This window comes from Struthio camelus, chromosome 1, assembly GCF_040807025.1.
Source record: "Struthio camelus isolate bStrCam1 chromosome 1, bStrCam1.hap1, whole genome shotgun sequence".
In the NCBI taxonomy this organism is placed as follows: domain Eukaryota; kingdom Metazoa; phylum Chordata; class Aves; order Struthioniformes; family Struthionidae; genus Struthio; species Struthio camelus.
This window is the reverse complement of record NC_090942.1, coordinates 214,646,750-214,789,171: the sequence shown is the minus strand read 5'-3', so window position 1 is coordinate 214,789,171 and position 142,422 is coordinate 214,646,750. Positions and strand designations below refer to the sequence as shown.

The 142,422-nt window shown below is 39.3% G+C and overlaps 1 protein-coding gene across 13 annotated transcripts; it reads right to left on the bottom strand.

Moving 5' to 3' along the window:
- Nucleotides 1-20,732: 20,732 nt before the first annotated feature.
- On the bottom strand, nucleotides 20,733-129,023 carry NOX4 (NADPH oxidase 4). Of its 13 annotated transcripts, none has more exons than XM_068930534.1 (18): nucleotides 128,987-129,023; nucleotides 127,247-127,342; nucleotides 116,501-116,611; nucleotides 115,688-115,772; nucleotides 114,921-115,018; nucleotides 112,948-112,975; nucleotides 109,701-109,773; nucleotides 104,754-104,834; nucleotides 100,108-100,336; nucleotides 97,870-98,034; nucleotides 97,678-97,740; nucleotides 79,476-79,536; nucleotides 56,400-56,481; nucleotides 32,903-33,022; nucleotides 29,301-29,409; nucleotides 28,645-28,713; nucleotides 26,457-26,557; nucleotides 20,733-21,551 (listed from the first exon to the last, which is right to left on the bottom strand). In XM_068930534.1, exons 2-18 carry the CDS (start codon nucleotides 127,253-127,255, stop codon nucleotides 21,431-21,433), a joined length of 1,605 nt encoding a protein of 534 aa, XP_068786635.1. In that variant the 5' UTR covers nucleotides 127,256-127,342; nucleotides 128,987-129,023; the 3' UTR covers nucleotides 20,733-21,430. The 13 variants fall into 13 exon arrangements, 10 of the variants coding, with proteins under 10 accessions (XP_068786635.1, XP_009687388.1, XP_009687392.1 ...); XM_009689093.2 differs by lacking the exon at nucleotides 128,987-129,023 and adding an exon at nucleotides 127,991-128,354 and having other exon boundaries at nucleotides 116,501-116,607; XM_009689097.2 differs by lacking the exon at nucleotides 128,987-129,023 and adding an exon at nucleotides 128,228-128,354.
- Nucleotides 129,024-142,422: the final 13,399 nt, after the last annotated feature.

The window sequence follows — 142,422 nt, the reverse complement described above, 5'->3', positions numbered from 1 at the left end:
TCATAAGATTTCCAGAAATAATATTCATTGTTTGCTGAGATACGCTTAGGTGGTTGCAGTGAAGAGGACAACAAAAGAGCCTAAAGGGAGACGTATACTCCTTGATATAACTGCTTAGAGAAACAAAAGAAAAATAACGATCAAATAACTTTCTATATCAGTGCTTGCTTACCCACCACATTTCAGCATAACGGTGTTATGCTCCACAACGGTCCTCGCCCGGCCATCCCACACTGCCACCGCAGAGCCATCTTCCAGACCACATGGGAGTTGCCATGGTGCCATGGTGCCCTTCCTTGAGTGCAGCTCAGCCACGCACCGTGAGCACCTTGAAGACCGAGCAGTTAGCGGGGGTGAAGGGGCTGAGGGAGGGAAGGTGAGCAGAAAAGAAGGGAAGACATTGCATCGTCTGAAAATGGGGGAGAAACATGTACTTTGACCATTGGTCTGAGTACTCTTTCCTAGTCAAAATGCCATGCAAGCTCTCAGATGAGCTTTTTTCTCTCACAGCTGCCTCCAATGAGAATCCTCATGGAGCAATAAAAGGCTTTATTTTTATATTTTTGAATGGGATATCTACATGTTTTAACTTCCTTTTCATGGTAATTGGTTTGGAATTGTCCTCTGAACTATAGAAAGAGCAATTCTTTACAGAGTAGAGGAGGCAAAAAACCTTAAGTGGCTCGGTTGTCAGCTGGGAAGGGTCTTCCCTAAGCAGATATTTGTATAGGGGATGTGCTGCTGTGTTTCCTCGCATCAGAGTGTTAATATCCACATAAATCCCTCTCCTCATGTGAAAATCCTGTTTTCCAAGAGTCGACAAAGAAACCTGCAGCCTCTCAGTCATCCACGACTGAACATCATAGTCACATAAACAGGCAGAGTGGGAGGTGAGAATAAAACTATTAGCATACCAGACCGTCAAAGGTCACAAGGTATACCCTCAAATCCAGCCATATTCCATCCCTAGCAGGTAGGTGACTGACTTGTGTCTGCTGAATCTGGTCTATTGCCCTGATTAAAAAAGGCATGGGCTGAAATTGTCTCCAACTCAGCAAAGCACAGGCTAAGGGCTTTTGCTGAATGAACCTGTTTTCTTGTGTGAAAGACTCCAGTCCCAAACTTGAAAGAGCTTGTCACTTTTCCTATGGCTTCTGACTGATGAGCTGAGATATTAGTAGTGTAATGCTCTCCAGTATCTTAGAAAATGTTAAAAATAAACTGATTGCATGGGACTTTGACTGCTTGCTCGGCACTGAGGCATCAGAAAAAGGAAAGGAATTCTATGAAGGTAATATTTCCAGTGGTCAGTTCAGATTTTTAATTTATACTCTGTATAACATAGAATATTTTGTTGGTAGAAATAAATACGAGTAGAAAAAAAAAAAAGATTTGAATTTTGACTTCTTAGAGGTTGATTTTCTTCAAAGTCAGATAAACACAAAGATTTTTATTCAGTTTCTTTGAGGGATCTACTCAAATGCTACAAATAGTAGCTATTTGTTTAATTACTCTGGACTATTTCAACTAACTAAAACGGGAGGAAACATGGGAGTCCTGATATTCATACAGCTGAAAAAAGCCCTTTTGTGCTCAGGGATTCTTCTTAAAACCTTATTTTTTGTCTTCAATGACTATGGAGCACAGATTTGATTAAAATATTTAATTATGCAATTCTTATTCTTAGAAATTCTTCTGAACAAATCCAAGAAAAGATATCAGAAGAGTTTCAAAAGAAAAGTCTCTGGGGGCAGGGAAGGGTAGGATCAAAATAATTAAAAAATGTTTTTCAAAATGCAGCTGTTCACAGCAGCCGAAGTGTGAAGATTCCCTAGGAATCGCCAGCTCCCAATCCCCCTCTGCTCTAGCAGCCAAATGGAGAGAGGGGAACACGAAAATGGAGGGAGCTGCAGTGGGCTTGAGAGCGAAAGGCTTTTTTTTTTTTTTAATTTATGGATGAGTAGGGCCTAAAGGTTAGGGCACATGCTTACTCCTGGGCTCAGACATGTAAGGTAAGTGCTGAGGGACCTCCCCTGTGGATGCTTTCCTAAGAGGGGCAATGGAGTGCCTTTGGGCAGAAACACAAATCGCAGCTGGGTTGCTGATCTCCTAGGCGAACGCTCAAGCAACCTACAAGGAGAAAACGAAAGAGGAGATAAGAAGGGAGGAGGGCAGAGCGGCCCCCTCTGTTTTGAAGGAAGAGAATGATGTTCCCCTTTGGTTTTAACAGAAGCAACGTAATTCCATGAGGCTGTGCGTGCAGTGCAGGCTCACTGCACTGTTTAAGCAGAGCTTAAACACAACCCTGTCTCCGCCCTTTTCTTTGGCTGGCCAAGGTGGCTTCCAGTATGGTGGTTCACTTTCTAAGACAAGAAGCTCTTTGCCAGCATTAGGCAGTTGCATGTGGAGTCTGTTTTGATGGGACCAATGTCTGAAAAATTGGCATTATGATATTTGGTGCCATAAAAATGGAGATCTTTTGTATATAGCCCATGCAACCATACATTGCTTTGATCTCAGTGGGGTTGGAGTTAAGTTTACCTGAAAGTATTTTTCAGACCAGGACCCCACCAGCTTCAGCATTCGGGGACATGCCTGCAGTATCATATAGTGAGGCAAAAATATTGTGTGGCTTTGGCAGTCAGACATCTTTAGGATCCCTGGCAGCTTCATTATGATGTAATCAGTATTGTAGGTCTCTGGCCTTTATTGTGGAGTGATACCTCTGTGAAGTCTTTCATTTTCTAGGCTGATCTCTTTCTTTCCAGGACTGTTAAGAATCATGTTTTGTCCAGGCAGGACAAAGAGCAGCTGTCAGTCTTTTTCTTTTTGTTCTCCCTTCTGCAATTTTACAAAATTCATATTTTTAGCATCTTTCCTCTCCACAGAGATAAATCTAGAAGTCACCATCTGTGTATATGAATGGGTGGGTGTAGGGATGCAAAGCGTTTTGAACCAGTCTCCATAGTGAACTGAAAATTGGCAGCAATGAGACCTTGTCATTAAAAATGGCCTTTTCCTGTGATTTTTGTAATAAACTGAACTAGAAATGAAGTTGCAATATAACTACAGAAAATAAACTTGTATTTGCTTACCATTTTTTCAGCCATCAGGCTTTCTTATTTATACTTGATAGTTCCCTATGTACCTGCATGTTAACTCCTTTTCCTAAGGGGGTCAGGCATGCAGAATTCACACAGTGTCTAAAAGTTCTGGAAAGCTACTGGATCAGGAGAATATATGGAGAAACTTACTCTTCCACTCCACAAGCACAGAATCCCCTTTGAAATAAAGGGAAGAATTCAGCAATAAATATTAATTATAGATCCTAACTGTGGCCTGTCATTTTGGATCGTCTCCCTTCACGCAACTTGATCCAGCCTTACACGACCTTCCCTTTCACATCACCACATAGTGCACTGATTTATCTGTCAGGTGAGGGATCCTTGAGGGTGCAGCAGTGGGACAGGACTGTACTACAGAGGCTGGCATATTAATGGCAATGCCAGCCAGCACGCAGGCATGGTACATACACCATCACCCTGTGAGTGTGCAAGACAGATTCTAAAGGAATTTGTGTGTATAAAAACATCTCCTTGATTTTTCTCATTATTTTCAACTAAAAGAAGCATGTGGTCAGGCAATAGTAAGCAAATAAAGTATTTTCAGGTGGATTACATGTTGAAGACAACTTTTCACACATTTTCTGGCAATTGTAACCCCATTAAAATGTTTCTTGTTTTCACTGCTTCTTGGAGGATTTAAGCGTGATCATTTTACTGTGCTACATTTTCAAGCTGCTGTACATCTTTCCAAGCACTTCTGACAACAGTGCCATAAATACAAATACAGGAAAGTAGTCTGCAGAGCCGCTTAGCTCTTAGGGCAGAGCCATGCACCGGGTATTGCATACCAATACAACACTCCTTGTAATCAGACTTTGTTTTTCTCCATCAACGACTGATGCTGAAAAGCTGTCTTACAACACTAATGACATTGCTCACCTTCATTCCTCTCTGCAAGCCATTTAAAATAAATAGCCCGTATGCACCACAAAATAATATAGCTTTCAGGAAGGGTGTTAAAAAGTTATGTTCTTTGTATGCGACCCCTTCATGCAAAAACCAGAACACTGGAAAATGCCCTGACTATTTTGTCACAGAGAAAAACATTTCAGGAAGATCTTCTATAATAAGGATGTTAAAGGACTGAATTGTCTTCTCATCAATTTACTGGGATATTGGCAGGGTGGAAAATGCTAGCCCATTAATGGTGCTCTGTTAAACTTACTTTAGACTGATTTCATTGTCAGATGATTGACTGTATAGAATGAAATATATACATGGCTAGATAGTTGGAAAAATATCAAATGACTGAGACTGTGACAATATCCTGTATATAGAACTTTTTTTTGGTTTAATTATTAAAAAATGTGATTTTTTTTTACTGAAGCACAATGCATGTCCCAGCATGATAGAGCGACAGTCACAGAGGAGTGAGGGGAGGAGTGATGCACTTCACTCGCAAGAGAGAAGCAGCAACATGTTTTATTGATATAAGACAGTGGTTTAACAAAGATCAAAGGTAAATAAGACAGTGCTTTAACGAGGGTCGATGGCAAGGTTCACCCAGTTATTTACTGCATGGAGGACAGTGTTAGACAAAAGTGTCGAGGACCCCTCCTGTTGAGTCACAAGGCTCAGAATGGACCCTCTTGCTTTCTAAACTCCTTCTCAGAGGAGTCGAGGTGCAGCTGGATTCAATCTGAGTTCCAGACTTGGTCAACGGTTTATGTCTAAGGATTAAGCGCACAATCAATCAAAGTCACTTAGCAAAGTTTGCAAAGTTTCAGCATGCTATTAGCCACTTACCGAGGATCTGGCGTGAGCAAAGAATCTCTTGACCACAAGGAGTAACCTTGAGAGGCGTCCCTACTCAAGGGGAGATTCATCGCCATGCCGCCAGCTGCTGTGCAGGAGAGCTCAACGGGCTCTGGGCTGCAGCGCTATTTATGGGGTAAGATGATTGACTCATAGTCACATATGCATACCGGCCATACCTTAGCAGGTGCATGTTCAACTAGTCCTTGGCTATCGTGCCAGATTCTGCTCTGATGCAGCCATCCCGATGGGAACGCAGCTGTCACGACTGCTATTGATGGCAAGATACACACACGAGAACAGAAGGGGTGCTTTATGACTGTATTCGTACAATAGCAGTGGAAGTCGTACAACATGCATGTATATGTGGGCACGTAGCTGTACGTATGTGTGTACAGACAAACTCTATAAGGTCTCTTTCCTGCTCCCCCATCACATGGATGACATTGCAGCCATTTATATCAGGAAAAAGTGAATACATGATTAGTCAAGTCAGAAAAGCAGTGATCAGTTTTCACTTTGATCTTGTTAATTAATGCCACAGTGACCATGGAAGATACTGACTAACAGAGAATCTGGGCTTCATGCCTCCTTTCACACCGCCATGGACTTGAGATGCTATTTTAAAATTCTTTGTAGTCTCTTAATTCCATAGCCTGTGGTCCCAGTTATTCAACCCAGAGGCGAGATTTGCAAAGCACCAACATCCCATTAGCATTCCAGGAAAATCAAGCTCTTCACAACTCTCACTTAGGTGCCTAGATGAAAACGAAACATTTCTGCCCTTCATTCTGTTGCTTGTAACTTTTGCACACCAAGCCACTTCTAGTTACTTTCATTGTGACAAATATACCTAAATCCACAAGATTTTGTACCACAACTTAAAAATTAGGCCTTTTATCTCATCCCGGGAGCCATGGCACTCCAGAGCACTGTACTGTGATGCCTGTAGGGCAGCAGTCACTTTAGAAATTGTTTAGCGGTTTGGATACAGATGACAGATCAGGAGGTCACTGCAGTCACCAAAATTAAGGTGCCATTCTCCCAGTAGGAGAGGTACTACTGTAAAAACTCAGAGGAAGATTCATTTGGAAAATCAATGTGTAGAAAGGTCAGAAACTTTGAGTTAACAAAATGAGTTTTCAGGAAAACCAGAAGGACCATTTTGGGGAAGGGAGACAGAACAAGTCAATGGTTACTCAGACCATCAGTCATTAGACCACAATGCACACTTTCAGATTAGAAAATGCACTGTTATTAAGTTCAAGCTAATGCTTACGCATATGCTAAACAAGTCATCAGAGAGACTAATGATAAATCATGGGGCTATTAAATTTATGAGAACTAAATTTGGGAGGAGTTGAGAGAGGGAAACGGATGAAAGGTGCAGATTATTTTAAGATATCTCACATACAGAAATGACGATAGGTTTTCAGGAGAAACAATCCAAGTCGCACTGATGAAACAAATTATTTCAATTATTTCTTTTGAGCCCTCCTGCAACATGCACATGAATGGAATGAGTTTTTGGGCACATGTAAAGTTCTCTGTAGTGAACAGGGCTCTGAACAGACTGTGCAGCTGCTCCCCAGCTTTCAAGAGGTTGGAGGCACTAGCAATCAGGTACTGACCCCTTTCACCTCAGATTTCAGATTCAGGAGCAGGTAAGGAAACATGTACCTGTGCTCCTCAACTTTGTAACACGCATAGCTTTTCAGTTGACTGTCTAGCTGAGATATTCTGGGGTGTGTGGGGAGTCCAGTTCACCTGTTTTATGCACTTAACCAGCACCTGCATTTTAGGTCCATAAAGGGCCGCCTTCCCCAAATAAGTGAGTGCATTCCCTACAACATCAATGAAGGGGAGGAAGGGCTTCTGAAAGATATTTGATATGCTGAAGTGTAGCTGTCCAAATCAGGTGAATCATATCTCCCTCGAGGTCTTCACAGGCTTTCACGTCTCCCCACTAGTGCCATAATAAAGGCATGCATTGATTTTAGGAGACTCAGCTCATTAAAAAACGGACCTTTATGAGAGGTTGGTGCCTGACCTGGGCACAGCTGCTGCCCAGTCCCTGGCTGTGGTTACCCTCTGTGGCTGTACAAGAGCTCATCCCTTAGGTGAGAGCAGTCTTTGCTTGCCAACGCCTGTCCTTCTGCGCATTACACAATCAAGTACATATCATGATCAATGATGCCTATACAGAGCTGAAGTGGGGAGGAGGAAGTATAATTTTTTCTCTGCTGCTAGAAGGCAGGCAAAAGACTGCAGTATTTTTCTGCTCTGCTGTCCAGAGCAAGCAGAGTTCCCCTTCTTGCTTTAGCATTTTTAGGTAAGTTTTGACAAAATAAATAGTCACCCATTTTTTTGCCAGTTCCACTTTTCTTATACAAACAAGATTTTCCTGTTAATTAAATGTATTTGTGACATATACCTGTTCCCATGAACTCTCTCCAAATATCACACAGAAAATCAAAGCTTGTGAGCCAAACACAATCTGCCAAACCTCATTACTTGGCCAACGGGAAGGGGAGTGAGAAGGGACATTCTTCGCAAAGAAAAACACCACCATCTTTTTTTAAAGTATCAATATTTCCTATTGCAACTCTGCCCAACCTGCCACTAATCCTGTCTTAAGTATAAATAAACATCTTTTTCATTTCCACAATAATGAAATTCTTCAATGAAGTGGAGGAGTTAACTTCTGCATGTTTGTAACCCAATAATTAAAAATAAATGAGAAAGAATTTACAGTATTTACTTCATCTTGCTACGGTTAAACTTCTCATCCTGGATGGCACTTTTTGCTATCGTTATATCAACAGCACTCTGGAAAATAAAGTGACAAAGTACAACATGGAGATTGATATATGCAGTTTCATTGCATATCCTCATTTCTCAAAAATAATTAATTAATCAGAACTTTTGACAGCCATTCTGAAATCTGAGAAGTCTGCACACTTTCATTTTCTTGAGACAATTTGTGTTTCATATGTAATTTTTCTGAAAAAAACACAATACTGCCAGATGTAGAAATGATTATGCGAACGGCTACCAGGACATTCAACATCTTGCAGAAAGACTGAGTGACTGCTTTAGCCTTCAGTGCACGAAAAAGACCCATTATGAAGTCACCAGGAAGTTTTATTTCATCCTTGTTTTAGGATCAGCAGTATCTTGAAGTTCACAACAAAGTATCAGTTCATCATTAAAATCTATTGACATCAATGCATTTGAGCAGGTACTTCAAATGAAATACATTGCGAAATACTTCACCAAACTGGGCAGACTAAAGCTAGCATCCAGATTATGTTTCACATTGTAAAGATTTCAAGTGCTATTCCCGCATCTTAAGTAGGAAGGATCTCTATACAGTTCTGACATGGGAGGGAACTTTGCTTCTCACCGCTTTTGGTAGGTTCAGGATCAGAGGCTTGCTGTTTTCTATTCTCACTGCGCTCTAAAAGGACAACAACATGCAGAACACAGAAGATGAATGGTGTTTTTCTAAGTTCCAGTCATGGGATGAATGTGTATGAGAATGAAATACACTTATCCTGCTTCTGATTTGGTCTCATAATCAAATATGCAATAAGAATATATTTGACATTGTCCTGCAGTTCAGTTGCTCTGAATTTGTTAGAAATTCAGACAGCATATGAAGTTAAGCATGTGCCTAATATTTAAGTCACAGAAAATGGCTCTGGGAATGATTCAGACGCCTAAACAAGGGTTCCTACAGTAGCTTTGGTACCTAGGGTTTCCTACCTGGATTCCTGCTGCCATTCTCGAAGCTCATGGATCTCCTGTGGTTTATCCATCAATCCTGTACGGATGTTTCAAATACCTTACAGTATCTCAAGCAGTATTAGAGCCTCGATTTAAGAAGTAAAATCCCACCCTCCCCTGCAGGTAGTAATATGTAATTACATATACACACACACAATGCTTCCGTGATTAAAGCAGCATGGCATTAATTAAAACCAGTTCACAAACAGCAACTCAACTATGTTTTGCTCAGTCTAGGAATGGTTGTTTATTCCAAAGTCACGAAGCTTCCTGTAAAGTAAATACCTTGAGAGTACAGTGCTATAATTATACGATGAATAAATGCATGGTGCTTTGTCAAATACAAGACAAGACATAAACTCAAGTTAGGGCTTCCTGCTAGCATAAAAGATTGTAACAATAGCATCCGAACAGCAACATAACTGAGCAGCGGGATAGTTTATTTGTTAGGATTGCCAATAAGATAAAATGGTTGATTTGTTCTAGTATTTTTAGAAAGCAGCACCCTTTTTCTACTGCAACCAGAATCTTGCAATTTAACTAAATAAATTAGAAGTGCAGGAATATTTAGGGATCCATGAGCCATGGAAAACAATACAGCATGATGCTAGGGAAATGCTTAAAACTCTTCTCATCATGTATGCAAACAGAAGGTGGGATTTTTAGAAAGAAACCTAATGCAGTTGGGTATAAAAACTTCAGTGAACTTCTTGAATATCCCACTTTGAAAATCCTAAGCAAAGTGGTTTGTTTGTGGGGAAACTGAGAAAAACCATGGGACAGAGCTCAGGATTCCTCCTTGTTCCCTTCTGTAGCCAGTTATTTGCACCTTCTCTTACAATACTGTATAATTAAGAAGGGGGCATCACAGACAAAAGGTTCCTACACATGACCCAGGAAAAAGAGAGAGAGGTAAAAAAAAAAAAAAAAAAATCCTTGTTAGGATCAGTTTTATGGATCTGTCCTATTATACAGCTAACTAGCACACGCTTTGCTTCATTTGATGGAAACAAGCAGAGCTGAAGAGTTTATTGATCACTTTTTGATGATTTACTTGGCACACAGTTATAGTAGTGACATTATTTGATTACTTCCAGACCGTGAAACATAGTTCTTCTGTCATGTTGGGGGGCAGCAAGCTGAAGCTACGAAATGGACTATTTCATATGACAAGAGAATGATTTGTTATGGGTAGGAACCCAGTAAGTACTATTCTTGTTCCTAAAGTCAAGGCTCGGTAAAAAAAATTAAAAATGAAAGTTCAGGACCAAATTTTGCTTTCTGTTCCACTGGGAAACTAAGCAGTCACTTCTTTTCAAAGAAATATACCACGTCCTGATCTATAAAAACATAAGAACAGATTGAAATTGCATTAATGTAAACAGACATCTATGAAAAGAACATTTAGTACTCAGAAGCATGGACATTTATGGTAGGACTTTCCAAAATGGTTATCTTACACACTGTATACAGATAAAAATGTAAATGCCACCTTCTTTTTTAATACTTCATTTTTATTTCTTCTCTAGTAGAAAAATTTTATAATTATAGAATTGGAAATTCAGGACAAATTTTATTGACTTTTTCTTCTGCGACTGGGAAAAGTGCATAAGAGTGACAGAAGAATATGGTCATTAGAAAACCAGTCGATCTGCATCTACAGAAAAGACAGAGCATTCACCTTTTCTATCACATTATACATGTTAACTGGAAATACATATTTCCAAGGTTTACTTCCTAAGAGAAAAAATGGAAAGTTGAATTGCATTTATTCCTTTTTTCCAAGATTTAGTGATGGTAACAATTTTATTTAGGGGCCATCTTCCTCCCTCCAACTGGATTTTTATTAGCTGTTGTTTCTTTATGTAGCACCCCGGTTCAGTGAAGCCCTTCCACTAGTGGGACCACAGAACAAGGTCTCTATAGGACATTTATGCTAATACAAATTTGCTGAGTTCTTGAAAATTTATCATGTCAAACTCTCATATGGCTTATGAATACAGAATAGCTCTACCCAAACAAGGTGAGATAGAAATGCATCTTTTGTTTTCATCTTTTTTAAGATAATTTCTAATTCTATCCTTATCACCCCATTATGGAATAACCTAACATAAAATCTGAACTTTGACAAGTGAATATCTTCTTTTTAGAGTGAAGAACCTTTGAGAGTATGTCTACACTACCATCCGAAAAGATGACACCTGTGGCACATCCAGGCCAAAGTCCACCTAGGGAGCGCTTGCAGATGCACGCACTGCTCTGTAACTTGAGTCTAGATGCTTAGCAGGTTATTAGGAGGCTTGTATTGCTTGAACAGTATTTGTCACTAATAAAAGCTGGAAAGAAAAAGTATCCAAAAGAACATTCTTCCATTAGAAAATAATAAGTTGTTGCAACTGAATCTGAAGAGTGCTGGTTTCCGCACATTTGCCCCTTCTAAGCATCTTTGAAGGATTTTTTTTTTTTTAATAAGCAGACATGTTTGGACATGCCGACATTTTCTAAATAAAAAGATGGGGAGGATTTGTTCAAATCGACCTTTTGCTCAGAAATGAAAATATTTTTAGATGAAAAATGTAAAAACATATAAACTGAAAAAAAAAAAAACCTCTATTCAGATTATGAAACCTATATAGTTGTTAGGTGGTCCAGTCTAAATAGCTTTCTGAATATCAATCGGTTTGAGGAAAAAATATCATTATTATGACTTTCCTCCTAAATTCTCACAGATCAACCAGGAAACCATTTCTTACTCAAATGTACTTCATCAGATTTGCTCTTGTAATTGATTAGAAGGAACACAGGGAAGGAAAAGCCCAGTAGGATTAAGGTTTCACAACCTGGCACAGACAAGCTGAAGTTTCTAATTTCAGAAAAAAAAATAATAATTAATAAGCTCAGAGCTTCCAACACATGAATCCTGGAAGAGCGTCTTGGTTGCATTTGTGAAAACTCTGGCCTTCTACAGTCACAGCAGCATCAATGCCTTCTTCGCAAAGATGCACAGCAGAACATATGTGTTGGGAGTTGTCTGCTTAACAGCACAATCCTTCTTCTTTCCTTTTATAAACAGTGAGCTCTCAAGCTCCCTGAAGCAAAGAAACCAGGCGAAGAAATATTTAATCAGTGAAGGAGGAATTTATATGCAGTTGATAAACGAGGGGCTGTATGGAAATAGAGAATGTAATTGAAACAAGCAACCCTTTCCATCATTGCAGGCTGTTCTGAAATGCCTACATGTGAGAGCAGAAACATGACTTAATTTTGGTGATGATCATAAAGGATCTGAGTTTCACAAAACTAGATCTCTCATTCTCATGTAGAAGATGACATAATCTTTGATATCATGAATTTTCTGCATTTTCTACACAGTTGTCCTTGTGGCAGGGCCCCTCTTCCCATTCTAAAAAGCACCACCAGGACCTGGACCCGACAACCCATGAGTTGCCCAAAGCTGATCCAAGAGACTAGAAAACCATCACTGAATCAAGTATATCGGAAGCAGCATAAAAGCTGGTGTATGCTATGACTAAAACTGAACATTTCTACATTTCCAGAAGTGGCATTTTCCTGAGTCAAGGAAAGCAGAGAGTGGGAGAAGCCTCTTGACATAACATGTGCTATTCAGGGTGGGGAGTGAGAGCAGAAGAAGAGGATAATGTGACACACAGATGAGACTGTTTCCCTCCCATGCCATCTCCAAATGCACAGGTTTTGTTAACAAGGCACATGTTTTCTAGTGATCGAGACTGGGGGTACACACAGAGGAACAGATGGAGCTAAAAGCTCGGCTCCCACTAGTCTTCCATGGACTGTAAGTAGATAAGACTGAGATTAATGAAAGCACCAACACATCCAGCACTAATGCATCCAGCTCCAATGGACAATGACTCTTCACTGTCAGGTGGGGACACTTCGCAAATCTCAGCCACATTTCTTTAGCCTTGTTTGGGGGGTGCTATGTTAATTAACTCATTTTTCAAAAATCATAGACTGAACAAAAGTTTAGGCAATCAAAAAGAATAATGCCTTGGATGACACTTCACATTCTTAGCAGGTATGTTTTTAACAGTTCATTCAAGTTATTCTGACATAATAAAGGAAAAACGCAGCACTTTTTTTAATTTTCTCAGCACAGGTTTTGCCATTTATTCCTTGAGATAACAGTGCAAATGTGGGCAGGGTATATGCATTTGCCAGTGGAACTTGGCACTTACCATTCTCATCAGTTCTGCATGTTGCATTTAATGGGATACTACATGCTTTCGACTATCTCACCCCTAATGAGGTACAATAACATACCCTGCTCCCCAGTCTCTGAATAACTTGTTTCTACAAAGCCACAGAAAAACAAAGGGTAAGCCCATACCCTCAGCTAACGACACAACTGAGACTGCACTGGAGAGCCAGACTAACTCACTGTCTACACCGCTCACCCTCAGATACAACCAGGTGATTCAGTCTGAGCTCCAAAGTGGAAATTGAGTGCAGGTGACACCAATTGTATTTAAATCTTTTTTCATTTCACATGTGAGAGCCCTCAACTTTCCCTGATGTCCAAGTGTCCTTTTAGGATGCTCTCTGACTCAGCACTGTCCAAAGACAAGGCGGGAAATGTTATGACATGGCTTGTTTCTGCCTGCAGATAATGTATTGCTGCTGTGTTTCTCCTTAAAACAGTTGTTTTTCTCTTTGCCCTAAACCTTGCCTCTCCCCAGCAGCTTGCAGAGCTTTCTGTGCAGCATTCCTAACCAGACTGCACTGAGTGCAACTCAGGACACCGTCCATTCTGTATGCTTTCTGATATTTTGCATTTCCCTCCAATTATTAAAGGGAGAAGAAAAGGCTCAGAGGTCTTATTTATTCTTCAGAAGCAACCTGTTACCACGGCGTAACGTTTCTAACATGCAAACGTTACTACTCTGCACCAGGAGAGAATATGTCATCACTGAAAAAGAAATGACATGCTCTTTTGAAATAGAAAGAAGTGCTGTGCTGTCAATGAATATATTCTTTGCTTACAGCACAACGAGGAAGTTCTCACTCTTCCTCCCCACCTCTCACCCAAATTTCTTCCCCAGGGTTGTAGAGTACGAGACAAGCAACACGACCTTGCAACGACAGAATTTTAATGTGTGACTGGTGCACCAAAAGCAATGCAGCAGCATCTCTCTTCTCAGTGTTGCTATGTACTCTAGACATTTATGTAACACTGCTTCTCATCTTCAAGGCTGTCCTTACCTAGGGTCAGCAGCAATGAATACAGGATTTATTTACTGAATTGTCAAACCGATTTAAGTTAGCATAGAGAACTATTGGAGAGAACTCCAATATTTTAGTGTAAAAGGAGCTAACATATAAAGTCATCCCCAAACAAATGAAATGGATGCTTTTTTAAAACAGAGAAACTAGGAGCACTCAGTGATGGATTTATTTCAAACAAATTACTTATTTCCAAGATGTTTACTAAAGGATGCTAGTTTTTTTTTTTTTTCTGTGCTTTAGCTCCAGCTTGTGCATTGAAAGGCATTTTCTTTGCATACATTGGTTCTCAACCCCCAAGGTGACTTTGTATTCACATCCTGATAGTGGGGCTTTCCTTTTCTGGAGTTAGGGGCCAGGAAGATCATCTTCCTCCTTCATCTTTGCTGCCAGGTTCTAAATATTTCATTTTATGCAACTGATTGAATTTATTATCCTCTCCCACCTTCCCTGGTTTTCTCCTCAGTTGACAGCACAGTTTACCTGACGCTTCAGGAGCTACTCATTGCTTTCACTCCTTGTGTAACAGTACAGATCATTAGGAAGAATATGCAGATTTTGGGTTATGGGATGGACAGATTTTGCCAGGAAGAAGCAGGGACAGTACTTAAAATATTTGCTGGTGTTTTCCTCAAGGCGTGGCACCCTCAGAAATCCAAGGGCTCTGCTAACAGGCAATCTACTATTGGGACAGGTTGCTTTCTCCAATTTCCCTGCTGAACCTCTATAATAACGAGATGGATCCATTGCTGCTAGTATATCTCTGACAGCTGTCTCTTACAAATATGATATCCTGGGAGAACATTAAATGCTTCAGGCATTGCAAACCTTGGACTAACCACTGCAAGTCTGGGGAGCTGAAAACATTCAGAACCTCCCAAGAAATGCACAGCACCTTGGGGCACTGTTCCTCGGCTTCTCTCTGTACTGTAACAAACCATATCCCTGTTACAAGGTGGGTGATATGATTAGTTGAACACTGACTCTTTGCAAATGTTCATCCAGCCCTTTAAGAAACCATTTGTTGCGCAAAAGCTTTGCATAAGAGCATTCACTATACAAGTCAGTATAGCAGAGGACTCAGGGTTCAGCCCTAAAAGACTTTGCCTAATTAATCTACTGTTGCCTATGAAGGCGATACCAGAGCTTCCGGGATTTACTATGCTTAGCACAGGAGGAAGCTCATAATGGGAATAAGGAGTCTCATTTCAGCTACATGTGTTTCATAAGTGCATCACCACAGTGGCCTTAATGAAATACATCAGCAGCAGAGACAACTCAAAACCCCTAAACAACATTTAAAGCTGAGTCCTCAGCTGTACTCTATATATCCCTGATATATGTACATTCATTACAGAAAAGCTCAGTTCAGCATGGGCGCCAGTGGCATTTGGATAAATGTTGTTGTTAAATCCTCTTTGCTAAAACAATAAAAACTGGTTTTATTTATGAGGGGTGGGAAATTTGCAGAGAAATCAGATGCATAATCCAAAGAAAAACACATCCAGCTTGTTTTAAATCACACTGACATGTTTATGAAATGATTGCCTAGCTGAAGTGAAAATTAATCTCCCTAGAAGCTCTTCTATTTTTTCAAGAAGTAAACCTTGCATTTTAATAACTATGTCTTTGCTACTACTGAAGGAGCTTGGGCTGCTACAGGCAATGACTAGTGAGCCTCCTGCCAGCTTTTTTAAGCAATCTCTTGTAGTTTGAAATGATAACCTAGTATGTTAGTGTTGAGTAGAGGCTTTTCTCTTAGGCTGCTGTTCTAAAAACAAATCTCTTATCAAATCATTACTTCTCTGATTTGTTGGGCTTTTATAGCTGGATTACTGCTCCCAAAACGGTCTGTTCGCCACTCGTATTTTCCACGCTGTCTCAGCCAGCTCAGAATTGCTTTCTCGTCTATGCGCTAGGAGCATTAGAAGCCAGAAGGACAATTCTGTACTTGTTTGCACTGACTGTAACACTTGTTCACAGGTTGCTCTGTGCCTGTATCAGACTGTGTGTATGCCTGTACTTACGTGTAGAACTTTTCTCCTTTGCAAGCACATTTGCTTAGATGATAAGTGAAGATTTGCAACTGAGAAAAATGATGGGAATTCAGTCCAGGACGTAGTGTGCATGCACCACCGTTCTAGTGGAAACTGAATGTGTGCGGTGCTTTCATACACATCTTCACATCAGGCTTGTGTGGGCAGGAGTCTTCAAACATAAAGAGGGTTTATCTCCTTCCTCTTCACAGCAACTGTTCTCTAGTCTGATGTGGCAAAACAATCAGCAATTTGCAGAAAGGCAGGTTTGGCTTAAACTTTCTATCAGTGCACTAAGCAGCACAATCAAGCAGCACTGAGCTGCTGGGGTACACACTGGTCTCCTCCTGTCTCCATCCCAGATTCGAGGTTATATTAGTGATCTCTCAACTCTATAACCAAGGGAGACCTTAGGTGCCGTTAGCAGCATATGCTGAATTTGGACATAACAGGAGAAGTGCTGCTCTAAGCTCAGGACTGGAATAATCGTAATGGAGGAATGGACAGGCCTGGAGACCTCCGAGCTGAAGGTCATTCCTTGTCAGGCCTTCCCACACTCAGTGAACATTTACTGACATAGGTGATCCCAGTGCTATAGGAATAGGATTGCTTGGGTAAATCTGATTAATCCAGTTAGCTGTATGAAGCCCTGACTCTCAGAGTGCTATATGAGAGGGTTGGACTCAGAGAAAGGGTCTGTTTTCAATCACGGCAGGAAATCGCTCCAGTTTTAAATAAAAGTCCTGGAACATTTATGATGCATAAGTCACAAATATCCTGCTGAGAAAATGCTGAAGGGTCTGTAGCTTTCTGAACAAGAAGTGGCATAATGCACGGTGAGATCCTCCCCCTGGCAGCAGGAAACTTATGACAGACCCACTTATAGGACTCAGTTTAAAGCATAAAGAGACATTCAGTTACGTAAATCTAGTTGATCTGTAAATGTGGAATTAAATGCTGTCAGCTTTTACTTACTTGCCTGGCACTGAGTTCTATTTTCATATACGCTTGGCCTACAGATAAAAATGCTAGAGTTGCACATAGGGGGCTCTGCTTAGTTTTGCCAGCTAGTTACACACTCAGAAGCACTAAGGGCAATCAGCCTCTAGAAAGACTATGTTTACCAATAGCATTTGCCACTCCTGAAGTCAAGCCTCAGTCACTAACCCTTAAATTTTTTGCTCTTATAAAAAGGATAGATCAAGGAAAAGGAAAAAAGCAATTCAAACGTTTAGCCTTTCCACCAGTTCACACTCACACGGTCTAGCAATTACTCATAAGAACAACAGAAAGCTTCAGTCAACCAAAACTTCACAAAAAATAAAACACAAATAAACTGGCACAGCAATTACATAGATCTTGAAGGTGCAAACTGATTCAGAAATATTAATTAATGTAGACAGTCCTACAGAAATGTACTCCAGAAATGTAGACAGTCCTAAGCCAGTATTTTACAAGAGGGTCAGCTGAGGCTCACATAGGACAGAGGCAGAAATAGGAGAGAACGGCTCTTTTTGCATCTTGCTCTGCCAGTATCAGCTTATGTAACAACAGGCATTTAGCATTCCTACACACAGTGTTAGTTCTTGCTAGAATTCAGAATAAAAACATATTATTATTATTATTATTGTTATTATTTTAATTATAAAGCACTACCTATATAGGAGCTGAGCCAGAAAATATAATCACAGAATCACAGAATGGTTGAGGTTGGAAGGGATCTCTGGAGATCATCTAGTACAGCCTCCCTGCTCCAGCAGGGACCTCTAGAGCATGTTGCCCAGGATCACGTCCAGACAGGTTTTGAATATCTCCAGCGAAGGAGACTCCACTACCTCTCGGGGCAACCTGTTCCAATGCTCCGTCACCCTCACAGGAAAGAAGTTTTTTCTCAGGTTCAGATGGAACTTCCTGTGGTTCAGTTTCTGCCCATTGTCTCTTGTCCTGTCACTGGGTACCACAGAGAAGAGAGTGGTCCCATCCTCTCGACATTCTCCCTTCAGATATTTATACAGGTTTATGAGATTGCCTCTCGGTCTTGTCTTCTCCAGGCTCAACAGGCCCAGCTCTCGCAGCCTTTCTTCAGAGGAGACATGCTCCAGTCCCCTCATCATCCTAGTAGCCCTCCGCTGCACTCTCTCCAGGAGCTCCATGTCTCTCTTGTACTGGGGAGCCCAGAATTGGACACAGCACTCCAGGGGAGGCCTCCCCAGGGCTGAGGAGAGGGCGAGGATCACCTCCCTCGACCTACTGGCAACACTGCCTAATGCACCCCAGCATACCATTGGCCTTCTTGGCCACAAGGGCACACTGCTGTCTCATGGCCAACGTATTGTCCACCAGCACTCCCAGGTCCTTCTCGGCAGAGCTGCTTTCCAGCAGGTCAACCCCCAGCCTGTGCTGCTGTGTGGGATTATTCCTCCCCAGGTGCAGGACCCTGCACTTGCCTTTGTGGAACTTCAGGAGGTTCCTCTCCGCCCACCTCTCCAGCCTGGCCAGGTCCCTCTGAAGGGCAGCACAGCCTTCTGGTGTATCAGCCACTCCCCCCAGGTTAGGATCATCAGCAAACTTGCTGAGGGTGCACTCTGTGCCTTCCTCCAGGTCACTGATGAATACATTGAACAAGACTGGACCCAGCACTGACCCCTGGGGGACACCGCTAGCCACAGGCCTCCAACTTGACTCTGCGCCATTCACCACAACCCTCTGAGCTCGGCCATCCAGCCAGTTCTCAAGCCACCTCACCGTCCACTCATCCAACCCACACTTCCTGAGCTTACCTAGGAGGATGTGATGGGAGACAGTGTCCAAAGCCTTGCTGAAGTCCAGGGAGACAACATCCACTGCTCTCCCCTCATCTACCCAGCCACTCATTCCATCGGAGAAAGCTATCAGATTGGTCAAGCATGATTTCCCTTTGGTGAATCCATGCTTACTTAATCTGTTTTAGCACAGAGCTAAGTACAAAACTAGCTGCTCATCATATGGTAATGGAACCTATAGGTGTCAGAGAGATGTGAAACTATAAGCAACATTGTGATTAGAGGACTCTAAACCATATTGAAAAAGCTGTAGATACTAGATTCTAAAATAACAGGAAAATGGTCACTGTGTGATTGTGGTTAATTGATGCAGTCTCGATTTCAATCATGTTTTAAGCTAACTGCAAAGAAACAAAAAAGCTTCTAGTATAGGCAATATCTCCTATCCATGCATTTTGCCATTAGTGTTATGCCTACTGTAAAACCCATGCAGGCAGTTTTAGAAATAAATGCTAACAATTAAAAAGGGACTAATCTTCTGCATATTCCTGTTTTGTAGTGGGAGATGAAGGAGATTCAGCATGAAAATATTGATCCTTTTGGCCGTCAAAAAAAAAAAAAAAAGCCAGTAGCTACCATGTAGGCTCCTATTTCCATGCGTTTCTATGACATTTTGGCTTCTAACTCCTTTAGGCTACTGTGCGAATTCCAGTCGGCAGGAACACGGCCATCTCTGGCTCCCTCCTTCTCCCATGAATTTCCAGCTGAGCAGAGCCACGGGCAAGGACTTTAGTGCAAAGTCCAAGCACTAAGGAACGCTTCCCCTTGCGGCCTTGCTGATGCACCTCCATCCTGCTATTGTACTTAGGGCCAGCTCCTGAGTAGAGGCTGCCAAGGCAAAGACCAAACGCATTTTCTCTAGTTACACATACAACATGCCAATAAACCACCTACTAGAAAAATGCTTTCCTCTGAACGCTGATATGTGTAGATCTCTTAACAGAGCCGATGTTGCAAGCTGAAAATTAAAGTCTTGCTGATGAGAAATAAAAATGATGTTAACTGGAAAGATGTAAGCTGAATCAAATGCATTTTGTTAAACTACAGGTGAATCATAGGCATGAGAGGAGCTAAGCCATCTGTGTATACTGCAGGCACTAAAGGATATTGCTCCTAAGCTTCTGCTGAAGATTAAGGGCCAGGTTTTCATCAAGTGTAAAGCAACATTGCTCTATTAAGATGCACTAGAATAATGCCTATTTATGCCACTTAAGGGTCTGACTCCAGCTTAAATGTCCTCTTCTCAGAGCAAAAGAAAGGAAGGAAATCAATGGGGTAAAGAGGAAATAAAGGAAACAGGCTATTGGATTGAGGAAAAAAACGTTGCTCCTCAGGGCTAAAAGGTTTTAAGTGTCTGATTCCACCTCTGGTCCTTTGTGGAAACTTTGACAGATTGGAAAACAGTTGTGGGGAGGAAGAAGGAATGAAATCTTAAATCTGGATGTCTGAGATCTTCTGACATATTGAAACCATACTGCAGATCCTGTAAAATTTCTAACTTCATATGTGATGCAAAGAGCCACAGTGACAAAGGCTTCATTCGTACTTTGTTGTAGATGGTCATGGAAATGACCTATCCGGTCGGATCTTGCTGCTTTTAAGTGCAAACAAGTGTGACTCCAGTGAAGGTAGTCCTGGAATCAGAGTCAGCAGGAGATACTCTGGAACCTCTAAAATTGGATTTCAACCTGCTGCATTGTAAATTAATCAGTAAGAGCATCTGGATAGTCCAGCCACAAAGTTTTGGACATTCAGGGCACGTGAGTGCAAAGCGAGTGCAATTCCCATGCTGCTGCATGGTATAACAAAAAAATCATATGGTGCCTCCTCCTGCTAATCACTTTTTGTGTTCCACCTTTCTGGCTGCATAAATCACACTTACTTTGCAAACTCACTGAATGATGAATCAATGCAAGATACAAAGTCTCCATGTACATCTGTTTGCTTGCCAAAAGGCTGTGATTTACTTCATGACTGAGTCTGGCCCAGACGTGCTACACAGTTGTGTTCACTTTTCCCTAGGGTAACATATCTTTCTAAAATTCTCCACCTCTCTTCCAGTCAGGATAGCAGCATTAACACCCATTATGGAAGCAGACTAGAGGAATAACATGGTGTATTTTACACACAGGATCCCAATTCTGCGATGCTTAAAATGTTTAATATGGAGTATCACCATCCCAAAGCCATATGATTCGTACACCAGTAAAAACACAAGGTCTTCGTATTACACCGTGTTTGTCATTTGGACTAATCTGGGATTTCGCTCACTGATCCAATTTCAGAGGACTGAAACGGAAGAAGTTTGAACGTTGCACAGATGATTCTTCCATCAGCTTTAAAGCAACTGTATCTCTCCCTAGCTTTCATATTTTTTTTTAATTAACAGAAACATTTCCAAAGAATCACCACTGCGATAAATATTGTGTGAATGCATTTGACTTTGAGCATAAGTCATCATTATTTGTCGGCATACTGCTGTATCCACCATTTTCCATAGTCTTAAATAATCATAAATAAGAAAAACTGTGCTATTCTTTGGTACATTGCTGTCTGCTTAAACCACAGCTGAACTTTTAAGTTGTACAAACAAAAAATTGCACTTTTATCTTTTACAGAGTCTTGCTAGTACAACAGGTTTTCAGCTGAAGGATTCTTTATTATATTCAAACCTTGTCCCATAAGAATTGCTGACGTTGCTCAGTTTATGGAGTATCTTAGAGATTTTGTTTGGTCCGCAGCAGAAAACTCCAATAGTTTTCCTGTTAACAAAGAGAAGAAGGTTATGACACTGCAAATAAACAGTAACTTCTTAGGATAAACAGAACTGAATTGTCTCACTATATTAACACATATGCCAGCTATGCATAGATTTTAAGGTCAGAACAGCTGACTAGACCATGTAGTTAAGATTACAGCAGCCACCAGATCTCTTCCAAGCGGCCCCACATCGAGTCCTATTACTTGTCTGGCTCTTACAGAAAGATACCCCACCTTGGTCTGAAGACCCCAAGGAATGAAGAATTACCACTTCCCACACTAATTTGCTCCATGATTAATCACCTTTTTTGTTAAAAACGTGTCTCAATGTAATGATTTCATTAGTGTAACTCATGATTTATACCAGCAGCAGATCAGAATCTAGTCGCTAATGGTGTTTTGGTACACTAATGAAACAGAGCACTATTAACCCGTCAAAGCAGTAGCTAGGATCAGAACAGGACACACACACAACAGCAGGGCTGAGCCACTCATGATGTTCATCATTTCCCTTTTTTTGAAAGATAAGGATAAGAGAAAGGAAGGAGCAGGGAAAGAGGATGTGGGGCTCTGTCTTCTATATTATGCCAAAGATCCTTCATCTTCCTGCTAAAATTGTGCCACTATACAGAAAAATCTTAAAGATTTACTAGGATAGAGAGAGACCACATAAGAAGGAAAATGGCTCTAACTATGATGATTTACAGCACTCACCAGGAGGTTGAAGGTTGGTCCCTGCCCCCAGGACTGTTTCAGTATTTTATCCAATGACTACTTAATATAAAATATCTTAGCACGGGATAATCAAATGCACAGTTTAAAGCTGCCTCACAGGCAATCAGTAGCATTATGAGTGTATGCGTTTGGTGAGAGAAAGGAACTAATACATTTTAAAACAAAATCTTCGGTGAATGTTGTCAAGTGTCTGTGCCTAATATTAGGCAGCAACCTGAACAGCATGGCAATCCATACCATGCAACTGAACAGAAACACTGATACAGCAAAACTGAGGACTGAAACATCAGAAGGCATCATAAAATTACACGGGTAACTGTAACTGAGCCCTTGTGCAGCCACCTTGCAATGCTAACTTTAATTACATGATCTCTCATACCAATCCATAACAAGTATTTGTAACTCACATTTTTCTCACTCTTAACATATCTATTAAACTTTGCTGTCCTGGTAGTACTCCTTTTAATGGCAAAGGGTGTTGTGCTGATGGCTGGATTTGCAGAAATAATGAGAAAGCTAATTGCTTGCAAATAAGATTCTCCAGCACTGACAGCCTTGGGACACCATATATTCGGTGCACAGTGCAAAAAAGGGTGCATGAGCTTTCAGCTAGAATCTTTGTTTTACTATATTTTTAATTCAGAGAATGAATTTTATTAAATATTTGTTTTCATTGGTCTAATTAGTACAGACAAGTGCTAAATAAAACCCTGGCTCGTCTGTCTCTCTCTCTCTATTTTATATATATATATATATATATGTATATATGCACATACATATACATATATATATACACATAAACCCAAGCATAGACATATCTAAACAGCATATACTGCTAATGTAGTCCCAGACCAACAACATCCTTCCAAGCACAAAGAATTTTCTGATCGTAAACAGAATCGCAGAAAGATTAAGTGGCTTGCCTAAGGTCACCAAAGAAGTCTATGCTGAGCCAAAAATTAAGCTGATGTCTCCTGAATCCTAGTTCAGCAGGCCAATGCAGCAGGCCAAAGGCTCCCAAACCTCCTTCCCTTGGGTACCCACCATGAGCAGCTACCCTGGACATCGCTCCACGAACCACGGACCTTCTGCAGCTCACCACCCACCTTCTCACTCACCTACTTCTGCCACTTCTCTGCTTGCTAATACTTACCTCTCTACCTCACTTGGCTCCTAGCTGGTTTCTTACAGAGATGCTGAGACCCAGCCAGGTGGAGAGCTGAAAGAAGCTGCTGTGTGGAACAGCACAAACCTATCCTGAGCTGATGGACTTTAATTGCATGTCACTTGCCTGGGTCAAGTGCTCACCTCGCTCAGACAAAAACAGACAGCTGGGTGATGCTGGGGCATAATGTCGGAAAATATTTAAAATACCACCATCACATATACTATCTGGCAAGCTCTGTTATAGGCCATTCTTTGCAATAATTATAAACTTAAAACAGGATCTTACTCATTCAAAGCATTAAGCAAATAACCAACCTCTCCAGAATCCTCAGTGTTCCTACGCGATTAGTAGGTCAGCATATATTCTTACATCCAGTTTATAAACAGTAGGAGCTGAGGGAGAGGTGAAATACTGTGCTATCGAGAGAGGACAGAGTCAGAATTTGAAACGTTCTGTTTTAAAACCCACATTTATTCCTAGAGAGAAATTTCTCCTTTATAGTGCACAATAAATGTATCATGGTGTTCCAAGCTCTCCCCTCCTACAGATATTAATGTCTTTTTTTCTAGGTCAGTTTCTGTCTGGAAAAAATCATGTATCTGTCTAAACTAAGCAAAATTCACGGCAGCACGATAGCAAAGGCATGATATAAGTTTTTCATCCAGAGGACAACTGAACACAAACAAGGATGCTGCTCTGTCCCCAAACAGAAAGCATGAAAAACAAGGCACATCATTTATTATATAAATTCTCTCAATGCACATTCGTGGGACTGTGGGTGTCATATATAATATCAACAGTAGATGGCATGCTTTTGCTCCTCTTAGTTCAGATGAAAGAAAAGGTACCCGATGTTGGGTTGTCCCATGTTAAGTTCTGAAGCTCAGACAAAGCTCAGACACTTATGAATGCATGTTGCTTATTTAGGACTCAAATAGCAACAACAGCAACAATTCACAAACCGCAAACCAATCAGATGGCTAAACCGATGAGAGGTTTGCCAGCTGCATATTAATTTACGTGCAGCTTTTACTAAAATGACAAGATAAAAACTGGAAAATAACTTGGCTGCCCATAAACAAGCCCAAGGTTATGATTGCAAATACATGTGAAAGTCTGAACACTGGCACCAGATGTTAGGAAAAAAATTGATTTTCTTTTTTTGGTCTACATATTGCAACAGGGTCATGGTCATTTAGGAGGCAAGTTACTGACAAATAAGAAGAATTGAAATAAAAGTATAAAAGTAGTAGGAGATGGAGAAATGGGGAGGCTTGGACTACAGAAGAAATGGAATTTCCCATCTTGTCCAGGGAAACAAGTGGAATATTTGCCTACAGTGTGTAAGCTTCTGTGGAGCAGCTATGTTACAGATCATGTTACATGTGACTATATCGACAGATACAGATCTGTATACAAAAACTTTGATAAAGGAGTGACAAAGCATGAGAAAGCCTGCATCTTAACAATCTGCAGGATAATCTAAAAGTATAAAAGTCAAAGAGGTAGAACATTACTTAGGTAATAAAAGACACCTAGCTTAGAAATAGTGGCACAATTTCAAGACCTGATGGGAAAATGCAGAGGAAATAGCACCTGAAGGTCTAATTAGAAGCAATGTGTTGGAAAGCATAAAAGAAAAAGGAAGTATGACTACCACTAATAGCTTTATCTATACTACATGCACTTACAATCTTGCAAGGAAAGTGGCAAAAATCTCATCATTTTCATCTTTTAAAATTGGATTCACATAGTTAAACAAAAAAGACATTAGAATGGGCCACAAAAGGTTAGCAGTTCTCTATGTACGGGCTTGAGCCAGAGTCAACTTGCCTCTCTGCCCTCTCTCTGTCCCTTTTTGCCCATGGCTCTTTACCACAAAATCCTTCTTTAAGTGATACTGGCCTGCATGGTATGAGAACCCTACTGAGGATGTCCTTTTGTGGCAGCCTTTGGGGAGCCCTGGGTAAGGGACCCTGTTCACAACATCCTCAAAAACTGAAGTTCAAGATTCATGTTGTCAGCACCTCACATGGAGACCAGTGATACATAATGGAGCTCAGTATTTCTCAAGATCCAGGCATCAGTGTCCCCTAGTTAGGTTCATTATTAGAAGAGAAAAGTCAGTAAGCCCTGGATAGATGTTCACTTTGCAACTGCAACAGAAGATAGTAACTTTGTGAGGGAAAGTTCAGCAGGTGAAAGGGATTGCGAGAGCACTTCTCAACCTAGAGCACGTAGGTTATCATAAACAGCTAAGAAAGGTGGCTTTCCTCTTCCTCATGGACTTTGCCAGAAATGGACTAAAGAAAATTCACACATTCTTTTCTACTGGATGTGCTTTTGAGGCAGAAAATTGCCAGCAGGCTATAACATACTCAACCAACAAAGCTGGATCTGGAAAAAGACATTCCGCAGTCTAACTGGACGCCTTCTCTGGTTTCCAGCTGTCTTGTTTTAGACTATAATGTTTGCCTAGTACAGTAAGAAGGCATTGCCAGGTCTTAACAAAGAATAAAAAAGTGCCAGGAACCTCCAAAGACAATGTATCCTCTGCATAAAAGCAATATAAGACAGTTAGATTCTTCCTTGTGTATTTCTTTGCAATTGAACACTGCAAATCACAAAAGTTATAGAAGTTAACAACTAAAAAAAAAAATCTTTATATATAAAAATGGCATATATTGCAAGCGAGATATTGTTTGCAGCAATGGATTCAAACATATGCAGTCTCTGTGCAGTGAGATGGAAATATATTATTTTTATTTTCTGGGCCACAGAACATCCTAGCTGCATGAAAAGCTGAACAGTTCCAGTATTAAAAGAAACGTTTCAATTTGTACAACCTATCTCTCACAGGAAAATCTTAGCTAATTTTAACATTAGTATCTTGAAAGTTACACTCTAAGACAAAACTGCAAAGTCATTTCCACACAAACATAGCTGCAAATGCATAAAACCTCCCTCCTTTAAACTGGCAAAATTCATTAAGACTGGTACTTACCGCCTGTTACATTTTGCAATTTCATCAAAAAGGAGTTTCCATCGTGGTCGTCCAATCAAAAGCCTTGAGTTCAGGGCTTGATATTTTTCTCCGATTATTTTCTGCAAGAAACAAAGAATTCTATGCTGCCTGATTTGCAAATAAATTTCCAAATCACACTCAGGGCTCCCATTTCTGATACTCACTGACTTACCATACCATTGAGGTGTAAAACCGTAGCATGAATATCAGATAGTTGTGAATAAAATTGCAGCCATTTCATGCATCAATACCTCTGCTCACTGCTTCTCAATGGCTCTCTCTGGTGTTCGCTGTACATTGTTCCTCATGTAGCTGCTCATTAATCTCCCCATTACTTTTAAATAAATTTATTCAAGCATAAAACAATAACCACATTCCCATTACTCATTCCCTCATTGGCATTTACTGTTAAGCTGGAAGATACCTCTCTGACGTAAAAATCATATTTCTGTCTGAAGTATTTTCTTTTAACTTTATATAAGTAACTATTAAAATAACTAGGTCTGAAAAAGTAACAAGAGAAATCTTTTATTTCTCCCAGAGAATAGTTTACCAGCTGTTTTGAGATGCCTTAGCAGCAGAAAGCAACCAAAACCAGTCCAAAGAGGAAACCTAACCCGTTTCCACCAACGCTGACTGACTAGTGTTCTTGCTTATCTTTTTTATAAAGTCAACTGTCCTTCCATTGCCTGGCCTTGCCTTTCCTTGTTTCTGTGCCCTCATGCAATAGGAAGATAGAGGAATTATATTTTATCTAGGCTCCCTCATTCACTCCTCTGTCGAACACTCCAAAACATTGTTCATAGTATTACAAACACATAGCCTCAGCTAACTTGTCCTCCACTGGCCTTTTATTTTCAAGAGGCATTTGCTGAAAAATGGGCTTGACTCTCTGTTGTCACACATACATACCACTTCTGTGGAAAGGGAGCATGAAAAGCAACACTGTTCTAACATTGGCAGCAGCCAGCCCTGTGCACGAACATCGTTGAACAGATAAGTTATAAGTCAGTGGAGAGTTGCATTTAACTCAACCTTGCTATATCAGCAGTAGTGCCACACTTGATGCCAGTTTTTTCTCAACAACCACAAAAGGAAAGTGACTTTAAAAAAAGTTTTAAGAGAAGACTTTAATAAATTCAGCAGCTGCTATAAACAGAATATTAGAAAACTTGCTTTGAATTGTACCTCATTACAACCTTGCTATGTCATTGCAATCCTGCTTTGTGTTTTAATTTTCATGCAACAATTACATACTAGGTTCATCAATTAGGTATTTTCAAGTATCCCAGGCCATCTGACATCATCCAGGCATTAAATCTTTGGAGCACTGTTCACAACTACAGTAGCTACTACATCACTTAGATGCATTGGATAGCATTCCTACTAGAGCTGTGAATGTTACGCTGTCTCCACCTGATACAAGGCAGATGAAAATCCTCTATGCAAGGTTCCCCACTGAATTTCACTTTTTGTAGTAATTTTCAAGCTTGGTCCTGAGCCCACTGCAGTCAAAGGAAAGTTTCCAGATGCAGCAAGGCAAAGAATCAGGCCCAGGCACACGTGCCTAATACTGTAAAACAAAGATTAAAAGTATAAAGGGCGTACAGGAGGTTTCAGGAGCTGGGGAATGAGCCTAGTCTTGGGGCTGGCAGTATATGATAAGCAACAACTCACTACAATTTTTGATCCTATACTTCAAGACATTTGTAACTTCTGTTGATATTTAAAGTAAAAATATCAAAGATTTTCAAAAATAGCCAGTTTCTCTTGAAATCTTTATTTTAAAAGAAGTTATGAGCTTGCAAGCTCCTACAACTATTCTGTTTTGATTCTTAGCCCAGAAATGATCCAGATATTTCCCATCAACTCCTGCCAGCTGTCTGGTCCGTCTGTGGCCTGGCCTGGAAGGACCTCTTTCCTAGAAAAGGAAGATATGGATTTCTGCCCACATACAATCAAATAAGGGCTACCGGACTAGGTTTTTTTTAGCGCTGTGGGGATGGACTTGTTCTCCTGCCCTACTAGTGAAGCAGCCACTTGAGTTTATGGCCTCATTTCCTGTTTTTACCATCTATAGTAATTCCCTTTTCCACTTCACTGACAATTTGCATTGTCTGCTACCCCAAGGTCTAGCTGGGTTTACAAACAGCATTTAGCCACATACCTGTATTCCATCTGTTTGACTGAGGTACAGCTGGATGTTTATATAGTCTGGCCGATTCTCCTGCCAAAGCTGGGAGAATGATAAAAACAGCTAGTGAAATAATATCCCATCTCTTAATGTAAGTAAGTGTAAAGTCACTTGTGGCTAGTATCCTGATACGCTTGGTTTTCAGCATCAGTGAAATAAGCTTTTTAAGGAAGAAGATATGCCTACACGGCACCCCTTTGTGCACTCCGGAATCTTGTTCACATCCTGTTCTGTACAAATATTATTTTACAAAGCTATGCTGCTCTTAAAATCCACCTGAAATTGTAAATCCCCCTCCCTTATCAGACTGTCTAATAGCCAAATAACTGAAGGCCTCTCAGACTCCTCAACTTCCACGTTCTTCTTCTATCTGATAAACTTAGTGAAGATGTGTCAAGACTACCGGTACACAGCAACACTGCGCAATGAAATACTGATGAGAGATACCCAAGCCATTTTGTGCAGCTCCACGCACAAGCAGAGTCTGGGTCAGTTAGCCCAGGCAAAGGTACCACTGGAGCTAACTTGTTTTGGACAAGCCAGCCTTTTGTATTGCATGCCAGTTGTGTGGTGTGGACATTCCCTGCGTTCATTAAGTTGTTAATATCCTTCCAAGTAACACCCATTACCTTGTTATGCAACATACAGAGCAAATCTGCAAACCAGCGGAAAGATTCGATGTCCCTGCACACCCAAATGAAGTAGAGTCTTCTGAGTTTGTAGCATTTCCAGCCGTCACTTGAAAATGAAATGTTTGAGGAATTAAAAATTATCATTTAAAAAGAAATATTAACTAAGATGCTTTATATTCATTAGTGGAAGTGTGAATTTCCACTAGAAGCCAACTGGTAAGTTGGTTTTTCATCCTATAACACATCAACACAGTGAAATGACCAAAGCAGTCTATGAGAATGATCCTGGCAATACTAAATCTCTACCACAGAACCAACACCCTTCACAGAAACTGTTTCTGCGTTAGAGGGTTGCCAACTATATAAATGATTTAGGCCGAATATAAGGATTAAATGCATCATCATCAAACTTCTATTTCAAAGCAAAGCAGACAGTTCGCATGTATCATGTCAGCTCTGTATTAGGTTTATAAAATGCTCCACAAGAGGAAAATATTGACAAATGCAATAACGTTAGGACTAAATTCTGTCATTTTATGTGATAAGCTCTGGTTGATTTTAATTCATACTGTAGTGGATCACAAAGACTAAATCAAATAAGGGCTCCACCGTATTAGGCAATTATGCGACATATTACAGTTCTCAGAAAATGCTGGTGGGCGAAATGCAGCCATAGGCAGAATCTGGCCTTTCATTTAGAAAGACATGACTCATGTCAGGTTTCTAATGCAAACAAAACACAAACATAGTAGAAAGGAAGGACTACAATAAACTGCATTAGAAAACAGAAATGAAAAACATTCTGATGATTAACGAGTTCAAAAAAGCAAGAATATCCAGTAAGTCTTTTCTTGGTTGCCAGTGATGCTTCTTGTTGTTGTTCTGATCACTCAAGTGGCCCATGAATGGATTATTTCCTCCTCTTTCTCCTAAAATAATTTTCAACTAGAAAAGGACACACTCCTGTCTCAGGAACCAATCTCAGCTGCAGAGCTTCATGATACATCTCACTGCATCCACTGTGCATGATTTCAAACTTTGTGGTCCCTGGCATATCCAACATCGGTACTGTGCTAACGGGTCTATGTAGTGGATGGCTTCAGTGACTGTCTTATCTCCATAACCTCCACTGTAAGCCTGAAGGGGCAGGATGGAAACACTCTCAGCAGCATGTAGGAGCTGAGTGTTCCTCGTCTTTGGCGTGAAATTTCCATGGACAGAAGAAAACTCCTTTAAGACTGCGGAGCACTTTGTCTTTCAGGTCCTGATTGCAGCTTCTATATTTGTATATTGTTGACCTCCAGAGTAGGATTTCCTCCATGTTTTTCTGATTGCTTATACTAACTGAAGCCCCTTAGGAAGGGTCACAGTCTGATCAGATGTGATGAGATAACTATAAGCAATAGCAAGGAAAATAAGTGTCTTCCATCATAAGGAAGATAGAAGAAGAGAAACATGTAAGGCATTTTGGATGGAACTGCTGTAGCTCAGTAACAAAACACCACTTTCAGTGATGAAACACTGCTAGAAATCAGCTGAACAAGGGAGCTAGAATGAAAGACTTCATGAAATAAGTCAAGCACGCATTTAAAACAGCACATCAAATATACATGCTTGGATCTACCCCCAGGAGGATAGGCTATGCAATAAACGTGTAGTCTCCTAGTACAACCAAATCCAAACGTATACAACACTTGCTGCATGTTTTTAGACACTATCACTGCCCGTAATAGTCATTGTTTACAGACACCTCTGCAGGGAAGCCAATAACTTCCTTTAATATACATCATGATTTGTTAGAAACAGGGTATATTTATTCAACAGGTAAGTGGACAGAAGGACAGGAGCAGCAATTAAATTGTGTTCTTACAACAGGAATACAGTTGAGCAAGAAACAAATGACTTTCAGTGTAAACTGTGTTCTGATCTCCTTCAGAACTGCATGTCCTTGCAAAAACAGGATTTTCCCGCTGTTCTGCAGTGCTGGCATCATAAGATAGTTTGCATTTTAACATCTGCCAATTTCAGTTTCTAAGTCAGGGCAAAAACAACAGGCAGATCATCTAGATCATCAGTGCTTTGTTGTAGATGTTCCTAAACATCAAGAAGTAAAGCAGGCTAAGATCACTACTTTTCTCCATGTATAATATTATAGTGCACAAAGTAAGATTTGCTACAAAACCAGGTTATGGGATTGACTGTTTGGAAGCCAATTTATAGCTTTATCCAGATAAATGAATCCCATTTATCTGACATTGAAAAAGTTTTTAGACACTAAGCTTCTATGGCAATGTCTGTGCAAGTTCTTACTGCTTCTAATAACACACTGATAGAGGCAGCCATCTCATTACCCACTGTTGGTGCATCGTTATGATATGTGACATTTTTGCTAAACACCGTCAAGTATAATCCATCATGAGGAAAATGGCCAGCTTATCCACCTGGTCCCCACGCTCTCAGCAAAAATGTACCTATGTTTCACATTCTTTCTCTCTCTATCTCTTTTTTTTTTTTTTCAGGAAAAGAAAAAGGGAGCCCAGGATGGTCTTTGTGGGTTGTACCATAAGACAGGTGGGGCTGATACAAAGAGAGATGATTTTCAGAAGTGCTCAGCACTGCCACGTCTAGCCCAGACGAAGGACAGACAGAAGAACATGCACAGCATCTAAGACCGAGGCTTCAATTTCATTTTCGAGTTAGAGCTGGCCATTGGCCTTCTCACCTTAGAACAAATGCTTCCATTGCACATTGTAAAACAACTTCTCAAATCAGCCAGCTTTTAAACACATCAGGAAGGCTCACTGTTTTGGTTGGCTCTTTATATAGTGCCTTTGAAACTGGGGTGCTTAACCCGTGACTGGAGCTTTTAGCCAGTATTCCAACAGAATAGCAATCATAAAAGCAACCCCGCTTCACAGGATGTAGGATGTGGTGGAAATCATGTTGCCCAAGTGACAGAGAAATGAGAAATGAAAGTTTTGGTTTGAATGGAATTTCAAGGCTTTAATTTAAAAGAAAAAAAAAAGAAAAAAAGAAAAAAAAAGACACATCTAAAATTTAAATTTTCCAAATGGAGTTACACATCCAAACCTTATCTGAATCCAAGCTAAACCCTTTAAAACCCAAATCCAAGGCCCTTACTTCAAAATCCTAAGCAAATACATTTAGAAAAGTCAAGCGGAACAGCAGAGCTGGCCTGCATTTCCCACAGAAAGACTGTCACAGCTTCCTGACTCTCAAAAACCCTGCTATCATGGCCCACAGCCTTGTCTAAACAGAAATTACGGGGCAAATCTAGCTAGAGGGTCTGTGATCATAAACAAACAGTACAATAGACTAGGCTGGTAGCAGCATATAAAGGCTAGTGATGTGATACCTCTGTCCCAGCTGATGTGCCTCACTGGCACAACTCTGCCAGAACTCTTTGGCGATAAATGAGATGAGATGAGATGTCTTAGGCTCTCTCAGTCCTTCGCCTCACTCCAAGGAAGCATTCATTTATGTTATGCTAATAGAAGTTCTGAATACCTCGGCATTTGACGTGCACTACTATGGCAATTTGGGGGCGGAATGGCTCTAAATGCCTTAAGCTCACTTACAGCAATGTGTTGAGTATTGATGCGAATGGTGTAACTCCAATACCTCCAGCCACACAGAGGCTGACCTCATAGTTCAGGGATTCCTCAAAGGGACTTCCGAAAGGTCCATCCACATACAATCTGCAGGAAGAGTAAAAAGAAAACTTTTAGAGAAAGACCTTGCGAGAAATTGTTTCAATTTTTTATTACTCTTGGGATGCAGAATATGGAAACCTTTTTCCAGGGAAGCTTTATGTGGATGAAGACTGTGGTGAGAAACTAATGCCCAAGTGGTAAGAAAATTTATCAGTTATATAAAAATCTCTTGGTAGACTCCAGGATTAGATAGGCTATTTTTTAATCAAACAAGTGGAGATGGCTAAACTAACTGCCCTTCACATGTGGTATTAGAGGGCAAAGAAACTGCTACACTAGAGATAATAACAACTTGGCTGATCACAAACAGGAAGACAAAGAGTTTGGCTAACCCCGCCCAGGAGGCTTCATCTCTTGAACATCAGACACAGCTGAGATGAACAAAGGGGTACAAAAATATTCTTCCTGATTTCCCATAATGCTTTTCAAGGGAATAGAGGACACCTGATATAAATGTGCCCTGTAGTGAGAAAGAGGAACAAATTAGTGTCTACCCACTTCTTTGTTTCATGTCCAGAGTTAGCATTAGCATTCACATCACTTAGATTTCCAGTACAATTAGATGAGCTTCTCTCATCTCTTCTGTTAAGGCATAGTGCTGAACTAGGCAAACAAACGGTTTCAGTGTCATGGGTGATTGGCAAGAGACGAAAATTACCATGAAGGCTACACCTCTCATACTGACTGTATGGTCTTGAGCATTGCAACTGTCTCTAGGAAGGTACTTCAACAGCACATGGCTGTATCCTTCCTATTGCAGCTGGGGCTGCAATGTAGAGCTGATTGGGAATGTGGTCTCTCCCAGTCATATTGAATATCTGAAGAAGGGAAAGATCATTGCATTGCATCCCTTTAACTTATCTCTCTCATTGTTATGACAGTTTCACCCACCTTTTTAAAGATTATTCAGTGACTAGGAGACTGAGTCTCATTTCCAACCCATTTTGAATATTACCGACTCCGTGAAAATCAATTGCTGACAATTTGAAACAGGCCCTTAGGCACCTTCGCAGATTTGACCTCCAAGTCTTTATCAAACTGCTGAAAATCGGATCAAGGTCATCAATAGATAGCTCAACACTTATGGACTACAATTTTTCTAAGATTCATATAACCACTATTCTACCTAAGGAATATTAACTGCATCTGTCACTTCACTAATAGATTCACCTTTATAAACTATTACGAATAGAACTCGAACAGAAAATTTAGTCAAGATCCAGTCTGCGTAGGATTGCCTCACCGAATTACCGCATTTTAGGTAACCAGTGAATGCACCAGCATGTGGCGAGGCCAACACTGTGTTCAGCTGTTTCTGGTTCCCCAGTTCAGTGACTCTTTGCTCACAGCTAGGCTGACTGAGATCAACCTTTGGCACGACTCCAGAGAAAAGCTCCAACATATACATACACATACCGGTACCATTATGTAACTAAGCTAGGCATGCTGTATGTCTAGTAAGGCAAAAACTTCTCCTTTATACCATCAGTCAGAAAATTAAAGGCAGAAGAGATGTGTCTTTTCCCAGACAAAGTCTTCCAACCATCATTTGACTCTTTCCTATTGAGGGCTGGCTCTTAGCCATGATTTAAGATTTTACAATCTGATCCCATTGCTTTTACTTCTGTGCTCTGACCCTTGACATCTTACCAAACAAGGCAACATCTTGGTATATCTCGTATATCAGACAACATCTTGGTCTGAGTATCTTTGGCCAACATGACCCTTCCTGGGACAATTCTTGAGAGCTCTGCTATTGCTGACATCTTGATGCCTCATATGCCAGGCTCCTTCTCCTACAGTGCCTTATCTAAAAATGGATAAGCACCACTTTCTGAGGGAGCTGCAGGCAAACAGGCCAATCGCTAAGTATGCCCTACCTTAAAACTCCTTTCTTGGATCTTGCTGTCCTACCTTGAGAGAGAGGGAGAAGACTCTGGACCAGCCATATTCATCACCAGAAGGCAACAAGAGGCCTGGCAGTCTAAGTTTTTCAATAGTTAAAATTAATCACTAAAATTCACAACTAATCAATCTGCGACCTCAATACATTTATTCTTATTTCTGCCTTTACATCCTGAAGTCACTACAGTATTCTACAAATGTCCTCTTGGAGAATCTGAAGCCTTTTGAATGTCAGGTATTTTAGTATCAGCACGATGAGAACACCAGAAAAATAAATTCACTTTTTACTTAGGATAGGCGCTTTCTTTTGCAAAGTAGGGCCAAGAAAAACTAAACTGGACATGTGCACACAGCTCGTATAAATAGAACTTTAAGAGTCTTTTCATGAAACGGTTTCTGTTACGTAACACTTTCTTCCCCATTTGCTTAACAAGTGTTTATTTTCCACTAATGAAATGAAACCACTTCTGGAGCAGAGTGCAGCACCAGCTGCTTAAAGAGATCATCTCACCACTGCACTAATGTTTGATTCAGGAGGTTAAAAAGTATCTCTTGTTAAAATGAATCAGCAGGGGCAATGTAGAGAAGCAAAGCATTATTTAGAAAGGAATCTGGTCCAGGGACATTTTGAGACAACTTCACAAATGTTATGGGTCTAAGGTGCATGTCTCAACAGAGATCTAATTTTGCGATATCAATGGGATTAAAAAAGAAAAAAAAATCTGAACTGGATCATCAAGGCAAGTAGCTGAAGTCCACTGTCATTCCTTGAATATCTCCTGCATGTGTTACCCTAACCTGATCCTGCCTAGCTGGTGAAATTTGGCAGAAGCACTCCTAAAGGTATTAAGGGCATAAGCACAGGCCTGAGGGAAATTCTTTGCATTTTGCACAAGCCGTTAACTTTAATCTGGACATACTGACTCAAAGCCAACATTTGAGGCGAAAAAAACTAAAGCAAACAAAACAAATGTGATTCAGCAAAGTAGATTTTCCAGAAATGAACACAGCTGATCTGACAGTAGTCTTATACTGTGTGGGAGCCACTCAGCAGACCTGCACTTAAGCCTATTGGGGAGCTGACTGCTTGAGGACTATCCAAATTGTGTACGTTTGATCTTGCAAGGGACTAAGCAATTTCTGCGAAGTCTTAGTGCCACCGAATACCACTGATGTGATTAGGGTTTGTAACATGCAAAACGGGATCTAGTCACTGCAAACCAGTCAAGCATGTTCATAATTCCATAGCAGAAATTCAAGAAACTAGCTTCAATTAAATATGTACTTTGGTCAGACTGCTCCAGTTTGTGGTCCGTTAGCCAGATCTGGTCTGCAAAATGCTTCCATTTGCCCACTCCTTCTTCCTCTGAGGGGGGGAGGAGTGGTTGTTTGGACAGCAAATACAGTCAGAACAGCCAAGTGCCTCCTGCTGTGCCTGCATGTGGCCCAGCAGAGAACAGCCAGGAGTCACTGAATCCAAGTATAAGAAAGAGAAATGGGGAAAAAGCTAGAGGGATATTGCTACTGCATTAACCCACTCTACAAGACTGCCCGAAAAGACTGATTCCAAGGTTAACAGGATCTGCCTGGAAGATTTTGTTGAATGTATAACATACGATATTATTCCCACTTTACTATGGGGACACTTTATAATTAAAAGAAATGCTGTTCCCAACCCTCCGTTGGATATAGTCAGTTAGAAATAGTTCCTCTATTCAAGTCAGTGGAAAACAAAAAGTCTCCTGGTACCATATAGAACAGAGCAGTGATGAGCAGAACAGTGATTCAAACATGGACTTGTACCAAGATTATGCAGCTTGCACTTCCGGGCAACATGTTCCTGCTTTTATTTGGTAATAATGACAAGTTTTGCATAAAAGAAGTTCATTATGGCAAATGAAATCTCACAGTGTTCGATAATAGGGCACGCAAGCCAAATCGGGGTGAGGTAACTTTTTTTCTTGAGTTTTGTCCCAGATATATCACACTACCATACTATTCAGTCTCACCCCCCCAGCTTTAATTTAATTAAAATGAAGGAAGGGAATGGAAGTTTAGAAAAAGTTTAGAAATTTCCCCTTCAGGCAAACCAATTCAAAGTGCTCTTTTCAGATATATTCATGGAGATACCTACCCACACCTCTGCTAGACTTTAATCTCAGTGCAGTATGTTTTAATGAAGTATGTAGGTGCCCTTAGAAAAGTTTAATTTGTATTTTGTACTGCACTACACAACTGTAAATGCTGATATTACATCTTAGCTTTTTTCCTGGTTCTTAGGGAGCTACTGTGAGACATTATCAGGCATATTAGTGGAATAATAGATGGATGGGGGAGTTAATTCAAGAGCTTATAGGAAATTTTAATTAAAAAAAAGTATCAGCATTTGTAAGCTGAACAAAATGGTTGGATGCTAAGCACTGGACAAAACAAAGAAAGTGAAGTCCTAGTCCTACTAAATTTGTGGATAAACCCTTATCAACGTTAATAGAGTAAGGATTTCACACAGTAAGTATGAGATCTGATATCCTTCTGGCAGGATTCATTTTGTTATTAACACCTAAATGTGGATATGTTCATGTGAGTATATTGAATAAGTCCCCATAAAAGTCAACAGAGATGTAGGCAATACAGTCAGTGGAGCCTAGAGAGTGATTCAGAATATGATGAGCTATCCTCTATGTCTACTAAATATATTAACTCAATTCAATAGGACCTTAGAGATCTGGGTCCCTCTGGATTGGCAGCTGAATGCAAGCAGAACTAAAATGGCACTAGACATCTGGCCTGAGGCAACTGAATCGAGACCTAGATCTCCACTGGTATAATCATTGCTTAGATTCACACACAGACACCTACATTTAGACGTCTTCAGCTGGAAATGAATACCCCCTTGATTCCCTATGAAGGGCTTGTGTCATTCACTTAAATAAGTTCTGGATAAAAATCCACCCAAAACATAAATAAAATCAAGTACACAAACTCCATCCCACATCTGCTCTTCTCTTTAGCTTGTCCTACCAAAACCTCGGCTCAGTACTGTAATGATGGATACGACCTAAGGAACCAAGTTTCAGGTGGCTGAAACCATTTCCTTATGCTCTTCTGCCACTGTAACTCCTCTCACTTCTCATTTACTAGAGAGATGCCACCACCTCCCTCTGATAATCCAGAATGCCAGCCTCCACCCCCACATGATAAATATTCAAACAAGTATCTTCATGTTCCTCCCACGTAGCCCTTCATGCCTGAGAGGAATTCTCTGTAAACATCTGCAGAGCTATTTCATTATCTCCCTCCAAATTCCTTCATAAGACTCCTCTTTCCTGTAATATCTAAAAATGAATAAACCAAAACTTGACAGCAGTTCAGCTGCTGCTGTGCTTCCTATAGCTCAGTCATATGCTGGCCCAGTACTGTTTCACTGTTCTCTGAATTTTGCTGTTTGACTATATCCCTCTATTGTCTCCTGTTTCCTTCAAGTTTAAGTTGATTTGCTCGGGACAGTCTCTTTACTGTGTGACTGCACGTATCAGAATAGTTTCCTGATTCTTGATTGGCTCTTCAGGGCAGCATGACAATATAGCATGACAAACACGGGAAACCATTCAATTTTGAAACTTATATGTGAATCTTACATATACCAGGCTTACAGAAAGCAAAACTGACTGAGAAGAGTTACAATACACAGTATTGTAGGCTCTGTGAAGGCTCAATAATCAGTGTTTATAGACTGCTTCAATAAGATTGAATTACAACAAATTATATGATTTTACTTTTCAAAGACACTGTACTTATTGCTATCAAAGATTTCAGATATTTGCTGCAGCAAAAATCCAGACAGCTGCTTCATCTTCTGAAGATGATATATGACACTTTACCCCATTATTTAAACTTCAAATAATAAGCTTATATACTCTGACAGTATTTTTTCCAGAAGGCTTATGATTATTGACAGCATTTCAGTACCAATTGCCTTTACAGATGAAGAACCACCACTGAATGCTCATCATCCTAGGTTTGGATGGATTTCCAAACCTACAATGGCTTCCAGGGCTTATAAGTGTAACTAAATGTGACATCTGGCATGTGAGCTCAGAGATTCCCTTGTGTTCTCCTGACACTGTGAAGGATGATGTTTTCATTTAAGAAAACAGCAGCTCCTTAAACAAGTAAACTTATAAAACCCAGTGGGTCCAATTAACTTTATACACTATTTTGCATGAGATAGGAAAGCATTATTATTCTAATTCAGATTCCATTAGGCATCCTCTCCTTTTTTTTAAACAGCTTGAGCTCAATTTCTGATTGATCATACACATTTTTTCCTTTCAACTTCAAACATAATCTTTTCTTACAATACATACTAGAGCTTGTAGAAGGTTTTTTCTTTCTTCCAGAGAACTTGCTTTCTTTATTTGTTGTTATAACATTCAATTATAAAGAAGTAGATGGCTCAAAAGCCAATAGAATCAATTAGCATTAGATTTTTCTCCCCCAGAAACATGCTAAATTGCTATTATTATTTAAATTCTAGTAAAGCTATTGGTTTTAAAACATCTCAGTTCAATTTATTTCCCCATAGCTGGGAAAAAGTAAATGACGTCACCTGCTCCTCAGCTTCTTATGCTCTCAAGGGGCCCAGAGACGAATGTGGAAGAATTTCCATTTGTGCAACACCCTTGGCTTATAATAAAGAGAAAACATTTTGAAGGTATGATGACAAGGGCAAGACAGTGGAAGAGTGGATCAGACACCTACATTTTAATGGAGGAAGTTGTTTCTGTGCAGTCTAAATTGCAAATTTCCTGCCTGGTCTTGAATTAAGAGGTTCTAGATCCCTTTAACGCCTTTGTCAAAAAAAAAAAAAAAAAAAAAAAAAGTGAAGTGTCAATGCCAAAGGGATCAATTGTTTTACGGAAAAGAAATTCCCATGTATGTGTTAGTGTCTGAGTGCATAATAATTTGTGCTCGCAGCTTGAGCTGGTATCCACGGCTTTCTATGAGATGCAGTGCAAGAAGTATATCCCACTGCAGTAGGCTGGAACACTACAGCACCAAAAGTTGTATAAGTACTGCAAAGAGCTGGACAGAGGGGTAAGGAAGAGGACAGAGTAGAATAAAGGAACCTGATAATTATGAATGCAATTTTCAAAAAAAGCATAGGGACAGAATTTCCAGAAGGCAACAAAAAGTGGATATATACTGCTGATGAATGCTTTGGTTAGTGTGGCTCTTCCTTGCTCAGGACAGACTCCTATAATGATCTGAAGGTAAATAGCAGTTTACTACGGGCTTCTCTCAGACCAAGTTCATTTTCCTCAGAACTGAATAAAACTGTACAAACATTGTCTAAATGGACAGCCCGTATTTCTTACTGCTGACTTTATCACAAGAGAGAAGTAACAGTTAAGCTAATTTGATTACCGCATTAAAAGATCTGTAAAACCACTATGAGAACTACAATCAAGTATAATTATGTATTCAGACAACTTTGTTCTCTCAGAAAAGTACATGTACTTTCTGTACCAAACTGTTCGTTCAATATTGTTAATTAATATTGCATTAATTCTTCTCCACGACAGCCTTTTTACTGTCATTTTTATAAAATGCTTCCAAAATGTATTCATTTGATAAAATATTACACAATTTAATTTTATTTTAACAAGAAATCCAATTTTCCACTTATTTCCTTACCAAATGCAATATCTACTCTGCGAAGAGCCTCGCCTTTCTGTAAACTTATTTTTTGCCAATTCTGCCTCAGCTAATTTATAAAATTAACAGAAGCGTGTTTTATTTGTAATGACCACACCACCTATTGTAACTTGCCTTTTGAACGTTTAGATTGTTATAGCATTACGCTGTAACATGCTGTTTCAGGCTATCAATCACAAGCAGATTGAACACATTAGCCAGGTCTCTGCGCAATTCATTAATTGGTACAGTAGTTATCTGTCCATCTCACTGCAAACAGTATTGTGCTTTAGAGTAATCAACTACCACAGTTTCCTTTTTGTCCTTTTTAATATCTAGGGCAAGCTTTTTCTTGCTTATACTGTTGCCCTTAGCGGCCATGTTGTGGTCTAGCAGGCAGCATGGGTCCTACTCGCAAGAAGTGATGATTTTAGCCCTGAGCCCTCTTCCTTCCTCTTCCTGAGGATAACCCTCTTCATTGCCTGCAGCACGTGTCTCCAGGGGTACTATGGGGGTATAAGTTACCAAAAAAACCGGATTGCCGGTTCCAGGAGCTACTCCAAGTTTTTCACACCTGTCATTATTACATATGCTTTTTTGACACTTTTAACCAGCACTAGGGGTCTAATACAGTTCTTTCAGGCAATGCTTAGGTATATACAAAAAAGTTAAAAAAAAAAAAAAAGAGAAAAGAAACAGCCTGAAATGTTTACATGGGACTCAGCAAAGCCTGCCAATGAGGACAGATATGTGAAGAAGCAGCCCTCAGGCAGCTGCTCTGCACTTAGAAATATGTTCAAGGGCACTACATTAAATCAAAGGTTAAAATACTCTTTTTGATAGTACAGGCTGGGAGAAAAAGCAGACCTCTCTAACAAGATGTACCCACTGCCTGAAGGATTTCCCAGCCTAGTTCTAATACACCTGAAGAAAATGTCTCTCACAATCACACTCTTTTTAAGGAAAGATGCTCTCCATGAGCCTCACATCCTAAACAGACCAGTGAACGTGCCTGTACAGAGTAAGTTTCCTTCAGAAAAGCTTCTTGAAGCAATCAAAGAAGCTGTGCTACTGACTTGGGGGTCTGTAAAACATCTCTGTTCAAACTTAACTGCCAGAAAGCCAACAAAGAATTTCTCTAAGTACAGTTCTGACAGCTAAGGACTGAGGTCTGCAAGATAATCAGAAGGCAACTTCAAATGGCTTCCAGATGTTCAGTGATGGTCAGGCAAGCTCGCTTCTTTAGGCTGACAGCATCTTATCTAGAAATGAATATACAAAACTGGCAAGGCGAAAACAGAAAGAACGAACACCTACTGAAAGCTAGAGTGAACCGCACATAGTTGCAATAAAATAGCAGATTAAGGGTAGGATCACCCAACTTGGAGAAGGAATTTCTGAAGTTGACATAAGCCCATAGATGAATCCGCATACAAATCCACAGGCAGAAGTTTATCAAGCTACCGGAGAATATACTGCATTACATCATAGATGAGCTCAGTCCAGCCCAGACCATTTTGACCTCTTCATTGTTTTTCTCTGAATATGCTCTAACTTCTTATTTCCAGTTCTGTTTTTCACAGTAAATGGCCCATTATTGTATGCAGTGCTCCAATTTCAGTCCTGCCACAACACTATATAATGGCATCATTATTCAGAGGTGGTAGTGTCATTCTTATTACCTTTCTAGATACACAAAGATCCCTCTGTACATCCCTGCATCCTCCTGGGCTATTCATGTCTTATTCAAAATAAAGAATTCTTAATCCTTCAAATTCTTTCATGAGCTTACCTTTATATGTACTTTAAGAGTATCCAGGATAACAGAAAGAATCTTATTTTTAGCATACCTATGAGTTTTAAAAAGTGGAGAGATGACCCTGAAAACGACAGATGAGCAAGAGACTTGGCAAGAGAGAGAGAGGGGACTAGCATTTAAGCTCACATCAGGCATTTTAAATATATAATTCTTCTCATAACCATTCCCACCCTTACACTCTTCATAAAGATCCTGAGGATTGCAACTCACTAGGTGCAAAATACTGCTGTAGGGCAAGGGGACTGTAAGACAGTGACGAGAGCAGAGGCCTGACATCCCAGGCAGAACATATCCAGTCCTGATTCGGGGACTATGCTGAAGGAACCCTGTGGCTTTTGACATAGGTCCAATACCAGTTAAAGGGAACCCATCAGCCAGGCACCCTGAAGTTGCTCTGTGTATATGCAGAAAGACCACACTGCATGTGGCTGGCCTTGTCGCTCTAAAGAGGCACAGCAAATGAGGTTTCCTGTACAAAATCAGTGTCCTGCCGCTCCAGACTGGTTAAGCTGATCCTCATCATACTCTTCGTCATTGCGAAATGCAGAGCATGGGACTATATCTGAGGTCTGATCTCAAATGCTAATTATGATCGGTTAGAAAGACAGAGGAGTCCTGTCTTTTATTCCCATCATTTTCATGCTGGTCCATTTCCAAGATGCCATTAAAATCCTCAGCTGTGCACGTTCTCAACTGGTGAAACAAGGACTTCTCCTCCACAAGATCTGAGAAAGCTCAATTTAATATTCTGATACAGCCAGACAAAAGGCTGTTATAAAGTGCTAAGTATGAACCTAACTTTTTTTTTTTTTCACAGTGTCAGTGTTCTTTGATGATGATAACTTTTCTCTTGGTGAACTATCTGATGTTTCTGCATATTCCAACTCATCTTTCTTTCTGTCTATCCCTCTCCTGAATCTTGCCAGATCATTCTGAATTTCAATCCATCTGCTCTGAAACATACTATCCTCCCTAGCCCAATATCATCTGAGGATTTAATTAACTATTTACATTTCCCTCCTTGTCATTCATTAGTTAATATACTGAAAACAACAAGTCCCAGGATGAATTACTACATATTTGATATCTCACCTCATTTAAAACCATCTGCTTAAGAGTTCTTCACTGCTTGTAACTTGCCAGCAAATGCCTTTCTTTTTCAATACACTATATAGCATTGTTATTTAGGCAATGCTTTTCTAAATTGTCTAAGGAAAAAAATCTGATTCCAGAACAAAAGCAATAGCCAAAATACCATTGAATTCCATGATACTATAATTTAGCTCTGTAGGACTGAAAGCTGTATTATTAAGCAGATATCCACTACACAGTCTTTGTTCTCCAAGTCTATTTTTTACTGTTTATCCTGCTGTGGCACCTATATTTGCAGGTCAATACACCAGCACATAGGCTATATGCAGTGGATGAAATTCCAGTGCTCTAAGTCCTGTGCATCTACCAAGCCTCTTTTTTGAAAAGCTCACTCTATATCCATCAACTGTGATCAGAGTTTTAGGGAATTCCACACAGCATTTTCTTCCATTCCATTTAAGGGTTCCCTTAACAACTATAATATTTAAACAAACTGTAAAGTAAAAATTAGGCTGATGATAGGTCAATACCTTCTGGTTGTTCTGATTGTTATTAGATTCTGACATTGCATTCATCTTTCTCTTAACAGTTGCATTCATCACCTATTTGCTAAACTACCATCACTTGTCTTCAATGTTATTACTGCTACATCTATTGTGGATGTATCCAAAGGTCCTTAATTGAAAGAGTACATTCCCACTGCACGAGGAACTTAACAAAGAGCAAAAAGAGGATGAATCCAGAAGCTAAGGTGCTATACAAGGACTGAAGGATCTGATATGAAACCTGCTCTCTGCCATGCCTTCCTCGGGAGAACTTGGGCAAGTCAGATGGATAGCCACTGTGTGACAGTGCCTACCTGTTACACAGGAATAATTATATTACTCAAACATAGAAACATTGAAAAGCACTGTCAATGACGTCAATGAAAGGCTGTGAGGCCCATAGATGCATCTATAATGGTCACCATAAATCCCATCAATGTATGGGTCACAGTGTTCAATAAGCAAATAAGAGGAGAGGAAGGACAACGTGACACAAAGGAGCATTTCTAGAAATCCATTGTTTTAAGGTTTTATCTATCTAACTGATGGTTCTCATCTGAAGACCTCTCAGATGACATGACTTAAAAAGGGGTTAAGTGATAACTTCGTATCTCATTGGAGAATTCTTGCCAAGCCAAACATATAACTCAAATACGGTAAAGATGATTGTGGATAATGCCAGCAGCCTTGTCATTTCCTTGTAAATTCTGTTGGATCAGCAACCCTGTAACTTCGTTGTTAATTCTATTGGATCAGTTTGGTGAACCTAACATGCCAGTATTCACATACTTGACTGAACAGTTTTTTTACCACCATTGATCCAGCGATAATGAATCCATACATGATTTAGAAGCGATTTTGATTTTTTTTCTCTTCGAGTAAGTTTTATGGCGCAGTGTCCCTTGAACTTTCATCCTTCAAGGGGCCTTTCAGGGCAGAGGAAAACAGGCCCAATCTGAGCAAAATCAAGACACATCATTTTATTTAATACATCCTAAATATTTCAGTCATAAAAGTCTTGTCCATGAACATCATAAGAAGGATAGAACAGGAGGATGAATCAAATTTAATTGGCTCTTAATTGCCAAAACATTTTCATGCAGTGCAGATGCTAATTACTGGTGCCAGAATCTGAGTGCAGGGTCAAATAATTAACAACAAAGTTAAGCCTGGGGCGGGGGGGGGGGGGTCTGACCACATATAGATGACATAGTAAATGTGGAGATAAATGGATTCCTTAAGCTGCACTGATGCTCTTTAGAGCTGTTTGCAGCCAACCTGGCTAAAGTCAAGTCTTTCTGTTGCTCCATTTTGCTACTGAATGACTTCAGAGAGCCAGCCCAAATGTCAGTAATCACTGTTGCACCAATCCATTACAGTGAATTCTTTAATTGTGAGGTAAATATGCACTAAGAAAAAGAAAAGTTTTAAAGCTTAGGAACAGGATCAACAAATTAACAAGTGACCACTCCCCAGCTAGCCACTGCCATGTAATAATGCAAAGGCAAAATGCATATCGACTGAAAAAAAAAAAAAAACCAGCCAAACAAACAGCAAAATTCTGCTGCAGATGGGGCAGAGAAAGGTAGAAAAGTTCCTCATCTCAAAAGTGCTGCTGGTGCTGCCTCTAGAAGAGGGAAGCAGCGGGGGCTGAGCCCGGGGGACAGGCATTCTGCTGCCCTTTCAGCTGGGAATTAGATGCTCAAGAGAGTGCTAATGGCAGCATGGGTGAGAAAAGTGGTGGAGACACCAAATTCACAGCCTGTTTTCTCCTGGGGGCACAGCAATGAGCAAACAAATTAGCAAGACATTCCTTAAAACCTCCTGCCCAACACAAGGCAGACGGGACCTCAAACTGTCCGTCCATGCCAGCACCGTTATATCCTGTCACAGAACAGCAGTGGCCAGAGGCTCTCATTAGAATAACAGACCTATAAAGCTGAACAAGCTCATCAAATTTTGCTCTGCTGATCCCATAAGGTAAAGCTGTTCTTCTGAATTAAGCTATCTTTCTCCACATAATGTGTGGACAGAGTGCAAAACAGAAAGCTACACCCACTCTCCTTCCCTCCCTCCTTCCTCCCACTCAGTATAATTCCTCAGTGCAAGACCACACAATATACAGCATCATTCTGCTCCCTTCCAAGCCATTCAGAAACTAGACTCAAAGATTTTTTTTCTTAAGTTTACCACCAATTTCAATATATGTGAGGTGAAGCAAAATTTCATATTCCACCTCTCCTTGAAAGAAAACAGGGTTAACAGAGAGGCTGACATATAATGATTGTCCTTCATAGAAAGTTTGCTCTTTCTGGAGGGAAAGTAGTATAGTGTTTCATTTGAATATAACTAAAATGTGTCACCCAATGACTTTTATACTCTTCAGTTCAACTGTCATTCTTTAGGACAGTAGCACCTGCCCTTCCGACTCAGAAACACTGAATTCTTCCGAATTGCCCGCTGTCTTGCCCTAACTAATGGATTTTGGTACTATCTAAAGTAGTCTTTCTTGCAGTTTATACTCACATTTCACTGAAAGCTTGCGTTCAATTCCCAGCTTTGCCAGATTTTATCTTATGCCAGCTCTAATCAAATTCCTACTCCCTAGGCATGAGCAAAGACAGAAGGTTCTCTCCAACACACTTCAGACTCTTACTGATGGAGTGATTAGCGGGAAATCCTAGAGCTGCTTCCTTTGAAACCTTTGCAGTGGCGGGAGATACCCTTGCTAAATTCTTAAGATCACAGAGTTTTAGCACACCTTCACAATGCCCAATTGACCAGAATATCATGTTTCTGACTCCTTCACAAAATAACATTACATCCACATGATTTGCCTCATCCAGGTTAAAAATATATTTCAGGATGCAACATAGAAACATAAATGTCACAATACTGCCACTATTTCTTCAGCCTTGTTCTGATAATTCTACCGTGTGGTGTAGAAATTGGCACTCATCACTTGTTTGCTCCATTTTCCCTAGCAAAGTAGGGCACAGAAAATAAACTATAAACAGCTTTTAAATCTTACAGGATTTTTGCGACAGCAATATAAGTATTTTCATTTTGCTGAAAATCTTGCTAGTAAATGGCCACATTTCAAATACTGTTTAAGAAGATTCACTTACCCATAAAAAATGTACAATTTTATCTAAGACTTTCATAATTAGTTTAGCAGAGGGATATCTGTATAACTATGAAATTCAATCTTTTATGATGACTTATCTGAAAGAGGAAGAAATTCTATGTTAAACATTCCAGTGCAGAAGAAAACAAGACCCCAGTTCTCAAAAGTACTTAGGCATTTAGCCGTAGACACTTTTGAGCACTTTCTTAAAGTAGTCAGGATACAGAGACTACTTACACTGGCAACTGTGTATGGGTTAATGTCTCCATACTGGTCCAGCGGGGTTGGGGTAGGAGAGATCACCCAGATTGCATCTATTTTCTTGGAAGATGCAGCAAATTTGTCTTCTGTAAGCTCCCTGAGGAACGGGGAAGTTCCTTGCAGAGCTTGGTTCTAAATAAGTTTCTATTGTACACAAACATAATTTAAATTTTATATTACAGACATACGTTGACAGGAATGGATAATTAAGTCATAAAGCAAAGCGCTATATGAAAGCTATTAGGCTCTAAAATAAACGATTTTAGTATCGTTTCTTTCTGGTTGGCACCTATAACACAGCTTCCGTCATTGCCTCGAGGGGAGAAAAATGTCATTATACTCATGCTACCATGGAAAAAGCACTGTTAGGCACCTCACTCCATACACATGATGCCTCACTGTAGGTACAGACACTTACACTAGTAATTTTCTCTCTGTTAAATCTATAAACCTCAAAATTCTTCCATTAAAAAAAAAAAAAGATCAAGGATTCTGAATATCACCCAATTTATCTTCCCCATCCAGTAACTCAGTCCAAATATTCTATCGTAGCTTTTGTGTTAGGACTTATCTACTTTAGTCTCCAATTCTACTCATGAACAGCTTCGGCTAGCTGATTAGGCAACACTCAGAATGTATTTGGCAGCTAACATCACTGGCTGTTGCGGTCTGCAGCTGCTGACAACGTTTTCCAGCTGCTAGCTGTCTGGCTGTTCAAAAGCACTTGTGACCATTTGACGCGGACTTAAAAGAATTTTTCTTGGGGCTAGGCTTGGCCTACTGGGCACAATTTCTCAGGTGCCAATTCCGGTCCCCATGACTAAGGATAATTAATCACTGGAATAACTTACTATGAGATGGGATGGAATCTCTGTCGCTGCCAGTTTCGAAGACGTGAAAACTACTTCTGATTTAAGCCCTTGCTTAAATGCTGAGACATCTTCCTCCATGAATCATGCTTAATATATGACTTGGGGATGCTCTATTTTGGTGTGGTCCAACTGACATCCCACAGCCTAGACCATTTACCCATTTCTCAGAGAAGATAGGGAATATCATGGGCCTGCCACTGCACCTGGTTATGACCAGGTGCTCAAAGCCCAAGTTGTTGCATATAAAAGAAAGGCGAAGTGAAGGGGAGAGAGGAAGGCTACTACAAACGTGTCTCCCCTTACACATACAAAAAGGTCTGGCACTCAACACTGAACCACACACACAGAGCAGCCTATCAAAAGGGTGCTAAAACTGGAGCCTAGGTCTATGTCCTGATGAGAACCGACCATCCTTGCTAGAACATCATAACTGTCTCCCCTAACTTGAAGGTTCACTGCTCTTACATAGAGCGTACGTTCACTCTGCTACCCTAGGGACAGCAACAGCGTATGCTGTTTTCCGAGGCATTACATGGCATGAAGAGGGACTCGTGGTACAGCTGAGATCCTGATTTAACGGTTTTCCTGCTTCTAGCCCTTCCCTAAACAAGGTTTGAAGAATACCAAAGAGTGATACTAGATTTTGCTCTCCTTAGAGATCGGGAAATATAGTTTTTGCTTATGTCTTATAATGAAATACAAAAGTAAACATGATAGACATCTCCTTGTTCCCTCCCAATTTCTTTCATGCGTTTAAAGCCACAATATTGCGAATTTTCCCCTTTATTATAACGGGATTTCCCATCGTTTCTTTTTCTCCTTTTTTTCACCAAGATTCACTAACAAAACATCAACAAAAGACTCTGATTCTTTTTACAGGTTCTATAAAAAAAAAAAAAAAAGCTTCAGGGGTCCAGCGGTGAAAGCATGGGATCAAACACTAAATCGCTAATGTGCAAGTCAGTATATAGGACTGTATGTATGGAACTATTCCTTTCTAACACAGAGTCAAGGAGGAAGTCATTGTTTTCAGCAACCATGCACTTTTAAGCACCTAATCACCCTTTTTTTTTTTTCCCCCTGATGAATCTAGCACTTAGATTTCTGTAACTGGCAATTATGAAACTTTTTTAAACAATTATAAACCATTATTTTTAAAACTATGATAACATTGGTTGTAAGGCCAGAAGGGATCATTGTAACTGTCTCTTGCATAATAAATCAAAGAACATCATCGATAATTTTTGCATAAAATTACTACAACTTTGGTTTGAGATGTTTAAAAAAATCCCATCCCTAAAGACATTTTGCAGCAGATATTTTCCCACAGTCCTACACTGTAGCTCAGTAGTAGGCAAGTGTGTATTAATTAAATCAGCAGGCTTTATCAAGAACTGTGCTCATGCTCCCAAATAGCAGAATGCAAACCAGCTGTAATGTTCTGTCTTAAACCATTCATTTTGAACAAAGCAATGATTTCATCTACCAAATATTTTGAAAGGTTTAGGAATCTTTTATTTTCAGTCAGCCCTTTCCCCTTCTCAACTGGGAGTATTGCAATGTTTTGCATAAAACAGTTCATGACTGCTAATGATGAGCCACACTACGCTACGATAAACAGAGAGCTAAGTCAAACTTGGCCTGTAGGTTGCTTAGTGCTTAAAATAAAATATATATGCACACAGAGCTTCAATTTTGCATGTATGTTGCTGCACTAAACTCCCAGAACATACAGCTTTTCCTCCCTATCTCTCTGCCTCTGAAGGATGTAGACTTGTTTCTTCAAAGATCCTTAGATTTCAGATAAAGTCTGGGTTCTACTGAAGTTAAGAACAAAATTCCCCTTGACTTCAAGGGGAATAGTTCACAATATTGTCAGCACGTGAACTCAAGGCCCTTGAAGAGAACAAAAGTGTCTTTATTGCACCAGAAATTACTGGGGCACTGTACTGATACTATAAACAAATACAGTCTCTGTCTTAAGGAATTTATGACCAATATTGGAGTTTAACATACAGTCCTAAGGATTTCAGTATACTGACTCAGGCTTTTTTGATATGCAGATGTGTTCACATGAGTATTTGCAGGATCAGAGCCCAAGCATGTAGCGCATCATATGAATTACTCTCCTCTTTCTTTCCATTATCTTTACAGCTTCAGCAAAATCCACTTAAATACTGGTATTTTTATGGACATGGTTACCCCTATAACATTACTGGTTTTTATAAAGACTGCTGTCAATCTTCACCCTACTGCTATTGCTGTTCTTGCCATTTGATAAGAATCTCAAACAATAGGAAAATGCCATTTTCTTATAGCGGAGGCTCTCATAATGTGGAACTCAACTCTGCACTGGATTGCCAACTTTACAAGGTAAGCTGATAACACTGCAAGTCAGACTTAAAAAACTGGAAGAAAAATAAGAGAAAAAAAATCCATCATCACTTAAAAGAAATGTGTCAGTATTCTCTGTAAACAGCTTGAGTTTCTTTTGAATGTCATTACATGTTTCCTGAGCAGGTATCTTTCTTTTTTTAATAAGTGATCATAATACTCTGAGGTCCGTGACACTCAGTTTTTCTGACGGCCTAGTGTTGCTGGAGAGAAAGCTTCTAGTCTTTGAAACAAATCCTAGAGCACTAAAATCAGTACTTTCCATGCTTAGTGCATAATGCTACACAAAGCACTGAAGTGCTTGCGTGGGCACTTCTGAAAGATTTCTCCAGTGGGAAGTTTCCCATGTGATTTCAGCAGTATGGATAGGCCACATGTTGTTACAGTGAAAAGACAGAATGGATGTTATTTCAGACGAGAGAGCCAATGTAACGTAGTGCACGGAACACTGAACTGAAAAGACTGCAGAAGACCTGATTTCTGTTTCTGGCCTTATCCCCAGGAGACTTGTTCCTGGGTGACGCTGGAAATTCACATCACAGTTCTGTGCCTCAGTTTCTCCTCTGTAACAATAAAGAATATCTTTTGTAAAGCACTTCACAGAAAACCTTTCATAGAAAATCACTCCATGAAAGTTCTCCTCCTCTTTTTTAAATTAAAAAATCCCTTTGCTATTATAATGAAGACTGAGTGACAAATGTATAGGTCACGATTTTTTCCTTTACTAAATAGTGAAGGAGATGCTTGCCATTGCTTCTAACGGGAACTGAATTGGTTTTCTAGGCCACAGTTCTGCTAGCTACTCCTGCGTATGCTTAGATCTAGGATTCAGTGGGAATCTCAGTGGATGCTGCCTGTGCTTTGTAACTTCCAGAAGCCACATTCCAGAATTCACTGCTTTTTCTAGATAGACACAAATTATTTTTCTCTAAAAAGGAAAATATGTTCAAGATAGTTACAAGTAAGACAGAAGTTTTATTCCTGCACTATTATTTATGAAATATTATAAGTTTCCTGGCATAGATCTCAAGCTGTAGTAAGTTGGCATGGATCCATCATAGATCCCTTATCATTAAAATGAGTAGCAATTGGGAACCAGATGGCACAGTAGTTAGGGCACTAACTTTCTGTCGCCTGTTTGTCTAGACTGCTCCATGATGATAATGGAATAACATCATTTGGCTTTGTTTGAGCTAAAACTTTCAACAACTTTTTAAGATGGTCTTCAGAAATATATATTTGAACATTCTTTTATATATATATTTTATATATATATATGTGTATCTGTATGTATGCATAAATAAAATCAGGATCCTGTATTTTCTGTTTCTTTGTGACATAAAAATGACCAGAAGTTTTGTACATGCCGAAAAGCCTACCTTAATTTACTTAGAACATATACCAAAGAAAGGTCTGTAAGTTTATGACAGATAGAAAATAACTGCATTTGGAATACTTTGTTATTTTCTTATACCTGCTAGGTTCTAAGTTCATTTTTCCTCCAAAGTTCTACCCTTTGTCATTCCATTTAAGTGATGAGATAATGCTTAATTTACATTCCTTCCCTACTTTTGTATAAATAAGTGCTGCCATTTCTGTATATGAATATTATGCAGACAATTACCAGAATACTTCATTAATTTCCCATCCATATCTCCCCCCCAAAAAGGCAAAAGCTTTTCAAAAGAGCAAATAAATTACCAGAGATCTAAGTAAGCCTTATCCCTTAGAAAAGTGGCATTGATCTGATTTGCCTGAGAGAAGGATAAATTTTGAAATGACCTCCAATCAATTGCGTGGAGGAGTCATTTCAGATTGTACACGGCTTTCTTGTTTAGTAGAAAATGGTATAGGGAGATGCAAAGATCGGAATCTGAAGCTGAAGAAATTCATATTATGCATATGTGAAGTAATTAACAATTGAAACAAGCTGATCTAAAAGCTTGTGAATGTTCCAGTTTTCAATGTCTTAATTTAAAGATTGGATGTCTTTCTAAATTCATGCTCCGGTTGAGCCAGAAGTTTGCTGCAGGGATTACCGGGTAATGCTCTATGGTTTATGTTAAGAAGGGACTCAAATTAGCTAGAACATAACAATTCCTTTTCTTCTTAAAATCTGTAAATCATCCAAGAATTTTTCCATCAAACCCACAGAAGATAAGAATGAAGACTGAATATTTCTGAAGGGAAAAAATATGCAAATAATCCCTCTAAAAAAAACACATATATGTTTGAGGATTTCAGTAACTTCCTGAAAACAGAAAGTACAATTGTACTCGCAAGTCCCTTATAAACAGAAATTTGCTAAAAACCTGTAATGCCAACAGTATTTCTGGCCCATCCCTTACAAGCACTATTTTGTATAGTGCCAGCCTATTTCCTGCCTTCTTAACCTACCATTCTAACTCCTTACTCTCACAGCTCTTTTATCATTACCTTTATCATTCTGTTCTTTTATTTTTTATTTTTGACATTATCAGGTTTGGCTACAAGAGACTCTTTTCCTGTAGCATTGCAAGGCAATTACATAATCTTCCCCTCTTGCTCACAGCAAAGAAGACAGGAGTGGAGTGAAGCGACTTAGGCCCGTGCTGTTAGCACCAAACTGACTGTCACATGCTAGATCCTACAACCAGATTAATGAGCACAATGGTGTCTTCTTCAAGATCAATCTTCTGTAGCTTTTATCAGCATTTCAGCAGTTCTGTCATTTTATGATTAAATTCATGGGAAAAAGGTAGGCCTATCATGGGCTAGGCAGGCAACCAAGGGAAAACATTAGCTTTGGATCCAACTTGATTCAACTTGAGGAAAAATCCTGCAGAAATACGCTACGAATGAAATTTTCAAAAAAAATTTAAGTGGTTTAGGAACCCTGAAGTTCATTGTCAAAAAGTCAGTAGGCACGGTACAGCTCATTACAAATATAATGCTACAAATTTAATTTGTTGACCAGACTAATTATGTTAGCGTAACTCACCTCAGTGATTTCAGCAGACTCATGGAGGCGAGTGAGTGAAGGAACAAGCTGCAAATATGCCTGTAATTTGGTTCCAGTGCACAGGCTCTTCCCAGGCTGGTACTATTCTAAGTTTGCTATAAGTCCCAGCCTGTTCAGCAGCCCACAGCTGCAGGTTTATTCTTAGTTTCAGGAAGGAGAATTGTCACATGCATGGTGATGGTTTCAAGTCACCCAGAAGATAAATTTCCTCCCCAATACCTTTTACTCTGTGGATGGGTGGGTTTCCTGCTAGGGTGGATGAGCGGTTCCAGTGTTCAGCGATCAGAACCAAGAGTTTTATCCTCTGACAGTAATTGGAAGCACAAAAGCAACTTGTTTGAATTAGGCTGCTCCTCCTGGTTCAGTAATCTGTGATTATGTGCAGTAAGAGATGCTTCCTTATGAATTTCTACTACAGGCATTTATGGGAGAACAAACTTCCATTTCTTCCCTAACAGTTGTAATTTTCCCAAGACACAGTTACACTGGGATATGGATGAAGCATAAGATAAAGCCAAGCTCCTCCTGTTTTGCTAACCTCATAACAAAAAGTGAGAGGAAGCATACTGGAGGTCAAGCTAACTGGATAGATTCTGTATAAATGTGCTGGCATAGTACTGCATCTCAGCTCACAAGCTGCACTGAGAATTGCTGCTCATGATGCTATGCTACTTTTGGGCACGTAGTGGTAAGTCAAGGAAGCAAGGTGACATGTCATGTAGCTTTACAAGCTTGCATCTTTGCAAGCTCAGGCCTCTCTACAACCTGCTCCGCACATCAGAGTGGATATCCTCTCCTTGGCTGAGCTAAGAACAGCAGAATAAACTCAGGCAAACAGAAGGACCATCAAAAGATCCTGCATTTTTCCCTTCATTAGTCATGAGTGCGAAGCGTATTTCTTTGACACAGTTATTCCTAGAAAATTCAGAACAATATGAACATCTATGCATGTATATTCTAGAAAACTAATTCCAATCATTCCACTGCACAGACATTTCTGAGGACAAACGTACCCAACATTAGCCTGCTATTCCGTAGGAAGGAATTCAGATCTTAATAAAACAAATAGAACATAATTCAGGCCAGAAAATCAAAGTTTTTATTTCTTCCAAAAATTGATGGATTGTAGTTTTCTCATTTTGCCTTTAATATTTATTACTATAACTCTAAATATCCTGAGAGATGCTGAACATCTTCATAACCAGTCTCCTTCCTTTGGGTATATGTCTGTTAAACATCTGCAAACTTTTATCCTTTCTACTTGCTTAGCCAAGCTTTTCGGATAAGTCATTACTGCAGTTCCTCTTTTATTTTTAGCCTTCCATATTCTTAGGATTTTTCTAAGCATTACAAGCTCTAGCTTGTGCCCTGTGACATCCTCTCATTAAAATGACCTTACTGCTCAGATGCTTATGTAGTACAAACAACTATTGCTCAGCTGAAGTCAATGAAGGGACACTGATTTATGAGATCTGTCTGCTCATTATCTTGACTTCTATTAATTGACCTTTCAATAAAAATGAGCACGGAGAAGGGAAAATGCTTTGATTTTCAAGTATTCAAAGTGAGGAGGTGAGGAGGTAGTTGGTTTCCAGCATTCATGTATTTGTTGTCTGCTCTTATAAAAAAATACTTCATATTACAGGATTTTAAGAGCCGTATTTAACAGGTAGCTTGACTGGCTTCTCATGTGTTTCAGGAACTAGTTTAATAATACTAATATTTATTTAAAAAAATCTTGCTTGCTCATTTCCATCAGCATTATTGGATTGGCTCTAGACATTCTTCCTTTTCCTTCCTATACTCTCCTTCTGCTCATCCCACGCTAGCCTCCTTATATTGCTCAGTCCGGCCATAGCTGATGAGAGAACTATCCCCTCTTTCTCTTTTCCCTTTTTAAGGGGGGAAGACCCTTAAAAACATTGTTGAAGGCGACTGTTTGTGTTAACCAATGTTGCAACAAATAGCATTTACTGTTTCATTCAGGTATGCAACTTTGGAGAAAGAAGTGATTTTTGTCCAGGATACTCAACACACTTACATCATGAAGGTCTCTGGGCAGGAGGTACAATTCATTAAAACTTTTGAACAGCTAGAAGTGTTCTGAGGTGACCCCTGGACCCCTGAACACCTACTTGCGTTACTGAGGGAGTTTTAACATGAGCCATGCTGTAGGGCCTGTTCCTAAACACACAACACTTCTTTTAGTTTGCCTGCACATACATCCCTAAAAAGGGCAGAAAAAGTGTTTTTTAGTGCTTGCAGGCTTCCCAAGGGAGAGCCTGTTAAAATCCAAGGGAATCTGTCACCATAGATGATGGAATCCCACAAGACAAGGGTGGTGATTACCCTGACAAAACATGTGCCTATGTCAACACACAGCGTCAAGTGAATCAAAGCTCCACCAGACGCTGATCCAGGCAGCTTAACGTCTGCACTCTGCCACCAACTTCCCTGTGACAGCTGGGTGTGCTTGCAAAACATGTCTGCTTCTCCCCGACACAGCTGAAAGAGTTCCAAGCTCAGTCTAAGTGTGGTTCCTTGACAGCTCTGCTTTAGGACTTTACACTTGCAGTGCTATAAATGCTTCACACTCCCTCACTGCAAGTGGATACAGATTTTTTCTCCCAAGAAGACAATTCTACTTACTTGGGATAGTGCCTCTGCTGAAAGATGGGCAGAATCTCTTTATCTTGACTTGAATGTAGAAGCAGTAAATCCCGAAATCTTTCTGTCAAGAGACAAAGAGGGAAAAAGAAAACAAAAAAAAACAAAAAAACCCAGACTGTGACTCTGCATTATAAGAAGCTCAGGCTACAAGCAAGTAGTAATATCAGTGAGTTCTCTTCTCCAGTACTGTTTATCAAAGGACACAGCTAAGTTTATAAGGAAGCAAATGTATACATTGATACACAGAAAACTGCTGCTAACATTGGAAAAGACTCTACTCTGTAAACCCGTTTAATAATATTTTAAAAAGTCACTTTTTCACCTAATATTAAATTCTAGTAGTGCTTACAAGTTTATGAGGTCTGCATCCAACTGTTCTGGGTATCATACACCGAACCTGCCTTGAAACTGTCCCTACCCTGAGGAGTTTAAAGTCTAAACAGAAAGGAGGAGCAATTAACCAGCCATTCAAGGTTCTCAGTAACCTAAATGAAGATAGATTAACTAATTGATCAAAATTAAATTGCAGTAAGAGTCCTTGGGTATCTGATTCATTGGCATTTTCAAGGCAGGTTGAAAGACTAGATCACTTTTTGTTCACTGTTATATATTTAGGAACGATCATCTGCAGGAGGTGAGTTTTTTGTAACATAGCTTCATTGACAGGATGGGAAGCAGTCATATTTTGTGTAGCTCTCTTTCTCTGGTGCTCTAGAGCTGTCTAGACACAATATATAAGCAGGATCTGTTGAAGCGTCTATCAGTATCAATTCCTCAGCTCCTGGAAGATGGTAGCCTCCTCAAAATTAAACTGACAACTAGATTTACTGATAGAAGGAAATTTCTCACCCAGGTGAAAGCCCCTTAGCACATCCCTTCGCTCTCCATAGCATGGCACATGCTCTGTCTGCTTCCTTCCATCATCTGCAAGTATTATTTAAAAAATTCTCCAGAGGCACAGAAATCTAGGGCACTGGTGATCACAGAATGACAGAATCGTTGAGGTTGGAAGGGACCTCTAAAGATCATCTAGTCCAACCTCCCTGCTCAACAGGAGCACTTCACAGAGCAGAAGACTCCACAGCCTCTCTAGGTAACCTGTTCCAGGGCTCTGTCACCCGCACAGGAAAAAACTTCTTCTCATGTTCAGACAGACAGTTTGTGCCTATTGCCCCTCGCCCCTATCGCTGGGCACCACGGAGAAGAGTATGGACCCATCCTCTTGACACCCTCCCTTCAGATACTTATACACATTGATCAGATTTCCCCTTAGTCTTTTCTTCTCCAGGCTAAACAGGCCCAGCTCTCGCAGCCTTTCTTCAGAGGAGACATGCTCCAGTCCCCTCATCATCCTGGTAGCCCTCCGCTGGACTCTCTCCAGTAGTGCCATGTCTCTCTTGTACTGGGGAGCACAGAACTGGACACAGTACTCCAGATGTGGCCTCCCCAGGGCTGAGGAGAGGGGGAGGAATACCACTCTTGACCTGCTGGCAACACTCTTCCTAACAAAACACAGGATATCGTTGTACTGGTGCATAGGGTTATTCCTCCCCAGGTGCAGGACCCTCTACTTGCCTTTGTGGAACTTCAGGAGGTTCCTCTCCGCCCACCTCTCCAGCCTCGCCAGGTCCCTCTGAAGGGCAGCACAGCCTTCTGGTGTGTTAGCCTCTCCCCCCAGTTTAGGATCATCAGCAAACTTGCAGAGGGTGCACTCTGTCCCTTCAACCAGGTCACTGATGAATACATTGAACAAGACTGGACCCAGGACTGACCCCGGGGGGACACCGCTAGCTACAGGCCTCCAACTTGACTCTGCGCCATTCACCACAACCCTCTGAGCTCGGCCATCCAGCCAGTTCTCAAGCCACCTCACCGTCCACTCATCCAGTCCACACTTCCTGAGTTTACCTACGAGGATGCGATGGGAGACAGTGTCAAAAGCCTTGCTGAAGTCCAGGGAGACAACATCCACTGCTCTGCCCTCATCTACCCAGCCAGTTGTCCCATCACAGAAGGCTATCAGGTTGGCTAAGCATGATTTTCCCTTTGTGAATCCATGCTGACTATACCTGATCACCTTCTTGTCCTCCACATGCTTAGTGAGGACCTCCAGGAGGAGCTGCACCATCACCTTTCCAGGGATGGAGGTGAGGCTGACAGGCCTGGAGTTTCCTGGCTCCTCCTTCTTGCCCCTCTGGAAGACTGCAGTAACATCACTGGCTTTCTTCCAGTCCTCAGGCACTTCTCCTGTTCTCCATAGCCTTTCAAAGATGATGGAGTGGCCTAGCAATGACATCTGCCAGCTCCCTCAGCACTCGTGGGTGCATGAAATGACACCTTTGCCACCTTGATAGCTCCTACACTTCCTGCAATACATCACAAATATGACTTGTGGTCTTGAACTACAGGTTTTAGCTTCTTTAGTTTGCTGTGGAGTAGTGTAGAGCCTGTGCTATGTGTAGCAGATGTACCACAGGATCCTCTAAACTAGCCATCTATTCCATTTAACTTTCTCATACTGGCAACTGAAATTGAGGCTAAACATAGTCGTTCCTCCCCCTATATCCCTAGAACTGTCAAAATATCCTCTGAAATAGGGTTTATAGATGTGGAAATCAAGGAACAGAAAATCAGTGGAGAAAAAAATCTGAATCTCCTTACTCCCAAAAGGAACCACAGCATCTTGCTTACTTCCTATAGTTTAGTATACTATAGTTTCCTTAACATTGTTTTAAGTACTGTTATAACATCGTAACTACACTAATTTGGATACAATTCTGCTATATAGACATTTAAATGAAAAAGTTATTCAGATTTTGTAAAGTTATAATACTTTGAAGAAAATATAATAAACTCAGAAGAAAAACTCTTTAATAAGGGCTCAGCTGTAAAGGTCAAGCAGCTCAGTCGGCCTGATCAAATCTTTCATCAGCTGGCTAAGATGTATTACAAATATCTCTGAGAACATCCCAGGATCTGCCAGTGAAGAAACAAGAGGTGATACTTAGTATCTTCGTTCTTTCACTTCTACACCTTTTGGATTCTATTTATAAAGAAATAAGTGCTTGTACCTTCAAAATTCTTACTGCATCTTCAAAACGTACATTCTTAGCTTTCCTAAATTGAGATGGGGTCTGGATGCGGGTAAAAATGATAAATGTAAATGAAGGTGAAACCCACTCGGCAGCATCTGTCAAGGAAGAGCCTGTTTATTGTCTTGACAAAAAGCTTGCCATTATAGCTATTTTTTGACCTCTTCTCAAATTTTTAGGAGGATACAGAGATTCGATTTTTCCCAGTCCTCCAGTACCTGACAATAACCTGTATACAGACATGTCCTGTCATCCTTCAAGATGATAAGCTATGACCTTCAAAAGCATGAGAAACAGATGAGAACTGAAAGACTATAGGACGATTTAGCTAGTGCAAAATATCTGACCCTATACGTATCAGAATAAGCACATTAACTTCCACCCTCGCCTTTGGGATCTTAATGGATTTTTCATGTTTCCTAGTGCAACTCAAGTTACTGGTGCTATTCAAGGAACTCTTTATAAATAGGCTTCTTATGAATGACAATAGTCTTTGCGAGTACCTCGTGGAGGAGTAAGAAGTTCTCAATGGCAAACACTGAACAATGCTACTCCCCTCCACGCTTTGAGGTTTTTGACCTCCAGTAAGTAGGATCCAAATCCTAAGTAAGGATTGTTCAATTCTATGTCTTCTGAGCTGTCTGATCTATTTATTTTGTAGGGCATATAACCAGGAGCAACAGCAGTGGAAAGCAGTGGGGGATATACTCTTTTCAGTTCAGTACAGCAAGTGAAACTCGTTCGGCAGACTTTCGCCTGCAACTTTTGGCCTGCAACTCTTTGAGGCAGACAAAACGCATCTCATTGAGGGTGTGGATAGGTCCCACTCTATTGTTCTGCCTGAGACACCACATCCAGGCAGGGAGCCATATTCCATTTCTAACCTCTATACTCTTGACTCTTTTTCTTATGCTGCTGGCCTTTCTCATTGACCCAAACCACCTGGCTGCATTCCAGGACTCAATTCAACAAGCTGTGATCTCAAGAATATTTTGAATTGTAATAGGGCTAGTCAGTAGTGGAGTGAAAGCAGCCAAGTCATGGCATCTGAAACTGGCCTAAACATCTTCTCCACTGGATCTCGGTTTAGTTTAAGTCAACTTTTTTCCCCCCACACTATGGCAGATTTCCCAGACAGATGTATTTTCTTTGTATTTTCCTTTCACCATATGATTTTACTCATTCTTCTACGGCAACACTTATGCTAATGTCGTGTTCTCCTCATCTCGCATACATCCTACAACTTCCTCAAGCACATGTAGCCTCCAAGTCCTATAAAGCCTCTTAAGAAAAATGACACACTGAACAGAAGATTCCAGGATTAATTTCTCCCACAGGACCATTATGTACATGCTCCACCCTCAAGTCCATGATGTTCTCATATTACACATATCTGTGCACCCAAGGAAAATCAGACTGGTCCAAATGACACTATCACCTTTAAGGACTATCTAATGAGGTTATGAGGGAGGTGACAAAAGGAGGTGATGAGAGCTTTGGCAGTTACTGACAAAACATAGATATTTTTGGTGCTCCTACACAACCGACTATGAGAAGCCTAAAGCTTAACAAGGGAAGACTTTTCAATTTGCAAGAAAAATCAAAATGATACCTTCCAAGTGGAAATAGTTTTTCAAAAAACTGAAGATGATCTTTTCTTCTAATCCATACTACAACAGATGAACAATCTGAGTCTTTAATGAAACTGGAAAGAACATTTTTAGATTCTTCTGATTTGAGTCTTTCTGATTCTTCTGATGACAGTAATTGAATAATAGAACCAAACCAAGTCACAGGCAATCTTATCATCACACAGATGATTTTAGATGGAGATGTTGTATTTCCTGATCTTATTTTTCCTTCCCATAATTTGGCATGTTGGAAAACCCAGAACTGAATCATTTCCATCACTTCCTACGGTACAAATACCTGAAATGTGATGCTTTTTGGCTAGATGTGGCTCTGGTCTGCTAACAAAACATAAACATTTCCTTAATCAAGTTTTAAAAGGCTGACTTCTGAAAGTCTGCAACCATCATTTCTATCTCTCGTTCTACGCGTGCAATTTCCAATAGTCTAAGTCTGTGATCTAGTCTATGATTTTTGAAATTGTTCTGAGATCAGCTACATAACTGATTAACTGATTTGTCATCACTCTGCTAAGTGTGACACTGCAGAAGTAGTCTCACTGAGTCTCCCATAAGTCTACCCACAGGATGAAGTTCTCACAGACATTAAGAATGGTTGCACAGTCAAGTGTTATGCTCAGACTTATCTTTCCAACATGCTGAGCGTCTGCACTTCCTCCTGGCTTTCATTTTGAGTGCCTAGTTCCTTCCAAATTCTTATTCAAGGGTAAGTGCTCAGTTAAACTTACACAATCTCACTGGGGTCATATCTGTAGCATCATCACCCTCACTAAGGGCTGGCTTTAATAACTCAGTCCTATGCCCTGTCTTCCTAAATCATAAAGATTGGGGACTATAATGGCAAAGAGAAAGTTTGTCACAGAAAGCTTCAGAGATTAACTCTGTCTTCTGACATAAATTTTTCTTCTCTCTCTCTCACATATAATTTTTCTTCCCTCTTTTTCACCTTCCATTCCTCCTCCCAGCTCAAAGAATTCACAAATCAGCTATTGGAATCTCAGCATAAACACCTTTGTACTATATGTTCTGACATATCAGTTTTCAATTGACAAGGACAGACGGATGCATTTCAAGTGAAATTTTCCCTCTGAAATATTTAGGTTCATGTCAATGTTATTCTCAACTAAGAATGGGTGATATGCTCAATATAGAAAGAAAAGGTAATAGCAGAAAAATGTGAGTAACAATTGTCACAATTTGAAGTCCATTCAAACTGTTCACCATGTCAAGTTTACTTTTGGCCAGGATACACTATTGGAGAGGTGGAAAGAGGGATGAAGGGAAATTTTATAATATTTTAATACCTAAAGAACTCAAAGTAAATTAATTTGCTTAGAACATCCCTGGGAGTAAACACATTATTCACATTCTATAGACAGGAATACTATAGTATAGGGAAGAGCGGCCGTGTTTCTCGAAGGTGTCATGCCCCTGAAGCTCCTACTGATTTAACACTTCCAAGATGATGCCAAAATGACTTGCCAAATGTCGCACACTGCAACTGTGTTAGAGTTGGCTTTAAAAATCAGGTCTCTTGGTTGTCATTTCCTTGCTCTTTCTTGTTATACAATACTTTACAGGAGATAATAGCACAATCACTCTACTGAGTTCCAAGGGTCCTGAAAAAACAGATTCTTGATCTTTAATAGTCTGACAGGCCTGTACTCTTCAGGCCAGAACAGCGTATAACTGAAGTTTGAGACACTGCTGTACTGTTTACCCCTACCACCCAGCAGCTTCAGATCGCTCCGAGCCTCTAGTGAAAACAGGTTGAACTGCATGCAGTGAACTCAATTAAGAGCACTGTAAAACTGACCGTAATTGCTTTTTATGGGATAAGGATTTTTTGTATCAGTTTTATGGATTCCTTTTTTAATCATGGTTAATAAGAACGAACAGAAATATGATTAGAAAGCAACTAGAGAACGGGAGAACAAAATAGTCCCATGAATTATCAAGTACAGAACACTGTGGTCCAGAAGCCTAGCTGTCTACCAAAGGTCTCTCCGCAGTGATGTATTCATACCTTGGCATATCTTGTAATTATGTTTCTGTAATTACCTCTAGCACTTCTGCTTTCACTGGAGACACAAATCTCAGTTTTATCCATCACTGTACGGTCATTTGCAAGCCCTACAGTTTCAAACTGAAAACATCTGCCTAGTTTTACATAAAATGTAGATTGGTCTGGGGCACCTCACATGTTACGAATATCTCCTCAGCACCTTGTAATAAAACAATTTTTAAGTTTGCTTTCTTCAAACTGCCATCTAAATTAAAATGAATTTGAGACCTGCTAATCTGTCTTATTTTCAAGCTCTGTAAATCTGGAAATACTGTCATAAGTACATCCTTAGTGTCCTGAAAAAAAAAAAGTATAAATGCCTTTGCCAATTAAGAGCTATAAAAGTATCAGGAGCAACTAGAGGACATAAAATTGAAATCTCTAATGTTTTGTTTTGACCTGTGGCTTATCAATGGCTGAAGTTTCCGGAGTAAAGGAACTGTTAAACATTCCCTTCCTCTTGAAGAAAGTCTGTGCTACAATTATCCTCCATTCAATTAAAAGGGGGGAAAACCAAATAACGATGAGGTAATGTTGATGAGCTAAAGGTTCCTAAATGATTACATTCTAAATCTTGGAATTCCCCTAGAACATATGCATTTTGCTAATACCAAAAGACAGGCTGTTGGACCAACTTAATTTCTGTGATTTTCACTCCATTAAGTCCTCTGGAGCTTAATTCTCCTTTTTTTCCACCACCACTTCCTTTCTTCCTGATTAGTCACTTGAAAAGCTAATTAGAGTCCACCATTTACAGAGCTAGACAAAAAAGTAAAAGCCAGTGAAAACTCAGGAAAGTGAAAATAATATAAAATAGCTTTCAGTTTATACTGAATTTTTTTTTAAGGGAAATAAAAAATTTTCACAAAAAGGAAGCTAGTCTCTTCATTTTTTAAGTAAGGTGGATAAACACTGATCAGTCCTCTGCTGAACGTTATCTTTAGTGAGATTTTAGTTTATTTAAGCAGGGAAAAATATAAGGAATCAACTAATTGTTACACAGGTCAGCAGTGAACCTTCCAGCCACTCTGGACCTTCAGAATAGCTTTCCTTGCAATGAAGGAAGTCTCGACACACTCTGCTTTCCCTCATAACTTGCATTTCCTTCCTACAAAGCAGTCAGCTCCTCTTCAGCTGGAAATCATTTTCCCTCACCGATTCCAGCATCAGCATGTCCTTTCCTAGGAGGAACTCCAGGTGCTTTCTTACATCTCTAAAATGCCCTACCTAAGCCAAAATTAGTTTAGATAGATATATTTCTAACTAAAGTTCCCTCATTTACATTATAACAGCACACACTCCATGACCGATGTGTGTGTGCCCACGTATCAGCCAATGAAGAAACACAGAGTATGGGGCAGTTCTTGCTCAAAAGTTACTGCAACATAAAAAGGTTGAAAGAAGAACGATGGGAAGAAAAAGCATTACTTGATTTGCTTCATAACAGGGAAGAAAGATGCTGAGGAGCACATTTAGATTGCATTGCCTAAGTTAAGATGCTCTTAAGTTCAAGACAGCTGTGAGTGACCCAGAGTGCTTCTTAGCTACGCTTGCCAGATTCAGGTTCCCCAGTCATCCAGTGAAGAGAAGTGAACACCAGACCAAAATTAAGCAGTCTGCATACTCAGTACAGAGCTAGAGATCATTCCTCAGGTTAGATAGCCACTCCCTGACAGAGCTGGCAATTAGCTAGACCTCTGGAGTTCAAAACCAATGTCTTAACCAAGAGACATTGTCCTAACCTTTTTTTCCCTCACATGTACTATATCTGAGGATGATTTATTTCATAAAAATTGAGTTTATTCCATAACACACAGCTTACAAAGTGCTATATTAAAACAAGGTTTACAAACAACTCTAAAAGGTAACTTTAATTTTCAAAAGTATCTTTATGTTTTGAAGTATATGTTAATTACAGAGAAGTTCGTAGTTCTACAGCTGTTCCCTTTGCCCGTTAAGGGCTGTACTTTGCTGCTCTGAACTCCACAAGCAGACACCTACGGAAGAACAAAAACAGGGCAATTCCTGCTAGTTGCCCAGCCTCCAAACATTTTTACCTCAGCCCATCTCCTGGGACTAATACAGTTTGACTATGAAGTAATCCCTTGACTTCTTGTTGGGGTACTTGTCCAGTTTCCCATACAAAACTCTTTCTCTCTCCAATAGCCTTTAACACGGAGTTCTATGAGTCTATTACCTACTGCACGAAGATCCACCATTTTACGTCTGCTTTGAAATAGGATCTTACTGAACGTATTTGATGGCCAAAAGTTCCAACACTGACAGAAACAGCGAACGGCCTCTACCTACCCGCTCACTCTTCCAATGTCATGCATGATTTTCTAGATCACTACTCTTTTCCTCTAAATTATCTCTTTTGCAAGCCAAACAGTCCCTGCCTACACCGTTGTCCCTTGTTTGGAAGCCATTCTATGCTTTTGATTATCTTTATCATTCTTTCCTGAGTGTTAACTAGTTCTAGCATAACCTGTTTGCGATAAGAGGAGGAGACTTGCACATAGTATTCAAGGCGTGGGCTCACCGCAGATTTACACAGTTACACCGTATTCTCTGCTTTATTCTCTACTCTTTTCCTAATAATTTTACTCATTTTACTGCTCCTGTGCACTGAGCTGATGTCTTCATGGACGTAACTATCATGATTCCAAAGTCTTATTCCTGGGCTGTCATGGCTACCTCTGCTTCAGCTTGGTTCAACACCAAATATATAAAACATCAATATGTACATACATGCATACCTCTACTGGTATATATCTGTGAAAATATTTTTAGCCACACCCATAAACAGGCTCATAAGCATAATATTTATATACATATATATTCATTTGAATAAGCTATAAGCACTTTTCATTAAGAATATTCCAATGACAGCAGCAAAGTAATGGAATTGATCCTTTCCAAAGCTAACTTTTTGCAATCATCATAACAGAAACACCGTGGTTACTGGGATCTTCTGCTCAAATTTTTGCCTATTTGGATTTGGTCTCATTTAAGACCTTAAGTATGCGATGATTTCACATTCCTACTAATAGAAACACAGCCACAGTTTCCAAGAACATACTCATTATTACACTCAAGAGAAATATGCAAACAAATTACTGCACAATAACTTCACAGAATCACAAAATAGTTGAGGTTGGAAGGGACCTCTGGAGATCATCTAGTCCAATCCCCCTGCTCAAAGCAGGGTCAATTGGAGCAGGTTGCTCAGGACCCCCTTTCTCAGTTTCTGAATATCTCCAAGAAAGGAGATTCCACAAACTCTCTAGCCAGCTTGTTTCAGTGTTTGACCACCTTCACTGCCAAAAACTTTTTTTCTTACGTTTAAGCAGAATTTCCTCTACTTCAGTTTTTGCTCACGGCCTTCTGTCCTGTCAATGGACACTACTGACAAAAGCCTGGCTGTCTTCTTTACCATCTCCCTGTCAAAAGTAGATACAATAAAAGACTTTTGGAAGGGAGAGTTGCACAGCTAGGACACTTAGGATTCAAGATTTAATGCATTTTTCTCTGTGATATGTAAGGAGTTTTTAAGGTTGGTAATATTATATTCTCTCTTTAGCCACTGTTTTTGTTTTCTCTTTGCAGAGGGAGGGAATGTATGCATAGAAGGCTGTGCATCCCCAAAACATACAACGAGCCAGACTTGTACCTTATTTCACTCCTATCTCATTACAACAGAACATTAGAGAAGCACAAGCAGATTTTGGCCTACCAAGGGATATCCCTATAGACACAGCCCTGCCAAGTACGTTCTAATTCTTTGTGAAGTCTCATTTCTTAAAAATTGTACTAAATTGTATTAACTGATACATTCAGCAAGTCTGGTTATATGACAAGGAAAAAAAAATGCACGTGTATTTTTGCCATGAATTTCAATATTTTGTGCTGCTTCCTTGGTGTGCCACCTTTGGAAAAAGCCGCAGAACCATGTCTGTTTGGCACAGAAGGAGAGGGACACAGCGGGTCAGTAGTCAATTGTTTCTCAACTCTTCATACATGAACACAGACCGGTGAGATGCTAAGTTTCTTTCAGCAGGGGCAGGGATGGAAGGGTAGGAGAAAAGCTAAAATAAAAAAGGAGTTTGGAAAAGTGAACAAGAGTTTGCTTATTAATTCACATTCACAGCCAGCCTTTCAATATACGGTAGCCATGAGATTGTCCTCTGCCCTCTTCCCTCAAAATGCAGCTGCGGACAATGTTGCTAATTGCTTAGGCTTAACCAGTTTTATTAAGGTCATTAAGCATATTACAGCCCTAAGCCGCCTTGATCTCAGTCCAGCATCTGTAAAACACAGACAATAACTTTTGCTGCTTCTTATGAGAATGCCTTTATTAAAGGCGGTAAGTTGTTCTCACAAGCTGTACTAAGGGCCAGTGGGGCAACTGGAGCAGGGAGAGCACTCAGATACCGTGCTTGGTAGAACACCACTGACATACGTCCTGCCGGGCAAATGCCTTCATTCCCTGTCTACTCATCCGCTTAGCTAAATCAAAATACTAGAAATAACAGGAACAAGGCTTCAAATAAGAAACAAAAGAAGTAAGAAATAGGGTCTTAAGGGACTCTGGTTATATATAAAAATCATTTCTGCTGTGTTTTCAACTATGTGCCTCTTTCAGAGAAGGAAGTACAAGTTGTGCTCTAAAAGCATTCCTAGCACTAGTTGCACTGAAGCATAACACAGGATAAAGCAATCAGAGCTCAGCTGGATCCTATTTTCAGTATAAATTTTGATAGGCACCCGGGGACAATCCACTGGGAAGAAATGCACAATTTTTCCAAAGATCTAATCACATCTGGGGCTCTTATAACATCTCTCAAAGGGCAATATCGAAACCTTAGCAGGAAATCATATGAACGACTGGCAAATGAAATGAGCCATGAGATATTGTTTATCTCTTTTTCTTTTGGATACGTGATAACATGTAAAGCACATAGTGTATCAAGAAATGTATCAAAATTTTAGTTTAATTTCACCCTGCTATGGGCAATTCTATTATTTCTTCATGTATCTGAATTAGATATTCCTAATAACTTAAGCCAGCCTGTTCCCTGAATATAAATTACTATATATAACCTAGCCTGCGTAGTTTTTAATTACTAACTTTTAAAAAGTGCATATATTTGCTGACTTCGCACTAACTCTAGTGCAGGCTCTCCTTAAAATAGGTTGCAGGACTTTATACTGGATTGTCATTTACATCTTTCAAATACCATGTTACGAATGTAATAAAATAAAAAATAGTCATGTTTTTACAAGACAGAAGGTCTGTTACTCAAGTCAACAGAAAAATTATTCTCAGCCCTGAATAGGTGAGAGAATCTTGAAAATGTTACTGTGCAATATTACATTGATAAATATTTTATAGAATAAAGATCCACCGGTTTAACATGATTTAGGTTAGCCATTTCCTCACATCATTGAAAGGAAATGTTTTGACATGCACTTTTCTGAAAAAGTGATTTTGCCACTTTTTATAACTGTGAGCTGTCATTAGGTATCTATTTGAGCATTTGATTCTTTTAGAGTTACCAGCCACGGCCTGGCTCACAGCAATGCATCCATGTGCCATAACAAAATCAGCAATATGAAATGGCACAGAAGAGAAAGTCTTCTGCATGCAAAAATGGCACGTGGTAGTACATATGTTTTAAGAGATGTCAGAGACTTTTAAAATAATATCACTATGAAACTAATTTTTAGATTAATGAAATGCTTCTTTATTTGGAACCTGCAGCGAGAAAATTTCATTTGCTATGCTAGTAAATAATAGGGCACAATTACCATAATCTCCTCAACCCATTACAAAAAATACAAACATAAAATAACAAATCATAAAAATTTCTTATTCTTTTTATTATAATTTTTGCCTTTTTCAAATCAGTCATGTCTGAACTCAAGAGACGCTCAGCTAATGCTCACAGTGCAAGAGGAATCCTTGAGAGGAAGCCCTGTGCCATCAGGCTGGCACTAGCAGAGCAGAGCACAGCACCTCAGCTTTGGTCTTTGGGAATGTGTATGGGTGTCTGTGGCATTTTCCCTGAGGAAACAACACTTATAGTGCACACAAAAAATAAGGAAATATGGTACTTTTATGTGAAGGGATAGTCCTTTAAGCTATTTATTGCAATGAAGAACAGAAATCGTTCATTGATTTATTTTCATTTCACATAACTCAATGAGGCTTCTCCAAGACTCTAGGTCTGCTGACTATCATGGAAAATTCAATCAAATCATCACAGCAGCCTTTTCAGCAAGACTCAGTGTATAACCTCTGATGCTTGCTCTCTCCCCAGTATCTCCCCTTCCACACTGAAAAATGCATCAATAGCCCTCTGTAAATTCCACCCCCAGCTGAATCTCCTCTTGTCCAATATACTTATAAACAAAGCAACGTCTATCTGAGATACACAGTCCTTCCCGACTCTCCCCAAGCAGAGGAGCTATGCATTCTCTCTTACTCATGACTGTGGTATTTAGCACAGCATTAAGTTAGAATTTGCTGATTTCAGGTAACTCACAAAACCAAGCAGTCATCTGCTATTTATCAGCTTCCAAATACAGAATACGGTCCCTTCAAATTGCTGAAAACACAATGATGCTTTATATAAAGCATCCTCCGAATTTTACCCACTAGAGATGGTCAAACATCCTCCATCAAAATGTTTTTTACAAAGGATATTAAGATTTGGAGAGGAAAAAAAAAACATTAAAATGTATGGGTTTTTTTCAAAAACAAAAACAAAACCCTGAACAAATTCTGAAAGTGGAGGGATGTATGTGTATGTATATGTATACAAATAAATTGTTGCACTTCATGCAGGTCACAGTGAAGTTTTCTCATATGCTCATCTCCTTTCCCAGTTAGAATTGCCACATTGCCAGCCAGACTGTATCTGCCATTACACAAGTGTCTTCTCTCTCTAGGAGAGAAAGAGATCCCAGCGCATTACAGCAAATATACTCTGAACTGGGAAGCCAGCCAAAAGAAGATAAGGAAAGCTGGAGACATACAAATCCTAAAAGGCAGTGGGGACAGCATTTGCAAGTGATATTTTTGGCTTTCAGACAGTATTTTTGACCATGTGAATTTCTGGAAAAACAAATAAAATTTCTCACAGCAAAGGTAAATGAACTTTTAAAAAATTGGGGGGGGGGGGGGGGGGGGGATGGGGCATCTTCTGTTCATTTACCAAACAACTCTAACACTCATATTTCTAAAGAAAAAAATACTTAAAAAAATAACAGGCAATATTATTTTGTTCCTTGCTCTTGGCTTCTACTTTACTGCTTCCTTGTCAAACCTGCTGAAGACACTGCATGCCTGAAAGCCTGCCTGTTTTTTTCCAGCTGTTTCAGTTGATCTAATAAAAGATATTACCTCTTCCTACAAAACTTGTCTCTCATGGCATATTATTTCGTTATAGTGTATTTTGGACTAATCTAGTAGAAGTGTCAAATACTATATAAATAAAAGATATCATGATATCCTTTCTTATACAAGTTCTGTCATTTTATTCCCATTCTTAGCAAAAAGAGAGCTTAAATAAAGAAGAAAGAGAACAAGAAGAACAAGGCTGAGCTGCAGAAACGTGGGTTATAAAGTCAGTGAAACAAAATATGTGCTGCACCCTGCTTATCAGCTGCTGTGTTTCATTCCAGAGCACTGCGCATTACTGTCATGGCACACTCTGCTCCACATATCACAATGAGCAATGCTGGAATCCCATTCATATTTCGCATAAGGGACTTTCAGCCTATTAATTCCCTCCCACAACTATTTTTTTCTCCCAGCATATTAAAAATTAAGTTAAAAATTAGACAACTGAGTCATTTATCTCATTAAGAAATGCCATATTCAGCATGCAGCAACCACCATTTCATGCTTTGCTCAAAATTCTTTTTGCTTATTTTGATTCAAAAGTATTAGAAATTTACCAGGCAGTGTCTTAAACTTGTAGAGAATTTAAGGCATTTCTGTCTTGCCTTCTTTTGAAATTTCAAGGGTAGATAAAGAAAAAACAAAGGTTTTAACTACAAATGAATTTAGTGGATTGACACTCACAAAATGATGTATTTTTATTAAAAAATGGATTGAGAGTGGGTTGCATTGGCAGTCTGACTTTGACTTCCTCTACTACCTTGTCCCCACATCTCTTTCTGTAATACGGTATTCACTTTTTTTCAGGCATGGGATCATTTAGTGTACAGCCCAGTAGAGAGTTCTCCTTAACATGTGGTTTTGTGTGTGGCTTAAGTTCACATAAAACGTGTAGCCATAAACCTTTCAAAGTAAACTTTTCTGTTCTGTTTATAAAGGAAGCTAAAATGTCTATTTTTACAAGTGTGGAAAACTGCTAGTCGGCTCAGTGTCACAACATGGTGCTTTCAATACAAGTTCTGAGATTTGTTTTGGTTCTTTTTTTTTAATGGAAGAACGGTAAGTAACGTTTTTGCGGCTGTTGCATACTCTTTTTTTTTCCCAGAAGAACCTTTTTTCTGCACCTGATAATTATATAGTTTGTTGGTGTCACTATTTTTATTTTTTTTAAATAATCTTTATAATTGAATGGGACAGATCTCCTGAGGAGGACTGGGGCAAAGCGCTGTGACTGCAGGATGCCCCTCAGAAATTCTTGGATCACAAACGCTGTGCTGAGCACAGAACAAATGATGGCCCTGTCCTTTACAATTCAAGCATAAGACAAGACTCCAGCAGAAATGGCCAGGTAGGTAGGAGAGGACAAGAATTAATAAGTAGAATAAGGTAACATGATAGGTTATGGTTTGAATACACCGGCAGCCACCAATGCCAAGTTATTTTGCAGTCTCTATGGCAAAAGAGAGCACCACTTTGAATCATACTACAGCACGCTTCAACGATGAGACCTCTACTGAACAGTGAGTCACAGTTCGCTGTATAAAAGGAAAGTTAGAAGGGAAGGGATGCAGAAAGAAAAGAGCCAGATACATCCGAGGCCTTGAAACTAGGACTTAGCACAATAGATTTATCAAATAGAAGGTTCAAAGGTGCCATGGTCATTTTGTATAAGTATTTTGCACACAAGGCAGGGGGAATCTACAACTCACATAAATTTTCCAGTGGTAGTTCTGGCACTGAATAAGAAGGTTTAAAAAAAATCCAAAAAACAAAACAAAAAAAAAACACACCATAGGACAAAATATTCAATTATTGGCACCATCCCAAAGTTGAGCTTTATTTTCACAGACAACATAGAAAGAGCTCATGGACATCTAAAGGTTGAAGCTGAAAAAACTGAAAACGAATTCAACCAAATGTCCTGGGTTTGAATTAACTTCTATATAGAAAATGTTGGACGAAATTCTAAAGCATCATACAGGAGATGGGAACACAAAGATAAATACCCCTTGTGATCATAAAGTTTATAAATATCAAAAGTTGCTACAGTAGTTATTGCTACTTTTTAATGTTCCCTGTTTGAAACATAATTTTCCTAGTTAAATATAGAACTTTTACAATCTGTTTGAAGAGGGTCTGAAAAAGAAATCTTTTAATTTACTTTTAATATATTTTAGCAAATGGTCTCATAATTGCAACTCTAAAGAGTGTCTGCATTTTTCTTTTGTTCCTGAGGCAGATTTTTCACTGAACTGGGAACAGAACAAGTTATTTTGGTAGCAGATCTGCAGTAAAACTAGAGTGGCATCTAGAGGAGTGCACTATTGCTTCCAGGGAAATGCAGTCATACATGAAGAAATGGCATTTTGAAGTGAACTTTCATATTTGCCTGGACACCATCAAACACCTGAGATTAGGATCCTAAAGGTGCACACACAAAGGAATTTCAAAGTCCAGCCAGACTTTACATGTTAATTATTTGAAGCACCTGTGCTACTCTGCACAGAAAACTACCACAAGAACGACCACCAAGCATCAGAACAAACAAAACAAACAAAAAATAAGGTGAAATACAGGCAGCTCCAGAGCAACCACTCTGTCTTCTCAAATAGCTAAACACACCATATATATATATATACACATAGTGATTTAGAAAAACATAAATTTGCCTGGAAATCCGCTTGAATACGTACCCTAGAACTTTCATATTCTTGTAATCCTATTTTCAAGGTAAAGAGTAGTTTTTTTTTTTTTTTTACATTCATTTATACCCCATAAGTTTCTACACACTAATGTGCTCCATATATTTCACTCCTGTAATGTATAACATTACACAAAACATTCAAGGCAGGGCAAGGAATCTTTCAATCTTACGCTCTTGGATCAGTGCCATAATGGAAGCCATATCTACACCTCCTGTATGTATTATAGTGAAGGAAAAAAATTACATCATTCAGCCATGTCATACTCTACTTTCACAATTATAGAGCTTGGGCTATGCAAAAAGATGGAAGGTTACACATGACAAAATGTGTGCAGAAAGAACTTCAGAGTAGGAGAAACTTTCTTTCAAGGCAACCTGCTGTCTCAAAAATCTTGATTCTTTCCCTGTAAAGGTAAAACTCATGAACTGTTCAAATGAGAGTTGACTCAAGTTATACTGTGTTTGGCAATAAGTCAGCTGGAGTTCAACTAATGTAAAACAATCTAGGTCTGGAGTCAAAAATTCAGACATGTAAACTCACCTTCCTCATTAATTCCTTGATCAAAGGAAAGGGGCTTTCAGCATCAAGCCAATAAGCTAAATCTGTTCTGCTTGTTTTTCTCCATTCTCTTAATCCTATCTTTTAATGAACTTGTTTACAGTCATTACTAAAATCTTAATGAACATTAATGGTTCTGAAGAATGAAAACCAATATTCCTTATGGCACACTTTGGCTAATTATACTGTTAAGCCATTTTAACCTCTCAGTAATGTGACAGCATCACTGTTATTACTTATATCAAATTATATAAAAAGAAACACAGTTAGAGCTTTTTAGCACTCAATTCTAATACCTTTCTCAAAAGTGTGAGTAGGATTCACTGACAGGATGAGAATTAGTAGTCATAAAATCTCCCATCTCTGCCTTCTGATTTCAAAACCACGCTTTGCAGGAACAACCAACAGTACTATGTCATTAATGCCTTTATACCCTGCCAAGAATCTCGTTTAATGATTAAACCCAACAAAACATATGCTACCATGAAAGAAAGAGGCCCAAATCAAACAGAGCTTGGGTGACTACATATTTTTAGAGAAACTCAGTAGCAATTATAGTCATTCTGGGACATCCTTGTCACATCCTACAGGCAAACTCTGTAGCCATATTATTCTTTCTTGTCATCCTATGCTTCACACATTTCTCTGGTCTGAATCAAGATCCATTAACAATATAGTGGATACTGACTGAATGATCCACTACTTCAATATCTCTAAAACTATTCCTTAGATTACTGAAAATGAAATATTGCTTCTTTGCTACTCCTTTATTTGCTGATAAACTAGAGCTAAGTGCAGTAATGTGCAGCAGTCTTTGAGTTGCTTCAGACATTCTCTATACTAGGAACTGCAAGCACTTATCAGGGTCATGTAGATACTCCTAAGCAATTTGATAAATCCTCCCAGCCCAGAAATTTTAGATCACACCTCCTTCAGAGCCACGTAAAAGGCATGTTTATTTTCTTCTGGTGAGTATTCAAAAAATCCTTAGTCAGTTTCCAAAATATCAAACAATCAGCTTAAAAAAAGTGGAAGTTAAAAATAATAAATTTGGGGTGTGTGCTCTTTGCTCTCAGTTTTTAATCCACAGGGATTTAAACCAAATTCACACTTTCTTACATTTATCATGCTGTGGAGAAAGAATTTTGTTGTTTTTAACTGAAAAATGTTTTCTCCTTCCCGCTCCAAAATGTGATCCTTTCAGGAAAAAAAAAACAACTACGACAATATCTGACAAAGATCAATATCATACCACAAATACCTTACGTTGCCTTATTCAAAATAAGGTAGCTGGTACCTAAAGGACCTCCTGACCATGTTAATCATCAGCTCCAACATGAAGAATGACGCAGAGAGATACACTTTCTGATGAGGCCTAGTATTTACTAGATTAATGCAGATTGGTACCCTCCGAGCTATCTGTTCTAGTTCCAGCCGGCGAGTTCCATTGCAGATCAGCACCTCCTGCTTGCATGACATGCAGTAATGTATGGGATAGAAGTCTCAAATTTAATGGGCGGCAGGCAAAGTGCTATTTTAGGGTCCCTTTAATAAACACCCTGCTAGTGGATAGGCCTTGAAAATGTGTCTAGGAGCATAAGCGACTTAACAGAAGGATGATGTCACTACCAGATAAAAACGATTGCAGGGCACAGAACAGCAGCAGTGTTTTAAATATAATCTCACATCAATTTGTACCAGCAGTACACTGCAACTAACAGCAATGACTTGTTGCCTTAAACCTCACAGTTCACCCTAACGCTTCTGGGCACTGTGTTTCTGTTGTCCAGGAAAACATGTTGCATGGCTTCAAAAGTCTGTTATTTCAACCTCATCAATATCACTTTCTGTCTAGCACCCTGAAGCCTGTCTAGTGAGTGAGCCACCTTGTTTTGATACACTGCAGTGTTTTCTTCGTTGCTGTTGAGTGGCTGGACAGATTGGGCATGGCCTGTGGCCTCTGTTTCCCTCAGGAGGTGCCAGCTGAAACATCAGCTTTAAAATTAAACAAACAATGCTACTTGAGGGAGCAGCAAGGACAGAGGAACCGAAGGCTGAGAGATGACAATACCGAGGATAAACTAGACAGTAAATGAAAAATAAACCCTCCAAAAACCCCTCTATAAATATTCAGTCAACAAATTTTCCAAAACCGAAGGAGAGCAAGGGTTACCTCAGGGATATGAGAGAAGCAGAACAAAATAGGCATTTAAAAGAGATGTCAATTAAAAAAAAAAAAAACAGCTTATTAACTAATCTATGGATCTCACAGCTCTGATCCACACACAAGCTGTCGCAGGGCCTTTAATGGTACTGTGGGGTTTAAAGTTACCGTTCATCAGCTCAGCCACAGAAAGTGCCAGGTGAATGCAAAATTAGGCTTAGCTGGGAACGAAAGAGAGCGAGCCCAAGCTGCAGGGCTTCACATTTGCAGTTACCTCAGATGAGCCAAGGCACTCTGAGCCCACTGTAACTTACTTGAGTGTCCAAGTCCTGACAGATTCCTTCAGTTGTGGTCTACAACCACAGGTTTTAACCTCTTAATACAATGAGATAGTTACAGTAATATTATGACCTACCATAATGCCAGAAAGTGTTTTGTTAATATAATGGATGCTGACATAATCTTATATCAGTACAAGTATAATAACTATATTACCATAAAAGCATTTGGGAGCGGGATCTGTGTATCACTGCATATGATACCCAGTACACATGGTGAACGTTGGAGAAATCATATTAGGAACCTGTAGGTGGGAAAAATCACAACTAACTTCCAGTTAACTAAACTCTGAGGTAGAGATACACGTCTAGACTCCTTTTACAGTCAAGGGAGAGAAAAAGCCATGGGGTCTGGTTCATCTCATCTTAAAATAGACATATAAATAAGTCAGAGGACTATCAAAGGAGCCAAGGGAAGCAGTTCAGGTGAAAGTATCTACTACAGAGGCATGTAAGGTTACACTACAAAAATACCCTTGCCTGTATGTCTCAGTTTTCTAGAACGTACATGAAAGTTACGCATAATACAGCTACTAACACTACCGTAACACAGATGCAAATGAAAGAGCTCAAATTTGTATTGGAAATTTATCTGAAGGATGATGCTGCCTAAATAATGGGAAGGAATGCCATGCCTTTATCAAAACCTACTCCTTGGAAGTGCAATTTTCTCATCTCTTCTAAGCACAGATTGTGCCATATGGCTTCACTAGAGCAAGAAATGCACTATTTAGGGAAGCCTGGATTACTTTTTGTTTTGTAAAGGTCTCAAAACTACAGTTTCTGAGGTTTCCTCCTCTCTTTCCTACCTTCTCTGTCCCATGTTTTGAGATATTCAAATCATTGCTTTGAAGAATAAATACTTATGTTGTCTGAAAATCTATTAAATATCTGTTCCCAGGCCAAAATTTTACTTATCAAGTGATTGTTAATTTGTTCAGAAGCCTTTTCTTGCTACTGCTGGATATCTAAAATTATACCAGGATGTGGGCAATAAAAGGCATGCTGTTAACAGCAACTTCTCATCAGGAGTTGACAATTCTATTACCTCTTTTATCTTTCCTATTGACATGCAGTTGCTTTCCCAACCTACAAAACAAAGTCACCAAGGCCATAAGGTATTTTATTTAATTCTCAAAACATAATCAGTGTCAGTGACTTGACACAAAATGTAACTTGTAGAATTGTTTTGCCGGCATTGGTGTGCATAAAGAGATAAAGGCAGGAAATTTTTCCTTCTACACATCTCCCAGGTGCACGTAGCAGAAGCTGAAGCCAGTAAGAGGAGAAATGTCTCATAACTGACAAGTTCTTCTCTGCATTTTATAGTACACCTGCACCCCCCTACATTTCTTTCATTTATGCTTTTAATTGAGTTATCGGAAATGAATTGTTAACTTTCTTTGCTGTCGGGTTTAAACTGTTAGGAATGTGAAAATGTGATACAAAGGAAGACCGGAATAAAGGGAATAAACACTGAAATAATATGTTTTGAGAAGAGCTCAAATGACAAAATATTGCATAAAAAACTCCTCCAGCTCAATATCCTGTCTCCAGAATTAGCACATGCTTAGGAAAGATTATAAGCAACGTGACAAATACAATAATCCTCAGTATCCTCCTCTAACGGTCAGTGGATTAGAGATCATTGATTGTCACAGAGTTCAGGGAATGAGTGAAAACAGGGGTTCATGGTACAGATACACAAAGCAGAGGGCTGGGTAAGCAGCCCGCTTCCCTGCAGTACATTTGACCCAGTGACAGATACCACTGCTTAGCAAAACTAATTCGACAAATGGTCTCTGCAATTTAACTAGTCTCTGCAATTTAACTATGTCCTGAACCTCACAAAGTCCTAAGTAGGCACACCTGCTTCTGAATGGAGGTGGTAGATACTGAGTTGAGGGAAAGACATTTAAATATGAATATAGGGCAATTCACAGTACAGACGCAGTCACAAAAACTTCATGCTTCATAGATGCTGTTTCTTTTAGAAAACTCATTTAGCTACCACTTCTCCACCTAATTCGTCCCAGTAGTGTCCTTCCTGTCCTTTCCCAGGTAGGAATGGTGCACAATAACATAACCACCATGCTGGGTCAGACCAAGGGCTAATTAGACCCATACCTTGTCTCTATCTGGCCAATATCCTATACCTTGGGCAAAAAAGCATAACATTAGGGTGATTATAGAGTATTCCTGCACATGACATTACTCTCCCAAGTTTTGCCTATTAAAGGTTCAGAGGTTCCTATAGCCAAGTATACAGCTGGACCAACAAGTTGAACGGACACTGATAGACTTAATCTCCCTGAATTTCTCTAGTCCCTTGGAGGGTGAGCTTGAGGAATAAGCTCATTTGACTCAGTTCCACAAAAACATGAATGAGTACAAATTAATATGGAAAACATTTCTTCACAAGAAATGAACAATATGGCGTTGTATATTTATCTTCTTTACAAGGAAATGCTTTGCTAAGCAGGAAGAAAGTCAGCCGCCAAGGAATAATGACAACTATCACTTGACTATGCCATTGTCACACTGAGCAGCAAATTACTGCTGTCCTCTGTGGGGAATCCTGGTTTACACCCTTGGTCTGGAGGGCATTCAGAGAGCAATAGAAGAGCGTGGAAGGACATGAAAGCAACCTGTAATCTCAGTGTACCATGGGTGTTAATTAACCTGGCAGTCACCCAACCTACTAGCATTACAATCCCTTTATCTGGAAGCTGCACATTTCAGCATTTTTGCAGTCTCTATGCCTTGCACAGCAGCAGCAGGCTACTAACGATAAGAAAAAGAGGCAGAAACCGAAAAACATTGCAGTTATTAAATTGCAGCCCTAACATCTGCTAGCAGTGTTGGCAGATGTGTTATCTGAAGAAATATACCAAACAAAGCAGAGGTTGCATCGAAAACAGTAATACAAGTAATACAAACAACTTTGAGAAAACAAGCATGAATAATCTCTAATGAAAATATGTCATAATCAAGGAACAGTCATACTGAAGCCAGAAATTGATAACAATTCAAATAAAAGTATTTATCGCTAAAAAAGAATTATTTTTCTACATACCTGTCCAGTCTCCTACTACTTTAAGATGGACCCCAAACGTTGCTTTGGTATCTGTAGGGCACTAAAAATATTTTAAATACATTAAAAACCACTTCTGAGCAACAAGAAAACAAAACGTATTCAAAATAAAATTGTTAAGATAAATCCTTTTGTATTGTCCTAAAGATCCACAGCAGCAACTACACACTTTATTTGTAAAGCATTCCCAACACCAGTATAGTTTAGGAAGCCTAAGACATGTTTAGTCTCCACTCACCCTTAAGTCTTATAGAATAGACCAGAGTGAGTCTTTCTGAGGGTGTGATTTGCAACAATCACTTTACTAAGCATTCGCTAAGCATTATTCAGCAATAATGACAACTAAAGATCATAACAGTACAGAAATATCCCCTCTACTATTGACTGTCATCATTCAAAATCAGGAGCTGCCACATCACCCCTAAAGCAAGAAATTTAAGGAGATATTTTTCCTTTAAGAGACTTCTGGCTCTTGAACTTTAGGGCTCATCTTTTCAAGCTGATCATTCTTACACAACTGGTTTTTTGTTTTTTAGTTTTTTTTCTAAGTGAAAACTGAGATTTTGCTCTACTTCATGAAAACTAAGAGTTTTCAAAGGAGAAAGACCAGATTGCATGACACATCATTAAATCACACTGTAGCCGCTATTCTTTCACTCTGCACCTATGCCCTAATCTTGGGGCTACTTATTTGAGACTGTCAACACAGGGATTATGTCACTTAGAGTTTTATCCACATCAGTGTATCTAAAAACCTCCAGTCAAGCCAGGTCAAAGGTCTAAGGAACTAGCCTTCTGAGTTTAGTTCCTTGTTAGTTAAAGGGAGGGTTCAAACTCACTGACTGGACAACTTTTGCAGATATACTGAAAGATTTCACACATAAACAGGACAAACAACTATTCCTCAAGAAAAGACTGTTCCTTTCTTTCTATAAAACAAAAACATCACCAGTTTCTTTTTGCTGAAGATATTACTACCATGTTTTGACACACTTCTTAGACCCTGTTAATAATCGGTCCGAGTTCCACCATGAATCCAAAATCCAACAGATGACACTTCTGTCTTATTTTTCTACTGCTACAAATAGATATGATTCTGGGGAGAGAGCTGAAATTCAAGGGATATATCTATTAAAGAAAAAAAAAAAAAAAGAAGAGGCTTAGGGAGTGAATTGAAGCACTGCACCCTTGATTGTCTGCAATGTTTGTAAGTCTACTTCTTGGCTCTGTTTTGGACCATGCTCACCAGCACTCCCAAGATCAATTTCTTCTAGAGTAGGATAGCACTAGCCTCAAGGCTGAGGTTCAGTTCCTACCCCTCTTTATTTAGCAGCCAAGACCTAGGTAAAGACTTAGTATTCTATATATCTTGGCAAATCTAGAACTGGGAATACAATGGCTAGTCACTCCACCTTCCTGAAGGGGAAGATCATTCTTGTTTTGTTAAGAGTACTGATAATTAGACAGATGCATGTTCAATGCCTTGTCCTCTTTCAAGAGTTCCTACAAAAATTTCTGGTATAGCACCTTAGGGCTGGAATCATTTCATCAAGTTTTACCCTTCGAAATAAGGGTACACAGGCAAACTCCAGGCAGCTAGGCTTGTATTTGCACTGTCGCCTCCGCCCCAAAATATCAAGACCAATTCTCCATACAAAACTAGACATGCAGTCTCTCAGTTAGAAAGAAACATACCAGCCACACAAATACCTGTTCTCCCAGGGGGACTCTGTAACAGCCTTTAGCAGAGTTTAATTTGCAGCGTGGTCTGTACTAGGGATCTCCGCGTTTCACCAGAGACTGAGTGATTTTCACAGCCCAGCTATGCAAAGTCCCAGTTCAAAACTGTCTCCTGTTATTCCCTCCTTCCATTAAAGTTAAAGGCAGAACACCTCTTGACTCTAGCCAGAAGAGGTTCAATCCTATTATCTTTTACATTACCCTTGTGACTAACTCCATTCTACACAACTTTGAAAAATTACCCAATAAAAAAGAGATTTATTTCTCTTTAGACTTTAGGAAGCCTACTCTGATACCCATAACAGCATATGAGAGTTCCTCAGAGAGTTCTCGAAAAAAATCTTATTGTGCTACTAAATCTTACCAGAAGAAACAAACCAATCGTCTAGATTATATGGAGTGAAATCTCCCCAGTTCAAGAGAGACAGAAATATTGGAGAGGCTCCAGCAGAGTGCCACCAAAATGATTTGAGGGTTGATGAACCTAACACAGAATGAGAAGTCAAAGGAAGGCATTTGTCTAGGCTAGAGAGGAAAAGGCTCGGAGGAATCTAATCACTGTGTTACAATACCTAAAAAGTAGCTATAGAGAAGATGGAGGTACTTTCTTCATAGAGATGCATGGTGACAGGGCAAGAGGCAAGGGCCACAAGTTGTTTCAGGGAAAAATCCATCTAGATATGATACAAATATTTTTCAACATAAGGACAATTAAACATTGGAACAGGTCACCCAGAGAAGCGGCGGAATCTCGCTTGCTGTAAATATTCAAGACTTGGCTTGACAGGTCCCTTCGTTACACTGGAAGGTTGAACCACATAATCCCTAGAGGTCCCTTCCAACTTAGGGCTTTTCTATAACTCCATGATTCTAACTTTGAAATTTGTATTTATGTTTTTATTGTACAGAATGGCAGAATGCTTTACCTCTCTCATCTCCATAAACACAATAGGCCTCCAAACTGTGGCCTTTTCCAGACTGTTGGAGAAAATATTCCAAACAGTTTAAGAAAAGCGGGTAAACATTCATGCATTAGTGACAGGCCACTATGCATAATTACAAGAGTAATGTAAATAACCTCTGATGTATTTAACTTTCTCCATGGAATCATAGAATCATAGCATCACAGAATAATTGAGGTTGGAAGGGACCTTTGGAGATCGTCTAATCCAATCCCCCTGCTCAAAGCTGGGTCACCTAGAGCAGTTTTCTCAGGGCCATGTCCAGTTAGGTGTCGAATATCTCCAAGGATGGAGACTTCACAACCTCCCTGAGCAATGTGTTCCAACATCTGACTACCCTCCCAGTAAAAAAGCTGTGTTTTAGTTTGTGTCCATTGCTTCTTATCCTGTCATTGGGCACCTCTGAGAAAAGTTTGGCTCCACCTTCTTTACATATTTATACACATCGACAGGATCCCCAAGGTCCCCTAAACCATCTCTTCTGTAGGCAAAACAGTTGCAGCTTCCTCAGTCACCCCTCATATGACAGATGCTCTTAATCATCTCAATCACCTTAAATCATCCTTGTGGCCATTCGCTCCAGCATGTCCATGTCTCTCTTGTACTGGGGAGTCCAGAACTGGACACAGTGCTCCAGATGTGCCCTCAGCAGTGCTGAGTGGAGGGGAAGATTACCTCCCTCAACCTGCTGACAGCACTTTCCTAATGCAGCCCAGCAGACTATTGGCCCTCTTTGACATAAGGGCAGATTGCTGGCTCATGTTCAACTTGTTGTCCACCAGGACTTTTAAGTTCTTCTCTGCAAAGCTGCTCTTTAGCTGGTCAGCCTCCCAGCCTGCCCTTGTGCCTGAAGTTACTCGTTTCCAGGTACAGCACTTGGCTTTTCCTTTTGTTGAACTTCATGAGGTTCCTGTCAGCCCATTTCTCCAGCCTGTTGAGGTCCCTCTAAATGGCAGCACAACCATCTGGTCTGTCAGTCACTCTTCCTAGTACTGTATCACTCGAGAGTTTGCTGAGGGTGTAGCCTGTCCCATCATCTAGGTCATTAATGAAGAGGTTAAACAGTATTGGCTCCAGTATCAACCCCTGGGGCATGCTGCTGGTGACTGGCTTCTAGCTGGACTTTGTGCCACCAATTTACAACCAGTTTTCAATCCACCTCACTGTCCACTTATTTAGTCCATACTTAACCAGTTTCTCTTATGAAACATTATAGGAGACAGCATCAAAAGCCTTGTGAATTGCTATGCTCATGTCCATTTTACATATCTAAGTCTCTGAGCATCAGTTACTTATAATTTGCCATATTTCATCTTTAAAACACTGCACAGCTATTCTGGTCAGCTCATACATGTTTAGGCTGACATGTATTTCTGTTCTATGAAACTAAAACTAAGCACAAAGCAAAGTGCCTCCTTGAACTGGAAATCAAGAGAATAAGCACCTGAGCTATAGCCAAATAAAGTGTATCAAAGTGGCCTCAGCAATGCATGATGTACTCTCTGCAACTGTGAACAACAACAACAAAATTGTTCTTAAGATATGTTTTGGCAAAGAGTACTTGGATATCCCCCTGCTCCTTTTTTTGTGGGAGCCCTAAGAAATCATCTAGTGACTATTAACTGCACTATGGTAAGAGTTGCAAGCAGCCCGTTATTTTTAACTTAGTTCAAAGTACGCTACCCAAAAGGAAATTGTTAAGATTAGCTAATCTTGAAATAAAAAATATTTTATTTTTAGCTTCTTTTTCTTAAATAAACAATGGTTTTCAAACAGGTAAATCACTAACTGGAAAAGTCTGTAATAAGAAAGGACATTGGATATTATTAAATGAAAGGTCACAAGCGGTAAGTTTGTCAGTAGTTCTTTCTACACCGGAAGAACTGCAAATGAACTTAATTTGATGTACTTATTTGATTAAAATGCTACAGTACACAAAGTAGCTGTGGCAGATGGGTATAATTATGTGAAGCTATGTTAACCTTACTCTAACCTCAAGCTATCTATATCTTTAAAAAGTGAAAGACATTACAGGAAGCAAGCTCCATGCTAAACAGGTTATCTGCCAGCATTTGGTCATCCTCAAAAAAACTGAAGGTCGAAGGAATTCTGTTAAATTTAATAGAGCTGTGCAGATTTACACCTTTGAATAAACCCAGTTATGTTCTTATCATTTGAAAGTTGGTAGATTTCCCCAAGAGCTGTTAATCAAAAGTGAAGAGGTTTACAATACTTATTTTTATTTTGTTTTTCTATATCTTTTTACCTTCAAAGTAGTAAGGACGGTATTTTATATGTAAACAAAACTTATGGAATGCAGGTTATTCTGTATCTTTTGACAGGAAAAAACAAACTATATATGTTTTTTCCATGTTTTTCCAAGCAAACTACAACACCAATGCAAATTATCACATAGGGAATTTGCAATAAACCCTGGAGGACTTTATCCATATAAACTAGCAAACAAACTACAGTCACTGGTTGTTGTAGTTCTATTGTTTTATTGCTGAGTGATTGCTGACTGAGATAAAATATAGATAATAGTCTTAACTAATCCAAGTTTAATTCAGTGCTGGATTAATGCAGATTTGAAATGTATTTTATTTATCAATTTTATAACTGTGGACAAGATTCTTTGTTCTCCTCTACGCCTTGCTCTTATATGAATATAAAGCGAATGAAGCAAGTGCTATTAGATGATAGTGGTAACATTTTACACCTACTTAAAATAGATGTAAGAATATCTTGAAGTTAATGAGCAATGGAGAAATCTGTGCATATGAGAGCACAACATACAGCAAATGAAAATATGTTCTCAGCGTCTAAGTTTACAGCCTGTTTCTAGAACAAGAAACAGGACACTTTGTAGATGGGTTTTGCCTAGGGTGGTATAACCCTTGAAATGTTGAAGTTTTGGGGCAAACAGCACTCTACTTCAGTTTGCTAGCTATTGGGTGTTTTACTGGCAAAAAAAATTGCAAGAATACTACTATTAAAATTTATCTACTATATATTCTTTTTAGACTTGAGGGTTCAGGGAGGGAGAAAGTCAACAGCAAGCTAGTAGGAAAATATGAGTTCATTCCTGAAAGTTTCCAGTTCTTCTGTACATCTCTACCTTTGCCCATAAGAATTTTGAAGATTCTTTACAGAGATGTAAGTTTTTGGTCATAGCACTGTCATGGAAGCACTGGTGAATATACTAGAATAACACTGCAGAATATCTACTATCAGAAAAGAGGAAATGAAAGGGATGCCTAAGTTATGTACCCCAGTGTGGCTGCATGAGTACAGCCCCTTCCAGTTTCTGTACAGTTGCGTATTTATCTACAGGCTGGGCAGTGCTGGAAAAACTGCTCAAACTTATGCTCCACAATAAACACCAAATTCTGTCTTCAATGCCATAGGAGGTGGTCTGAATAGAGCCCAGAGTTACTAAGATAGTCATGTCAAGAACAAAAAGGAACCTTATCTTTGTCTTATCTCAGGAAGCTCTTTAAAGAGTTTGTTCAAACAAAGGGAAACTCCTTCAAAAGAAGGTTTTCACTTTGAGAAAAAGCCATGATTTGATTCTAATATGGAGTTTGCAGATATCCTGGCAGGCACTGCAAAAAGCATTGAATTCCTGATACGTTTCAATGCTTCTGCCTGCCTGTCTGCCAGGGAGAAACAGCTGCGCTGTGAATCTCTGCTTCATCATCTCATCCTTGTCCCAGACTCAGATGGGCGCTTACACAAATCAAGAAAAGCACATAAAAGTTAAATATACCTGGGAGAGAGGCATAACTGGGAAAGTGAACTAAACACAACCCACCTATTTTCCCCCTCATAGGAAAAAAAAAAAAGTTTTCAATTTTGTCAATCAACTAGGAGAAAAAACAAGTGCTTCAAAAGCTCAGTAAGCTGTAGCTTGTCTGGTTTCATGCAAAACTGCTATAAACATTCCTAAAATGATTCATCTTGACATTAGAAAATGAAGAGGAGTGATGACAAACACAGGCAGGCTATATAAAGGTAGCCAAAAAATAGTAGCTAGACATCAGCCTGACTCATAGGAGGTGAACTACGTTACATTGGGTTACCCTTGTTTTAACTAATGAATCACATACATAGTTTAAGAAGAACATACGAAGTGAAGGAAAAAAAAAGTTGATCTGAGGAGTTATTATTTTAAACACATCTTTGCCTGAGAGGTCGGGACATTCTCTAAAATGGGTCTGGTTTTCTGTTCTGTTTGTTTTGTTTTGTTTTAGGGTTTTTTGTTAGTTAGTTTGTTTTCCAGGTTATTTTACAGATAAGAACTCGTCTGAAAGCTTTCCCTGTTAGAGACTTGGCCCTACAGCTACCCTAATTTAACTGGCAGACATCAGCAGACATCATAACACTTGAACCTGGGGAAATTCTAACCACAGAATATGATTTAAGTATCAAGAGTGTCTGGATGGTTGAGGCAAGACCACCATGTCTTGAATACACTTTGTTTCAGCCAGATCCCTGTCGTAGAAGCTGTCTTTTTGCAAGCCACCCAGCTGCAGCAACATATCCCAAGCACTTCTCTTTTGCTTTCCATTCCGTTCTACTCCTTCTTGTCCAGTTCCAAACACCTGCAGTCTAGCTAGTGGAAAAAACACACCATGACACTGTGGGACGCTCAGGATGCATCACTGATCAGCTCATTTTGGTCTAACTTATTCTGTAATATGAAACACAAAACCTCACCCACTAATTCCTGTGAGTCTGTAGTACAGTTCTGTATTTGCTACTTCACTCCCTTCAGTCTTCAGTTGTTAAATTACTCAGTGTTAAAAACAATCTTATTTTTAAGTTTGAATCTACGAGCATTTGCTGCTTGATTTCACTGTTGCACCAGAGAATAACACAAATCTTTGCAGTAATAGATGTCTCAGGGCTGTAAATAGACCAAGAGTTTTAAATTTGAAGTATATTTTCATTTTAAATGTCTTACAGCCAACGCCAAATTTCTGAAGTCTAATTTCCAGAGGTCAAAAGAACCAGTGGAGAAGATTTTTATGGAGACATTTCATACAGAGAGTTTTCATAATGCAGCTCTGAAAATACTGATCATATTAAATACGAAACACCATATAACATAATATGAAATTAATATGAAATAACCTTATTTGTTTTCTAATAAGTTTGCAATAGCCTGACCCCATAAAGTTTTGTTGCTACAGATGTGCTATTAAGATACACTTCCACAGTCTAGTTGGTACACCTTCACCTTTGCAGCTTAAATAAGGTAAAAACCGTTGCTGATTCCCCTTTGCCGCCAACAGACACATTACATTTCCTATAAAATTGTAAAAATGTATCAATACCAATCGTAGTAATAGTCAGCTCATATAATTCATGCATGCCAAACTAGCTAGTGGGAAAAACATACCCCAACCTTGTAGGATACTCAGGACACAAGTATTTGTCCCTGAAGGAGTAAAAGGCAGTAGAGTAATGCTTCCACCCAAAGGCTGCCTCTGCTCATACTCAAAGGGTATCATCATGGCACGACATCGAGCAACACTGCCCTAGCAGAGTTGACGGCTGCCTGAACAAGGAAACCGGATGGCACAGAAAGCTCCTCCATCGTCTCTGCGTAGAAACTGTGGGCCATCCTCGAACTAAAGTTAAATTATTCTCAACGGTGTAAGAAAAGAAGCCATAAAAGGATCAGCACGTTTTCTAGTCAGTTCACCAGCAGTTCCGGGAATGCCGTATCTCTCCAAACTACCCTACCGGTACACACAGTATTTTTACCAGGCTAAAGCACAGACCTCAGCTAGACAGCTGGTCTTAATTTTAAGACCACAGCAGACAAAGCACTTCATTTCCTTTAATATTTTGTCCATGTATTAACTGTACTCATGCTTAAAATTTCTGCCTAATTTTTTCATATCAAAGTTTCTAGTTCACTACCCAGACCTCCTTCTAACCTAACCTAGAAACGCCCTGCCTCTGATGGGACAAAACACACTACTCTGCTAAATTAAGTGGATGCTTCTTATACTCTGCAAATTTACTTTTATAGTATAATATAAAATAATATAATATAACAGAATATAATATTCTCTATATAAATCCAAACTTTGGGGAATTTAGGTAATGAGGTAGTCAGTGGAAATCATGGCAGCATGGGACTTGACCACTGGACAGAGTTTTTTTTCCCTTTTGTCCAGTTCTGACTTTTTTATCTTTCCATTTAAGTCTATTTCCTAGTTCCTTTAACTTATGTGTAGCTTTTAATGCTTCTTTTTCTAACTTGCTGCACTTATCCAATCTTTTATTTATTTTATGCATAAATCTTTCCATACTAATAAATTTACAGTAAAATTAATTTGATGTGCGTTTTTACCATTTATAGGAGATACTATCCATGGCTCTAGTTGGGAGCAAGAACTATTGCATAAGGCAGAAAAATCAACCAGTTTCCATACTGGTCAGTAAAAAATGTTGAGGTGAAACCCTACCTATATGGAAGCTCCAAGAGGACCTCTAATGTAATTAAAAGCTAGCAGTTTCAAAATTGAAAGGAAAAACTTCTACCAAGCTCTGTGGGATTAAACTGTGGGATCTCTGATTACAAGAGCTGAAGCAAGGACTCACCAAGTTTTATTTTTTGAATGAGGAAACCTTAACAAGGTTTGGAGGTTTATTTATTTATTTATAAGTATAAAATTTATCTGAATGTCATGATTAATTACAACACACTTTGAAAAAAACTGCCCGCTGGAGGGATCTAATACCTCTATTTAATGTACTTGCTGAATTTGCTGAAGGATGATACAGGACTTAGTGAACTTGTATGTAACAATTTCTATGTTTCCTTGACCAAAAAGAGTCAGATTTATAAGTTTAAAAGAAAATGGAGGTTTACTTAGGATTTTTGTACAGGCCCAAAAATTATTAAACTGAAAAACAAGCAAAACCAAACAAATAAGTCTAAGGAAGCACTGAAAGGCATCTGAAACATTAATCTAGTCTATTTTTGTTTTACTTAAATTCTTTGTCTAGCAGCTGCTGTATTTTCTACTTGTATGAAGAGCAGACATGCTCTAGGGATTTCTTTAGTTTGCCAGCAAGATACTTCATCATATCTGCCTTTCACCAAATGCTCTGTAAATCATCTCATAAAGCCAAGTTCCATAACCATTTGCATAAGATATTAAACAAAGCTTATTGGAATGTCATCATGTTAGCCTGTGTTTTTATTATATTTATCTGTCAGCATGAACTTAGCTCTTGATGTCTGCACATAGTTTTTACTCAGGCAAACTTCCAACAACTTCAATTTTTTGATGAAGCATCTCAGAATTTGGCCCCTAGGCTTTTCCTGTTGTGCATAGTTTATTTCTCAAGTTTATCGTACAAGACACATGCTTCTTCAGCATCTCCAGTTTCACTTTTGAATGTGCCTTTCTCAAAGGATGCTCAGATTTAAAACTTCACTGATAGACTGTTAAAATTACACTGAAGTCAGTGGAAGACTTTTTAGTGCTTTTAAATGAACTCTGGATTATCCAGGGATAAAGGCAACCTTGCTTCAGTTAAATAGTTTTCCCTTACAAAATTAATTTGCTGTGTTACTTTATCATCTACAGTTCTGCGTTATTTGCTGAGACCTTTCTAACAAGGCATCAAGCCCAAAATTGTAAACATCCAGGTTAGGGCCATCAACCTGTAATCTCAATACGCCTAAATCCATATACCAACCGAACCTACATGGAGTTCGGGAGGAGATAAGGAAAATTCAGCCTGTAGGAAAAAAAAAAATCCTTAAAGATAGGAAATGTATAAATAAGTAATAGCTTAGAGACATTTACGTACAGTCCTATAATTTGTCATGTGCATTCAGAAACCCCTTTCAGGTAATTTTCTTACTTACCCTGAGATGATTAATGAACTTTGTGTTTCTCTGCTTGGTGTTCAGTAATTATATTTTACAGAACGTTATAGTGGGATGCAATTAAACAAATAAGATCTTCCTCCTCCATAATACACACTTGGATTTTGTCTGTAAATCTGAATATCTGCATATGCAAACGTATCTTCTCTCTTCCTCAAAACTCAGCTTTGAGCGATTAAAACACATACAAGCTTGTCCCCCAAACTTGGTACAAGTAGCAAACTCCAACCACACACACGAGCAAAGAAGAATTCAAGTTTGGGCCTAAGCCCCTCAGGTTTCTTTTTTCTTCTTACTCATACAGAACTGTATTGTGGAAGGAAAGGAAGACAGACATTGAATTACTGGTGTGATCTGCTTCAAATTAAACCATCTTTGCAAAAAGACAGAGCACTAGTGAATGGGCAGAACTTCTTGGAGCTTGTTACTGCCAGACTCTTCCAGCTTCTCCCTCAGTGGAATTTTAAAGCATATTTGTTATGCTGCACTGAAGTGAGGGAGTGACTGGAGCATGTTACAATACAGGAGAACATTTCTATGCTTCCAAAGAAAGATCTGTTTGTTCCTGGTAGTTGATCTCTGCTTAGCTGCTACAAGAATTAGAATATAAACATTGAGTGAAGAGCTAAAACTCTGGAGGACCTGAAAAAGCAGCCACTCATGCCAATATAAAGCTGATATTTCATAAAGGCCTGCAGTCTGGCAGCTGAGATCTTTGTTTGAGGTTTTCTGTTTTGCTTTACATGTCATGTTCATGCTACCTGCCTCTAGTAACTCTGTCTCATGAGACTACTAATGCAAAGTATGCCTTGAACACAGAAGCAGAGAAAGTTGAAAAAGAGTTTATGATGCCATTTATCTGTGTCTGATTATTAACAAGAGTATCTTGAGATACATGTACGTACTTATAAAAAAAGTCACTAAAGGACAAATCCCACGTTTAGACAGTATTAATCTCAAAAGTCAACATTAAGTTCAGGATATATATCTCTCACAATGGCAAACAAGGTCTTTGACAGCTTTCTAGAGACAAGCAAAATATGAAGGTATTCCTCCAAAATATTTAATGTACTGTTCGCAAGAGCAGAAGATGTGGTACTCTCTCCATGTAGAGAGAGGCAACTTCTCTGCACATTCACTAATCTCAATATCGATTAACATCTTCACAATAAGCCTTTTATCTTAATAACAAGTGGCTTTTTAATGGTTTCCAGTACAGATTCTCGATGCTTAAAGGGGAACTGCTGGAGGGGTGGGGGCATCCTATTAATTGTGCAGGTTCAGGAGGAATGATGGGGAAAGGAATGAAATCTCTGAGTGAAGTCAGGCATCAGTGAAGGCTGACCTACACAGACCAGGCAAAGCTTCTTCTCTACCTGAGGAACCTGCATTTAGCAGGCTAAGATTTACTGTGGCCCACCACCAGCTGCTGCAAGTGGCAGCAGAGAACAGGACACAAGCAAATTAAGGAAGAAAGAGGAGAGCTTGTGAAATGCATCCTGCCTGGTGGAATTAGTGTTCCATCTCATCCAAAAAAAAGATGTCCTGAATTTCAGATAAATTCAATATGGATCAGTTGTCTGAGTAACTTCAGCGAAGCAAGAAATTGCGGTCTTGTCACTGAAATCACTAGACAGAAACTTTAGAATGTAGAATTCCGTTTCTAGAAACTACTAAAGACTCCCTCCTCTCTAGCATACACAGCACCTGAGGGGGCACTCCCAGGACTAATTCTAGCCACTGAGGCTAGTACCTGCAGTCCTAAGCATCTTCTCAGTGCAATGAGGTAATTCAGAGGACCTAAGTTTGGCTCCTTTCCTGAACGTCTCTTGAAAGACGTTCGTACAATAGAAGGAGACTTTTGGAGTAGCCTCTACTCCATTACTTTGTGCCTTGGGTTTCCTTTTGTAGTATGAGGGTATTGGCACCCCCCAGACACACACGCACCAGTCAGAAATGAAAGAGGTCAATCCTTTGAGACCCAACATTTTAGCTGGAAAAAAAAATATTCCAAATAGCAGGCCTGTGTTGCTGACATGAAACAAAACTTGATGAAGGTTTTTCATCAGTAGTTCGACTTCAGCAAAGAGGACACTGCAAACTGACTCAGTCAATCACCCCAGCACTTGCTCGGCTTTCTTCCTCAGTGGCCAGCGTAAGAGGTAGTAATAAAGAAGCTTTGTTGAAAGACTCAGTTCACTACTGAATGTACCATCAGAACTAAGTCTTCTCGTCTCCTCAGAGGAGATACGTCTGGTTTACAGACAGTAATCGCTGAAAGTACGGTTTTGTAACACTTTGCGCTGTTCCCTGCATATACCAGAAGGAAGGATTTTAATCTGTAAATCAGCCAGCAGTTTAAACACGCTCTGAATTCATACTATAATAGCAGAAAGGTATCTCCCATATTTGTGCAATGTAGATTTCAAGTTTCAAGATTCCAAGGAAATGGCCATGACAGAAGTTAGTGACAGTCAAAACTGTCACAAATTTAGGATTACAGATTACTTGATCCTGCATTTGAGGATGTTTGCTATAGAACAGAAGTTTTCCACAAGTCACAGATGTGAGCCACCTCCCAATTTAGAACAACTCATCTCTTGGTCTTGTCCTTATCTCAGGGTCTGTCACAATAGAAGTTCCATATAAAGCGATGTAGTTATTTCCTACCTCCTGACAAGCAAATCAACACTACTAAAACAACAAGGTTATGCAAGCTTTATGAGGTGCTGGGAGTAGACACCAGCACTTTAGTAGCCAAGCTGTTTAAATTATGGCTTGTAAGAGTTTGTGGCTTGAATCGACTCTGTAGTAGATTCAGCAGAGACCACACGAAAAGACCCGGCACATCCTCTGAAGCATTTAACATCTGCAAAACACAAAACTATTTCCACGAGGCTTACTGCCAATCACTACATGCCAATGCAAGAAACAATTCCAAAATCATAGCAGAAAATGTGACTTCTCTTGTAAGACGCTAGTATATACTCTAAATGGGAATCCACTTCTGAAGTCATTCATTAGCAAAAAAAGGAAGCGTGCAGCCGTAACTGGTCAGTACAATGGTTTTATGCTGCTGCAAATAATCAGTAATGTGGTTAAGTGTCTGGAAAGAGAGGGAATTCAATACTAAGCGGAAAATGTAAGATAGAGATGGAAAGAAAAACAATGCTACCATAAACTGCAAGCCTTATTCTCCTCTTGTTCACACGTGTTAAAACAAAGAACAATTGTAATTGCAGTTTCCGAGATGTAAAAAAGGAAGGAAGAACCTACATAAACTCCTTTTGTTTGTTCTGGAAAGAGATGGGGGGCTCAGTTTTGATGTTATGGTAGCAGAGAAAGTTGAAGCAATGTTTTAGATATTTGAACTATAAAGAAGGATGATCTTGACTGATTACCTGAAATTGGTACTACGTCTGATGATTGTCTTCCCCCCCACCACCCCCAGGCTTTAAAGATTGTTATAGATAATAATATTTAAACGGTATTCCAGAATGGGCAAGTTCCACACTTTCTTCCATAGAAATGATATAAAGAAATGTCAGTTTCTGGAATCAGAACACTAAAGGGAAAATTTCCAATTTTTTTTTTTTTGATTCTTCATACCTGGAGCATGGAGAAGTTCTCAGCCTCTAAAGTAGTCAGATCTCCAGACCATATTGTGCGCTTGACGTCTGGAAGCCAAATCTCCTTAAAACAGTTCAAGTACAAGCAACCAAAAATCATTTGTCCCTTTAAAAAACTTCAGCTAAAAATATTCATTTACAAAAAATACTTCTCTCCGCTACAGATTAAAACATCTCATAACTGATTGCATTCTGCTCAGATTCTATCATGGGATAGAATAACGTGCTATGTAAAATAAATAAATTTGAAATAAGGGGGTACTAGACTGAAAATTTTCCACACACCGTTACACGTAGTATAGTAACAGTGGTCACTTTTTATGATGATTTTGAACAGAAATTGGTGAAATGAGCATGGTAAAAATATGTTCAATAGAAAGCATTTTGTTAAAGGAAAGTCAAAGACAATGGAGCAGTGAAGACAATATGAAGCTACTGGCCCACTGTAAACTAAGTAGAACTCGCCAACAGGTCACTGGCAGGAATCCTAGATGCTGGCTCATCCGCCCTTTACCATTCCAAGCATTTTAAATGAATAACAAAGTCAAGGAGGAAACATAGGTGAATAAAAACAGGTAGAAGGACATTTCAAAAATGGCGTTCCAAAACATCAGCTTCCAGGTCAACTATGAGAGAAAAAAAGGATCTCTGAGCGCCTGGACTTCAGAATGTACAAGAGACATGAAGTCTCTGACTGCAGATTCGAATCATAGGTTAGCAAAAAAGATTGGCAGTTCTGAGTCCAGCAGTGCCATGATTTGTGCTTCTCCACATTCATGTGTACACGTTGCACCTACTAGTTCTACTCATTCCTTCCATTACCAAGGGGAAGAATGCTGTTAATTAAAAGAAAGAAAGAAAGAAAGGAAAACAGACACCACTGCACACATTTTTTAAGGATGGCTACCACTTTCTATTCACTTGGGTAAGATTCACAGCTCCCTCTGGCTCTGAGCGAAACAAATGGGAGCTTTGCCAGAGGTCAATGGGAGTACGTTCAGGCCCTTTACAGAGCGTCTCAGTGCTTTCCTCCACCCTAGCATTATGTAAGACACTGAGCTAAACTGTAAATATTACATAATCTTAAAAACGGAAGGGACTAGTAAAACATCTGTGCGTCTTCTCCATGCCTGCTCACTCTTTCCTTTCCACTTTTGCTTACAGCCCTTGCTTAGAGTACAACGACATGCCTGAGCTCATCATTTCTCCTTGTCTTTTAAGTGAGACTCTGCTTCAGAAGCTTAGATAGGATGTCACATATACCCTAAGCAGGACAATGGTGACTTTCTACCATGTGACAGATGTAGGCCAAGTACTTGTCTTCCCCTTCCTACCACAGAGCTTGTTCCAGGCTGCCGGGGAAGGCGGCTGTAGCCCTCCCCTTAGCTCTGTTGCAGGCGCTGCGTTCCACTGCTGATATCTGGAGCCCCACTTTCCCTGTACACTGCTCTCACCATGGCTTTGAGCCTCGTGCTCATGTCTCAGCCTAGAAAAAGAACCCAGAGATTATAGTCATTGAATAAAGGAAGCAGGAGCAGTTTTCCAGCTTGTTTGGTAACTACAAGTAGGGCAGACTGGAGCAGGAAAACGTACTGAGTTAAGATATTGTCTACACGTTCTATAAGCGCAGTCCCATGTCTGGCATCATACTAAACCAAAAATAGTTTTTTAGCAGGACAGCAGCCCAAGGACAGCATTCCATGACTTAGAATGATATGTGGAAATGACTGTCCCCTGCTTAGATTGAGCACAGAAGATTGTCATAAACCTAGATGTTTCAGGTCCTTATTATGCTATAAAACTGCTTTTTACCCAATAACAGTACTGTTTCCAGCATAACTGATGCTCTACTGAAATATGTTTGTGGCAATAAAAACGAAACTTAATAAGCCAGTAGTATCTTCATACCTTAAAATAGTTAAGAGAATATCCTTCAAGATCATATATGTATTTTATGTTGAATAATACCACTGCACTTTAAAGAATAATGCATTGAGTATGAATAGGAATTGTCAGTTCTAGTTTTACCAGTTTAAAATATAATGCACTGTGCATGAGTGAAAATTTCTGTTTCTAACATTACCTATTTAATATCTAATTATAAAAAATATACAAACTGTAATTTATCAACTAGACTTGTGTATCTAACTGAAATAAATTGCACAACATCTGAATATAAATGAGTTATTTATATTCACTAAGAAACATTCAGAACAACAGATCTATTTTACATAGGTCTCAGATCTAGAAGATTTCATGCAGAAATGTTTTTTTTTTTTTTAAATAACAGGTAGTATTATAATATGCCTTTTTAAATAGTGTATGAAATCCTAAACTTGTGCAAAGAATCTGATCTGAATAAAACATTTTATTTAACTTCATCCTAGGATCTAACTCAGTAGGTTCATTTCAGCAGTCTCTTTTCTGACCAAAACTCTCATAAGAAAACAAATAAGAAGTTTCGCTAGAGAAATGACTACTACTGAATCAGGCCTTATAGTCTGTGAAGGCATTATTTCCAGAAATTAGTATCACACAATCCATTATTTTGCCAGTTTCCTAATATAAGATTAAATCTTTGTAAATGCCCCACATCTTCCTAACTGTGCAATTACTAATAATGATCAAATTATTACTATTATTTTAATTTCCACTGAACCGGATAGTCAGAAAACAAGAACATAAAGTTTTGAGATTCATGTTTAAATGAGATGTGTCAATCAGTATAGAACAGGAATTAAAGCAAGCTCTGGCAGTGCAAAACTACTGTTAAGAGCAATCTGAGACTTGTGCTGAGTGCTTTAAATTTACCTTCTGATTGCTAAACTAATCAAAAAATAGAAGGAAATACTGATTAAACCATTCTGCACAAGAAAACCCAGCTACCATCCCATCGATACTGCAATGCACATCTGTTTTCAGCACTGCGCTTCCAGTTATTTTTAGGCACTATATAGAGGAAGGCCTCAGAAATTGCCTACTGGAGTTAACAACAGATAAATACGCTTTTGCTTTTTACTGGTAATCAGGGTAGCCCAAAAAGCTTTGCAAATGCCAGCTTCATTCCACTTCTCTTTCAAATGCAAAACTGCACTAGGCTGCAAGTTGCCATTTGCCTATGTCAAAAAAGGAAGAGATTTTTACCATACAAGCACCAATATTGCTTCACTAAGCCATGCAAAGGCAGCTTTCCTTAACCAAGATTCACTGCTAGATTTACAGTATAAAATTTATTTCTAGTGATATTTAGATTTACAAAAATTTTGCTGTAGCACCTACTAGGTCACTGCACTTCCTGGACAGCTCCAAGTATATCTAAATACAATTTTACTTTATTCCAGTCTTTCTTGACCATGAGATCTCATTCTAGTTACACTGGGCTGTATAAGTAATAATCCCAAGATTGCATGACGTCATTGATATATCTCTTGATGTAAAAATAAAGCAGATGACTTTTTAAAACTTTTTTTTTTTACACTTGATGGCTCTCTAACTTTGTTTGAAAAAGGCAGTTGAGGTAATGTCTATTCATTTCACTGAATAGCAAAAAAGACGGAAAATTCATTAGAATTTGTGCTCATTCTACATTAAGGTCTACAAACAGATGGCTGAACCCTCTTTTATTTGAAATTGAATGATCAAAATCACATGGATTTTACTTATTTATTTATTAGTGTTTTCCACTTATGGAAGACTTTGAAAAAAGTTCTCATTACAATTTTCTCAACAATGGAGAAAAGTAAATACGGATTGAGTACTGTCATACATAATAATCCCGGTATTTCATATTCATTGGTATCCTTATAAATGAAACATAAGCTCTTTTGAAGGGAATTTTCACCTTGAAGGCAACGCTCACCATTTGCTCATCACATATAAATAAATGGGAAAATACCTGAAAAAACTCATTACGTCAAAGTAAAAGGATTTCTTACCATTGTAAGGGTGAATGGATGGCTTTCTAGTGCTGACACTCTTGGACAGTGTAGAATAACATACTGAAATAAAATCAGCCAAAAAAAAATAAGTGGTAGAAAAGACATGCTCAAAACATTCCCAAAGTGGAAAGCATCCTATAGACAATGCTATAAGAACAGCAGTGATTTTTTAGGGGCACGTTAACTCACCTGCCCAGGCCTTGCTTTAAAGTTGACTTTCATCATCCTTACTTCAAGGACGTTGGAGGGATGGCTTATCACTGAAGTTATTGTGACTGGTTTATTACTGCGGATGTAGCGGTACAGCCTTTCTACACAATATAAGCACAGAGGTCCAGAAATCCAAAACCATGTCTAAGGGAATACAACAGTATATTACACCAAAGACTTTTCATTGTATATTTTCAAATTTCAGAACAATGCAAGTGCTTGCAGGACCTCATTTCACACCTATCTATCTGTTGGGCTGTGTTTGGATCACAAGTAATCATCTCCACATCTCTCTACATGCAATCCAAGCTCATTATGGGGGCTTAATCAGTCTAACTGGCAGCATCATCCACAAGCACAAATGATTTCAATCATAAAACTAATCAGGAACAAAATGCTAATGACCTCATTTGCAACCATGTTACTCTATTTTTATGCAGTTAGATTGCGACCGATTTCAGCAGTGAATGACGCAGTACATTTATTGTTTCAAAATTTAACCAACCAAAGTACTATAAAACTGGTTAACCTCTAAGCACAAACACTGTCTGAGTTGCAATATTATTTGACTATTACCTTCATTTAATCATCTCAGCTACAGGCAAAAAAATAGGAAAGAAACAATCCTTGTGCTATAGAATTTACGCTTATAGTAAGTTAATAGAACGTTATCGACGGGGGAGAGAAATAGGCACTTTTGAAGTAGGATTCATTTCTCCCTATGGAGGATGTGTAGATAGACAAATTGTGCCCTGAAAGTGCCCGTTTCTCTGCACTGACTATTAAGGGAGCCCAGGGTGACTAGCTGGAGACATTTGCAGCTGTTCAGCTGAATCTCATCCTAAAAGTCAATTAGCGAGAGCTTATGGCAGAGCTAACAATTAACTCCACATCTGCTAAGTCACTCAAGTCAAGGCACTGAAGTGCCCTAGTCACTCATCCATCTTTCCACCCCAACTTTTAAAGTTACACATCAGCATCTCTTGCAACTACCAGAGTACTTAATTTCCTCAAGCATCTCCGGCTGTAAAAACTTGGGTAGCTCACAGGACCTAAGAGCGATGCAAACTTTCTTTTAGACTTGGTATCTCTAAGTGCATAAACTATTTCCACATCCAGAAAAGTTCTAAAATAACATTACAAGCTGCCAGAAGAACATTAAGTGGCTAATTCTTTCCATGTCACTTTCTTTCGCATAGACAGCTTTAAAGCATACATCTTTAGCCCCAAAGACGACACTGTTTGATGTCTTACAGGTTATTTGGAGCTAGATACACACTGAGACTTGTACTTCAGGTGTAGTATCACAACAAAATACAAATCCAAAGGACTCTGTTGACGGGCATTAGTGTAGCATTGACTGCTTCTTATTATAATTCTATGCTCCACAGTAAAATGAGTTGCCACAGCAGGTACTAAGGGACACTTATGTTCTACAGAAAACAATGGTAATAATAAATAGAAAGCCCCATGAAGCCTGTTACGGCACCACCTTGAACAGTGGGCCTTAGATTTGTAAACTCAGTCTTCCCAAAGTTCCTTGGGCTACCTGTCAATATAGCCCAGCTCATCTTTCCTTAGAAGAAATGAGAAAATTTGGATGAAGAAAAAGCTGCTGCCACAAAACATGCAGAAACAAAAGGAAAATAGAAAAAGAAAAGGCTTTTTTATCCCCATTGTCATCATGTTCATTTACCCATACTACATATAACATCATTCTCTGCAAACAACAGGGTACCCTGTCACAAAGCCAAACCAAAACCAACTGCATCCCAGAAATGCCTAATAGGAATTACGTCTGCATGGCAAAGAAGAGAACAAATAGTGTTTGATTATTTCAATTAGCTACTGCCTCACAATGCTTACAAAAGGACTGTATGAATATGCTATATAAATACTAAGTTTGCTTGAATTGCTATGCTGTAATTTAGAACATTTAGAGCAACACCAATACATGTCTTATCGTGTAGTAAAAAAGAGACTATTACAGCCAATCTCTTGACATTTTTCCACTCTGTTCTATGTACTACACCGCAATGCAAATCAAGGTTTAATATAAATTGGTTTTTCCTCACCAAATCTTTGACTGCCTGAAAAGGTTTTAATAATGTTTTCCATTATTAAAACATCTGTTCTGGAAAAGCAAAAATTAGTGGTTATGGCTAACTGCAAGACTTGGCATAGCTTGTAATACCTGAAACGTCGGATCATACAGACCTCTGGGAAGTGCGACTGGAACTTGGGTTCCTTGGAACAGATTCTCACAAAATTATTTTGTACAAAGGGTTCCGGCACTGATAAGTCCTCTGGGAAGGGTTCAGTAGTATAGTCAGGAAACAACTCTTCAAAAGCCTTTGGCACTGTCGTATTCTCTCGGAGTGTTTTGTTAGGATTAAAGCAACCAGGAGGGTGTTCCTCTAAGTTAGACTGGTACTTGAGCACTCCCCTACAGGAAGAGAAAAATAACAAAGACACTGAAGTAGCAGTCAAAACCAACCAGCTTCTCTTAATTTGGAGAGGATTTCAGAAAGCAGTCCCAAGGCTCACTGTCTATACGAATTTTTCTTTTGTTTGTGTTCAGGACTTTCAATAAGATCGAAGCTTTGCAACAATAGATCTCTCTGCCACTAGAGGTAAGGTTTAACTTTTGCAGCTCACTTGGCACTCCCCCACTGAACAGCCTCAAGCTGAATATTGCTTGAAAGAGGGAGATATTGTGGGAGCCTTGAAGAAAAATTAAATAATCACATTTCCAGTTCAGTCACACCCAAGCTATTTTTCACTCATCTTCCCTACAGTCAGTAAACCCTATTTTTTAAGGCAATCTGTAGCAGAAGTGTCCTAAGTTGCCAACTCATAGACCGCAGGAATGTTCCCACCACTTGGTGTTTATCAGGTTCACACACAACAGAATCATTTGTGAGCATTACGGCTCCTTTGAATCCTTCTTGTAGAAGGGAAAGAAGATAAAAGAAAGTTCCGCATGAAAGCCAAGGAACCAATCTTGCAAATTATTTTGTGGGGTCTGTGCTTATTTTTGAGGTTAAAGTTAGATTTACGTTAAAACAAAGTGAGAATTTTGCAGCTGCAGCTAGAAACTACAGAGTGGAAACCTGAGACACTCTAGGATATCTCAGCGCATGCATGAATCATTCAAAAAGGGAAAGAATCGATAGTAATAAAACTCCTTGGAAGTACTACTTGCCCCTAAAGAATCTGTATTTGATGACAGTAAAACAACAAGTAGGAATATTCGAAAAACAAAGGGCTAAATGACAGCTGGGTAGTATGGTGCCAGCTAGGAAATAAGACACATGGGTACAATGACTGCTGAGATTTGCCTTCTGAGTACTAGGTCACGTGGAGAAGGCTCATCTCAAGTATACTTTCCAAATATAAGGCTACAAGCTCCCCCCTCCACACACACACAGCACCAGCAACAGTGACAGTGACTGAGTCTAATTCAACAAGAGCAGAGAGAAGGAGAACATAAGCAACATTCCCAAGTTAAATGGGCTCTGGCAGGCTACTGGCAATCTTCCCAACTGAAATGCAGTCCTGACAGCCAATAATAGACTTCCAGCACGGTCCAGTGAATAAAGCAGTTTGGAACTTAAACCTGCTCACTCTAAATTCCATGCCTGACTCTGCGCAAATCACTTGGGCACACATTTGTCTGTGTGCCTACACCCACGCTTTTGTCTATATTTATTGCCAGATCATCCCTATCACTTGTCTCTGACAACACTGTTGGTCATCCCATATTTGCAAAATGACAGATACCCCTAGCACCATGCTAGTTCCCTGCTCCATAAACATTATGCTGCCTCATGGGTTTAGCTGGAAATCACAGTACATGCAATATTCTTCCGATCAGTTCCAACCCCAGTTAGTATACCTACCAGCTGCTCTCTCAGGTTCTCCGGCCTCAGAACATCCAAAAGAGGATTCAAAGTTTTCCTTGTGACATGAATATCTGAACTGCAAACACAAGCATCTCCTCCAGCGATCTCCAGCTTGTTTAAACTATTATAAAAATGCTAACTAAGCAGCAAATTGGGATGACAAAGCTGCCTGTAACAGCAGCTGCAATGACTTCCATTTCTAAAGCTGTTGAGGAAAGGAAAGCTGTCTCACACACCTCGGACCAATTCCCAGAATGATTGTGCTCTGCACAACTCTAAGGGGCCTGACATATATCCTTGTATATATATTTGGAACAACATTTGAATTTTTAAAACCTCAGTAGGAGACAGACATCTTCAGCAAACAATTTAACTGGGAGACAGAGGAAGGACAAGTCATATGAAAGTGACTAACAGGCTGAGCAACACATAGCATGGACATGCATCAACATCCGACCTAACTTTCCACTCCCTAAATGGAGACAACAGCATGGTTCTACCTCACAGAATACTGGATGTGAAGATGCTCAAATGTATGACAGACACACACACCTTTGACAGTGGATGACAACGTTCACTTCTGGCTAGAGCTGGGAAACATATTACTATTTCTTGAGATTGTTATGATGATAAGCTAGAGCTCAATAGTCCTAAATGTTTTTAAAAGGAATTACACAACTTTTATCTTCTTATCCATCTTCTGCTGCTCAACTCAAGGTGAGTCGCTTGAGGGGTCCTCAGTCTGCTAAAGGTGAATGTGTGCATGGAATCTTAAGAATTTTTACAATTCAAAAGACAAATCCTTTGATAACTACGGCAATAGCACAAAGGCCTGGTTCTCAGCTGCTGTGAACAAGCATAATACACTTAACTCCAAACAGACCACTACCAAATTTGTGCCATCTGAGGATCTGGTTCCAAACGTTTGTAGCTCCTTACATTTCTAGTAGAAACATCTAGTCTGTATTTTAAATAAAATATTTCTTGATGTTGCTGTTACTGGTTTAAAATACAGATAAATTAACATAGATATGCATCAAGCCTTAAGCCACTAAAATATTTGAAAGTCACATTGCAAGAAGTACAAGAGCAAGGAAAGTCTTTAAGGATAATTCTCTGAAAGATTCTCCTCACCCTTAGGGTAGGGATGAAAGAACAAACCAATCATACATGATAGATGAATCACATCACGTAATACATTGCTGAACAGTGCTTGGCTACCCTGAAAAACAGGATGGTATGAGAACATATCCATTACAGTCCGAAATAAAACAAGAACATAGGAAAACTGTGGAACTATTCAAAAGGAGAGACTCCAAGGCAGGCAAATCGGCACCCAATCTGCCTACACAGTCCAGTCATAGGAAATGCCTTGCACTGAAGAATAACTGACCATTTGTCCGCAAATCTCTAAGACATGACATTTAGGAATCACCTAAATGTAGATGTAAGCTTTCTTCAGCTTACCTGAATGTACACCTTTGTAGCAGAAGGTCAGCTGCAGCACTCTCCAGGCTTCATTGACTATATTCATTAGAACTCATTAGACTTTAATGGGAGGTAGACACTTAGAAAACATGTAGAGACCTAAATTTAGGTGTCTTAATCCTGAACTGACTCCCACTCTCCATGACTCATCCTTGTCTTACTTTTATCCGGCACTCAGCTCTTTTAGATTCATACTGAAAGGTTTTCCAGCTCAGTATTAAGGAGGCTTGTACAAGGAGATACCTCCTTAGTACTTGGTGCTATGGTTTGTGAATTTCTCCAGCCAGACCCTTCATGACAATGTGGCGACGTGGTTAGGAAAACAATGGTCAAAGGATAAGACCAGTGAAGGACACTTAAACTGGACATTATAAATACTTGGAAGGTAACCAGTGCAACAGATTGCCTAAGGAGGTAGAGGGTCTCAGTCATCAGATGTTTTCAAGAAGAAGATACCTGTCAGGAATAATTTAAGGAAGTTCATTCTGTCCCAGATCGGGGAGAATAGATCAAATACATCTCCCCCAGTCCTATGAACAGGAGCTATGCCACAGCAAAAAGCCCACAGAAAACTGGAACTTTGTCCAGGAGTTTCAATCGTTTTGAACTCATTATTTGAATTCACCAGATCTCAAGCTGAGTTTGTTTTGTTCAACAACATTACTCCTACTGTGATCTCGCTAGGCCTAATTACCTTTCACTGTTTACTTTAAACAGCAGTGCTCAGTGTAGCACAGGCATTCCAGCACTCCATGTTTCAGTAGATGTTTGATGACATGGAGAAATTAACCTCATTCAAATACACTATCCCTTTCCTGTACCAATGTCTGCACTGTTATCCACAGATAAAACTTCACTGATGTTAATGGACCAGATCGGCACATAGCGTAACTTGTGGAATCTGCTTTTTCTTGCACTAGAGCTGGACCTGTTTGAGCTAGATAGATATCTGATCAAAATGAATCATTTTGATGGTGCATGAAAACTGTTATGATGTTCATGTAATACAGCTGGGGAGAAAAACTAGCAAATTCTGTACCAGAACAAGGAGAAGAAGAAAATTAGGGAGTGGCCTTTCCTTCCATCTTCCTAGGAGTCAAAGTGGAAGGTAGGAAGGTATAAGGAAGAGATGAGCAACTTTATTTCATATCCTAATTTCAGTAGCCAGGTGAGAAGAGGCAGAAAGACAATAGTGATGTTTTCTTAATTTCCCACTAGAAACTGGCAAAATGGACAAGGAATAAATGTGAAAGTGAAGAAACTTTATGCTAGCTGTCTGTAGTAATAGATGATTCTTCAAGCCTCAGTCTGAACTTTACTTAAACAACTACCCGTCAGAAAAAAGAAGACGCGAGATCTTGTCAGGAGGCTGGCCCCTATGTACAAGCAAGCTTAGGAAAGGCAGCAATCAAGGGATCTGCTCTTTCTGCTTGTGCTTGAGGAAAAGGATGGTGTTTTTCATTTACTTACCCAGAAACATGCATCAGCAGCAGCACATAGAAGACAAAGAAAAGGTTGTGTGTATACCAGAAGATGTCATAGTTTGAGACCCTGAAAAGAATAAACCATGGTTTAGTGCCATTTCAAACTGTTTCGCTCAGATAGAAACACTGCTTAATAAAAGCAGATCTGTGCACACAGGAGATCATTATACATCGCATAGTCATGTAGTACAGGCAAAGCCCAGTCAGAAATATATACACACCGCATTTACAAACTGTTAGCTGTCAAAGACAACAAATGACTGGCACAGAAGAAGGAATAAGAGAAAAAGAGAAGGACAGGGAAGTACAGAGATAGCTGGAGAACACTTCCTAAATTAGGAGACTTCTCCGCGTTCATAGGCCCCATACAGTGCCTATCAGATTCTTATATCTAGAACAGCTCTTCAGTCTCCTGGCTCCAAACTCAATCTCTTTACAGTGAATGCCTCCTTGCCCTGTCCCAGCACAGAGCTATAGTGTTTAATGTGTTACTACTAAATATAAACAGGTAGAGTAGACAGCAGCAGCAGAGGGGATGGAGGGAAAGGAAAGAGAAACTTTTAGAGTACGGAGTGAAAGGAGGTAGAGTAAGAAAGGCGACTAGAACAAGAAGGCAAGAACAGGACAGGTAGGAGAAGCTTTAGTGGCTAGAGGTCACGTATAATGAGCTCTGGGACTGACATTTTTGGAAGGAACAAGAGGACCTTTACCAGCACGAGGATAAGGAGGGGCGAAGCGGAAGGAGGACTCCCTTTCATCAGTGGTTTGTTAGGAAATGTAAAAAGAACCAAGACCAAAGAAAAAGCCCCTCTGGAACTGTTTTCTTTTAAGCTTATTCTTTTTTCTTCATTTTTTCTTGAGTAAAATAGTCACCAATAAAAAGGAAGCAAATAAGTTAAGAAGATGCTCCACTTAATAGCACACAAACACAGCTCTTCATAATACACAGCATGGCAGAAGCCATGCTTTTGAAGTCCCTTTCAAAACCAAAAAAAACCCTATCCCCACCAATAAGTCAAAATAACTATTAAATGATAATAAACAAAATCCCTGAGTACATAGTTTAAGAAGCTACTCTTTAGACATAGCTAACTCATTTTCAGAATTTTTTTTCCTCCTACAGTCTTTTACGTAACAGTTAACTACACTTCTTTCCATACATGTCTGAAATGTACGCTACATCGTTTTCTATCAATACAGGATTTACTGTTTTCTTTTTCAAGCCAGAAAAGATCATTAAGACAATTTGTCTGGGGGGCACCAAGAAGAAAATCTAAGCAACAGCAGTTCTAAAGAACCCATCAACAGCAAGGAGCTTTGAAAACCCTCCGTCAGCCTGTTCCTTCTCCCACGCCAACACTTTTTCCTCCTGGAGACTGCTCAAGCCATTTGTAACTATCCACACCCTGTTAGGCATTTCAAAGTAGAGTCACATATCAGTATCTTTAAGGAGTTGGGGAAGAGAATATCCGTAAGATAAAACTAAAGGATGTTGGAATAGGGAGTAGAAGCACGATGGGAAAGCACAGGGAATATCATTTACCCCCAGAACTGCTACAGGTCTTAGTGCTCTGGTTTAATTTGGTATCTTGGAGAATACAACATCAGAAGCTAGACCCTAAACTAATTCTAATCGATCTTGTGCCTTTTTTTCCAGAAAGAACCAATTTTTCAAAATTCCAGTGATAGAAAGGCAATCTCAACTGCTGACAAGTTGCTTTCAACAGCTAAATATTATCACTGATAAAAACATACACTTCTTGTCTGAATTTGTCTAAAAGTCAACTTCCAGCCAGTTGAGCATTTTATTCTTCTTTCAGGCTGCCTGAAGATCCCTCTATTATAAAATTCTGGTTTCTCACTTATATCAAGTCAAGAATGTAATCAAATCCCCTCAGCCTCCCCACCTCTTCAACCTAAAGGGATGGAGATCCTTGAATCTCTCACTGTGAGGAACATTTTCTAATATTTTAATTCTTATATGGCTCTTCTTTACCTACATACGTCTTAAATTGTGGGTCCTACAGCTACATACAGTATTCTAGCACATGCAGTAATCTTCCTACTGCCACATAAACATGTTTATAGTTCTTCAGAGCATTAATTATTTTCTTTACCTTCTACTAAGGGCTTAAAACAAGATATTATTCACAGAATTAATGTAATTCTTAGAAACCCAAATGCCTGAAAATTAGAGATCAAGTTGAGCATTTAATTTTAATTTTGGTTAACCCACTTTAGAATTTGGCAGGTGAAGCTCTTTAACAGTTAACTTATTGAAAAACATATGAGAAGATTGACACACTTTTAAAGAGACAGAGTAAACTTAGATAGTAGGGTTCTGCCAAAATTATTTTTAAACCTGTTACAGATAGTTCTGAAAAGGAATATGTATGTGTTAGTTTAGAAGATGAAACTGAAGATATACATATTTGATTATAAAAAGAGATGGCATTTGAACAACTTATATTTTAATGTTTCTTTAAATATATGATTTCCAAAATTGCTAGTAATTGTTTTCAAGGGAAACGCTCTTGAACATCATTAGTTTGATAGTTAGCAAAGTCATTTTTGCAGAAATGACATTAGATGTCAACATTTATCTGCATGTTTCCTGTATTTTGTAATAATTCTGCATCCCTTCTAACAAACAGCTATTAAACGAAAAATGCTGAACTGATTCTCAGGTGTAACATGGAAAAAATTTACAAAAGATTTCAAAAGATACTCACTTTCCCCTTTTACACCATTAGCAGCCAATCCATTCCTCCACATACTTATTCACACAGCTTACTGAACACATAAGGACATAAAATAACATGAAAATCACAGAAAGAAAAATTTCAGGAAGAACATAAGAAGGAAGGAACGATTGAGCAGGTTAGTCTGTAAGAGAGGATTAGGGCTGAAATCCAAGACAGCTTAATGCACTCTGAAATACTTCAAATCAAGCCCCATTTCTGACAGGCAGTAAGCTTTCCTAAGACTACAGCATGAGTTTAGGCACTATTAGGCAGCTGAGAATCCACATGAAAAAGGACTGAAATTGATACTCTGACATAGCTGAAACCCTTAAAGGATTCCTTCTCTGTGCAGATTCTCTGATATCTAATAATAACTGACAAAGTGAGGATAAAGGTCTCTCTCCTCTGCTAGCCTACCTATTTTCACAGAACATGCAGAAATCTAGCATCATTTTGGCTTCTGGATCTTTACACAATTTGTCACTATTGGCCAAAAATTAAGATGAAGGAAGGGCACTCTTGACAGAAAGAGGCACATGGAAGCTTCTTGCCTTTGGAAAACAGACTACAAAGGTAAGCTTGAGCCAGATACCTGAGGGAGAAGCCACGGTAAAGTTTCTAAACAAGAATTACTGCTAAAGTAATAGGAGATGCTGTAGATCTCTTCAGAGCTTTGATTCTGCTGGCTAGATGGTGGAAAGACTGGAAAGCACTTGCAGTTATAGTTAACTGCAAGAAAGAAATAACCAAGCATGTAACTTGGAAAGATGGAAACCTTTGTTGCATGAATTGTAAAATTATTATTTCCAAGAATATGTTTGCAACTACATATATTTTCCCAAGTTTCCTAATCATTAATAAATGCTGTTCTTTTTTTCTAATTTATCATGGCCTTGGAGAAAACAGGACTTTGTTCTGGCACACCGCAGCAGTGTGAAGTAACTGTTCCATCTTTCCATCTTCCTAAAATTGATTTTTTTTTGCAAGCACAGCCATCTGTATGCACTATGCGCTGGGCAACCATGTCTGACATCCTGTGTAGCAGTCTTATCCTGTGTTTCTGTACCCTCCAGTTCCTCACAAAGGTCCTAACTCTGGAAGCACCAGGTAAAGTGCACAAGTATTATTTAGGAAAAGCATACAAGCATTTACTGGACTCCTTTCTTGAATCAGCACCTAATAACACTCCTACTCAGGAAAGACAGATTAGTTCAGCAAAATTCATAAACACATATCTAGCTGATATCACTGGAGCCACTATTATGCTACTATTATGAAGTTAGATATGGAATTAAAATATCCTGCAGTTTGTTGAATCAAGAGGATGTCTTTGACTCCAACAGGGACTGCTATAAAAAACAAGTTTTATTATATGTTTCAATTGCAGAATCCAAGCTTACAAAAGGCTACTATGCTGGGCTAGATCCTGCAACGTGCTGTTCACTCAGACGTACTACAACATATGTTCAGTGATGCTGATGTCGAATGTGAGCCCATTGGAGGACCAAGACTCCAGGATTCCTAGTATTTATTCTGAGCCGATAAAGCATTGCTGTTTCCTTACTCTGACTCTGTAAAATATCGTCTCTGTTAAATATAACACATTTGACAACCAGAAGCAAAGCTTTAAAAAATATTCTACTTTAAAAAATATTCTGCTAAGGTAGTTCAGTCCTCTTTGGGCTTGCTTGGTTGTTATTGATTTTCTGGGGGGTTTTTTTGCTTGTTTTTTTTTTTTTTTTTTTTTACAATTTGCTGTTTTATAACTGAAAACCATTAAGATAGATAAAATATCACCTTATTTTCCTTCCAGTGGCCTTAATTCCAACGGCCTGTGCACTGGACAGCACTTTCCGTATGTTTAGTTTATTGTCTGGCTGTACAAACAGCAAAGCAGAATTATTCAAATTTTTAAAGGTTTAGATTTTTAAATGAGTGTTTCCCTTAAAAAAGGCTTTTTTCCTGAAGGCAACTAATTATTCAGTTTTTGAAACTTTTTGAATATAACATTTGCTATGCTAATTTAACTCCACCTTAGTACAAAAAACAGGCAAGAAAACCGATACTTTTAACTTTAATTTAAATAGTTCTGGCATTGCACTGCACTTGCTCTACATTTCCTCTAATCTGTATGAGAATATAATTACTCAAATGGTATTTTTCATCATAATGATCAGATTATGTCTTACCTGATGGCATATGTAGAAGCTGTACACATTAGGAATAATACTAACACCATAATGACTCCTGTCAGACCTGGAACTGAAACAAACAGGATGATTTACATTTGAATTGTGAAGAGTTTTATTCGTCTCTTATACCTTTGACCTTTTAAGACAGTCGAATTTATTAGAAATACAATTCACGATTCAATCAAACTCTTTCATGGACTTATTTCTTGCTGAAAATTCATTTATCAAATTACTATAGAGCACTTGGAGCAAAGCAGATATTATTTCCTACATTCTCAGCGAAAAACGTCCTTTTCCTTGTATTTAACCATGCATCACAAATTTGCTATTAGTCTTTGCTCCTGTAATCCTTTGCTCATAACATTTGTTTCTAAGCAGGTAACTAAGAACAAATCCTTTCTGTTTTTCGTAAGGCTGACTGTACAAGTTTCGATATCTTTTTTCTTCTAAACCTCAAACTCTCTAGAACACTGCAAATAAAAACCTGATCAGAGACAGAATTTCAAGTAAATCAATCTGTATGCAAGCTGCCATTACAGTTGTTTGCCAACCCATTTCATCCTGGAATGAGAAAGGGACTGAAATTATTCTCTGTGACATTGTATCATGCTTGAAATTGTTGCCTGTAGAGGAAGGTCTGTGAGAGTGATCTACAGCCAGTATTTGAGAAGGAAAGGTTAAAAACATTAAGAATTGGACCCATCTGCTCAACTGCAGATTCTCATATCAGAGCTACTCTTCTCCGTGCTGCTTTTTAAGACAAAGGAGAGAAATAAGTACCTCTAGGGCATGATACAGTTCATCCTAAAGTAGAATATTGCCCCAAAAGTACAGCAAACCATCAGCCTAACATAGATGGGAAAAATCCCAACAAGAGTTACCACTTTCAAGATAAGCACCTTATTTTAAAAATTGTCATCTCAGGAATTAAGAATCTACATTAAGAATTAAAAACTGAAAAGCCATGGTTTCATTCCTTCAAAATATGTTACTTCTTGAGGAATGTAAACTGTTAAAAGTTGTTAAGCATAATCCCTGGTCACCCTACAAACTATGCGTTCAGTTTTAAACAAAGTCAGTGAGGCCAATCTTCATGTGTAACATTAAATAAGTGCCTTCATAGTGTCAGACTCTAAAGGTCTTTTACGCTTCCATGGAAGTATGTGTCATAGATTCCACAGATTTTCATAGTCGGAGATCTTTTTTCTGATCAAGTTAAATTTTATAATAAATATTTGTGATTTTAGACTCTTCAGTGCTGAAGACACAATTTGAGATCTGATTTTTTAATACGCTTCTCAACATCCACTTGCTGAAAAGTCAGATGGCTGAAATCTGATACATCTCAAATCACTACTCAGTTTTGCAAACTCTTGGAAAAATCCTGCTCCTGCAATCAATGGATGTTTTGTCATGGACTTCATAAGGAACAGAATTTCATCCCTTGGTGGAAAGGTTACAATTAAAAGCAGTTACTGTAAAAACTGTGCATTATTTTTGTTGCATTCTTCTTCATTTATTCTTTCTAAACCTATCTGTTAATACATTCTGCAAATAATAGCCCCCTGACACAAATACTTCAAATCCAGTTGCAATGAAGTGCTTAAGCCAGCTTCCTCCACTGTCTCTCATCCCACAGCAGGTCACCTTTTAAATTCAGTTCTTAAATGCCCTTCTTCATCAAACTGCAAGCATCAAATCACTCACAACCTTGCCCCAATTCATCCATTCATTTTTATTTATTTTTTTCATATCCTCCCTGCCCTGCCTCTCTCTTGCTTCCCTAACTATAATCTTGAATATTTATTCCTCCCATAGTTACCCTCACACCGTTACACAGAGAGGTTCCTTCCTGGACTGATCTGTAAAGCTATCACACTGTAAATGATTCCAGCTCTTCTTTATACCTTCTCGCCACTGTATAAAAAAATCAGCCAATAAATCCAGTCCTGAACTGTCTGGGAAGAGGGTCATGTTTTTCCTTGTTTGTAGAATGACTAGTGTAGCAAAATCTTGGTCCCTGCCTGAGCACTCCCACGTACAAACCATAATTGCCAGTCTTCAGGATAGGAAGTGATTAGGTCATCATACTTTTAAGATGACTTGGAATCATCCTTTTCTGAAATAATGGACTCACATTTTTAAAAACATTTGGAACTTTTTCCTGATCGCCTGCAAGATAAAGGAGTTCCACCTTGCAGGTCCTCTGCTCAAGAGTGAACTGCACAGATCTTGAGGTGTCCCCAGAAGATGCGACAATATGTGATGGGGCCTCTACACCGATTCTCCACCCCAAGTCCTTCTTCTTCATCCAAGGTACTAGATACAATCTTGCCCTCCCCCTCTTTTACTCCTTCATCTGTGAGTTACGCTCTTACAGCAGTCCACTACTGATTTGCTAACTACAGCAGATATCCAAACTATTTCTAGTTAGGATTTAACTTACACCTTATTTTCTATCATTTCACTTTCATACTTCCTCTACGCTTACCTAATCTGAAGCTTGCTCCATATTTTCAGAGAGTAGTTTCCCACAGACTGCTAATCCTAGTTAACCTATTGAGATTGACACATCTGGAATCCCATTCAGCAACCGAAATCCACTGCTATTTAGCTTGATTCCTTGGATCTTGGCCTAAACGCAACCAAGCCAATATTTCAACATTTGACCTAATTAAGGGTGAAAGAGAGATGATATCAGAAAGGACCTTTATCTGTTTGAGAGGAACTATAGTTCAGACTTGTGCCTACCTCTTCACACCTAAATGTTGTTCCTCTCTGAATTCCTGCACCAAAAATGTCTTTGCTCATTTAATTTTTACGAGTACTGAAGTTTGACTCCTGTGTAACAGTTTAGATTGCTCTGAAGTCAAATCAACCCTTAAATAAACCAGCTGAAGCAAGTAGAGTGCTTTTTTGTTATGTTTCTTTTTCTAGAAATTGGATCATTTAGGAGTTTGTTTTTCACATTATGCAGAATCTGTTTGAAACTAACGATTTTCCACTGACTCATCTGTGGAACAACAACTTTGAAGACGTTCCTCATCCAGCTACAGAGGCTTATGTAACTCCTCCCTCCTGACTATTGGATAAGCAAACCTAGATTATATTAATACAAATAGTACATCTCAACCTAGCTGAGTTATAACAAATAGAACACACAAAAACAGGATCAAAATGTTTTGTCTAGTGAGTGACGATGAGAAGCAGCAAACTTTCTTATTCAGTTTTGCAACAGACTTACCAGTAGCAAAAAGAAGTTTCCTTGGGTCCTGAAAAACAGGCAAAAATGTTTTTAACTCCATATGAATAATGTAATAATAATAAGTAGCTCATAAATCTCTTGCGCTTGATAGCATAAGCAGTCGCTAAATCTGCAGGAATGAATGTGGTACTTGGTAATAGATTACACTGACTGCTATTCAACATAAACTAAACCTTTAGCCTTTGCATTCTCCCAGTGAAGACAATTCTAATCTGCTGTGAAAAATTGGGATTCAGATAATTTTATAGATATTTATTTTTGAAAGCCTAACTTAATGCAGTTGCCTTATACTTCGGGAGGACAAAGGATAGCAGAATAAATAGAGGTTTTGAAGTTAAATACAAGACAAGCAGTGATCATTTTCCTGCCATTCACATCACCAAAAGATTTGCAGTGTACTCCAGTGAAGCAGGAGTGAACACAAAGGAGCTGACACTACAAGGCCAGATGTTCCTGCTCTTTACTGCATATATAAAGGTAGAGGTAGAGAAGATCTTTGAAGAGGGGAAGAGGTGATACACCATCCCCACAGAAAACTGCCTTACTCCCCCTGAGTCCTAAGCCTCTTAAAGTCTTATCCTCATTGTGAAAAACAACTTTGTTTAATTTGAGGTAAAATGTAAGAAGGGGAGGTGGGCAGTTTTCATATAGGTCAGGCAAAACTAAGCTTCCCTCTCCCTGACCCTGTCCCCATCGAAACGGCACACTCACTTCCACGCATGTACAGAAGATGCCAGTAATATCCAGCCTAACCACAGTTACGAAATTACTTAGGTAGAATTCAAGGACAAGGGTTCAAGAGCTATTAAAGTACCTAAAATCCAGGATGTTATGATCCTAGAGGTACTAAAAATTTGTTGCTATCTCCATTTTGTATAGCAAAATTCCTAAGATAGCTTAGCACAAGCTGCCATGCATACTCTGGTATGCTCTTGCCTGAGGTAAACTCCCCACAAAGTTCCTGATAAGGCTAAGTGTATCTGACCACTCCTAACAGATAGATGAGTTTAATCCAGAACCTCAACACAATAGTTGGTGTTGGTACGTCTGCCTTCCCTATAATAGCTCATTGATTAGATCATTCACCCAGGGAGTGGGAGACTTTGGTTTTAGGTCCTGTGAGTCTTGGCTGAGTCAAGGTCTCCTTTTCCATGAAAAGATGCAGCTGGCATGGGGTCATTCTAGATCTTTCCCAATGAAGTTGGTAAAAAAGAAATGCACACTTGAGACTAGAATGAATAGAACCAAGAGAGAGCGTGATCGTAGCCCAGCAGAGAAAATGTCCTGGGCTCTGGCCTTGCTTCTAAAATCTTCTAATAACTCTCCAGTGCAAAATGTACTGGAGAAGGGACTAGAACTCTGGTATGTCCCCAAAAGATCTACTTCACAGACAGAACAGTCATCCAAAGTATTTCATAAGTAAAATCAGCCTCCAGACCAGCTCATGCAGATATCTAATTCTAACTCTTAACATACATGCTACAATTCCCCGTGTAGATCATCAGCAGTTTAAAAGTGCAAAATCAGTCTCAAATCTCATTATCCTCTAATCCTCAGCGTGTGCCACATAGCACTATATACTCAATACTGCAAATGCAGAATGCATTTTCCCAAAACAGTTGTAGAAGTAGCTCGACCAGGGCCAGCCAAGGAAGAGAGAGAAGCTGAGAAAAGAAGCACAAGGCAGAACAACTTGATAACAGCATTCTCCACCTCACAAACCAATAGGTGTGGATTATGCCGTCTTAAACAGAATGGCTACTAATATGCTTGTCCAGAGGAGGAAATAAAATCCACAATAACCCACATGATGCCGCATTTTCAGTGCACAGAACCAGCAGCACTGTATACTCAATACAATGGATCGATCATACAATGGAACTGGATAACTAATTAACTACATATATAAATTACATATTTTAAAGTAAAATATAAAAGAATGGATGGCTTACTTCACCACGATAGTTTGCTACATTTAGTGCCAGGAAGTCTTCACTGTAGTTCTCAGAGAAGTTAAGAGCATTCACCAGATGAGCAGCAACATGTACGACTAAAAATCAGAGTAAAGTTGAGGTTAGTAAGCAGGAGGTAGATGTTGTTCTGAACTACTAAAGAAAAGCAGCTGCCCAGCTACCCAGCTGTAACCATATTACCTGCATGGGATGCATCAGGGCCTAAGGATATATATGTATATTTTAAGTAAGTCAGACAGGTATTTGTGGTAGAAAGTGCTACATATTTTAAGATTTTTTTTACACTATAGAAATCATTTCTGTACTGCAATGTTCATCTGGGAGACAAAGATGTCTATCAAAGAATGTTACTACTACACTAAATGGGGTAGTTGCCACCACTACTCCCTCTTCTGCAAATAAGTCTCTTCCATCTGTTTCCACCCTGTTTCTTCACTTAAATTCTTCAGGTCATACCTAACAGCATCTTTTATCCTCATATACCTTTTAACCTTATATGATCTTATATACCTATCCGTTTAGAAACTGGAATTCTAAGGAAAGTCTCAGCACTGAAATATAACTCCACAGGTTTAAAGGAAAAACAAAACAAAAAACATACACATCTGTGAATACATTCACAATTTAATGCAGGAAAGTACAGAGCAAGACTACCCCCAAATGTACTGTAAAAGAAAAAGCATAAGATACTGGTTTGTTTAATGGGTTTCCAAAATGAGCTGCTGCTCATCGCAGTCAGATCTTACCTGAAAAGATGCATATTGTGACACCACATGTCACATGAAAAGTTTTACTTTTATCTAGCAGCCTTCTGGTTTTCCTGCTGGCAACCTAATAAGAGAAGAATTCAAGCAATCTCTCTTCTAAAATAAAGCAAAGAAAAAAAATACTAAGAGTAACTGAGGTGATTTAATAGCAACATCAGATTTTACTAGGTTAAATGTCTTTGCAAGCACAATACTAAAATTTAAACACAATAGGATCAAGATAATGAGGCAAATTCAAGGTCTTGATGAAAAAATTGCCATTGATTCAATATTATCCGGTTGTGAAGAGCCCATAAAGTGATGTCTGTTCTTGCCTTAAAACTTATGAATTCCATCACTAACTCTTAAAAGGGTCATTAACTCTTAAGCGAGCAAGAACACAGGGACAGAGACCTATTTATGTATGCATACATATGTGTATTTTACAGATTTCATATTTTATATGTGCTGTCACACGATGAGCAGAACTGGCATGTTCAATGTGCAGCCATCTAGAAAACACAGATGTTCCCCAAAAGCATTACTTCTATCTTTGCCAAAGTAACTGGTGAATCACAAGCAACTAAAATTATGTAAAGAATATCAATGTGGAAACCAAATCCTTTTAGCTTTTCCAGAACCCTTCTTCCTCCCAGGATAACTAAGATATCAGGTTGGATGATACCTGCGCTATGCAGGCACATATTGCGTAATAAACATACATAGGGACATAACATTTTTCTATTATTTTTTAAACTATAAAGAACACAGGACCATTTTCTTTTTAACTGCTGTTCTGAAGTTGGTGCTTACCTTCTGAGATCCTCGGAGGAAGGCCAAGAGAACACGGCACATTGGTAAAAGGACCAAGCAGCAGTTGAGATTGAGGACAGATGCTGAGGCTCTGCTAATACACAATCCTAGCTGAACAAATAGAGCAAGAGTTAGATTATACAGAGAAGAGACGCTGCAATTTTTCAAATGCCAGTATTAAACCTCCTTTTTTTGCTTTGAATCTGAACAACTCACATGTTCTCTGGACACATCGAATCAGTGGAGCTTCATGTTGCTTCACATGTACTAGAAAAACAACTGTACACATGGCATGCTATCTTTTTATCTGGAGAGAAACATTTCTCCCCTTTCCATCAATTATTAGAGCAACTTTTCAAAATGAATTTTGTTTGTGTGACAGGATTGCTTTTCAGGAGCCTGAAAGAGTAACTAAAACCAGTCCCTAGAGGAGTTGAGATGTATCATTATCATCCCTGGAAATAAATGAAGCAGAAAGGTTTTTCTCCTCAATTTCTCACCTCCATCCCTGCAAAGGTGAGGGAACAGCTCCTCCTGGAGGTCCTCACTAAGCATCTGGAGGACAAGAAGGTGATCAGGAGTAGTCAGCATGCATTCACCAAAGGGAAATCATGCTTGACCAATCTGATAGCTTTCTCTGATGGGATGACTGGCTGGGTAGATGAGGGCAGAGCAGTGGATGTTGTCTCCCTGGACTTCAGCAAGGCTTTGGACACTGTCTCCCATCACATCCTCGTAGGTAAGCTCAAGAAGTGTGGGTTGAATGAGTGGAGAGTGAGATGGATTGAGAACTGGCTGGATGGCCGAGCTCAGAGGGTTGTGGTGAATGGTGCAGAGTCAAGTTGGAGGCCTGTAGCTAGCGGTGTCCCCCAGGGGTCAGTGCTGGGTCCAGTCTTGTTCAATGTATTCATCAATGACCTGGAGGAAGGCACAGAGTGCACCCTCTGCAAGTTTGCTGATGATCCTAAACTGGGGGGAGTGGCTGACCCACCAGAAGACTGTGCTGCCCTTCAGAGGGACCTGGCCAGGCTGGAGAGGAACCTCCTGAAGTTCCACAAAGGCAAGTGCAAGGTCCTGCACCTAGGGAGGAAGAACCCCAGGCACCAGGACAGGCTGGGGGTTGACCTGCTGGAAAGCAGCTCTGCAGAGAAGGACCTAGGTGTCCTGGTGGACAAGCTGACCATGAGCCAGCAGTGTGCCCTTGTGGCCAAGAAGGCCAATGGTCTCCTGGGGTGCATTAGGCAGAGTGTTGCCAGCAGGTGGAGGGAGGTGATCCTCGCCCTCTCCTCAGCCCTGGGGAGGCCTCCCCTGGAGTCCTGTGTCCAGTTCTGTGCTCCCCAGTGCAAGAGAGACATGGCACCACTGGAGAGAGTCCAGCAGAGGGCTACCAAGATGATGAGGGGACTGGAGCACCTCTCTGAAGAAAGGCTGCAAGAGCTGGGCCTGTTCAGTCTGGAGAAGAGAAGACTGAGAGGGGATCTCATCAACGTGTACAAGTATCTGAAGGGGGAGTGTCAAGAGGATGAGGCCAGCCTCTTCTCCGTGGTGCCCAGCAACAGGACAAGAGGCAATGGGCACAAACTGAACCACAGGAAGTTCCATCTGAACCTGAGGAAAACCTTCTTCCCTGTGAGGGTGACAGAGCATTGGAACAGGTTGCCCAGAGAGGTAGTGGAGTCTCCTCCCCCGGAGATATTCAAAACCTGCCTGGATGCAATCCTGGGCAATGTGCTCTAGAGGACCCTGCTTGAGCAGGGGGGTTAGACTTGATGATCTCCAGAGGTCCTGTCCAACCTCAACCATTCTGTGATTCTGTATGATCCCTGCAGAACATCCAGTGAACAGTTCCCACAGAAGGTGCACCAAACAGGACTTTTACAGCAGAGGAACTAGCAACCTACTGAGGGCTAGAATGAGCCATGCCATCTAGTCCATTCCCAGCCCACAGCTCTCCTCCACTATTTCTTGCAGTGAGGACGTTAGAAATTAGTCATTTTTTTCTTATATAGAATCTCCCTTGCTTCTATTTTATCTGTTACTTCACACCCTGTTAGCATGTACGATGAGAAAAGTTTATTCCCTATTCTGCAGTAACAACTCTTCAGATATTTGACAGCTACTAATCATCTCTTTCCTCTTCAGTTTTCTCTCCTAGAGACTAAACAAACTCAATTCTTGCCATTCTTCCTTCACAAGTCATGTGCTTTGGAGTTTAGATCATTCTCTCTTGTTTTCTCTCGACTCCCCCTATTGGTACAGATTTTTCTGTAAGTGCAATGACTACAACTGAGTACCAACTACAATGACTACAACCTCAGCAACTGAATTGAGATTTTATAGTACTGAATACTGAAAGTCCCTTTCTGCTTCAAAGTGTCATTAAAAAAAGTGAACAACCACAATAAATATTTCTCTATCGTCGCTCACATTACCTTAAAGTAACTTTAGAACATCATAAATACTTTTGGACTATCAGATAAAATAGCAATATCATTGAAATGATTAGACTTAATGATAAGTAAAATGTCTCTATAATGTGCAGCCTAGATATACAAGACTGTCTCTATTTTCATTAATTATTCTTCCTCTAAAGGGAAGCTAAAAATAAGCTATACACCTCATAAAAGCAATAACTTCAAAAACATGGTCATTAAAAGCATATAAACATTTTTATTAGAGCTTGCTGATGGGTTACGGAATTCCAGTGATTAAATGAGCATGGCACAAAAAACACAAGAGTTATTTAGAACTAAAGTTTATGCAAAAGCCAGAAGTTAGCTGAACTACTCTTGTAGCTGTTGACTAACATCCAAAAGCTAAAATATGTCACCATACAGTTAATAAGCAAAGGAATTCAAAAAAGTGTAGCAATTTCTATTATATGACCCACATGATATGAGTTTCTCAATAATTTTTGTTGTCTTTGAGTTTAAACATACACTAGGCAGGGTAGCAGTTATCCAAGATATTTTTATTGAATATAACTATTCTTCTTGTAAAATTTCAACAAAACACTCTAGTTTAGATTAATTTGGAATAGAGTTACTTCTACACTATACATTATTAAATGCATGAAATAATTTGTTGTAAGAAATAGGTAAGATGCCAAATATTTTAACTGGTACAAAAAACTGAATCAACTATAAGGAGCAGATAAATCTTAAGAACAGCCTTCCCAGTTCTTCAAAGCCTTCCTCAAATCCAAGGAAGGAAGAATACAAGAGGAAAGGTGAATTCTCTTTCTCAAACTAGCTTTATTAACAATGAGTCACATTTTTTTTAATCTAGCCTAGCTTGACAATCACTAATTTTACATTACTTGTCACACAATCTCCTTTTTGAAGAAATAACTGTTGTTTGAAGTTACTGAGTTGCATTTCATTTCATTGGTGCTATAAAACATATAGTCTTTGTGTACTGAACAACTCACAACATGTATCTCGTTAGAAGAAAGGTAATTCACGGATGGCCAAGGGAGGGAGCAGTAAAGGGAGAAGGAGAAGTATTAGTAACCCACCACTGAAATACAAGTTTTTGTGCTGCAGTGAGGCCTTTAGTCTGAGAAGCCACCCTACTAACCTTGCTTTGTGTTTTTCTATGTTATTATTTAATAAATATTTATGTATATGCAATTCCTATGGAAGAATGCCCTTATCTTAATTCTAATTCAATGCTATAAGCATTAGTGCAAAAGGGGGAGGGGGGAAGAGCAGGAAATGACTTCCCAAAAAATGCAGGACACTTCTAGGAAAGTCTGATTCAAACATTTGGATAGAAAATGTCACAATTACTCACTAATGGTTAGTTTTAAGGTTTTACCCTAAAGAACTAAAATTGGATACTTTGCTGCAATAAGCTCATGAGCAATTTAAAAACAATGGTAAAGAAATGCATTTAGCAATGCTTAGAATCACAGTTCATACAGCCTCCAGAAGTATAATGGAGAACTAAGTTTATTCCTAAAGTATAGTCAAAGGCTTAAAATATCCCCATGAAACTAATTCTTTCCAAATGGCTTCCAAGCAGTCTTTTTCTTGACTTCCTTTGCATTGCCTGGGTGGCATAGTAACAAACTAACATAGTGGATTGCTGGATTTTTAAATAATAGTAGAATAAAAGATCTTTTTTTTTTTTTTTTTTTTTTTTGCTCCGAGGCAACTCCTTGGTTCTAGAAGGGAATATATATCCTCATTAACTAGCTAAGAAATGAGAGAAAAATAATCCTCCGCTCTTCTTGAAGAGTATCATTGTCTTAGGGAAAATAAAAAATGTTATTTCACGTTAGCAGCATGTGAAATTGCTTCAAGAGGAAAACCTACTCCTAAAACATCTGCTGGACACTCTCCATCATCTTCATTATCATCAAATCTAAGCATCTGACAGCCTCTTTCTGTGCTTTGCACACCCAGTACAACACACGCTGTTATTCCACTTTATGGAGGGGCAATGAGGCATAGAGAAGCTCAAGAATTGATCAAATTCACAGAGGCAGACTGTGGCAGGTATAGCAGTGAACTGGACCTGCTACAAGCTTAAAGTTGGTATCCTAAAAACCAGACAAGCTTTTCTCTCAGGCAAGCATAAAGCAATCACAGTATTTTCCTTCTCCACAGCACAAAAGGGCTCCAGAGATACAGTGGGAATGTAAGCTCTTCAGCTCTCGCTGTCTATGGTCCCACAGTACTCAGGATGGACTCCAGGCTACACTAATACAATGTACAAAGTAGGACAGAGAAGCAAGGAGTCATCATTTGTAGTAAAGAATGGAAGAAAATAGGAAATCCTTCTTTCAATACCTAAAAGTGATCCTTCCCTGATTCACAAGCCTTTATTGCCTACAAGCAACAATCCTAACTACGTCTTGATGCTGAAGAGACGTCACACTCGACTCTCGCTGTAGGCCTTTAACTTTCTTTATCTTCTGTAGTTCATAGCAACCTGAAAGGCTGTGGGAAGACTCATAAGCAACATATTCCTCTGCAGATACAGGTCAGATACTACCTCTCCAAATCAGTACTGGAGAGCTAAAAATATTTATTTTCATAGGTGGGACAAACTGTGCTACACAATGTGCCTCCTTTTGACCTGATTTCCTTTTCTTTATAGAGTATTCTTTGTTTTGAATAACAGAGTGCAAATAATCTAAGATGAAGGACAAGCCTGAATAGTACAGATAGTAATTGTTCCCATTAGGCCTACCAAATCTGGCCGGAGATCTAGGAAGAAAACCCAGCGAAACCGAAAGGAAGGAAAATGTGAGGGTAGCAGAAACCCACCAGGACACCTGAAAACTTCTATAAAATTTTGACTTAATTTTGTTCCTGAAGATGGGAGGTTGCAAGGCAGAGCTCTATAAAACCCATCTTCTCACACTGCAATCCTTTAAAAGTTACTTTAAAGCTAAGTATAGCTCTAATATATTTAAAATACACTTTTCAAAATTATATATCACATTTGACAAAATAAAACAACTGCAGCTCTCTACACTAAGAATTAAACAGGAGCCCAATTCTCTGCACTGATTTGACTTATATCTTACGCTAGCATACATTAATCAGAGTCTGGATCTGATATAAAAAGCAAAAAACATCAGGAGCAGACGACGGCAACAACATTTTTAGTTCCTTTTATGAGGTAATGTGTTATCCTCCCTGTACTACTGAGAGTCAATATTATCCCAGTACACTTGGAACTCACCAATTAGGCAGTCTTTATAGGTTTTCTCTCTCTTTCTGCCCTCACATTTAGGTCATGCTCTCATTATATATGCAGTCTCTATGTGTTACAGGTACTCCTCATTCCGCTTATATCAGCCATGTTATCTGAAGAAAGCAACTATCCTAATCTGGAGTTCATTTCATCCAAATTCTCTAATGCTTTCCAAATCGTGTTTTCATTTATAATCTTTTATAATCTTGACTTCAGGAAGTAAAATTTTAAAAAAAATATTTTTGTCAGTGTTGCTGAGCTACATATTTCTTTTTTGTGGCAGGCAGAGTGATATACATACAAGCTGGAAGGGATGTCACTGTTCTAGAGTCACTCTCCTTCCAACCATCTGGATAGGCTCCTGGGCAATGTGCTTTAGGACCCTGCCTGAGCAGCGCGCGGTTGGACTAGGTGATCTCCAGAGGTCCCTTCCAACTTCAACTGTTCTGTGAGTATAGATACCCTTCACAGCATCACTGCCACTTGAGGGAACAAAAAAAAAAAAAAAAAAAAAAAAAAAAGCAAACATAAGAACTACATGGTGCAAAACCCAAGTTCTTCATTGGCTCAGAACAACCGTAGCAATGATGGACTGTCCAGGAAGGACAAATAGATGAAGAAAAAAATGTTTTAGCAAACATAGCAAAAATCTATGAGGCAAAGAGAAGGCAAGAAGAGATCTGCTTTCAAATTCAAGGGGGCTATCAGGATAAAGTCTTGTAGACTAAAACCCTCAGTCTTCACAAGGACATTCTATATATACACATTTACGTAGCTTCCATAGCAACATAACAATCAATTAGTAAATATTTTTGCTACATGTAACACTTTAAAGAGCAAATCTCAAGTACTCTGGTTAAAAGGCAATTAAATAACTAAAAACACTATATTACAGAAAATAAAGGCTCAATGTACACAACTCCCTTCAATGCTTCGATGCGTGTCGAAAATAGACTGCAGTGTGGTTCCCCAAGGATCAGTGAAAGTAGAACTTGGCCTCAATTTGTAAAACCTTATCATCATGATAAACTAGCAAAGAGACAAGTGCAACTTACTGGAACATCTGGAATACATTCCAAGCAGTAAATAAAGAAGATATCAATGTAACGAACAGTAATGCACAGTAAGGAGGCAGCAACTGTACAGCTAAAATTGTCAGGAAGCAGTTTTCTTTTCAATCCCATTTTCAGTTATGCAGTCCTTTCCCAAGGGGACCCTTCTGAGGATCAATTTTCTTCACTTTGGTCTGAAACCCAGAAGCTTATCTCTTCCACTAATATCCATTTGACTACATTAAAGTTATTTGGGCACAGACTAGAGAGAAAACTTTTTATGCCATGACAAAATGAGTCCAATGCTTTTTCTGTTCTTGGGGAACTCAAGCAACAGATAACAGGTATTCAGTTTAATGCTGTTATAAGCAAGGTTTGAGACCTATAATAAGGCCAATACTGAACATGGGACTGAATTTGTTGGTCAGATGCAAGCAATCTTGTTGGAAAAAGTAGCCAAGCTAATGTGAAGGGAGAAAAATTGCAGTCTGCAAGGAAATTAATCATCTCTGACCCAGCAGATATAAAACCTCCAACAAAGAAGACTTCATATTCATGTAAGTAATCTATTAATCTTCCTTTCTGTAATTCAAGCCTGCTACATCGTTTCTCTATCTACCACCAACACGGACAAGAAAATATTCCTTTCCTCTTCCCATAATCTTTTATATGTAATCAGTGCCTGTTGTTTTTCTCCAAAGCTTTCTCTTCTTTAGGATAAACAATGCCAAAAGTTTACACTTTCTTATTGAATAACGAAAATGAAATTCTTTATCTGAATCATGTTCCTGAACCAGAGGCAGTGAAAGTACTTATTTGGTAAGACTATGATTTGTATCCAAAGATGACTTCAAGGTTTCTCAAGAAAAAAGAATTGGGAAGGGTTTTACATCCCCGAGGTTCTAGTTTAACTTACCTAGCAAGAATTACATAAGCATAGAATCATTCTGGCTGGAAGTGAACTCGGAAAGTGCAACCTCCCACTCCAGCCAGGTTCAACATCGAACTCAGACTAGGTTGCTCAGAGTTTTGCACAATTGGTTCTTGAAAACCTCCACGGATGGAGATTTCACATCAAAAAGAATTCCTGGTCTCCTCGGTAGGACTCAGATTTTCTCAGTAGATTTCAAACTGAACAAAATGGTGATAGTTCAGACAAAAGAAGATTATCCACTAAATTTTGTAGCTTACAATATGCCTAATACCCTCCTCCTACAATTTAATGCCTTTGACTCCTGTTGTATTCCTCCACAGCTTTCTCTTCTTCAGGCTAAACAATGCCAAAAGTTTACACTTTCTTATTAAATCATGAAAAATTGAGATTTTCATCACATGTCCAGAACACAGCAGTGCAATTATCACCATTTTAAAGGTGCAGAATTAAGGATTAGAAAGACTGACTGATACATCTCACTGAGAGTTATGTATCTAAACACATTTTAAAATCCTGTTCTAAGCGCCTTGCTCAAGGTCATCGATTGCAGAATGGGCAAAGAATAAAACTGAGCTTCCTTCTCATGTAGAAGGATATTCTCCCTCAGTGACCACTGAAGGAAAGAATAATCTTACTTTCTTCTTTCTCACATCCGAAGGAAACGACATAAAAAGATTGCAAAGAGTTGAATATATTCAGGGTATTCAGTCCCAGATTATATTTCATATCATAATATGATTTCCTACAGTTATTCTTCTTGTTCTCCAACCTGTTACTTGATCAATAAAATTATCTGTGGTAAATCTTTCAGAGCTCCAGTTCTTAAGGAGATTTTACTTTATCACAGCACACAGAGAGAAAAAAGTTTTCAGCACACCTCACCGAAAACCAAGAGTTGCTGGGTTTTTTTAATCAAAAATTTACAAAAAAATGTCATTCCTTTTGCCCTTAATTGCTGACTGCCTGGAAAAAGGAGCAAACTTTTAGGGGAGTATCTGTAAAAAAAAAAAAAAAAGGTTCGTCCTCTTAAGACAAAAAAATAACCCAGTCATTGAATTATAAATGAAGAATTTGCACCTAAATGTCAAAAATTTTAAACATCATGAAATGGCACACAGAGATACTGCATGCCACTCATCCTTCAGAAAGGAGGTTGTTTACAGAGATGGGTCATGAAATGATCAGTGGCTACACAAAGCAATGTAGAGAAAGAAGAGGAGCACAAACCCTCATGGAATGTAATAGCAGCTGTAGTACGGCTGTGCTTGTTCTCTGTTTCCTGAAGAAACTAAAACCAGGCTCAGTTTTCCAGCCCTTGTAAAACATTTTGTACAATTTATATGCGCATGCAAATACATTCAGGAGAAGGGGGGAAGCTAACTTCAAAATCTAAAAATTATATTTAGACAAACTGCAAAAAAATAAATGGCAAGAATCTTTTACCGTTTTTAATGTTTGCAAAGTTTTTAAATTAGTTTTAGGACTTTGATTAAAAGAATATTTTAGACTTGACTCTTCACATTCCTCCTCTTTTTAAATAGTCTTTACATTCTTTCGGTATTTTTCCATAACTGGAGACACTGGTTTAGATGGATTCAAATGCATGGCCTCTTGGTTCTTATCTCCTGCTCAAGACAATGAGGCTGTTGCTTGAATCATCTCACAGGTTCTGAATCTGTAAGCCTGATTGTGTTCTATTATTTTGTAGGTTTCTTTCACTCTAAAGTATAAGAAAACCCCCCACTAGCTAGTACAAGCTGAGTGACTCTTCCGAATTGAGTGGAACTTTGCTGACTGATACCAGCTGACAACGTGGCCCAACGTGTTGATTCAAGAACATTTGCTTTATAAACAATCCACTTTCTCTACCGGGAGCAAAAACACTTTTCAAATGGATGCACTACGCTCCAAAGCCATTATAGATCATGGTAAAATTAAATATGTTTTCATACTTTTTCTATCCGAAGGTCATCATAAAGTATTCAAATATTTTCATTCCCTCATTTTGCACTACTGGCTAAGATTCATTTCTTGAACATATCCGAGACCCATAAGAAGAAAAAAAGAGATAAGTTCACAAAAACTTATGAAACTGGCTGGGTATGACAATGATATCAATCATATGAAAAAAATATATCCTGGATCTACCAAAGCTAAAACCCGGATCATCTGCAGAGGTTTAGGATGCATGCTATCTGTGTTTTAGCCCTGCGTCAATTTGTCATTGAAATCCATTCCAGATTATGACATATTGTTACAAAGCATCATGTTACTCATCCACTTTTTCCCAGATTCTAAAATTCTGAGCAACCCTAGAGCATTTTTCAGAAAATTTTTAACTCTTAATCTATCCCTTTACATAGATGTCATTTCAAACAGTTGCAACTAGATAGTTATTACCTATGGATAACCTCGAAGGGCAGATCCATATATCACCCCCAAAAACTACCTTCTGTGGGTTTTTTTGGTAGTGATGGTAGATGTTGCTGACATGGAATAGTCAAGTCTCCACTAAATTCAGATTCCAAGACTTTGCATTTAGAAAGCAAAACTGAAATTATATAGATTACAATCATTTACATATAACATAGGATTTATGAAGATGACAATAAAAGACTGAAAAGAGCTAAGGCTTAGCAAAAGAGTCCCTTCAGTAAATATGCATCATAACAACTAGATTAGAAAGAATTTGCCAAAAAGAACCCATCAGTTTGGCTAAAGTTTTGATGACAAAAAGTAGAGCTCCAGTTGTCCGCTGATTGTGTTTGTGTTCCTGTAAGCCTGCCTGCAGCTGGGAACACAACAAGGGAAGAAGGGAGGGGGGAAGGATAGCTGTCCCACATTTGACCGCTCTTTTTATTCTCAACATTGTCAACTTTCTACTTCTAAATAACTGTCAGCAGCATCCCAGAAATTTCCTCCTTGATCTTTCCCCACTTTGCAAAGTTTACAGGCAGTCTGTGTCATCCTTCATTACCAAACACATTCTATCCCTTCCCTTCAGCCAGCATCCCAGCTTCCCGGGCAAAAAGCAATGTCTGGGTCACTCACCCCTAACATCTGATGCAAATAATAATACTGCAGCCCACGATAATAGAGCAGGAAGGTTTTCCAGAAGAGCCATACATTGAGGGAGAGCCAGAAAAACTAAAATTAAAAAGATAAGAAACAAGAGATGGTAAGTGAAAGTTACATGTGCAAACTTTTCAATATGTCAATCATAAAATGCATACACATGTAGTTTTATAAAAAAATTGAAATGAAATGGGAAAACAAACTGAAAGCATTTAACAAAAATATTTCAAAATATTAAAAGTGAGAAATTTTGGTTTTCAGTGAACTTCCCAAAACTTTACCTTTATGATGTAGACTACTAGGAGCTGACAAAGCCTTCTGCATACAAAACATTCCTCTAAATCTTTGGTTACATGTTGCATTCAAAGACTCAGAGCAAAAACGAGCAACAAAGAGACAAAGAAAAAGGCAGGGAGAATATGACCCCCAGGAAGATTTGTCTCTCTCCCCCCCAGACTTCGGCAAAGAGGAGCTAACAAAGAGCAAACACACACATACATACGGTGTGTGCCGAGTTCCAGTATTGCACAAATGCCTGCATTGTCCCCTAGCTATGGTACACACGTGTACTTCTATGCAAGCAGCACACATGGTCCACATTACGTACGGACCACAACCCAAACACACGTGCACGTACATCCACAACGGCGTATTTCCCTAAAGCGCAGAGTAACCTAACACCAGGCACGGCTGGGACCTCTGTGCCCCCTGCACACGTACAGCGAGGGGACCATGCCACGGATGAGCGTGCAAATAGCCGCGACTGCAGCAATTCAGGCTCATCTGCGCCCTGCCGAGCTCTCCACGCTACACCCGGGCTAGCCCTGTCCATGAAGCAGCACTCAGCCGGCTCGGGGGCTACGAAGTTTCTCCGCTCCAGCTTCAAGAGCCTTCCCCGGGGAGGCGCCCGGCAGCAGGTCAGCCCTACAAAGAGGAACCCCGGGGGCAGCATCCTACCAGAAAGAGGTGTTTGCTCCCCTCATTGGCCAGCCAGCTCCTCCAGGACAGAGCCATGGTGCGGGAAGCCTGCCGCGGGGGGGGCTCTGCCTGCTTCCCCCACCCCACGAGCAGCGCTGGCAGGACTTTGGGGGGGGGGGCGACCGGAGAGCGAGCCCTCCTTTTCAGCTGGGCTGAGCCGGTCCTCCCCTCTCCCCACCCCTCACCCCCCTCCTTGTCTTCCGGCCGCCGGAGCCTGAGCTCCGGCCCCGGCCCTGCCGCCGGGTTCCCCGCTGCGGCCCCGCCGCGGAGCTCCGCCGCCGGGCGCCCCGGCCCCGGCCCGACCCCGCCGCGCCTCGCCGCGGAGCTCCGCCGCCGGGCGCCCCGGCCCCGGCCCGACCCCGCCGCGCCTCGCCGCGGAGCTCCGCCGCCGGGCGCCCCGGCCCCGGCCCGACCGCGCCGCGCCCCGCCGCGGAGCTCCGCCGCCGGGCGCCCCGGCCCCGGCCCCACCCCGCGGGGCCGGCGCGGTCCCTTTGTCGCCAGCGAGCGCCCGCGGGGAGCGGCCCTTTGTGTGCGGCGGGGAGCGGCGGGGGCGCCCCCGGGGCTCGCTCCGACGGCGCCGCAGAGGACCGGGGCGGGGGGAGCGGGGGCAGAGGGGCGACTCAGCAGCTGACGCCCTGAACGGGCTCGGGGTCGCCATCGTTTTAGTCCGCACAGGCTGTGCGGGGATCAGATTGATGTGGCCTGCCTGGACCGGCTCCCTGCTCCCCCACTCCCCACCTTGAAAAGCACATTTTCCCCTCGGGAGAAACTTGTTCGTGATATTCTCCCCTGCCCCACTCCCTCCCAGACTGAAATGTGATCCAAAAAGCGATAGGGAGTGGGGGAGTAGCAGTGAATGCAAGTGTACTACAATTCAGAAGAAAACAAAGAGGCTGTCCAAGAACCCACTCTTTAGGCTGTACATTAAATCCTTGAAAATTGGGAAAGGCTGGATTTTGCCATTGTCGTTTTGAGTCTGCTGCCTCAGGTGTCCCTGGGAATCACTAAGAGAGAGAGGCTCCTGTGCGTGGCACAAAGTAACCGAGTGTGCGGTCATACCAACCGTATAATCACAGTCACAGAAAACAGTGCCAAGGGCATCTCCACATCTAGAATTTCTTAAGTTCTGGCTGCTCTGGAGGGACTGTCTGATGCCTGTGTAGCCCTAAAAGTAAAGAGTAGCAATAGGGTATGGCTTCTGTGAAATTCAGCTGGGGGTATTTCGGCTGTGGCAGCAACCTGGTATCAGAAAGCGGCAGGATTTCTGCAGCTGCTTGAGGTGCCAAGTGAAGTTTTGGAACAACGGGGCAAAGGAGTGCAGCTATTCTGTACCATCAGTTGATACTAACAGGAGAACTAGTGAAAGGGAAAACGCATATCTTGAACTGTAAAGCTGCCCAGAATCATCGTTTGATGCAAAAGCAACCCCTAACAACAGAGGAAAAACTACTGTTTATTCATCTTGCTTGCTCTTTCCATTCACTTCCTTGTTTTTGTTGGAACGAAAAAAGAAGTGGAAGCTTTATACACAGAGCCAGCTGACGAAACTTCTCTAGACAATCACATCAAAGATAGAATGACAGAAAAAACTGCTATGATATGTCATCCCAAATAACACTTGGCCTTGGCCAAAGCTGAGGCCACAGCAAACACAAACAAAATCAAAATGATTTGCCCATGCCATATGCTATACCTCAAAATACCCTTAAAAAACTCTCAGAAAAATCAGCTTATGCAGAATTTGACTGCCCACTCACATGAAGCTCATGACTCATGCTTTAGCAACTGTACTTCACTGCCCACTTACCAAGCACTGTAATGCATGCAGAGCATATGACTCACGCTCCACAGTCAACATTGGATTCTACATCATTTCTAGGTACAGAGCAAGGAATGTATTTTTGTAGAAAACATCTCCCTTTCATTCTCCCTGGAAACAACCAAGAGTTTTGAATTAGCATCCCAAGGACAGGCTGGGAAAGTCAGTGCCAGACCTTAATACAACTTTGTTCTTCCTCCACAGAAAAGACTTGAGTTGGCAAGTAACTGAGTTTAACTGGTTGCAAACCAGTATAACTTCGGAGGCTTTTCTGGAAGTTTTCCGTCTCCTGTTATTGTTCTAAAACATCATAGTTATATGTTAGCATGTGTTTTAAATTTCTTGGTAAGGGCACTGGCTATAAACTGAGTAATCAGAAAAGGTGTAACACAACTTTCAAACATCATTGAGGTGGGGAGAAGAAAGAGAATAGAACATGGTCCTCCATCTTGGAACATGGTGGTTTTATTTTGTGTGTTTAACGGTATGCTGGTGGCTTACTTACACTCACTGCAATGCTTTGAAAACCAGCCTATCCCTTCTCTGCTTCCTGAACATCCATTCTCCAGTCATGACGGCTTGTGTGCTTTGTCCTACCGGCTGGATAGAACAGTCTCAATGCAGTAAGTCTCACTTAAAGACTTAAAGTCTCACATACATGAGTGTGTATGCATTTTCCCTGATAAGGTTGTTTCTACTGCATCAGCAAAGTGACCTTGACTGCACTCACCTTCCAAGTGTATTTCCCATCAACAGCTACTACACCCAGATCTACTCTCCCCTGGCTTATTCAGGCACTGTACAGCATTTTGCTGAACTGCTCCAGGTGATAATACAGAGATGACTTAAAGGACTTCTGGTGCCTGAATTTTGCTTAAGTACTTGAGACTGATCCAGAATCAAATCACCTAAACCTTTGGGCACCTAACAGTCTAAGAGTATTTTGATCATGCTGCAAGTTCCCACAGTGACTGCACATAGGATGAGTACAATACCATGTCCTTCCATGTCTGGGGATATGGCTGGGCTGTCTTCTACTCTGCTGCAATCTAGATTTATGTAGATGGGCCCTAAATTCTGCCTGCATCATGGAGGGGGCTGATCCAATATGCCTTCTCTGAGTAACCTGAGTATTTACCTTTAACACTAAGCTCATAAGAAAAGAAGGAAATGTTGGTACTGACTTCATTAAAGAGGACAGAAAAGGCCAGTTTCTGCATAATATCTCAGTGATTAGAGCACTTGCCCAATAACAGCAGAGCTGGACCTTTCTCAAAGAACTGAAGCCATTGCACTCACATCCCAGGAAAGTTTCCTAACCACTACAGTTCACGAGGTTCAAGAAAGGGAGCAAACTCCAACTGAGCCAATGTGCAGCCAGGAATGTAAAAGAGAAGGGTCACAACAAAACCAGAAGGAGAAGCTGCCAAATGGCTAGAACAGTCATCTAAGGAAGGGAGACAATCATCTAGAAAAAGGAGACCTGGGATGCGACTCCATTTTTGTTTTCCACTAGAAAAAAAAAAAAGCAAATTTCAAAATTAGAAAAATTATAAATCATAGGAAAAAAGTAAAATAGACATATTTTTCCATAAATGGACTTCTTGTATTTCTTTGAAACTTTTCAATTAAAGGTAACCTACATGCTTGTCTGCCTTTACTTTTTTTCCGGTAGCTCCAAAATGCAGTCACAGCATAAGGGTAAAGTAGTGATCGTTTATGTCACTATTAAGATCAGTGCCATGTAAATAATATCTTGTGCAATGGCATATGGCTTTTATGGCATTACATATCATATCATATCATTTCTTTCTTTTTTTGAAACTGGATCTTTACATTTACTGCATACCACAGGATAAACTCTCTTTTTGTATGCTCTCTGGCTGACTCCAAGGCCTCCCTAGGGCGAAATGCTTCTCCAGATTTGGGATGACAGCCAACTTTATTAATTTCTATGAAGCTGCAGTGGTTCATGGTCAGTGCCTAGAAGCTTTAGGCATGGGCCAGGCCCAATTTACCCGTCAGAAAATAAAATCAATGCCCAGAGACTTAAACTGGAAAGTCAGACAGCAGCATTGCGGATCTGATCCTTGATTCTCATAGGCAGCAGAACCAGCAACAAGGCCCTAATATACTGATGTCATTAACAGGATGTATTTTGCTTCAGCTGAAACTGTTTCCTAAACTAAGCCATTCAGCCAAGGCTCAGCTTCATGCTACAAGCGTTAAGTTCCATAATATAACAGGAGATCCTACAGTATTTTGTCCTCAAATAACCCCCACACATTCCTGATTTAAACAAGAAAGATAGCAGTGACAACTCCAACACACGGCAACATCGTTCATCATAAAAGAATGCAAGCACATAGTACATGAGGAAAATGTGTATAATAAATACAGCTGGAGTGGATTCCATGACAATCTGAGAGAAACGTCAGTTATATTCATTTTTCAAACTGTTTGTAAGAGCTGCCTTTGGCTTGAAGACTTGCTATACAATCAGCCCACATATTTAGAGATAACATGCAGCATCTTGTACCTTTTAAAAGGTCTTAGGTCCAATCTACCTCCTACTGAATTTATGAGTATTTCCTTGATATCACTAGGAGTGGGGACGAGGTCTGAAAACAATACAGTGGTTAAAAAACACATCAAGCATGGATTTTAGAGGTTAAAATGAATCATTATGTTCAATATATTATATTATATTATATTCTAGACTGGCATTCCATCCTTAACCAATAATTTCTGTAGTTGGCCAAGTAATTCCCTTTGAGCTTGAGCAGTTCTTTATAGAAAAATTGCTAGCCTTACTTTAAAACTTTTAAAGAGGGCAAATATACACAACCTACCAAGCTAAATGATTCCTTAATTAATTGCTCTTTCTTTTTTTTCCTTTGTGGATGAACCTTATTTTTAGACTAAATAGGACTAAAACCAGTATAGAATGGAACATAGACATAATCATATATTTTGCAGTTACATTGAAACCTTCAGAAATCCTTTTTCCGTTCAGTTTCATATAACCTTTTCAGTTTCATATAACCATTTTCAGTTAACCTTTTCCTCTTTTCTTCATTAATTGTATAGACTGAAAAGATGTATAGTTCTTAGTTCTTCACTCCAAGGCAAGGTTGCCAGAGTTGTAGGTCTTTTAGAAGTAATTTCATCTTCCTTTCTGAAGGGAAAACCCATGTTTTTATACAACAGTTCAGATTCAGTCTCACTAATGTTGTATGTAGAAGTACTAACATCTCGATATTTTACAAGACACTCTTCTGCTGATATGTCAAGTTCCTGCATTTGCCAATCTAGTTACAGAGTTGTGCTGGAAAATTATTAATGCTTTCAGAACCCAAATAGAAACTATTGAACAGAGATGGTCCAGAAAAAAGCTACTGAACAATCATAATAAAAGATAAACATTGAATAACAATCCCTCGTGATATTCCCTTAATAAAAAAGTGATATCGTTCAAGGAGAGGCCAGAACTTTAATAAAATTATTGATTAACTGAGTTTTGGAACAAGCCATGAAATAAGCAGAAACTGAGCAAGAAGTGCTTCATATCAACACTTACCAACTTCTCAGGTAGAATGGTAGACCTGCTTTGAATTGTATAGCAATGTTTTAAGACAGGAAATAAAACATTTTTTTATGTCTCTGGTAGTTTGCACCCAATGTGACATAGTGCTTGCTAACATTGTGCCAGGGCCTACTAATTCAGTTCCAAGACATAAAGGTCAGTGCCAAATAATCTGCAGTATCCAGTTGTCCCAGGGAGCTCATCGAGAACTCGTCAGTCCCAGTTAATGAAAAATTTTAAAAGATTACAGCACAAACTACAGCTCTTACAGTTTACAGAGCACAGTTCACAGGAACTCTTAAAGATTACAGTGCAAAATGCAACAACATACTTATGCAAGCAACATAAATATCAGCATGGAGTAAATTTTCATAATTGCCCAATTCTTGGAATAACTTTATCCTCTTAAGAGTATAAATAGTTTTTAAAGTGTCAAAACTGCAGATCTGAGAGATTGGCAAGTTCTTCTGCACTAACTCTTCTAAGCTGGTGTTTGTACTCTTACTACAAAGTTAGCAGGGCAGGAAAAAAACTGAAATGGCAAGGGCAAAGAAGGGTATGAAACTACCAAAGGAACCATGAGAACTAAAGTTGACTTTTATCCCTGATCAAAAAAAAAAAAAAAGAAAGAAAAAAATCAAGAAAACACTTTTAATATAGCAAGACAAAAACTGACCAAATTTTGGGAAACAGGAGAGGAATCAAAACAAGGAAGGAAACAAAGAGAAGTGTGAATATGTTCTAGTGTTGTGTGTCATTTCATCAGATGATCTTTGTAGATTGTGTAGCCTCATCTGAAGGAATTTCCAATTCTATATTGCTTAAACTCTGGAATTAGAACATCAGGTAATAGAAATGCTCGACGAAGCAAGGTTTCATTCCTAGTCTATTCACATTTTCACAATTCAACATCCTCTTACGAAAGTGCCTAGGACAGCTCTAATATTCTTATTTAATCTGGGGTTACATTTATCTCCATGTAACTTACCCAAATCACTGGTGTAGACTATTTCTGCAGGAATTTCAATGCTCTCTCCACATTTGAGAAAGAAAACTATGTGGGAACACAGAAAAGGGCTATTCAGATGTTTCTTCCCTAATTACTCTATTTTTTAAAAAACGACTCCGAAGGTTTGCCATCTGAAGTATATAGCACCTTTATGTGGCCTTCAAGGTGAGTATTGCTGCCTGTACAGGTAGGAAATCTGAAGCGTAATATGCTTTTGTCAGAGACACAAAAAACTCCAAATGGCCACATGTAACTGAAAGTTTAGAACATCACCAGAAAAAACATAAACAGTGGTTGCATCTTGTCAGCCCAGTTGTACTGACATAAGGCAGGAGAGCTGAGCATGCCATACTTACAGCTGCACTTGCTGGTGAGTTGAAGAGTAATGCAAATATGGTGAAAGAGTAAGATCAGCTTACCCTGGAGAAAAAAGGTGATACGGGATATCGTCGGACAAAGCAACTATAATTGGCAATAGAAAGGTAAATGCTAATAAGGGAGAACACTCTTTAAATACAGGGAAACACCAATACATGGAAATATATTTTATACCCAGATCAGGATTACATTTAGCCTGGAAACTAGAAGAGGTGCAGTGAAGCTCTGGAATAGCCTTCCAGTAAGAGTAAACAGAGGGGAGAAAGGGGGCAGGGGGGACATTTGTTAAAAACTGGAACTCTTTTTTAGGGAAAGGACTATATAATGTATCTTCCAGAGCGATTCAAAGACAGTTCAATGATCCAGCCTCAGAAAGTATCTTCCAGTCCAAACACATTCTCCAGAAATCATAGTCATGTTACAAGGGCCAGAGAACTGCCACCCAGTGCTAACAACATGCATTGTCACTGACTTCACCGCTTGTTCCATTCTTAGTTATCAGTTAATTGGATCAGAATTGTCAAGTTTCTTCTAAGGTGTTTTTTTCAATTTAATGTCGACACAACTTTTCTTTCTTTTAATTAAAATTGTCATGAGCTTTCTGGAGAAAGATCCTATTGTCACAATTATGGAGTCATATTCCTGAATTCAACTATTTTTGCAAAAGTAATATACTTAATTTTCTTACTTAGCAATTAACTGCACTGCAAATGTATGCACTGGTTCGCAAAAGAAAGTAACTCATTTTCCCTGCTTCATACAATATAAAGAGCATATCTTATAATGTTAGAGGATCCCCAACTTCCGCTAAACTTGATGAAGCCCAAGGACAGTTAGAATATTCCATGGATCATACTATATTTAGCTCTAAGACAAAATAAACAGTATCAAGCTAGATAGTTCAGAGAAAAGAGATTGTGAATATTATGGAGAAGATTATAGGGGATAGAGTGGAATTCTCTATTCTATTCAATTAGGCTCTCATCCAGCAAAGGTCTTAAATTGAACTTTAAAAAAACAAGCAGTGCCACTGAGGTCCCGTCTAACTTTGCTTACAGTTAAGTAAAGGATTTCTTTGCTCAGTCAGGGCTTTCAGCACACATGTAGGTGCTTTGTTGAATCAAAGTCCTGCACAGGAGTAAATGAGAGGGAACATTACTGAAGTTCATGGAATTATGCCAGCTCTCCCCCTTGGTATTCTAAGCAGGCAGAGCCAGATTTATTAAAGACAGCCATTATGACAAACTCTGACAGAAAATGCTGCTGGCTTGAGAACTTTCATTTTAAACTCATTAAAAGTTTAGTAACACATGTTAAGCGTTATTGAAAATCTATAGGTTTATGATTTACTTGCATAGATAGATACGCATATACCTGATGGCGTGACATTTTTTCAAACCACACCATTCTTTTGCAGCATATCTAGATAGAAAGCTAGTAGGACAAATCTTAGTTATCTGAAACTATTCTGGGCTTTCTTACTAGATACTCCTCTGTGAGAACCCAAAGGCCTCCTTGTTGTTATTACAATGACTTACGTTAAGTTACTTTTCTTCATTTCTGTAGAGCCACAACCATTACATAATCCCTTGCAAATTAATGAAAGACAGTTTCTGGTGAGGCTACTTAAACAAAATAAATTAGTAGCATCATGATACAGGGGTCGTGATGTCTATATGAGACCAATTCCATAGCTGAGAAATACTTCTGAATAGCAGTCACGTCTCTCAGCTACTGGGGATGTAATTGAACTAATTTCACAAACATTTAGCTCCCCCCCACAACATGTTTTATGACTTCAGTCTTCTCTTCTTCCTTATCCACACTGCACCTCTGAAAAATTTGCTGCAGTCAGCTTTACTTACGGTAGGTGCACCTTAGTTTGCCAAAGGCTTCCGTCTGAGAATAGTGCCACTACCACTATGGATTAAGACTTACTGAAACTACGGGCTGTAACTAGACTCATTTCTTTCAATTAAGAGAAGTATAAGAATGAAGGAAAAAGGCTGTTGAAGGAAGAATCGCTAGAAGAGAGGCACATTACTACCAAAAAGGCGAGTGTGCCAAAGCTGAATTTATTACATGGAAGACTTTGCTAGATACTGGTTTAAAAGAGCTAAGTTTATATCTGCATCTGAAAGTATTGCAAGCTAAGAACAAAATAAACACATGGAAGAAACAGAAAAGCTGGAACACCCTGAATAAGAGTATTAACAGTTGTAGCTGATTAATTGCTTGAAAAAAAATTGAGTAGGTATAAAGATATTCTATTTTGTTATTCGATCTCTTGCTAGGAAAATATAATTCCTTATGAACAAACTCTTTTTGCAAATACTTATTATATCAACAAGTATTTGCCTGATTTGCCTGATTTTTTCATTCCTGTTTTCTTCAAATGTTTTTTCTTTCTGCAAGTCTAGCTCCACTGTTTAAAAAAAAATAAAGGAATAGTGTAAATAATAATGTCCTAATATCTTCAAGTCAGGTACATTCAAAATTAATGGCTTAGAAATTCAAATTTTTATCTCACAGATTATGTATAAGATAAAACTAGCTTGAAAAATAATGCCCTTGTTCCCCCAAGTAAGAATTCTTTCATTACTCATCCTTTTTTTGTTTAAAGTATTGTGAACACTTTATACACTAGAACAGATGAATGACATCTATTTTCAGTTATGCTGGGCCTTTGGAATTACAGAAGAAATTCCTCCTTACTTGGTAATTTGTTGCCTAAAAGCACTTTCACTCTTGAAATATTATTGAAAAGCATACTCCTAAAACCTCTCTCACACACACACACAATTTGAATCAAGATGAATGATATACCAAATACTCTGGAGCAAATTTTGGGGGTACTTTCTAACTGGCCTAACCCAAGTGGCATTTAAGCTATCATCATATACTACAGAAGCCAAAAATGTGAATTGTGGCATCAATTAAATAGTTAATATTAATTAAGTTTCAAGAATTTAGGGTGGAAAGCTTTATGAAGATGTTTAAAATCCAAAGGTCAGTAAAAGGCAGCATTTTTCAATGATTTAATAGAAAGTAAAGTTTTCTGGTTGATTAAGAGAGACTACAGAAGGTGAAACACACTTGCCAAGAATGAAATACATTAGCATTCTCCTGCCAGTTAAAGGTAACTGACTGACATCAGAGGCAAAAGAAAATAAACAAACAAGACATAGTCAGTTCTTTATGAAAATCAAAACAAAACAAAACAAAATAAAACATTCTTTTCTGTAATTACATTGCTTCCCGAAGGAAATAAATTCTTTAGTCCAATGCCAAGACCTGTTTCATCAGGTAACATTCACCATTGTCTTCAAGGAAAGTGAGTGCTAGAGCACTGAGACACTGGCATTTTAAATATGAAAATCTATAAGATTTTATTTGACCAAAATCAATACTAACAATATTGAACAGCTAGATCAGCAGAAAAAAAGAATTATTAGCAGGTTGCTTCTCACATTCATTTTCTCCCCCACTTTTCTCTCTTTTCCATGCTTTAACATACACCGATAAAGGAAATCACAGAAACAGTCTCATCACCTTTCTCTGAAAGTAAAGCTACCCATCATCTAGATTGTCCTGGATACATCATCTTCTGCCAAGACATGCTGTCTTCAAGAAATCTGAGGACTTTAGCTATTCATATGAAATTTCCAGACATGCAGCAACTTGATCACTTTATAGCACTTGATCTCCATAAAGAGTTCGGCTCTTCCTTGCAAATAGGCACTTGATGAGGGTTTTTTTGGACACAGATGATCACTTCACTCTTAGAAACCTAAATATAGTTTGTGGTAGTAGTGGCTGCTGGAAGCAGATGAGAAAACAATTGAATAAATCCAAGCTCACTGAGGGTGACCACTGAGTCTTGAACAAATTATTAGGTGGAATCTGATGTTCAATCTAAAATTTTTGTCCTCAGTCCAAGGAGATTTAAGCCTATATTTCCCTACCACCAGGTTTCAGGGTAGGCTTCAGTGTAGATATGCCACTGAAGCTTTGATCCGTTGCAGCAAACGGTGCAAGATTCTGCAGTGAGATGGACAGAGCTTGACTCTGCCACTCGTGAGGGAGGCAAATAGAAAGCATAAATCCCCAGTTGCAGTCCCAGTTCTTAGCATTGTTGCTGAGTAGCACATTAACATCCTAACACAACATGCTGAAAACAGCTGCTCATTAAATTACTTACCAGGTGCTTATCTTCTTCTTTTGTTTGATATGTCACACTGTTTTAAAATAGAAGCAGATGGATCCAGAAAATCAGATATTTCTTTTAGTGTTCAGTGACTGCTGTAATTTGAAACATAGAATTTCACTCACAGTATTTCATCTGACATGCTGTGATATGTCTCAAGAAGATGTGATAAACGCTAACACGGCACTATGATGCATAACTACAACAATTAAAAACTAAAACACGTTTATGTTATTCAAAACAAGATTTTTATAATTTCCATTTTGAAGGAAATTTGGGAGACAGTTTTCGCTGATTCAAAATGGGGTCAGAATAGCAATATTTTCTGTGAAACAGTCACTTCAATTTTTTTATCATCTCTAACGTAAACCAATGGGGGGCAATAAAATAATACTGCAGTAGTACTGGATGCTGTACCAAGATAATTAGGTTTCAAGTCTGTTACAGAACCTTACTTCCATCTGTGTTCTACTCTGTACCCACTGACCTTACTGCATCACTGTCTCCCCTCACTCCTCTCTGGGATCTGCATAGGCTTCCTTCTCCCGCAGTAGGAAGAAGATAGCGCTAGAAGCAAGCCACACCTCCCTTCCTTCCTCCGTCCCTAAGGGATAACACTCGTTCTCACAGTGCTGCTGAGCATGTGAGATTAGCAATCTCAGAAAGTGAGTGAGGAAGGTATAGTTTGGCAGTGCAGGGGTAGTCCTGTATGTTTAGCAAGTGCGTGAGGAATAGGGACTCCCAGTAAACTTCTGCATCCCTCAGCCACGAGGTGAAGTCCCTCAGGAACAAGTCTGGCCTCTCAGCAGGATCAGGCAGGGAAGGAAGAAAGGAAAGAGAAGGGAAACCATACTCAAAGCCACAGACACCTCAAAGCCTACTGAACTGTTTCTAAGAGGTTTAGTATGATTAGTAAATATATATACATACTATGAGGGTGACTGAGCACTGGAACAGGTTGCCCAGAGAGGTTGTAGAGTCTCCTCCCCTGGAGATATTCAAAACCTGCCTGGATGCGATCCTGTGCAATGCGCTCTAGATGACCCTGCTTGAGCAGGGGGGTTGGGCTAGATGATCTCCAGAGGTCCCGTCCAACCTAAACCATTCTGCGATTCTGTGAAACATATATGTGTGTGTGTGTATGTATATGTGTGTATGTATATATATATATGTATATTTATATCACAGAAGTTTGAGCAATATCACCTGTTGCAATAATAGAAATATGCCCTTCTTCAGTTAAAAGCAGTAGTTCCATTAGCTTGTTGCAGTCATCATACGGCATGCATCAATCAGCCAGGTGGTAGATAAGATATTCTGTAAGGGCAACAAACAAACCTAGATGGGAGTACTGAGCACTGCATTCCCCAGGACTCAAAAACAGGCGTCACTCACTGGGCAGTGCTAATAGAGGAGGGCTGCAACAGTTTAGCCTCAACCTCTCCCCAACTTCTGTTTGTACAGCAACAATCCTAGACCTTCAATTCCTTTTAACAAAAATTCATAGTACATGCATGTTTGTGTGTGTGTGTGTGTGTATTTACAGAAAATCACACCTCTTTGCTATAGCCACAATATAGCCAAATCATCGTGATTACAAATCTAAAAACATCTCCCTTAAAATTTACATCAAGAATCCTGATAACACTTCTTATATTTATCCATTTATTTAGTGTCTCCTAACATTATTTTCAATTTTAAATATATAATGCGAACATTTTTTTTTACATCCATTTCCCTTTTTTATGATCACTGTAACTAAGAAATACATACAGGCTATCTTTCTAAGTACAGAACTCTCAATGTTTGGTTATAAAATTGTTCCAACCAAACAAAGATTTCTGTAGGTACCACATTCTCTCTGGGGAATGTTTTGATTGTTTACTTGTTGTACCATATAATTTCTAAATGATAGAATTCAGAATTCTCTACTGCTTGTCAAGATAACATTTGACTTTAGGTTTCGTATTCAGCTTTATTCTTTTTCTTTCTTATAGAAGTGTAGAATTGGTATTTCAAATCCTCATTATTCAAAGAAAGTGAACAGCCATGTATTCTGAGGAACAGTGCTTGCTCACAAAACGTTCCTTCTGCAAAAACAAAGGCAGCAAGAATGACTTAAGTGGGTAGTTACTTAAAAATAAAATAGATTTGCAACACTGTTCCACATTAATTTCCACAACTCATAAACCACATCTACCTTCTAAAAGCAAGAATAATTGTCAAAGTGTTGGTGTCATGTAACATATATAATCACAATTGTTGCCATTCCAGAACTTGCTTTGTTTTAAGCTAGCCGAATCTGTGATATTTCAAAGGACTGTCAAATGTGTGCTGAAGTGCAATCAATGCAATTCTAGTTTAGCTGGACATTTCTCGTGCTTTGATTAATGAACAATATAAACAAGGGAAACATAAGGGGGTTATAAACTGATATATAATGAGCATTTTAATCACTTCATATAAAAAAAGAAACACTGTTACATTAAAATTTGTCCTTCTGTGATTTCGATGAACTAGAATGAAGTAACTCTGAACAGTATAACAAACTTCCTGGAAACTTCAGTTCCTTGGGGTAACCTTGTCTAGGGGTCTGAAAGTTTGCTTTTGCATTGGTTTCATTCCAGAGATAATAAAGCTAACATAATATTGAAAGGGTCTGGCAATATTGTATCTAAAAAGTCATCACTAGTTTGCACTAAGATTCATATGTGTTTTTTTTTTTTTTTAAACACCTGCAAGAAAGCATTTGCAAGGAGGTGAATGCACCAGGAGAGTGACAGAAGTTTTTTATGTGTATCTTAGTAACTGGTCATGTTAAGAACATAACCACTACTGGTCAGTGTAAACCTTGACTATGTCTTTCCGTCTTTTCCAAAGGTAGGAAAGATACAAAAACATAGGCTGAAACCCATGGAAATTGAAGTAATATTACTAATTATAATAGGTGGTAGCAGCCCAACAGCAATGCCAAGATTTTGTAAGAACAATGATACTGAAGATTTTCAGGAAAGATTTGGAGAAGGACAATGACATGGCTTTAGAGATTTTTACAGTAAGCTCCTTTTAACATGAAAAGCAAAGCGGGGAGAAGCACAGATTAAGCTTGCTGAAAAATTTAGTAAATGGACAGGAAAGGTCAACAGCACTGGTTGACCAAGGCTAGGAATTGATA

Excerpts from the sequence above, each read along its gene's own strand:
- NOX4 (XM_068930531.1), bottom strand. The coding sequence starts at position 127,909 with ATGTACGTGCACGTGTGTTTGGGTTGTGGTCCGTACGTAATGTGGACC. Across the intron at positions 79,537-97,677 it reads ATCCATTCACCCTTACAATG|TGCCCTACAGATACCAAAGC; the intron begins GTAAGAAATCCT and ends AAATATTTTTAG. Across the intron at positions 21,552-26,456 it reads ATTGCAAAATGTAACAGGCG|GAAAACTATTGGAGTTTTCT; the intron begins GTAAGTACCAGT and ends CTTTGTTAACAG.